The sequence below is a fragment of the Bicyclus anynana genome, chromosome 12 (genome assembly GCF_947172395.1).
Source record: "Bicyclus anynana chromosome 12, ilBicAnyn1.1, whole genome shotgun sequence".
In the NCBI taxonomy this organism is placed as follows: Eukaryota; Metazoa; Arthropoda; class Insecta; order Lepidoptera; family Nymphalidae; genus Bicyclus; species Bicyclus anynana.
In genome coordinates this window covers 8,000,695-8,124,474 of record NC_069094.1, presented here as the reverse complement: position 1 = coordinate 8,124,474, position 123,780 = coordinate 8,000,695, and the positions used below count along the sequence as shown (strand labels likewise).

Genomic DNA, 123,780 nt, shown 5'->3' with positions numbered 1-123,780 from the left:
ACTATTAAAAACACATTTCCAAAGTATTATATTATAGTGATCTATTGACTGGCCCTACGTTCTGAGGTATAAACCTAACGTTACTCCACAACATAACCCACATTCGGTTACAATTTAGCAGCTTTATGTTCAGTTAAACTTCGCATTAAGTGAGCAAATAGGGAAAAAGTAATAAAACGTGAAATATTAAAATTGCTGGTCATTATGTTATTGTACTAATACAGCTTATGATTATTCCTTGTACGTATGCACAGGGTTTTTGCCTAAATATTAAAAGCATTCCTATTAAAGTAAGTATTTAAATACCTCATCAATAATTCAATTAATTCAATACATATTAAAATGCCGGTTTTCTCAAGTGCTTATAGTTATATACACGATACAAACACAACGCGGGCGACGTCGCGGGCGTTCACTAGTATGTATACTATTATATACAAATTGGAAGTAGGTACCTACTAGTTGGATCTTCCGCCTAATTATTACTGATACTCCAGTCCGCCTAAAAATTAGGCGGATTGTCACTTAGGTCCTAAATTCTACTTACCTATATTTCTGTATTGTGCCTAAGCAAAGATTGTTTTTATTTCTCCTCGTTTGTATTCTGTGGATAAATCTATTAACATTAATTGTCCTACGTATTCAGTGACGTTAATAATATTACCTATGTATCATTAACATTACATACATACATGATACAATACAATCCTTAGGGTGCTTTTCCATCAGACATGTGCTACGCTACGCTTGCTATGGATGCGTTTGATATACACCAATCATATTCATTCGTGCACATAGCTCAGCGCAGTGATAGCCCAGTGGATATGACCTCTGTCTCCGATTCCGGAGGGTGTGGGTTCGAATCCGGTCCGGGGCATGCACCTCCAACTTTTCAGTAGTGTTAAGAAATTAAATATCACGTGTCTCAATCGGTGAAGGAAAACATCGTGAGGAAAGAGAATTATCTTAATTCTCTGCGTGTGTGAAGTCTGCCAATCCGCATTGGGTCATCAACCCATATTGGCTCAGCAGTGAGCCGAATATGGGTTGATGACATAGCTCAGCACTGGTGGAAACGGATTCAACCAAGTTAAGTTTTTTTATAAATCGCATACTAGTAACTCGAGCTCCGCATTTATCTCCCACAGCTACATAGCTTAGTTATTGGTGGAAACGGTCACATATTTTCGTAGCATAGATTTCACATCTTCGCAGCATAGCAAATGGTGGAAAAGCACCCTAAGTATTTGGATTATTAAAAGACTGCCTCGGTGGTGCAGTGGTTAGCCTATGTGGTTTCGGATCACGAAGGGTTCGGGTCCTGAGTCGGGAGAAGAGATACTGAGTTTTTTTTTTTCTAAGAAATTTTCAGTTAAAACTCAGCTCGCACGATCGCGGTCATTATGTAAAATATCAGTCGTTAACTTTATAAGTTGGCTACCAATGTACCTACTCATTCTAATTAAATCAGAAAATATTACTATTTTTTTTCTTTTTTATTCTTTACAAGTTAGCCCCTGACTACAAACTCACCTGATGGTAAGTGATGATGCAATCTAAGATGGAAGCGGGCTAACTTGTTAAGAGTAGGATGAAAATCCACACCCCTTTCGGTTTCTACACGACTAAATCGCTTGGCGATACGTCTTTATCGGTAGGGTGGTAGGTACTGGTAACTAACCACAGTCGAAGCCTCCCACCAGCCAAAATGCAAGTAGGACCTACCTATACACGATGGTAAAAATACAAAACACGTCTTTAAACAGAACTATGTCTAGGTAGGCATAACTACTTATCTACGTAAACACATGTGTTACTGTTTAGCAAATTACATTAGCACATTTATCGTTTGTAAGTTCTAATTGGTCGCTAGTTGCTGCGAGTCCATCGTATCACACTAATATTATAATCACACTTCTCATCACACTAGTATTACAAATGCGAAAGTTTGTGAGTAAGTGTGTGTTTTTTCCTCCTTTGCGCTGCGGCTACAGAAGCGATTTGGCTGAAATTTGGAATGGAAATAGATTTTACTCTGGATTAACACATAGGCTACTTTTCATCCCGGAAAAGTCCATGGTTCCCGCGAAATATGTGAAAAACTAAATTCCACGCAGACGAAGTCGCAGGCGCCCGCTTGTCATTTGTAATACCTATATAATATCAATATAGGTACCTACCTACCTACTACTGTGTTAGCAGCAAAGACATACAACAATAGTCTAGCGAGAGGGGTTCGAACCACGACTTCTCGGGAATGAGTCAAGCCCCATTACCTTCGAGCTACTGAGGCTTGTAACATTGTAACAAGGATTAGTAAACATACTTACAATATATTCTAGCTGCGTACTTAGTTATCATAGTGTTCTCACGACCTACCTTATTTATATAACAGTTTATGCACTCAGTAGGTAGGCAGTAGGCACTAACTATCATACAATGATTGTCTTCCGGATTCATACATTACTGACATCCTTGTTTCAGTATCTAACGGATGCGCTGTGTTCGATCGACCTTCATTCCTACGCCAAATGTTATTTATATTATGCGTTTGATTTAATTGCATATTTAGATTTGGAGACATGGGCCCAGGGGCGTAGCGTGCCTTGCCCTGTATCAAATTTTTGTAGGGGGGTCCAAATGAAGGATTTCTTACAAAATAAACAAAAATGCTCGCAGTGACTCAGTGCTTGAAGACTAAAGTCTTCGATCAGTGCGTTTTGCCAGTGATGACCTACGGATCCGAGATTTGGTCGCTGACTATGGGCCTCATTAGAAGGCTCAAAGTCACTCAGCGGACGATGGAGCGAGCTATGCTTGGAGTTTCTCTGCGTGATCGAATCAGGAATGAGGAGATCCGCAGATGAACCAAAGTCATTGACATAACTCAGCGGGTGAGAGAGGCAATGGGCAAGCCACATAGTTCGAAGAGTTGTGGTCCCAAAGTGCTGGAATAACGGACCCCCCGCACCGGAAAGCGCAGTGTTGGTCGACCCCCCACTAGGTGGATCGAGGATATCAAGCGGGTTGCAGAGAGCCGCTGGATGCTGGCGGCTCGAGATCGTTGTGCTTGGAGGTTCATGCAATAGGCCTATGTCCAGCAGTGGACGTCTATCGGCTGATAAGGTAAGGTAAGGACTTAACGTATGTCTCCAACTTTTGGGCTCATGCTTAGCCAGGGAAAAAAAAAATTGTGGATTATCTGCATTTTACTAATTTTGCATTCACACGTAAGGGGCCCCTGTAGCCTGGGGGTCCCGTTTAAACGAGACGGCTGATACGGCGGTAGCTACGCCCCTGCATGGACCTAGATCATTGGGCATGTCATTTGTAGTGTCCCTTTGTCGGAATGAGGATAACACTATTATTAATACTAGTATTTTACATAACGTTTAATCTGTTATATTGTTGCCACTTGCGACGTCGCTTTTTACGATTTCCACGGAAAGATATGGAGCAGCCCTATTCTTACACTTATTAATATAACTTATAACATCATCATCAGCATATTTGTCATTGCTCAGGGCTCAGGAATTGTATCTCCTAATTAACATTCTTTCCGAGGCAGGTGAATGTGATAGTTAAGTTTCCAATTCCGGAGATTTTCATGGCAGGAAGGATTAAGGAAACCCATACGGAACATAGTCCGACTAGTTCAAAGTAAGGGCAGTTTATAGTACTAGAAGTGACAAAATAAATGTAAGTAGACACGTTTTCAGAACCTAAATGTTCACAGGCTACCGCAAAATGGTCCATTTAGGATGCTGTAAAGCGTTTTATATCCGTTCTCAGGTTCTATTATTATCAGAGCATTAAATGTTATTTATTCTTTAATTAATTAGCAAACATCTAATAATATTTATATTTATACCTACGTAGAAACATTTAGGTAGATAATTGCCTCAGTAAGTACGTATCTGACCTACTTAATGAATAATGCCTGCTTAATACAAATTTTCATAGTCTATAAATACCAGTATCTTAACCTTATTTAACTGATAGGCATCGAAGTGTTGTGTTTACAGTTTAAATTTACATAATAATGTCGATATCGATACACCTACGTTGTTTGATTTTCAAAACGAAATCTAAGCTGTAGGACGCTCGAATCTTTTTATTTACGACTTTAGTCTGGTACGATATTGCTGGCAACACGTGTTAAAAAACGTACATTGCATGTTCTGTTCCAAAACTGTGGTCATTTCGCATGATTCACATTCTGTAATATCTACGTACCTAGTAGGTACCTATGTCATGTTCCAATCACGCAAACATTGGCAAATATCCAAAAAGGAAACGAAGGTAGGTAGGGGTTAACTCCTTATAATAGTTTGACGTTTATTTATCTAGTGACACCAAGTAACATCGTGACGTCACAAAATGGACGACAGCATTTTTGACGTTTGAAAAATTTATGAAATAGGAACATAATTTTTAAATTAAATTTTCTATAAAGTCTTTATTTCTTATTAATTGATATCGATATATTTCGGACCTTTATTCCATGTAGGTACCTACTACATATACTTAGGTATAAATTAATATTGTTTAAATTAACTTTGATATGAGTTGAGTCAACTACTTATACTACAGCCTGTCTTGATGATTACTGTTTACCAACAAAGAAATTAGAAATGAAGGTAACACATGTCATTTCATAACTTATTTATTTTAAATTATGTATGGTTTGTTTATAAAATATTATCTAAAATATATTAACCATATCTAATTATTCTAAGCTTATTTATTATAATTAATTTAAGAACAAGTTTATTATAGTTATTATTAGGTGTGAAATGACTAGTGATTTATACCCTCATTTTTAATTTGTTTGTTGGTAAACAGTACCTACTCATCAAGAAAGGCTGTAGCATAGCTATGTCGCTGGAAAATGCGTTGACGCATCCCGTCCGCAGACTGCACAGGCAGAGCTGTGCAGAGTATGTGGGAGCATACCCTATTTTGACAAAGCTTCTCCTTAGCAGGTGGCATGCATGTACGATTGTACGGACGATGAAACGTAAAACTACTAGGAATATTCTATTACGATCAAGGTGTTTTCAAAGTCTTCATTAATCAATAAGTACCAACCTGTCTGCTTGATACAATATTGGCTGCGAAATGCGACAAGGATGCAAATATACAAATATTTTCTCTTTAATAACGTAATATGTAGATAAATTATTTAATTATAAATAACTAAGTAAATAGTAGAATAGAAAACAAATGCCTGCGTCAGCGGCATATCTACAGCTACCGAGTGACATTTTGATTTGGATAAACAATTTACGCATTTTCTTTACCTACGCCATTGGGATGGCGAATAAACACTGGAAAACGCAGTGAGTGACAATGCTTAATGGAAACAATCAGTTATGTGCACAAGGTTTATAACTAGGGTTTATGCACTATGCACTATCATTATCCGCCTATTTTGACAGCCCATTACGAGGTCCAGGCCTTCCTCCATATACCTATGCCATGCCGCAGGAGCGTCAATGTTTGCCTAAGACATTTATGTCATAAGTAAATAAACCTATATTTATGTATATAATATTATGTCTATAAATAGATTATCTTATACGACCTTTCGCGTCAGAGTAAATATATACATATCTACTCGTAGTTATCTATATATTTATAGTAGGTAGTCATTATTGGTTCAGCAAATTTGTTTATGAAACTTTCCAAGATATTCCCGCAACAAAGTGGAAATATTGTAAACATTATCTTCATACCTAGTAAATAAACCTTGCAGTAGTAAAATTGCTGCGACTTCGTCTGTAAATAACGTTGTTGCGAAAATTATAAATAGGAAGTCTTGCAAAAATACTTAATAATTTACAGATTACTCAGGACTTATTATGTGTGGACTTATCCAATAAGAAATATATTTCTAATTTTTTTTTAAATAAATTGAAAAAAAAAAACATTTCGTGTCTATGTTTCGGCATTAATGTGGAAGTGGGTCTGCACCAAGGGACAGCTTTAAGCCCCTAATTGTATCTCCGGGTTATATCGAGTAGCGAGCGGACTGGAAAAAAATTGCAGGAGATATTAGAAAGTCATAAAATATATCTACCTACGTACCTACTACATTTTTTTAGTTAACTAGGTTTAATCTAAAACTGTCTCTGAAAATATGCTATTACCTAGATTACGAGAATTTGGTTTTCTAAAAATAGGTTAAACAAGTTAAAATTTAAAATTGGGCTTAACCATTTAGCACTTAGTTTTTGTTTGACGTTCGTTTTTAGTGTATTTCTTTACTAGCTAACTTACTAGTTGCGCCCTGCGGTCTTATCCGCGAAAAAGTATGTACCTACACGTAATTTAGATAAAAATCTATCTCCATTCCAAATTTCAGCTAAGTCACAGAAAACATATGTACAAGTAGCTAAGTTGGTTCAGTAGACGCGGCGTGATAGAGTAACAAACATTCATACCATCATATAACCATCTCATTTTCGTAAATCTCGAGAAACCATTGTTTTTTTAGAAACAAAGAGTAGCCTGTCTTATCCAGGTTATTATCTATTTTCATTTTAAATTTAATCGAAATTGGTTTAGTAGTTGCGGCGTTAAAGAGTAACAAACATCCCATTACCACCACTCTTTTTTACGTCGAGGTTAAAACAAGAAGAGGATATTGGACCCTATCCAATATCCTCTTTGCCCCTGAATGGAGAGAGACCTACCTATCCTATATCTATACTAATATTATAAAGCTGAAGAGTTTGTTTGTTTGATTGATTGAACGCGCTAATCTTAGGAACTACTGCTGCGATTTGAAAAATTCTTTTAGTTTTAGATAGCCCATTTATCAAGGAAAGCTATAGGCTATATAATATCCCCGTATTCCTACGGGAACGGAAACCACACGGGTGAAACCGCGCAGCCTGAGCTAGTAAATAATATAATCGATGCACACAAATTAAATCATCAACCTAAATATTACATAGCTACGATAAAACCAATGTATCAAACTGTTATACCTATATGCCAATGGCCATGCAATAAAATAATTGCAATTAGAGAGGTCAATTAGGTATCTACTGCGCTTAAAACATTAAATGTAAGGGTGAACGCGCAAAAGGTTAATAAACAGCGATGTTATGAAAATATTATCTTACAGCAACGATATTTTTACAGTCCCTTCACACAGGCTCCTCAATGTACCTACATATGTATATACAGGTACCTACGTTCGTCTGACCTCAACCTTATTTTGCGCAACACCCCTTGTCGAGAATATTTTTCCGTAGCCAATAGGTCCCAATTTCTTACCCTCCTACGAGTATAATTGAATTACCTAGACTCAAAAATAAAAATCAGTCTTTATTTGAATTCCTATTTAATTTATGCAAAGACTAATTGATTGCCGTGATAGCCCAGTGGACATGACCTCTGCCTCCGCTTCCGGAGAGTGAGGAAACCTGCATACCAGAGAATTTTCTTAATTTTCTGCGTGTATGAAGTCCGCCGATCCGTATTGAGCCAGAGTGGTGGACCATTGGCCTAACCCTTTTCTTATTCTGAGAGGAGACTCAAGCTCAGCAGTGAGCCGAATATGATGATGATGATGAAATACTAAAATGATATTATCTCGCGAATCTTCTAATAGGTAGCTAATTGGTATTTTATTCTACATATTAATAAGTAGCCAAGCCAGCAGCCAAGTAGAAAATGTTCATTTCACACCACTGTCCCCCGGGAACGGCACAGATTTTCGGGATAAAAAGTACATATGAACTGACATCATGCCAAACAATTGAATTCAAGTGAAGTAGGGTCACTTGTTATACAGTGGCTATACCAGAAACAGTGGCTCAGCAACAGTATTTGGGAAAGGGGCAGAGATATCTATTCGCTATATTCACTCTTCGAACGCGGTTGACTAGTGTACAAGTTCATGCCAGTTCGCCGGCGAAAATTATGTTAACTTTCTGTGTTAGTGGATTTTTTAGTTTTTCATAAAAAAAAAAGTTGTTTTCAAGGTAAGAAACATTGTGTTCCAACTTTTTATTAATGTGTTATTATGGGTAGCTGTTATTTTCTGTAGATTCTATGTCTTATCAAGATTAAATAAATGCACATCTCCGTGTCGTTTGTAGGTTATATTTTTCTTGAGGCCGTTTTAAATTCAAAACGGCGTAAACGTCCACAGTGACTCAATTTTGAAAGGTTCACAGTGGATCATGAACCACTGTGTACTTTTGATATCCACTGTGTACTTTTAATATGTTTTTATAATTATTTAACAACTTTTTTAAATGTTGAAGAAGATCGAAATATAGTAACATAGATTTATTTCTTATAGAATGCCTCGTGGTCTATCGGGACCCATACTGAAGCAAAGATGAAAGAAGCTCTCGAACATATGAAATCTGGGATGAGTTGTAGAAAGGCATCGAAGACATTCGGCATTGCTTTTACCACTTTGCGACGCTATTATCTTAAGTCAAAAAGTGGCAGCGACATTAATACAATGAGGTTAGTTCCGAATTATGAGGTAAACAAAGTTTTTAATGATGAACAAGAGAAAGAGTTGAAAAAATATTTTAAATACTGTTCATCATTATTTTATGGGCTCTCAGAAAAGGAATGCCGAAGAGTCGCATTTCAAATGGCGGAAGTTAACGACTTAAAGATGCCTGAAAGCTGGAAAGCTAATCAAATAGCAGGTAAAGAGTGGTTAAGAAGTTTTAGGCGAAGACATAGTGATCTCAGTCTACGCAGACCCGAACCATGCAGCCTAGCCAGAGCCACGGCTTTCAACAGGCATAACGTAGAAACTTTTTATAAAAACTTAGAAGAATTAATGCAAAGACTCCCTGGCTTCATAGATGGCATGCGAATTTATAATTTGGATGAAACCTCAACCACTACAGTACAAAAACCACAACGTGTTATTGCAACAAAAGGCAAACGTAGTGTGGGTAAGGTGACTAGCGGCGAGCGAGGTACGTTAGTCACAACATGTTGTATTATAAGTGCAGGTGGATCAGCTTTGCCACCTGTAATGGTATTTCCCCGTAAACACTTCAAAAATTTCATGATTAAGAATACACCTGCTGGCACTTTAGGTCTTGCTGCACCTAGTGGTTGGATGAATGCTGATATATTTCCAGAAGTCATCAAACACTTCATAAAACATACAAATTCATCGTCTGAAAATCCATCAATTTTAATATTGGATAATCATGAATCACATTTATCATTAGCTGCATTGAACTTGGCTAAAGCTTCTGGCGTTCATGTGTTGACTCTCCACCCCCACACATCAGCCAAGCTTCAACCTCTCGACGTTGGTGTTTTTGGACCCTTCAAGACCTATTACAACGCGGCGGTTGATTCTTGGCTATTGAGAAACCCAGGCAGGCCAGTTTCTATATACGACGTTGGTGAATTAGTTGGAACAGCATTTCTGAAAGCAATGACGCCTACAAACATTGTTAGCGCATTCAAAAAATGCGGTATTTTCCCCTTCGACCGCCACTTGTTCAGTGACGAAGACTTTATGCCAAGTTTAGTCACTGACAGATCATACAATGTTGGTCAGGAAGAAGAAACAACTTGTGATTATGACGTTGCTACGGTTTCTGTTGGTCAAGAAGAAGAAACAACTCGTGATGTTGACGTTGCTATAGTTTCTGGTGAACAAGAAGAAGAAACAACTCGTGATGATGACGTTTCTATGGTTTCTGCTGGACCTTCCTGTATAAATGACGACCATGATGAAGTCGAAGAAGAACAGGAACCCCAATCTAACAGTACTGTGTACCAACCTGTGACATTATTGTCAATGGTATTAAAAAGATTCTCTGAAGTGGCCAGCAATATTTCGCCTTCTGTTACGCAGAACTTATCCTTGAATAATGATTCCTTTATATCATGTCTGGTAGATTCAAATGAAAACACAGATATAGCAGAAAAACAGCAGCCAGCCGTTGTTGTTGAAATTACTTCTCCAAATGCAGTGGTATCTATACCAGCTCTGCCAAAAGACGATTTTACAACTGAGGGACCGTTACAAGCTATTGAAAATAAGAAATACAAAACGGTTATTTCTCCATTTGAATTCAGATCTCAAATAAAAGCTGGACCAAGAAAATCGAATCGAAAACCAAGAAAATTAGGTCGCAGTATGATCGCCACCGATACTCCAGAAAAAAATGAAATCGAACTTGCCAAAGCATCAGCAAAAACTAAGAATAAAGAAAGTAAACAAAAAAAAGGTGTCAGAAAAGTTATGCAAGGTGATTCAGATGATGAAAAACAGAAAAAGAAAAGAAGAAAATTAGTCAAGAAACCGATACAAAGTGAATCTGAAGAAGAAGAGCTGGATGATAATGTTGTTTATCAAGAATCTGATGAAGATCAAGACTGGTTGGAAGAAGAAAACGAAAATAAATACAAAATTTTGACTGAACAAGATATTAATGAGCCTCTGCCGCGGCTTCCTAAGGAAGGAGAATACGTTTTAGTTCAATTTACGACAAAGAAGAAAAAGCTTTTTTACATTGGTAAAGTTATTGAAGAAAGGAATAAAAATCTAGAATACTATATTAGTTTTCTCAGGAAGAAAGCTTGTAATAAATATCATTTGCCTGCTATTCCAGATTTGTCAAATGTAAAAGAAATTCATACTGCCTAAACCCACTTTTTCCGGTAGTACCACACGCCAGCAGAATTATTACAGTTTCTCTATTGATTTGACGCAACTGAATATGCTCTAACAATGTTTCCATTAAGTTTTGGATCTACTTTTTTGATTTTGCCTATTTTTGTGATAACTAAGTTGGTTAAGTTTTTATAATAATTTTTAAATTGATGTGCAATTTTGAAAGTTTTGATTGTTTATTTGTTAGGAATGTATTCCTGTTTTGCTTTAATAATGTTTAGGTTTATGCAGTTCGCTGCTATAAGAAAACAATTATTATGAGTACAAAAATAAAAGACTGATTAAATGTGAATGAATTTGTTTAATTTTTCGACAAAACCAAATAATTTATGACCATGATCCATTGTGCACTACCCTGATCCACTGTGTATTTACACCCGAGCCACTGTTTCGACCCCCTGGTACACAGTGGCTCATTTCCGTGTTTTTAAAAAATCTCTGATATCTTTTTCCCTATTAAAAATAACGACAAAACGAATCATATTTATTAAACTACAATGTATACACCCTATATTGGTTAGTATTGGTATATCCTGACACTGCTGAGGGCTGTGTTACAGCCTTCGGAAAAAAGTGATCCACTGAGTACCAGGTGACCCTACTTAACTCTGAAATAAAAAAAAATCTGAAAAAGTTTACCACATACAAGATATTACCGACCGACCTAATTGGGGATTATAAGTATCAACGTTATCTAAATACCCATTATTTATTAACCTCAGAATATTAGATAATATATCAAGTAATCAATCAAATCGTATATTTACGAAATATAGATACGATTACGTACACACTTGAAGATAGCACTGAGAGCCCATGAGTGCTACAGCGTCATACACGTGACTCGCACGCTTTATTGACGTGCGTATCATTAGCTAAACAGAACAACCGTGCTAATGTAATAATGTTCAATGTATATAGCATTGTTGGATAGTAATCGCAGAATAGAGAACGATACAGAATGAGTCCTTACAGTCGCGCGGTGTGGCCGGTGGAACCTTTAAAAATCAAACGACTTACGCGTCTCCGTTATCCGCTTAAACAAACTTTTTTCATAATTTGTATTTCAAGATTTAACACTAACAACAATTAGGTACGTAAATTAATATCATAATAGACTAATAATCAATAATTAAAAAAATACTCCATCTTACCTATTTAGTTTCTTGAACAGTTATTAAAATATTTAAAAATGAATAAGATGCCATTTTTCTTGAATAATATTGAAAACTAGCAGACGCCACGCGGATTCACCCGCGTCGTTCTCGTTCCCGTAGGAATACGGGGAAAATATATAGCCTATAGCTTTCCTCGATAAATGGGCTATCACTGAAATGATTTTCCAAATGGTTCCTGAGATTAGCGCGTCCAAGCAAACAAAATAAACTCTTTAGCTTTATGTCATACTGACTCGAGAATGTATTAGTTTTTGAATTTGTATTTCGAATAGCTGCATCGTTGCCGTGTTCCGCGCTCTATCTGCCTATTATTCTTTAATCTGTGATAGTAATATTGGGCCGTAAGAGATTACGGTTTACAACCATTAAACAGTAAAGGTACACATAAATATTTTCATTGCCTTGGGCCAGTAATTAATGTGGGTTTGAATTGCGAGGTACAGGGTTCGAGTCCTAGGGCGGGTCAGCAATGAGTATTTCTTTCTTCTAAGTTTTCAGTAAAGATTTTAAACCTGGAGTTGGAAAATGCCTTGGAGACGTAAGACGTCAATCTCGCAGTAGGAGACATAAAATAATCACCCTGAAGCCCACCAACCCGCAATGGAGAAGCGTTTAGGGTCTCAACTCCATATCTCTTATATATGGAGAAGGAAGGGGGACCGATGGTAGTGGTATGATAATTATAATGAACGAATGAAATTATTTTAAATTGTGTTTAGTTTTACCCGACTACTATAGACACGCGCGAAAAACATAACCCGTGGTTTTTGCGCGTATCTTGTATGTAATATTCTTTATTATTATTTACAGGACCTATTTATTTATATAAGAAACTTTGCATGATACAAATGTAAGTATGTAGATAACCCAACACTTATTTTGGTTTCTGGGTGCAAGTAGATAAATAAAACAATCTGCTCTTAAATATAGAATAAGTATATTGAATAATTAAATTATGTTACTTCAAATATTTTGCCAAAAAAGACTTAGGTGTTATCCGTAAAATTAAATTATCTAAGAGGTCAAATGTTTAGTTCGAGTAAAAACATACAGTAGGTAAACTTGGAAAGATAAATATTGCAAATAGGAAATATACCAAATGTTTGACAAACGCACACGTTATGTGTCCACCATGCAACCGCAGACCATTCGACTTGTCATCGCAAAGTGTTAGGTACTGTAGGTTATGGTTGCAAATTTGCATGGAAAACGACAACATGGCAACAAGATTCGACACGGTTAGACCAGAAATAGTGCATAACAGTCTATCATTTTACTAATCATTAATTAATTAATAATAACTTTATAATTACAACCATTTGCGACAACGGAACACTAGTGCTTATACGATTTAGTCGTTAATAAAATATATGGGCACTCCTAATTATAAATACGAGATGTCATAAAACCCATCGATCTCCTATTAAAAAGTGGATGCACAATCAGCGACCAAAAACGTCCCCACTCAATGAATGCCAAACACAACTTCTTGGCACTCAATTCATTTCAGTCGCATTTGCAAATTCAACCTTAAACTTAATCCTTAAGGTTGAATTTGCTATGAATTTGGGATTTTATTGAATATTTGAATATTGGACTATATGTAAAGCGCTTTAGGTATATAATTTTCTTTACCAAAAATTCTAAAACTGCCAAAGCAAAATTGGCCAGTTTTTAAGTGACGTTTTCTACATGATTGTGCCTCCTTTTATTGTAAGAGGTCAATGCATAAAACAAATAAGGAGATCCAAAAATGTGTCAACGGTGAATTGATATTTGAATAATGATATTAGCTTACAGATATCCCGGTAATAATTAAATTAAGACTATATTGACTAGTCTTTTAGTCTTGCAACACATGGAGGCCAGTTTAAACCGAGCGAGAGATTTTTTTTTCAAGTGGCAAAACGTAATTTTCAAGTAAACGTTGACAAATGGCTTTATATGCAAGTGAAAACAATTATACACCATTTAAAAGAAAAACTTTTCATAAATATTGATTGTAAATCAAGAATTATTTGAATCCGTGTAGGCTAAAAAAATTACACTTTATATTTGTGACGAAGGATATTATTACATAAATTCTCAAATAATACTACTATTTTTAGCAATCAATATATCAAAACTTTACGAACAAACAGCGGACTCATGCTGTCGCAATTTGGCAATTTTTCGCCGCAAACAATACCATCAAAAATGTTACAGCATAAGACCGCGTGATCGTTGCTTGCAGTATCTCATGTCGATTGCGAAATGTATAATATTATGCGTTACGGACGATACAATAATATATAAACGTATTACGTACACTAACAAGTAGCCATTCCAATCGTAATGGTTACAAATTTAATAGGCGGACAACACACTTACAAAGTGTATAATTAAACTACAGTCCAGATGTATAAAATTATGCATCATTTACTAAGAATTATTACGTTTTCATTTGTGATGGAACGATGATATATTCATCTATATATCATCTATAATAATAATTATTTTGTATAAGAAATTCATTCTCACTGGACATTTTATACACCTGGGTAAGTAACCAGAGTAGTACATTTCATCTTTCTGTATTAGGTATTATACTTATTACATACTCAATCGAGTGGCCCATGCATAGATATAAAGATGAACTGTGAAAAGAACATACAATAAATTAAGAGGCACAATTATCCGCTCTCTTTAATGTGACGCGAGTACATTAAAGTGGGGGGATATTTGTGCCTCTGAGTATACAATCTTAGGTAGGACGAGATCATAGACCAATCAGACTTTGCATCTCTTTATTCACTGAATTCTATTCCAGTGATAACGTAAAAATTGTATACAAATTAACTTTTTGAAGTGACTACTTCTTATGGGGTTAAACCAGTCCGTAACGTAACGCGTTACGACGCCTCTGGATTTCGTTTATCTCACGCATACGGCAGTAGGTTAAAGTTATCACTTCTGTCGAGCGTCCCGACACGAACACGTTTTTCTTTTTCAGACTTTTCATATCTTTATTCACTGAATTGTATTAAGAAGTCATATTGTATACAATTTTTTTAATAGACGGAGAGCCGGCAACAGCCAGACCTTCGTCATTTTATAAAAGCAGAAAGTTTGTCAGCTCACGCTCATACTATAGATAAGTACCGTAACCAACTATAGAGTTTGGACCGTAGTGGCTTTGGCAGATAGAAGGTTTCAAGGATCCAGACCCTCAACCACTTAAGTATAAAGTATAAGTTTATCGACATAATATGAAAAATGGTATCCTCATTCAGACACTTAGCTTCATGCTAACCCTTCGCTAAAGACCCTTGAAGTTTTAAATTAAATTGTGTTTTTCGAAAGGTTGTCGCGAAGCTAAGTGACAGGCGACTGGGAATATAATTTCTCATATTATACCGAGGAAAACATAAAAATATTACACTTTATACTTAGACGGTTTAAGGGTCTGGATCCTTATAATCTGCTACCTCCCAAAGCCACTGTCCAAACTTCACATTTGGCTACCGTACTTACTTATGGTAGGAGCATGAGCTAACAAACTTTCAGCTTTTATAAAATGACGAAGGTCTGGGGTTCACGGGCTCTTAGACTATAAGAGTATGCACAAGTCACAGTTCATTTCGTTTACCATCAATGTGACATTAAGACGTTTTTCCCTTGCATAAACTGTGATGAACATTCCCAACACCGACACAACTGAACGGAACATACAATGTGCACAACAGCAGTACAACTGATATGTGAAATATCAACATCCTGCAAATCAATAAAAAAAACTCCAAAAAACACTTATAAAACTTCGCATCTTGCCTGATACTGGGCTAATTACATCTATGACATGCATTAAACGACTAATTAAAATATACTTCATACTAACGTCTTATAATTATGAAACTACGATATATTTTATCTTTCTTTTTTTTATTTTAATATTATATTTAATATGTTTAATGTTAGTGTAAAAATAGGTTTTTGAGACGAATTTACTTTAAGCATTATGCCGAAGTCGACATGCTTTTACGATACCACAAAATGTTAATAATGCCCATCGAGGCGATGCTGTTATAATCAATTCATTCTGAAATGCTCAAAAATGTAAATATTATGGCAAAACTAGCTTACTTCAACTTACTTTTAGGATGAGAAAAATGCTATTGCAAACTAAATCACATCATGTACCGGCAAAATAATCTTGGACGGCAAGTTATTATGAAGTATTTTCACGAGTTTAATACGAAAGTTTATTCAAACGCACCTAGCACTATAGGCGAAATATATTTTAGTTACTTACTATATAAGCGAAATATCTAGACAAATTTATTAGCTAACATAGCTTTAGGATTTTGGCTATGTTAATCTCAAAGTGCATTATTAACGAATCGGTAACACGAAAAATAAAGGGGGATTCAGTATGTAAGTACATTGGTAGTGCAGTGAGATGTTATTACCTACCTATATATACGATTCAAAATTAAGCCAGTACAAGTGGCAATGATTTTAGTTTCTGCGATTATTTAAATTGGTTTCAACTTTCAACATCTTTAATAAAGTTGTTATTTCGTTGAAATAACGTTATCACTTGCTACTACGATTAAGCTTGACGAAATTTTCTTTTTACGTAATTTCGATGAAATAGCTACGTTAAATGATCTCAGAAACGAAAAATTGATGCCGCTTAATGCAGTGGCACATGTTTTGAGTTATAAATACATCGATATATATAATTAATGCTGTACCGTTCCTCAACCAAATTAACTCCGGATTAAAGGCTTTAATAAAGATTGTTTTTTTTTTTACAGACATGACTTCAACATTATACCTAGCACAAATATATGCTTTCTGACCTGCACTAAGACAACTTAGCGAGTTTTTTTTATATAGATAATCTTCTACTACTCAAGGATAGATCTATGAAAATCATCACCTTATTGCTCTTAAGACAATGTTATGTAACATTACAAAGTTATTTCGTTGTAAAAACGTAGTGTGAATTTAGTACTGTTGTCTGCGATTGTCTTTTTATTAGACGTAATAACATCTCACTGGGCTAAGGGATATTAACGGATTTACTCTCAGAAAACTGTACACATTTTCAAAACTTTGCATATATAAAAGGCCGAATTTATGGATCGTGTACTCATCCAACGATTACATTATCCGAATTGAAACTAACTAGCATTCTAAAATTTACTAACTACTGAATGCAACGAGCATCCACGCTTAATGGATGAAACACCTAATTGATAAAAATATTGAACTAAAACTATTTGACGCCGCAGCCGGCAACATACATTACGAATACCATTCCAATGTCAGACTCTTCAGAGTTTAATCTTCTGTGTCAATAAACGATAAAAACCAAGTTAGCAATGTACCCAACGATATTTTATACTATAGATATGTTACGTGCATCGATCTCCTATTAAAAAGTGGATGGGTGACAAACCCAACTTCTTGGCACTCAATTCAAGAAGTCGCATTTGCAAATTCAACCTTAAACTCAATTCTTAAGGTTGAATTTGCTCTGAATTAGGGATTTTATTGAATATTGGATTATATTTAAAGGCCAATTTCTTTGCTAATAATTCCAAAACTGTCAAAGCAAAATTGGCCAGTTTTCTAGTGAAATCTTCTACATGATTGTGCGTCATTTTATTGGTCAATGGTAACGTGCCTAAAAATCTCCGCTAACATTGATCTGAATTTAGCTACTCCACTGAGCGCACACATGCACAATTTTCTGTTTAATTACAATATATATTTATGTATAGTTTTTACACTTCCTGAGCACACAACTCGACATTGTAGACAATATTTAGGTATAATTTGTTTATATAACTTTCGTTGTTTACTATGCGACGAAATGACATTAAGACAGTCACCTTAAGTTAAGTTAGTCACCTTTGTTCGCCTCAGTTTCGACGCGTCAGTGACATATCTAATAGCATAAAATCTTTAATGATGCTATGATGGTGAATCACTTTTGTAAAAAATTTTGTTTTCAATGAAATTCATTATGAATAAATACATTAATAAATGTTTAACTGTTACATATATAAACGACACAATATAGATACAATACCTTATTTTGTAGATAATCTATAACTCCAGAATAGACACCTCTATAATGAATAACATTATCTAGATTGCCGTTATTTTATGTAAATATCATAGTTCCGTATCCAAATCTCATACATAGAACATAAAATAGTAACTTATGAGTTGCCTAAAACGTAAAGTAATGTAAAATGTTATATATTTTCCCTATATTTTGTGTAAAAGCAAATAAATGAACACGAATTTGTGTATAATAAAATAAATAATACCACACAATATTATGCTTTTATGAGATAACTAAAAAAAATATTAATACCTATAATTATTTTAATTGTGATGGAAATTTTAAATCTTTAAAAAAATCTGACTTAGACAGACAGAAAATATAGCAAAGTAGACTAAGATTACTAACGTAGTAACTATATTAGTAGTAGTTATAAAAATCTTAGGGAAACATTTCTTATAATTACTATTTTATAATAAATCTGCCAATTTTATTAAGACTAAGTCTACATTTTATTTTGTGATATATGCAACTACACTTATTTGCATTGCAGCTATTCTAAGTCTTGTTTTATCAACTCACATGCAAGCCCTTACAAACAATCGTCTTAAAAACTTCAACTAGTACTCCAAAAGCTGTAATTCACTAGCGTCGACTACCATATTACAATTAATACATTGATATTATTTTATATTGCTTTTGGCGGCGGAAGATTATGTATACGTTCTATATTTAATTTTAACAACCACACAAAACTAGCGACACTGCTACATCTATTTGAGACACTGATAATGGCACGGACACACTATACTTGTATTACGCAACACAGCTCGCCCTATCCGGTCCCGACGTTAAGGTGCTGATAGACTGGAGCATTCACATCGAGCATTCGCCGTTTTTATATTTGTCGAACTGAACAACAAGCCGAGCCAAGCATAGAGCCAAATATTGCTACTAACATCTTGAGAATTCATACGAACGCTCTGTTCGTTGCTTGTCAACGAAATTCCATGCCGTTGTCTATACTATATAAGCAAATCTGCTCGCTAGAATGCTCGCCAGAACGCTCGATAGAATGCTCGCTAAAATGTTTTCTTGTTTTTTTTTATTCATTACAAGATAGCCCTTGAATACAATCTCACCTGATGGTAAGTAATGATGCAATCAAAGATAGAAGCAGGCTAACTTGTTAGGAGAAGGATGAAAATCCACACCCCTTTCGGTTTCCACACGACATCGTACCCGAACGCTAAATCGCTTGGCGGTACGTCTTTGTCGGTAGGGTGGTAACTAGCCACGGCCAAAGCCTTACACCAGCCAGACCTGGACCAATTAAGAAAACCTCAATCGGCCCAGCTGGGTATCGAACCCAGGACCTCCGTCTTGTAAATTCAACGCGCACACCACTGCGCCACGGAGGCCGTCAAATTTTCAAACAAAATTTCGTATTTTCTTTGATGTAACATTCGCACGAATGTTCATTACAAGTGAATGCTCAAGTCTATCAGCACCTTTATGACTTCTCATTTCAACGTATAGTAGATATAGTACTATTACATAGGTATATGTAAATTATTATAACCTGGCATAGTATGCGCCAAACATCTAGTCCACTCTTAAGTTGCAACACAGCTTCTAAAACAATATCCCTGCTGGGATGTTTGTTTATTATGATGTATATATACGCCTCGTGTTCAGAGCGGATTTCAAGTTTGTCCCTTACTTAAGATACTTACACACATGGACTCTATACAAGTACAATGTATGAAAGTGTGTACGCGAGAAGTTAGTATAATTTACCGATTATATTTATAATCTATTTTCGTGTATAACTGCTTTCAATATACTTTTCATCAAAAAAGTCGAAACCGTCCGCAAGTGTTGTTCAGGCGGACTGTTTCGATTATTTTGATGAGAAGTATATATTATATAGTATTGCACTCATTTTGCGCCACTTTTATCAATTGCCCTATTTTACCGTTTATTTAAAGTTATAATTGTATATAGAATCTGTCTGACATAGGAATGCGCGAACTGTCGCCAGCTATCGTCCTATTAGTTACAATATAGTTATATTTTAAAGGCTCTCAAGACGCTACTTTGCATTACGATACCAATATAATAATAATACATATAAACTTGTAAATAAAGTTACTCTAGCTAAACGAACATATACGTGTATTCACCGCAACTCCTTATTAATTAAACATCCATGAAACTGCAAATTTCGACAAGATTATATCAAAAATAGTGAATCGACCGTCGTCATCTACAATCTGTCTAATAAATCTGTTTTAGTCTATCGACTATTTTTTTTAGGTCACTTGAAACTTCTTAGCCGATCTGCGTTACAAAATGGACTATTGTAAATTTTGAATTTCTCATTTCGCCCTCATTTATAGAGCAAGGCGCGTAGAGCTAAGCGCCCTCATTTGTAGAGCGAAGCGCTCTCATTTGTAGAGAAGGCGCCCTCATTTGTAGAGCAAAGCGCCTTCATTTGTAGGGCAAAGCGCCCTCATATTGCCCTCATATGTAGCGCAAGGCGACTTCAGCGATTCGCGACCGCGGCAACCGACACATTACCATCGAAACGACAGCCCATGTACTTCTCAACACCAATCCCAAATCAATCTGACTCCATATACCAATACAATCCTAACGCTTCAAACCGATTATACTTTTTCTGACCTATTAGACACCCAAAAATACACATTTTAGCAAACCTTTTCTTTTTTGTTAAATATAACCAGTCAGATCGTAATTAAATAATAATAATAATAAAGAAAACATTATGGGAGATCTTGAAAAAATTAGCTAACACTGCGTTTAATGTTAAATGAGCATATTAACATAATACAAAGTAATTATTATTAGTAGGTACGACTTTATTTAAAACTCCCAATTCGTCTCTTGCATTTAGAAGTAAGCTTGTTATACAGTGAACTCTCCATTCTCGTTCAAATTTAATTTCGCCGTATGTTATTAATAATTCAAAAAAGTAAAGTATTTTATTCAAATTGTGTGTACTATAAACATAAAAATATTTTTCGCTTATATTGTTGTTCATTCACTTTGGCAAAATGTTCTCTGAACGAGCTCACATAAATTTCTATCTTAAAAAAATGTTAAATTTATTATTAAGTGCATTATCAGTTATTTAAGTCTCTATTTATGTTTAATTGTTTGATGTTATGTTTTATCTCAACAATATTATAATTTTCGAATTGTAAGAGCTTTATAAAATCGTCCTAACATTATAACGCATATTATACTACGCTAAGAGCGTGGAACAGTAAACGACTGCACACATTTCGTGGTAAAAATAATTTCAATGTTGGTAATTTTCAATAAAAATTTCATAATACTTCAATTTTTTTAATAAAAAAAAATATTGAGCAATCAATGAGTAACTCAGTCGTTTCCTGCGCTCGAATTTATCTAATATTTATACAAAAAATGCTCATCAAAACGGAATCTTTTTCGACAACACCAAATAAAATCACCTAAAGCAGTGCATCAAAAAAGACGGAATTCATTTTAATGATAACATTTCCCGCAATTTATTACAATATTATTTCCACGCCTCTCCTTGAGAGTATTACCAAGTGATCTTGAGTAAAAGAGGCATCGAAATTCTTAGCCTAAAAGGGAAAATAAAAATAAATATAAAGAAAAAAAAATCAATGACAGTCATTAGTTACACCGATAATTTCCAAAAACTCATGACTAGTAAGTAAAGTAACATTTAGATGGACGTTGAAATGACAAAATGATTCACAAATCTTTTGTGCAATTCTGGAATATATAAAGAAAAAAAGTGATGCCAGACTTCCTTGAGAGACTCCACCACCCTTTATTGTGGCGATAGGAAGTCTACTAACGGCCGTTTTCAATAACCTACCCAAGATTACGGATAGATAGCTATCCTCGATTATCAGTAACAGTCAAAGTATCTTTACATAGTCAAACTATCTGTCAGAAGCAGATAAGAACAGGAAGATAGCTTTTCTTAACTTTAGTAAGCAAAATGGCGGATAGATAGGTTATTGAAAAAGACCGTAACACGACTTCATAGACACGTTTTTACAAACACAATCCTGTGCGTCTGGCACAGCAAAACTTCATAGTAATGTTTGCAAGTAAGTGTTTGTTATAACGTGGCCTATAAGTCAGGCTAGTGAAATTCTTATTCTATCAAAAACTGGCTTTCTTTGACGTGGTAGGTCAATAAATTAAACAAAGCCTATAAGTATCAAGCGAAAAATGTTGCGAGCTCCTTATTCGAGTCTTTTAACCTACTAGAATACTGTATTATAATTTAACTAAGCGTTAATTTTTAACGCACCTTAGAGATCGGGAAACGAATTATAATTTTTAAAAAATGTGTGCTAACAATCGGAATTCTTAGTAAGTAACATTTCATTGTCCGAGTAGCCCATCGAATCGCGTACAGAATAGCGGAAGACATTTTGAAAGTTATCTAATAAATAAAGTTTAGATGGTTTATATACAATTTTTAAAGTGGCACATTTGTAACTGAGCAAATTACAACACATATTTTCTCTTTCTTCTTAACTTAAAGTTTCCTGTACTGTTTTTAAACTCTTTAGTTCCAAATATCACCAAAAATCCAGTGGAGCCTATTTATTTTTTTAGATTGTATCTAAAAACTTTGTTCTTTCCGTACGTTTGTTGTTCCAATACAGAGATGATGGATTAACAGTAGATTATGAAACGGTTGTATAATGACGGCCATTAAAACATGAATTGCATTTTATAAAACGAACGAAGTGAATTTTATGATAGAGACACGAGTGCTTTAAGGCCAAGTTATGAAAGTTTTATTCTCTATTTTTTTTATGAAATAGGAACCTAACAAAATAAAAAAGTTGTACAGTGTTGTTATGGAATTGAATTTGCACTACCGGGCTGTAATTTGAGGTACTGATTTGCGGTATATTGATGTTTATTTCATTGGCCTTTTTTTTAATTTTTTGAAGTGTATACCAACAGGCAAAGATTGACATCGTACAGCCATGTCTTCGTACTCGTATTTGCATCAATTTAAATTACTGTTCAAATTTAAATTAAATATTAAATTAAAATATGGAATTGTGCTTGGCAGGAACTTCTACTAATTTATAGACCACGCCTAACTACTTGGTCGCCTTTGGAATAAGGAACAATATGCACTCATACAAAACTATTCACGCACACATTGCGTAGGGATAAATGACTATTTAAAGTCATGTAGCTATATGCTGATCTGAGGCCATTTTCTAGGTTATGCCACACATCTCATCTCATTTTTGATGAATTTGGGATATCTTTAATTATCTTGTAATTGTGAGACAGTTATTAAACGAAGTTTGAAATACTATTTCAAAGAAATTAGTCTAGATTTTCAAGTTAAAGTATTTTCGCGATTCACGATCCTCTTAACAACATATTATAATTTATGCATAAATAAATTGTGATGTTTAGTCTACTTAATTTATTCAAAATTTTACATTACGTCACTATATACGATCCACAGGACGCGCAATTGCACAGAAAGACAAACTAATATTAGACAATGTATTATAACATTTGTCGTGTAATTTTTTTACATGGAAATAAATCCTATTATAATAATCATAAAAATTATTATGAAATTTCAAACTAGACACAACCCTTTAAATGAGCTTATAAAAAAGCATACCACGACTCCATTGCACGAGGCGAAAAAAAATGTTGACGTTAAAAATTGTAAATTTTTATAATTACATAAATACAATTTAAATAAGTTAAATCAGTCGTAAAAAGTACATTGTTGTTCAAATAAAAAATAATACATCTATTATGCAATAATCATAAGTTTAAATTCAAACTATGTGATCTCCAAAATATTTAGAAACATTAACTCAGTCACAAGATTTGATCGAATTATTTAAAAAAGTTAAGTAATTCATAAAGAGGCCCCGAGCTTTTTATGAATAAAATAATAATATTCGTATAATAAATTGCACGGAGCTAGCAACATTTTGTCGGAAAGACAATATTTTCAATAAAATGAGATCTTATTTTAATTACATGAAGTTACTGAAAAATAAGTTACCTGCTGATTCATAAGTTACACCTCACTATTGCACAGACATACAAATCAAATCTTAGTAAATTGAAACACCATAAACAACACCATCACGAGGCAAAGGGTTGGTCATGTGTTTCAGAGAGTAAACTGCTCAGATCAAATACATATATGGACTTGTATCGCACCCAAATTCACCAATAAAATTGTCTGTCAATTTATGAGGGGGACGAGGTAAACTCACTCATCGAAAATATTTAATACCAATAAATATATTTTGTGTCCTTACACTGCAGACAACTATAAATTTGATTCGCAATACATACACGTGTAATTTAAACACAGAACAGCACATTGCTTAGACTCTATATTCAATTACTTGATCAATGTTTTGCTGTTTAGGCTGAAGAATCGATTTAGGTTATTAGAATAGAATTAGATTAAGTTATAAATGAAACATTATCGTATAGCAAACTACAAGTTGTAGGCCATTTTTATGCCATTCAACTATAAAAACCGGCATTTTTAGGGGACTCTTTACACGACAAAAAAGATTACAACAAGAAACATCGATTCTATAGAAACTGTCTTTATAAATGCATTAGATCGTTGATCTTACACTTTGACAAAGGGGTAACGTCAAGCGAGGCAGGTCCTTATATAATTCGTCTGAGGTAAACTGTGAGGTGTAACTCGCAATTTAGGTTATATACGATTAACTAACCAACGCCGTGGACTTAAATAAAGTCATGTAAACTTAAATTGAATTACAGTCGTCGAATTGCATTGCATCAATATCACTAAGACCATATTTATTATGACTATAACAGGACAACGGAACTAATTAAAGTTACACAATACAGTGATGGGCCAGTCTTAATTATTTGACTCCAGCGTATCTCTCATCTAGACATAACATTTGATAACTTAACTCGAGTTGACTCGTTTAATACAATTATTCGAATTAAAACCTTAATACGTTTGATAATACGGCCACTGGTCGCTTGGAAGACATGCATAGCAATTACAAGTCTAGGCTTGTAAACAATAAAATGTTATTTGTTCAATCATACGCTTGCAACATCACTTGCATAGTAAGAAAAAGCATTCGCGTACAAAACGAATCCGACTCACATATACGTCGTATATTCGATATTGGAAAACGAATCCGACTCACTCGTCGTATAATCCAAATTCGAAAACGAATCCGGCTCACTCGTCGGATAATCGAAATTTGAAAACGAATCCGACTCACTCGTCGTATATTCGAAATTTGAAAACGAATCTGTCTCAGCCGTCGGATATTCGAATTTCGAAAACGAATCCGAATCATTCGTCAGATATTCGAAATTCGAAAACGAATCCGACTCACTCGTTGTATATTCGAAATTCGAAAACGTATCCGGCTCACTCGTCGCATATTCGAAATTCGAAAAACAAAACTATTTTTTAGAGCTCGAGCAGACGGAATCATTCAACGTTCTGCATTAATTGATTGATGCGGTTAACCGCATGTTATCTGAGCGGTGAAATAAAAATTACATCATACATAGAGCATAGATTTTTATGTTTGTAGCAAATAGTACTGGACCGACATACAAAAATTTTCACCAATAGACAGCTACATTAACAGCGAACAACATAGACTTTATTTTATTCCGGATCGGAAAATACGCGCATGAAACGGGGTTTCTAATACATAATAAAATGCGAGGAACTTAGAAGTCAGAATGTCTTAACTCTTTCTGTACGCGCAAACTGTTATCATACAATCGTTCAATACATTCGTACAGCCGTAAGTCAACTCGAGCGGTTCGACCGGCGGCTGGGAGTGGGAGTGTGGGGAGTTGGGGGAGGGAGCGACAGACGGGTGGGGCGGGACAGTTAGAGAGTGTGCATCTGGTAGACGAGCCGGCAGCGCGGCCAGCGCCGTGAGTGTGACAGTTTGCGCGCGGCGCACCGCATCCTACAAACTATCGGCTGCCGGCGTCATTTGCCGTTCGTTTGAAGCGCCGCGTTGAGCTGCGTCCACAGGTCTTTCTTGCATGATTTCGATCTGCAACAACATCATTACATTGGGATCAATGATATTAAATACAGTTGGATTTATTTAATATCATTGATCTAGTGTCTTTGTATGAAAACGAAACGCATTTTCAGAGATTCCCACAAATACTAAAATGCATGTAAGTATGTTTGTTTACGTAAGCATGAGACGGGGGGGAGGGGAAGAAGAGCTTTGCTTACATTTTTTTTTGCTGACAGGGGGCGGAAGACAAATGATTTTTCCCCAAATTTTCCCCCTCCAAAATTAAAAAATGTATGTAAGAATGTATGTGTAAACGTGGGGGGGGGGAGGTGAGGGAAGAAGAGCTTTGCTTATTTTTGCTGACAGGGAGGCGGGGGGACAAATAATTTTTTCCCCAAATTTTCCCCCTCCTAAAGTCATTGCTCACCTGCGCAGGGAGGCGAGCCACTCCTTGAACTGCGTGTTCCCTTCAGGCGTGAGCTGGAAGGCGGTGCGCGCAGACAGCACGATGCCAACAAACTCCTCGTACTCCACGGTCGTCAGGTGATATAACTTCTGGTGTATGCACTGAATGTACCTATAAAAAACGTCAAACATTTTGTTATAGCTAGTGACTGTGCGCACTCATTATATACGAGTATGTATAATGTATGTATGTTACCGTTCAACTGTAAAATACATTAGTTTATAATCTTACTCGTAATATTATAATCCGCCGTCATATTGTGAACTGGGGTGTGATTCGGATATTTTATACTTGTCGATGTAATATTGGCCTGGCCTAACTTATTTTACAATCTAAAGGGAACAAGAAGCAGAAGAATTTTTCAATAATCACTACCGTAGATTATTTGCCTTACTTTTAAAATAAGGCTAGTGATATTTTCATGTTATTACGTCATTAGATTTAATTAACTTACTATACTCGAGCCAAAGAATAATATTGCTGTGAGTTCACACATCCTCACAAAAACGCCAAGTTTCAAACAAATACAAATTTTGATAACATAAATATGTGCTAAAGGTTATTTATATACCACATGACTACAATGGGGGTAAATACACACGGGGGTTTTAAATATTCAAATACAGTAAATAAACATATTTTGAAAATTCATTATATTATATTTACTTAAATATTGGATTATGCTCTTTGGTCATTTGATGTACTGATATAAGTCACGTGGGTGTAAAAGCACTGTTGCAGCTTTTAAGGGTTAAACAACACAAAACAAAAACTCACATCTGCTGACACTTGTGAACTAGCGGCGCCAATGTCCCCCGCAGGTGCTGCATGACGAGATGGTGCGGGCCGCCGCGCGCCAGCCAATGGGCGGACTCAACACACAGCTCGTACAGCACGAAGGGCGACACCACCGAGTTCACCGCGCACACGCAGAACTGGTGCAAATACTGCGCGCCGAGACGTTTGGATATGCGCAGTAGCCACTTCACATGCTCGCCGTATGGCGGGTTCCTGTGTAACATGAAACTGAATTTTGAAAGTAATACAGCTAGCATTATAATTCGTATTCGATGAGTGAGTATGACTCTTTGATTAGTAAAGTTCTCAAGACATTTTCAAGAAGTTAAAAGTGGAAACTGAAAAAAAAATTATAATATTTCTTAAATATTGGTAGCTTTGATTTGCAGTTATTCTGCACACTTGGAAATGTTTTCCCATATGGTGGGTTCCTCATGGTGGATCTAAGCTCCACATATCTCCTGGCCTTTCCCTGTAGTGGGCCGTTATAATGAGCTGATGATGATGAATGATAGATAGATTCATACTTTATTTTTACACCACAATGGCTAAAACAAGACTAAAAACATATTAAGAAGAGATCAGCATACAAAAGGTGATACAATGATGATGGTTGTTGTTCTTGTTAGCTACGTTGTGGACTCATTCTAAGGCTAGGCTTGTACGAAAACCTCATAGATTGCGTTTTAAATTAAGGGACTTATTCATAGTTTACACTTTACTTGTAAACATCTTCCGTTTTCAGCTTCACAACACAGATTTATACTTATATTATAAAGAGGTAAAGTTTGCGGTATTGTAGGGGATAATATCTGGATCTACAGAACCGATTTTGAAAATTCTTTGACCACTAGAAAGCCACATTATTTGTGAGTGTCATATGCTATATTTTATCCCCGTATTCTCACGGGAACGGGAACTACGCGGGTAAACGAGGCGTCGGCTAGTGCCTTGTATACCTATTTGACAAAGGTTTTGATGATACGTGTATGCTTGGAACATCCAACAATACTCTGAAAGAGTGCAACAATAGCTGGTGTTTCGTAAAATTGAAATAATACTTTTTTTTTATTTCAAACAGGCCACAGGTCACTTTAATCTATTCTCGCCAATTTTTAAATATATGTAAACTTGACATATTACGTAAAATATTTCGATGTAGTGCTAATACACGTGTGTGACAAGACGTCATACTAAAAGTTTAATGTCGCATTAGTCGCCACAAACTTGCGTGACTTCATTATCACTGAATATTATACGCATAATAAGGGATAATTTAAAATATACTCAGAGGCACAATTATCCGTACACTTTAATATGACGCGAGTATATAGTATAGTAATATGTCAATTTAGGAGACATTTATGGGGCGACATAACTATAATAGGAAATTAATCATGTTGTTCGCATTACTATAGAAGACAGTAATCCTTAAGACAGCACATATTACATGCAGGTTCTTCACCCAGGCGCCTCAACCACCGGCTGCTTTAACCCTCAAGCTTCACACCAGGAAGATGTGGGTCTTTATTATAAGTTTCCAATACTGTTTATATAAATGAGAGTTTTGTAATAAAGATATACACCGTGAAGTTCCCTTCGCGTTAAGCCGAAATCCCACATAATGTAGTACAATTCAAGGAGTTACGATTGCAATAAACTTTTAAAAATCGATCATTTTAAAACATCCTGTATTTTCAAAACTACCTAATCGCCGGATACGGTCCCTTTGAGGTCATTCAGCCTAAACTAGGTCAAAGTTAAATGACTTCATACTTACGAAACAGATTTAAACAGGATTTTTAAATTTTGTGAATTAGATTGAGGTCATTTTTAATATTGTTAAGAGGTTTCTTGTAGTGGGCTAATAAATGTAGGTGAAACCAGCAAGGTGTATAAAACAATTACCTTCCAAACTTATTCTGTGGGCGGTCATCGTGGACTCGTCGCGCCTGCGTCTCCAACGCCAACATGCCAACGCGGTAAGCAGCCAACAGTCTCCTCAGTTGGGCAGGCGGCAGCGCCGGCAGGCCAACGTTGGTCCCAACCGCGCCGCTCACCGCGCCCACCGCGCCCACCGTGACAGGGTTCACCCCCACTGCGTTCACCCCGCTCACCCCCACTGTGCTCACGGTGGCCGTGGGTATCGTGGCCGGCATTGGCGGCGGAATTGGCGAAGGATGCTGATGACATAAAAATACATTTGAGCATTCCATTAAGGGCATGTAATTTGCTCATGTACACAATTGTACAAGAACATGTATATAGGGCGTAGGTTCTGTTTGCCAGGTGACATTTTGATATGCTTGTCACTTTTACACAGATAATGAATTGCGCACATCAGCTTTTGTTTTTTTTTAACAAATGCACCAAAAACCGCCGCCGCAATTTAACTAGGCAAGTTATGTGCAATGTGTCAATGTGAATATTTTATATCATTTATTACTTATCCCAATTAAATAACAGACGAGGGTTTAATTCTTATGCCGGATCTCGTGCCGATGATATGCGGGCGACGGGCGGGGAAGATCGACGCGGGTATGAAGTAGTGCGAGCAGGGCATCGTTACCACCCTCCAAGCGGGCTATCAAGAGTGTTACGAACGAATCAGCCAAGCAATATAACTGAAAACGATAGTGATAGTAATACAATGCGCAGAGCGTGTGTACTCACGTTGACCGCAATGGTCGGATGCGGCAGCGGCGCGTGCGGGTGCGTGGGCGTGACGATGCCGCGCACGAAGTACGGCGGCAGAGCGAACTGCGCGCCTGGGTGCGCCGTCGCCGCGCCGCCGAACTGTGAGACAGTGTGCGACATTAGTGAAAATCTATATAAATAAAAATGGATAACATAACTTTACTACATAACTTTAGAACGACTGCACCAAATTGAATGATTCTTGGTTTATTAAAGATTCGTTATTGTTAGGACAAGGTTTGTGTAATTTAAAAATTTACAAAAAAAGTATACTTTTTTTGTAAATTTTCAACACTTTTCTATACTCCCATACAAACGATTCCTAATAATACTTGACAGAGGCGTAGGGAAGGGTAGGATAGGGTAGAGGGTTTTTTAGGGAAGCTGCGCGGGTATGAAGCCGTGCGCGCGAGGCATCGCTAACCCCTCACGGCCCGCACAGCCCATCGGGAGTGTTACGAACGAATTTCCCAAGCTATAACTCGTGTTGTCACATTGCAACTTACAAGTTCATATAAGTTTGTATGTGTGCTGCCATCTACAGGCACAGTGAATCAGTGTTTGCTATTTTAAACTACCAGTAGATGGCGTTCTTAGAGAACTTTGAAACAATCCCTTTTAGTACTCTTCCAGAACCTGTTGAGATGCAGTTATGAGGCTCATAGATGGCGCTTAGTTTTTCATTTTTGAAAGTAGTTTTACTTCTATCATGTAGACTACAGCACAGTCGTTTTTCTTCCAAATTTGGTTTTTAAATAGCCAACACTGTTGCTATTTAAAAACCAAAGCAGCAGCTGCAGCTGGGACTTTATTTATGCTCAATATACATTACAATTTCATCATAAATTATCTTATATTGGAAAATCGGTTTAGATTCGTACAATTTTTGTAAGAAAATAGGTTGTGTAAAATAACCAACACTGTTTCACTATGCCTATATATTCGTAGCGCATTCACCAACTTACTCCTTAAATGAAGTATGCGTAGAAAAATTACTTTAAGAACATCCTATATTATTGTAGGTACTCACATGCGCCGGTTGCGTGACCTGCAGCTGGTAGATAGCGGGCGGCGGGTAGGGGAAGAAGGGGTAGGGTATCGGGTAGGGCAGCGACACGGCGACCGGCGGCAGCGCGCGGTAGGCCGGCTCGTCGGGTAGCGCCTCCCCCTCCTCGGTAGCCTGCCGCAGGTAGAGCTCGTGCCAGTAGCGTGCTACCGTGTACAGCACCTCGGGGTACACTCCGCCACCTGTGCAAGGTATACTTTTGATTGACCTATATACCAAGATGCTTCAACCCCGAAAGCAGCTGGAAAACATGACCGGGGGAGCAAGGCTAAGAGGCTGAGTCTAAAGGAAGAAAATGTGGGTAATTTTCTCCTATCATCATACTTTATGTTATAAACATAAGATAAAAAAGGCAGTGCATATATTTATATGTATTGACTTCATTGCCTTAGATTGACGGGTTTTTCACGGATTTCATGATTACAGTGTGACCAAATTAAAAATATTGGGTTCAGTCTCGCCAGTTTCTGATAAAAATATACATTTAAAAATGTGGAGGTTAGTGGAAGGGCGATATCTAGATCTGCGGGATCACCGACCATGCGCACATGCAGTGAACATTAGACAATGTGTAGCAACCTTTGGCGGCGGCCTCGACGGTGAGGCAGGCGCGCTCGAGCATGGCGTCGCTCTGCTCCTTGCACTGCAGCACGGCGCGCTGGATCTCGTTGTAGTTGAGCGCGTGCGCGTGCGGCAGCACCGACAGCGCCAGCTCCGCCGCCGCGCGCACCATGCGCACATGCAGTGAACATTAGACAATGTGTAGCAACCTTTGGCGGCGGCCTCGACGGTGAGGCAGGCGCGCTCGAGCATGGCGTCGCTCTGCTCCTTGCACTGCAGCACGGCGCGCTGGATCTCGTTGTAGTTGAGCGCGTGCGCGTGCGGCAGCACCGACAGCGCCAGCTCCGCCGCCGCGCGCACCATGCGCACATGCAGTGAACATTAGACAATGTGTAGCAACCTTTGGCGGCGGCCTCGACGGTGAGGCAGGCGCGCTCGAGCATGGCGTCGCTCTGCTCCTTGCACTGCAGCACGGCGCGCTGGATCTCGTTGTAGTTGAGCGCGTGCGCGTGCGGCAGCACCGACAGCGCCAGCTCCGCCGCCGCGCGCACCATGCGCACATGCAGTGAACATTAGACAATGTGTAGCAACCTTTGGCGGCGGCCTCGACGGTGAGGCAGGCGCGCTCGAGCATGGCGTCGCTCTGCTCCTTGCACTGCAGCACGGCGCGCTGGATCTCGTTGTAGTTGAGCGCGTGCGCGTGCGGCAGCACCGACAGCGCCAGCTCCGCCGCCGCGCGCACCATGCGCACATGCAGTGAACATTAGACAATGTGTAGCAACCTTTGGCGGCGGCCTCGACGGTGAGGCAGGCGCGCTCGAGCATGGCGTCGCTCTGCTCCTTGCACTGCAGCACGGCGCGCTGGATCTGGTTGTAGTTGAGCGCGTGCGCGTGCGGCAGCACCGACAGCGCCAGCTCCGCCGCCGCGCGCACCATGCGCACATGCAGTGAACATTAGACAATGTGTAGCAACCTTTGGCGGCGGCCTCGACGGTGAGGCAGGCGCGCTCGAGCATGGCGTCGCTCTGCTCCTTGCACTGCAGCACGGCGCGCTGGATCTCGTTGTAGTTGAGCGCGTGCGCGTGCGGCAGCACCGACAGCGCCAGCTCCGCCGCCGCGCGCACCATGCGCACATGCAGTGAACATTAGACAATGTGTAGCAACCTTTGGCGGCGGCCTCGACGGTGAGGCAGGCGCGCTCGAGCATGGCGTCGCTCTGCTCCTTGCACTGCAGCACGGCGCGCTGGATCTCGTTGTAGTTGAGCGCGTGCGCGTGCGGCAGCACCGACAGCGCCAGCTCCGCCGCCGCGCGCACCATGCGCACATGCAGTGAACATTAGACAATGTGTAGCAACCTTTGGCGGCGGCCTCGACGGTGAGGCAGGCGCGCTCGAGCATGGCGTCGCTCTGCTCCTTGCACTGCAGCACGGCGCGCTGGATCTCGTTGTAGTTGAGCGCGTGCGCGTGCGGCAGCACCGACAGCGCCAGCTCCGCCGCCGCGCGCACCATGCGCACATGCAGTGAACATTAGACAATGTGTAGCAACCTTTGGCGGCGGCCTCGACGGTGAGGCAGGCGCGCTCGAGCATGGCGTCGCTCTGCTCCTTGCACTGCAGCACGGCGCGCTGGATCTCGTTGTAGTTGAGCGCGTGCGCGTGCGGCAGCACCGACAGCGCCAGCTCCGCCGCCGCGCGCACCATGCGCACATGCAGTGAACATTAGACAATGTGTAGCAACCTTTGGCGGCGGCCTCGACGGTGAGGCAGGCGCGCTCGAGCATGGCGTCGCTCTGCTCCTTGCACTGCAGCACGGCGCGCTGGATCTCGTTGTAGTTGAGCGCGTGCGCGTGCGGCAGCACCGACAGCGCCAGCTCCGCCGCCGCGCGCACCATGCGCACATGCAGTGAACATTAGACAATGTGTAGCAACCTTTGGCGGCGGCCTCGACGGTGAGGCAGGCGCGCTCGAGCATGGCGTCGCTCTGCTCCTTGCACTGCAGCACGGCGCGCTGGATCTCGTTGTAGTTGAGCGCGTGCGCGTGCGGCAGCACCGACAGCGCCAGCTCCGCCGCCGCGCGCACCATGTGCACATCGCAGCCCGATGACGCCTGCGCACACAAACAACGAACAGGAAAACATTAAATAAATTAAAAAAAACTGATTAAAACAGGATTGCAAAAAAAACTTTAATCTCTATTGAATAGTGTAATTTTGGAACTCGATCATATTTATGACTGCAACACCAAACTGTATTATCGGATGTGCATCAATTAGGCCTAGTTCGGACTACTTTAGTATTTTAGTCGAGTACGAACGATTTTTGGGCGGTAAATCCAAAAATTGTTCGTACTCGACTAAAATACTAAAGTAGTCTGTATGGCCTCTTAGGTAGGTATGGTAGGTAGGATGTAGATAAGTTAATAAAATAAAACTCAGACATACTTCAGAGGGCCTAGTGGCATTTTGATACTGTGACGATCACGTTAATGTAAACGCGAATTTCTAAGGAATTGAAACAGCGCCATCTAGTGGCACTAATGCACAACTGTTCCAACTCCATATAAGTTCGCGTTTACGTTATCGCGATAGTAACAGTATGAAACGTTGAAAACTCCCACTAGACACACAGGTCAATAAGCATATTTGTGCTGTACCTTATCTGCTATTCCAGCAGCTTCAGGGGGGGTAAGGTGACCCTCCCAGGCATCTATTAGGAATAAAATGGCAGGAGCTCCGATATCCATCGCTTGCCCTGCAAAAATAGTATATAATTAATATAACATGAAATAGTCCCAAATATTAAAAGAAGCAGCAAAGGCAATCCAGACAAAAAAATGTCAAATAAATGAGAAGAATACAAACAAATTAAGTAACAAGTTAAATGCATTTTATTAGAGCTTACTAATGGCGGTGTCTAAAACTTTACTAAAAGAAAACTCAATTATAGTAATTTAATATGTAATTTGTTATAAAAATATAAATATAAATACATGTAAAACTCAAACCTGTGATCCAACTGACATGTGAAGAATATGTACGACTTAACCAATTCGCGCTAACACAATTATGTAGCCCTAACGCGTATACACCCAATTGAAATGCCGCCATATGTAATCCTCTAAAAGAAAAAAATTAACAGTTTTACATCCAGCAATACCACAATAAAAAACATCGATGTGTCACGAAAGTTAAAAGGTTGTACGCAATATTTTCGTATGTTAGATCCAGAAAACAATTCGATTCTCGTCGGCAACCGAGTTATAAAAAGAACAAATGATCATTTCACGAAAACTTTTTCCAAATCTTATTTCACAAATGCCGTATTCCACAAACATCAATTAACAAAAGAATATTTTACACAAACAAACAATATCTCGTCATTTGTATCCAAAATATTCCTTTTATCAAAAAAAAAAATAACATTTGTTTTATTACACTCGTTTTCTCAATGCGTTATTTTGATATGGAATCCTGTGAGATTACCACTGACTTTACGTTTTCCTTCATTCAGAATGTATATTATCGCAAGAGTTCGCATTCGTTACGCGCGCACGCACGCAATTTGTTCCGTTCAGAAAAAACGTACGTGTGCGTCATTTAAAGTATTTTATACTGATTTCATACATTCGGGTTTCCGAACACGGAAAACGGATTCGGAAAACGAGTGTATGCGGTCGGCCTTTAAAATGGACTTTTATCAAATTATGTTCTGTTAAATAACAATTTATGAAGTAACTTTCAATTAAATTCAAAGTTTATTCAAGTGAATTATTTATCAAATCTTTGATACATATTTTGGCAAAAATTTGTGAATTGAAAACTTATTTGTTTTTATGATATAATTGATCACCAATAAAATTACTACAGTTTCAACTTTCGTGACGGCTGTGTTTCAGCAATAAACATTGACAAATAAAAAAAAGATACGCCATCATACCTGTGCGGCCCATGATGTTCCCTCGCGCAAGAGGTTTGTGTGAACAGACTTGTGCTAGACGATCCACCGGCCTTGAACAATACTGACTTTGCCAACTCGAACATAAAGTGTGCTAACGCTTCGGACGGTTGGTTTGGTACCGATGGGTATAAACGTTTGCCTTTGTATCTGTGAATAGATTTGTATATTATTTAAACGGGTACATACCACGATAAAACGACGAGATTTTTAATATCGATATTTCGTCCCAGTTGCATGGATCGTGGTCACGACGAGACTGAAGGTGCGAGATGCGAAGTTGACAGCTGCTAGGGGCAGAAACGATCTACCCTCTTTCTTGTTCTTTTTTCTCTTTTTTCAACAACCTCACATTTTTGTCTGTCTAGGCAAACCACACTCACGAAATCGCTTTTGCTATTAGGTTTTTCGCGGCGCCCTCTTGGTTTGCACAATTCTACCACCGGATTCCACTTTAGAATAGGTAGAATTGTGGTATGTACCCGTTTAAATAATATTCATAATGAACAAGCACGAAATAAGTATAAAATCATTAGATTTGTATATCTAAGTTGACCCCGTGCTTTGTAAATAATAGGGTAGTTGACTTTTGTCAAAAACATATTTAAAAACTAAAATTGTAATCAAGTCTCAAAAAAAATTTTTTTTCAGTAACGATAATGAACTATTTAAGACCATTTAAAAAAATGTTTCAACTAGCCTATTTGCATATGTCACTAAATTGACCCCGGTAGTTTGTAAATAATTTTTAACTATACTAAGCTCATTAAAAACGGTCTCGTTGGGCGATAAATAATTTCTCTATGTCTATCTAGCTTGCATTTAAGGCCCATAAGGGACGCTTAGTGATGGAAAGGACGTAACATTAAAATAAATGTAGCAATAAGCGTTTTAAATGGTATTTGCCCATAAACTAATGATATTTATCTATATTGGAATATTCCAAGAAATTCCTTAACACTACATCCATTGGTCACAAGTCCAGGAGTTTGCTCGGAGTTTTTCTCTGCCATGCGATGGACCCGGCACCCGCACGGTGAATACATGAATTGTTAAGATATTCGTTTGTGTCTTTGAAAAGTTGTTTATCTATATTGGAATATTCCAAGAAATTCCTTAACACTACATCCATTGGTCACAAGTCCAGGAGTTTGCTCGGAGTTTATCTCTGCCATGCGAGGTACCCGGCACCCGCACGGTGAATACATGAATTGTTAAGATATTCGTCTGTGTCTTTGAAAAGTTAATTTTGGCACAAACAACACTTGTTCTTTCCAACCAAACCATAGTGCATGGTCTTTATCCACAGACAATACAGAAACACAATGTGTAAATTTTCGAGTCGAACGGAATGCAATACTAACCTCGAATCCTTAAGTCTGGGGAGATGCGTGTTGTGCGTTTGATGCGTATTCGTGTGCGTCTGGTGAGTCTGATGCGTTTGGTGCGTCTGATGCGTTTGGTGCGTCTGATGCGGTTGGTGCGTCTGATGCGTTTGGTGCGTTTGATGCGTTGGGTGCGTCTGATGCGTTTGGTGCGTTTGATGCGTTTGGTGCGTCTGATGCGTTTGATGTGTTTGATGCGTTTGAAGCGTTTGATGGGAGGAATGCGGCATTGCTGGCGGGGACGGGCCGCTTTCAGATACTGTCATACGATCCATTTCGCCAACCAGCGGACATACTGAAACCTGTATTGGACAACAAAGAAAAATGTATAGCTCATTGTAAATCTTTAATAATCGCTCGGCAAAGGCAGTAAAATATAAAACCACATTAAATATTTCATTAAAGTTAAGTCTACCTGGAAATTGATTATTATTATCGATATATAACTAACTATTGTGATAAATATAAATCTGACATAAATATAATTGCACAAATAATTATTATAACAAATATATAAATTAAACTAATCGAGTTTTATTAGGAAAGAATTTCATAAATACTTTTTATTTATTTAAAATTACTATTAGAAAAGTTTTTCCTGACTCTCACTTGAGCATCTTCAAAATACAGAAGCCGCTCCAAATAGGTACAAAATTCAAAAACGAATACATTCTCGAGACAGTACGACACAGGGTCGCATCAGTAATTTTCAATTTTATTTACGAAAAATGTTTTTAAATATTGTAAACTCTTCTCAGCAATTAAAGATATAAAATGAAGTATTTTTATTGGTAATTATTGAATATTACATTAGCTTACGTAATTGTTTTTAGTGTTAAATTTTGAAATACTAACTATGAAAAAAGTCTGTATATGCGGATGTCAAAGAGACGCGTGACGTCTGGTTTTTATGGGTATCACTGTCTTCTGGATCACTCTTTACTCTGTGGTGGTAGCTATAAAATCGTATAAAGGTGGTATCTCACTGGTGGCGGGACAACAGGCGCAGAGTGTTGCGTGTGAATGGCGTGAACTTGGTGGCTGTACGCGGGCGGCTCTGTGCGGTAGGCGGCGGCGAGGCGCGCGTTGTTGGTGTAGTACATGCTGACCATGGGCCCCTTCGTCAGCTGATGGATGTCACGGTCCAGAAGCTGCAATTTATAGTTTTCTGTTACTTTAATATACAGGGGGACACTTTTTGTAGTGTGCAAATTTCTTTTTGCGCTTCTGCATCGTCAATAGAATATATTTTTCAGATACATACATACAGATTTGTTTTGCTGGCACATACGCACTTTTTTTGTCGAATTTTTTTATCATCTATCTGCTTAATTGTGGCTAATTTAAGTTGATATTCTTAAAGGCACAGGTGGTTGTGGGGTTTATTGAACAACATCCCCTTGAAAAAAAAACTAATGGTGTTAAATCCAGGCCAAATCTGTGGCGCTAACAAACGACCATTGAGAAAATAATGTTGTGAAGATAGACAAATTTAAACCAACCAATAGCGATGCAACCTGAAATACCGCTGTCTTACAATGCTTTGGGACGAAATATATGGAACTGGAACGGCAGAGTTGTGCTAGTTCCAGCCATTGGACGATATTTTGTCAATTTCTCTGCACTTTGGCACTGGTCACCGAACGAGAGAGTACACGGCCAAGAAACGTTCCACGCGGTTATTGAATTGTTCCAAAATTGCACAATGTTTTGTAACGCTGAATGCTGTCAATATAAGCAAAAAACAGTAGACGATCAAGCTCGCAAACAACGCTCAGCTATTTTAAAACGATTTGATTCTTAGTGTTTGACCAATTTCACAAGTCATAGAAATCATCATCCTTGTTTCCTTAACTATGAGTAAATTGATTAGGTAACAGTTTCAGTTCATCTTTAATTTCGTTCAATATTATGTATTATTTTATTTTTTTTCTAATTTAAATTAGATTTATAAGTATAGATTGTCTAACTTATCTTAAATAGACCAGCCACTGTTCAGAATTTATGTCAAACGGTTGTAGTTTACATATAGGCATTGTTAAATAAGAACAAATAACGCTAGGAACATAAAATAACACGAAATAGATCGACTCGTTGTTGTTGCCAAGGGATCGTCAATCAAACACAAGGAAAACGAACAACAAACGAACACAAGGAATACCGGGACCTAAAGGATCTAAGGGACCACGAGGCAGAGGCAGACGACGCTATCGGTGGGCCGACGACATTACAAACTTTACCGGCAAAAACTTGTTACAAAAAAGGCAAAAGACCTACCGCAATGGCAGGACCCGGAGAAGGCCTTCACTACAAAAGGTTTTTAAAAAAAAAATCAATTTCATTTCACATTCAAGAAAACATAGGGTTCATTGTTATATATTTACAACAATAGATGTCCAACACCAAATTTTACAATGAAATTAATTTTCTTGTATCACTTTTTTATATAGAATTTTGGAAAATTGTTGAACCATGTTTATAAGCGATAAAATGTGTGCTCACTTTGGGCAAGGCAGTTTAGGCTAACTTATCATTTCTTTAAATATTGTATTGTCATCGATCCGTCATAAGCCTACAAAGTTTAAATTCAATCTGACCATTTAAAGTGAGTAGAAATCGAGCTCAAAGGAGTTGGTTACAAATAAACAAGCAAACATAAAGGTAAAACAAGTATAAAAGCATGTTAAGATTCGATCAATGGGAAGTAAAACAAGGTTGAAATTATAAGCAATGATTTCTTTTTTTTCTTTTTAAATTGTCATCGATCCTTGATAAGTCTACAAAATTTAAATTAAATCTGACTGGTCAAAGTGAGTCAAAATCAATCTCAAACGAATCAGTTAAGGATTTTAAGGTTATGGTCACATGGTCAGTGAAACTAATATAAAGCGTTTAAGACAAATACGCTTTGTACTTTGTCGGTTGAAGGTCAGGACATTTTGAAATCTACTGACTGACTATATCCCAAAGCCACCACGATTCAAACTTAGTAATTGGATACTGTACTCACCTATGACGTAGGGGCATGGGCTGACAAACTTTCAAAGGAGATGGTCCATTTCAGGTCCACTCTTGTACCCCGTATTATTAAAATTTTAAAAATACAAGGATCTTATTAAAATTTATTAAAGTGAATAAATGTAACTAAATAAAAACAAAAAATAAAATTAAAACCCAAGAGTTTGAGTTATATCAAGATGGCGCCCTTAGAGCAACTATGACATGACAATTGACAGCAAACGTTAAATTGATTACTGCATTGAAAACGTCATCAATCCGCCATTATTACCCTTAATACTGTTGCATTTCTTGGAAGATAATGAATATTATTTCGAAAGAATTAAAGTAAATTCGTAGATTTGTATAATCACAAATAGTTAAAAAAAAAAAAAATTCTTTTATTTCCTCTAGGGTACAATGACTAGACCTGGGCTCCATACAATTTTGGACCATCTCCTTTTTTAACAGAGTAGAGTTTGTGCTCGTTCTTTATTAACTAAATATGATTATGATGTATTGTCTTGTCTCGTGTCAGTTCGTTCCATCCCAAGTAATCTAATCTCATCTATTATTGTCTTGTCATTGATCCTTGATAAGACTTATCAAGTTTAAATTGAGTAAAAATTAGTCAAAATCGAGCTCAAAGGCTAAACTTAACAGTTACATGCAAACGTACAAATGAATCTAACACAAAACATTTATAAGTGTACATTTTTTTCTTTTTCTTACCTTGTTCATTATCCTTGCTAGCTTAACAGGATCATCCTTATAGAAGGACAGGAGATTGAGGGCCAGCTCGCCGCGCTGGCGCCTCGTCCCTTCGCAGAGGAGAGGATGGTCTGCCTCTGACACATTCGCTTTCAGGCCCAACGCCGCCACGGCCGCTTCGAACCCTAACATTTCATCTGGCGGCACTCTTGTCTGTTGATTACAAGCAGGCGTTATTTATTTATTTAAATAACTTTATTGCAACAAACATATTTATAAAAATACAAAATCTTAGAACTAAGGAAAAAATGCAGTGCAAGAGGCGACCTTATCACTAATAGTGATCTCTTCCAAGTTACCTAACTTGAAGGAGCATATAAACCAGTGAGAAAGAGGACAGAGAAAATAATAAAGTTTACAAAATACATACTATATATAATCATAATATACACATATATACATTAATAATACTTAAATATATAAATACTTAATAAAATAAACATACATATATTGGTAATACACAAACAATCTGAGATGAAAATTGTGACAAGTAAGTAACATTGTGTTACGAGTTCCTCGATTACGGGTGGTGTTAACATTCATTATTTATGTTATTATGGAGAGTATTGAGCTCAGTTGTTTGTTAGACAGCGTAAACACTGTCACGCTACTAGTCGCGTTAGTGATTTTGTGCAATAATGTTTTGTTGTAATTATTCATAATGTTTTGTGTTGTATTTATTGATAATGTTTTATTGCAATTATTTTCAATATAAAACAGAGACACAATTATCCGCCCACTTTAATATGACGTGAGTAAATTAAAGTAGGCGGATAATTGTGGAACTGAGTATAGTATACAGATACTTACGGGATGTTTGTTCTCTTTATCAGCAGAGGACAAAACGAGAACGTCAAACAAGAAACTCGCAAGCGCGATCGGCAGCAAAGCGGGTCCACGGTTCCTGTAAATTATTTGTTTTATTTGGGCATACCATTGTAAATCTAATAGAGCGACTGATACACAATTATTTAAATAAAATATTATGTAATACATTTCCTTTTTTATTTATAAAAACCTTTTGGTAATTTTTCAGCGCTAATATTATAAAGCAAGAAATTAAAAAAAAACGAGCGGGATTTACATATTCGCCGCGATGCCATGCGGTTCGTCGGTCCCTTTGAGGTCATTCACTTTAGCCTAAACTACGTCAAAGTTCAAAGACTTCATACTTACGAAACAGAATTAAACAGTATGTTTAAATTTATTCATAAATTAAAACATTTTTTTTCGTTAGGGTGTGAATTACTTTAAGGTTATTGTTAATATTTATAAGGAGTTTCTTGTATTGGACTAAATAACTGTCGGGCGGTTTACAGACAGTGGAACTTTTTTAACAGCCTCAATAGCTCAACGGTAAGAGCGGTTGGACTGGACCGAGGGGTGGTGGTTCGATCCCCGTTGGTCTATTGTCGTACCCACTCCTAACAGTCTTTTCCGACTAATTGGACTGAGAATATTGGTCATATTAAAATAAAAGATATTCTTTAAAAAAAAACTAGCACAGTCCATCGATCGTAGATCGTTAGATGGGCCTCAAAGCGTTGCGGAATTGGTTTCGCACATTGAGTACGTCATCACTCGTAATACATTTCTCTTTATTCATGTTGTGTTTTGTGTTCCAAAATGAACACGAAGGCATAGTTAAGGGATTAAAATAAGAAAATACAGAAAATGCTCATGTGAAAAGTCCACGTCCACTCACAGCACGCGCTTGTTAAGTACTAACATAAAGATGTGCGTGAACGTCTTTGGGTAATGACATAAAATTTTGCGTTCTTTAATATGGAGGGGCCCGTCTAACGATTTATATCGATGGCACGGTCTATATTTTTATACCTAAGCGTTCCATCGCGTAACTGCTCCGCCTTCTCCCTCGCCAGCACCAGTTGTTCGGGCCCTGTCGGCAGTTTCTTCAGCAGAGAGACGAGCTCAGTCTCCTGGTTGTTCAGTTTCACTTCCAAAGCCTTGGTGCTGGCGGGCGGGCGCGCCATCTCCAGCGCGTATAGACCTACGCGGAATGCTAGCTCGTGGTGTTCGTTGAATTCTGCCAACACCTGTAAATATCAGACAATCCTTTGTTGATATACCTATACATAATACATATATTGTGTGAACATTAAAAATCGTGGTAAAAAAACTGAAAGGCGAAAACTAGTAAACAAAAGCTGCTTGACGTAATGGCACAGATAACACATATATCATGTCAGACAGCGTTTTCGGATTTTCAATCAAAAGTTTAATTTTAAATTAAAATTTGAGAGTATTTAGTCTCAAAAAAATTATATATATATAACACACATGAGATCCTACACGATCTTTTAAATTTGCAGGATCACAAAGTGTTTGAAAAGAAAACGTATAATTTGAAATTTTTCAACAGAGTGTTTAGTGTTTTGCCACATTTCGGCATTAACACGATCTAATAGAAAAACAATAGACAGTTTAAAAGTGCCACCTATAACTTAGCAACTTCGTTCGTAACACTCCAGATGGTCCGCGCGGGCCGGGGGGCGTGTAGCGATGAATGAAAACCCACATTTCACACACGCGCAGTCTTTCCCCCCGTCGCCCGCATATCATGGGAGTGTCATCGACGAACTTGCCAGACTATAGCTATTGCTTAAATAACTTATAGGATTAACTACAGGATACTGACGGTGCAGAGGAAGGCGCATTTAGCGAGCGTGGCGGACGCGAGGCATGAGAGGCGGTGGCTGGCGGCGCACAGGCGCAGCGAGGGCGTGTGGCGGCGCCGCGCGCGCCTCGCCTCAGCCGCAGCGCTCAGTATCGAGCCCACTCCGCCGCCGGTACCACCGCCCGCTCCTGCAAGTAAAAGAGTGATCATGATAATATCGCTGGACGTCCATTGCAGGCTTAGACCATTAAAAAGAAAGGACCTGCCTCGTAAACCGTTACTCCTCTGTCAAAGATCAATCAATGATCTATCGCGTTTGTAAAAACTGTTGCTATAGAATCGATGTTTCATTATTGTAATCGTTTTCGTCGTGTAAAGAGCTCCCTAAAAATGCCGGTTTGTGTAGTTGAATGGCATAAAAAACGGCCAAAAACTTGTAGTTTAGTAAAAGATGGAGTAACGTTTCATTTGTAAGTATTTCTACCATAATTTTATCAAATTTGTAATAAAACGATTTCTAAAAAGAATCGATTCTTTTGACGGAACGGCAAAAAATTGCAAGTCAATTATATAGTTGTGTGTAGTGTATGGACACAGAATATACTTATTGGTGTGTGTGTGTGTGTGTGTGTGTGTGGTTTTCGATGTGTGAGTTTACCTCGTCCCACTTAAAAAACGACAGACTTTTTTGTTGGTGAATTTGGGTGTGAAACAGGTCCATTCTTTTTAATGGTCCAAAATTGCAGGACAGGACAAAATAAAAAAAAGTCTCAGATCTCATTTCACAAAAATTACAAAAGGGATTTTTCAAAGTTCTCTAAGAGCGCCATCTACTGGAAGTATGACATTACAAACACCGTTTCATGAATGCCTGTAGATGGCAGCACATCCACTGCAGGACATCATCAATCAGGCAATCATCACGTTCCTGAGCCGCCTACATCCAAAGATGATGTCCACTCGCTTGATGTCGTCAGTCCACCTGGTGGGGGGTCGACCAACACTGCGCTTTCTGGTGCGGGGTCGCCATTCCAGCCCCTTGGCAATCTGTGTGCCCCGCCCATTGTCACTTCAGCTTTGCGACTCGTTGAGCCATATCGGAAACTTTGGTTCGTCTGCGGATCTCCTTATTTCTGATTTGATCACGCAGAGATACTCCTAGCATAGCTCGCTCCATCGCCCGCTGTGTGACTCTTGAGCCTTTTTATGAAACCCATAGTTAGCGACCAAGTCTTAGGTCATCACTAGCAATATTTTGGCTGGTGGGAGGCTTTGGCCGTGGCTAGTTACAACCCTACCGACAAAGGCGTACCGCCAAGCGATTTAGCGTTCCGGTACGATGTCGTGTAGAAACCGAAAGGGGTGTGGATTTTCATCCTCCTCCTCCTAACAAGTTAGCCCGCTTCCATCTTAGATTGCATCATCACTTACCATCAAGTGATTTTGTAGTCAAGGGCTAACTTGTAAAGATTAAAAAAAAAAAGCAACATGCACTGTTTGTAGTCTTCGAACAGTGAGTGTTGCCAGTCTTCGAAAGAGTGATGTAAAGTAAAATTTTCATGTATTATGAAACACGGCAAAAACTCAGACGTCAGAGTATACCCGACTAGTTTCGAACCCATACCCTTAATCATGAGCTGGTTCTTGCAACACGGCACGATCCAAACTCCAGAACAATTCTCACGGGATTTGTAAAAGACAGAGTTTCACGCGTAGTCGCTTTCGTACAAATATGACAGTACAAAGTAAAATATACCCAGTGCCGGGGGGCTAGCCAGCAAGTCCGCAGCAAGCCTGGCGCCGAGCGCGCAGGCCTCCCGCGCGTGTCCGTGCGCGTGGAGACCCTCGGCGCGCGCGAACGAGACCTCCCACCCGCAGCCCCACCCTAACTCCTCAACGGTGTTCCGACTGTTGCTGCCACTGGCACTCTGCGAACAATATCATCATCATCATCATCATCATAGTCAGTTGAGTATAGAATATATGCCTCAATATCCCAGACCAATTAGAGAAGGACCAGTATCGCACCCAAATTTACGAATAAAATAATCTGTCATTTTCTGAAGAAAACGAGGTTAGATTTGGTGTATATTTTTTACTACACTAGAAGTTTTTGACCGTTTTTTACACCATTCAACTACACAAAAAGGTATTTTTACCGAGCTTTTTAACCGACAAACACGATTAAAACTATGAAACATCGATTACTTTAAAGACAGTTTTTATAATCGCATAAGGTTGTTGATCATATACTTTGACAGAAAAGTAACGTCTAGCGAAGCAGGTCCATACAATAATTGGTCTGAGCTCAATATCGATATTACACAGTTATAGTGGAAAACTTAGAGCAATTCAATTTTCAATTTGAGTTTTTTCAAGATAACTTTTTTTCTATATGTTCGATCTTAATGAAACAATATATGTTGCCTCGGACTTTGCTTAATCTATTTGTGATAACCGCATTAAAATCCGTTAAATAGAACCAGAAAATAGCGAGAAGATACAGACAGAAGGACGGACAGACAGACAAGAAAATTAAAAAATATATTTTTGTATTCTATTGCTCATTTCTAATCGCCCTAACATGATTTTAGTTAAATTTGGTCAAAAACAGACTCGATTTCTTCTCTTTTATTATAGTATAGATAGATAGATATCGTATAACATACCGGATTCAAATGTTCAGAAGCAGTATTCTCGACGGCAACTCGTCTCGCCGCTGCGGCATCGTAGTAGTAAAGGTTGCACTCGTCGTCCGACACGGAGTCGTCGTGAGACACGCGGCGCGCGGCGTCCTCAGATGACGCACCCGTTGAGCTGGACTCTTGAGAATCTGTGTCCCCGCCGCTTTGTTGGAGTATCTCTTCCTCATTTTCACAGAAACCTGTATTAAAACGAATAATATGTATTCAGAAAAAGAATAAGAAAAAAAATTATTCAAATCGGTCCAGGCGTCTTCGAGTAATCAGGTAACATTCATACAAAAAAAAACAGTCGAATTGAGAATCTCCTCCTTTTTTGAAGTCGGTTAAAAAGTACCCTGGCAGGCACCAGGGTACTTTTACAAGTCACCATTTAAGCACTTAACTTGATGTTTAAGTATAAGTTGTAGCAATACCGGAATAATATTATGGAATACAAATTCCAAGTTAGTCTCTTTGTATTCTACGTCTACACTTCACTAGGTATGATCGATTCTATTTAGTAAAATTTACCATAAGGATCAACTTTACAAAATTATTTAAACTATTGAGAAAATTATTTATAACAATCAGTACTATTGAAACAATTAAATTAGTCATTTACCTTCGGATGACACACTGGAATGATTCCCATCACTAGGACCTGTGTCTCGAACTTCATTCGTTCTCTCTCCAGAACCACAGGGCTATTGAAAAAATAAACATCAATAACTCAAGAAAAAAAAACAAATAAAAAAAGTAAAAACCAACTCCACTCGCAAGCACATACAATTTAGAGTATATTAGCGAACACAAGACACAACCTTCACCCATCTGTTTAATGGATGAAAAATGTTTTATATCAAAAGTACATTTAAAAAATATTGCGAGTAGGTTGTCTCAAAAACTCCTGGCCAAGCTATCATTAATGATATTTAATAATGGTTAATTATAGTGACCACCTGGCAATTTACTTATTATACATAAAAAAAACTTGATAATTCTACCTTAACATGAAATCATTGCTTTATCAAACTTAGCTTAGTGATCAGAAGCAACATAGTTTTAACTTGGATACAACTGAAACATTACCTGACTGGACGGTCCTGGCATGGCGATGTCAACAGTAATCCGATTGGGTCTGTGCACCAACGTCCTGTGACCCTGATGGGAAGGGTCCGGGTTCGTGAGCCGATAGCTGAGCGACATTTCGTTATTCAACACTGCCTTTGAGGAGTTCACCTGCAAAATTATACTTATAATAACTATACCCGTCTTTAAGATATAATATTGAGAAATATATTCATATGGTCTAAGATCCGGCATTAGAAATAAATACCCTCATCTGTTATTTATTAGTGATAAGAAATAAATGATAGATAATATTCACAGTGACACATTGCAAATAGGTGTCCTAGTTAATTTATTTATTTTATAAGCTTTGATTTGACATATTAGATGAGTAAATAATAATTGATGAGAGTATACAATTAATAACATTAGTAAGCTGTTTATATCTCTGCCAACTCCACAGTTGCAGTGTCAAAGCAGGACATTTTTTAATTAAGGGAAGGAAAATAAATAAATTAAAAATATATATATATATATCCTAGATAAACAACAGATAAGGATATATATTTCTTATGCCGGATCTCGTACTATTAGAAATTCTGCAAACTTTACTGCGTGTATAAACCACCACCGATTCAGACTCCACAGCACAATCACAGCAATACTGTTTGGCGGAAGAATAAAACATGGCGATAGCACTCCATAAGTATTACAAACCTGATGAACACTATCCTTGTCGGCATGGCGGAAGATGGTGAACGGGCTGTGGTACATGGGGTTCAGGTCCTTAGTGTAAGTGACCCCCGGTATCTGGTAGTCGTCCCACTCCAGGAAGCAGGCCTCCATGGCTGGATTGAAACCGGGGAACACCTCGTTCTCGCTGATGCCATTGATGTATGGGGGATGGGAGTGCGCGCGAGAGTGCCGCGGATGGGAGGAAGTCGATGTGTTTATGTTATGATTGGCACGGTTCTTTGCCACCTGGAATAAGGTTTTTATTGATTTTCATTTTTAATAGATTTTTTTCAAGTTGAAACAAACAAAGAAAGACACTGATGACCTTATAAATAATATGCAGTTTTTTACTGTAGATTAATTTGACGTTTCAAAAGTGCTTGTAAACCAAGCCATAAAAATAAATTAAACAGTGAATAAATAAACAAGTAAATATTAACTAAAAATATCAAATGTATGTTTAAACACTTCTAACCTGGTACTAACTGCATAAATAAATGGAATTTCGGAAAATAATTTAAATAAAATACTAGGCTTAGCAAAATTATAAGTCTGGTCTAGTGTACCATTTACGATCATGTATTTTTTAAATAAATTACACAGATGAAACCTGTATAGGTTGAATAAATCATATCCTATATACTAAGAAGGCCACCTAAGACCATGTGATTTCCTTTTTCAAATTACCTTGTCAAGAACGTTACCTTGTCAAGAACTTTGATGTGCCACTGAGCAAACTGTTCGTGTAGAGTGTCTCTCTCGTGCGGCGCCAGCCCCGGGTTTAATGAAGCGAGTCGCCATAGTACTACAACCTGTTCAAACGAAGTATAACCATTAATTATTCAATAGCGTTTCCATAGCATTGCGGCCTATAAATACGAATACATAAAATCCCACTAACGTTACAATAAAAGTTTGATTTGATTACTTACCGAAATCCTAAAGCTCTAAAAGTCAAAGTTAATTAAGTTCTCCTAAAGCTCTAAAAGCTGCTAAACTAAGCTCTGGATATCTCCTTCTACAAAATGATAGGCCATTAAAAATAGGTTGATAATAAGGGCCTTAGAGGAGCCCTCGCCCTGTATCAAAATTAGTTCAGGGATCAAATGAAGGGAAAAGATTTCTCACAAAAGAAACAATAATGATTGCTTAAAATAGAAACAGTAACTTAACCTATGTAGAATGTTTCCAACTTCTGGGCGCACTCTTAATCCGGGAAAAAAAAGATTGATTTTATCGACTTCTGTCATGTCTGAAGAGATATATAAGCAGTTTTTTATATATCTATAAGATTTTTTTCCAGGGAAACACCAGATTGAATGAGATTGTGTATTCACAAATGTACTTATATAATGTATTTTACAAATTTTTGCTTACACACATAAGGGGTGTTACTCCGGGGGCTCCCTATCATTGATACGATAGATACGGCGGTAGCTATGCCCCTGGTGATAATGTGATGATCTATATATATAATGCTGTAACAGGGCAAATCCTGTACATTGAAGGTATTTTGAAAATTTTTGTGGGAGGGCATTATATAATCGATACTGAAGCCAATATTTTTTTTCGATTTTTTGTCTCTCTGTCTGTCCGTTATTTTCTTGGCCGGACATCACTCTTGAAACTACAGAATGAATTCAAATGAAACTTGGCACGCTTTAAGACCATAATACGGAGAAGGTTATAGGATACTTTTATTGCGAAAATAAAATAGGGGTTGAAAGTTTGTATGGAAATTCCTTAATTTTTAGAGTTAGTTTTAAAAATTGTTCATAAATCATGAAAAAAGTAAGAAACATAGTGTTTGAAAATTTTTTAAAATTCGACCCTCTAAAGTGGTGAAATAGGGCTTGAAATTTTACGTTGATTTCCACGCGGACGAAGTCGCGGGCGCCCGCTAGTAATGAATATTAATAAGATTACTTCATCACACAGCGATGAGCACGCGTGCTGAGCGGCGGAGTTCCCAGCGGCGCCGTGCTTGCCGCCGCCGCCCCAGGCCACCAGCGACGCCTTAGTGCTGTACCACCATACTATTATCTGTTAACAAGGTAATAATTTAAAAAAACATACATACAACCGAACGTAGAATCTTCTCCTTTTTGGAAGTCGGTGCAAAAAAAATTTAAAAACCCGACTGCCTAACCTACTCGCATCTAGTCATCCGCCTCGCGTATTTTGTATAGCGATTAATAAGTAAGGTTTTTCTAATTGACCATTTAGAAATCCTCTTGATGAGCCCTAAAATTTGATACCCATATAGCATTTTTTTTTCACTTAATGCATTAACTTAAGATATCTAAGAACATGGGTTATTAAGACGAATCTAACGACATCTTAATTACGTAAATTCGTTCAGCGGTTTAGAAGTTTTGGAAGATGTGTGTGTCAGCTTCGACGCACGAATGGAGTTTACGCTGAGGCAGCGCATGGTGAAAGGTGCGCAGAATAGGTTGCGCACAAAAAACGTAACGCTGTCATTCGCTCATGGAATTTACTGCCCATATTTTCATACCGCGAACTATGAAAAATCGATTCTTAAGGAGTTAACTCTAAAAAAAAAAACAAAAAAGCTGTTTCTCAAAATACCTGTTCGCAAGCCATGACCTCCTCAGTGATGATCTCCAGCAGAGGTATGGCGTTTCTGTCACTACGTTTGAACATCTCCCTCACTATGGAGAGCAAGTTCCACATGCCCTCGGGCTCTCGGCCTCGGAGCGGCCGCAGCAGGGACGACCACTCGGACGCCGCTGGCGGGGCGCTGGTACTCAGATAGTTCACATCACTGGAAGAATTACAATCATCATTACCAGCCGATGGACGTCCACTGCTGGGCATAGGCCGCCAGCATCCAGCGGCTCCCTGCAACCCGCTTGATGTTCTTCTTTAGCTTGGCAAGTACGTTGATGACACTCCCATGATATGCGGGGGACGGGGGGGAAAGACTGCGCGGGTGTGCATCAGTCGTGGGTTTTTCAACGCTACACGGCCCGTGCGGACCATCGGGAGTGTTACGAACGAATTTGCCAAGCTATAGTGGGGGGCTTTTTTTTTTTGGAAAAATTACAATAGGTACATGAAAAGAATATCGTAACATTAAATGGATTTACAGTGCGGCTATCGGGTCCATTGTGTAAGAGAGAGACAATCTTCGAATCTTGTGCCCCATCTGTAGGTTTGACTACGTGCTCCCTTGAGTACGCTAGTGTTTTCCTACGTGCCCAGCTAAATTCGGTAGACTCAGCTATTTTTAGATTCTACTAAAATAGTTTTGGATATTTGTTTCATTGAAGAAGAAAAGATTTATTTATTTATTATTTTTTTTTAACTTCAATAAATTACGAAATTATCGCTGGACATACATAAAAAAAACATACATACAGCCGAAAGTAGAACCTCCTCCTTTTTGGAAGTCGGTTAAAAAAAGGATGTTCTCAAGTTGACCAGTATGTTTATTTTTCCTTTTTTTTCTTACTGTACTGTACATGAGTTACTTAGCAATATCGTTATTGTTTGTCACACAATATGAGGCCTAAAATAGTTGCTTAACAATATAACTTATATTGTTAAGCAACTATTAATTAAATTATAGTAAGAAAGACTTAGTATAATATGATATCCATAAAATAATTAATATCAATGCAAAATTAAAATAAATATTGACTTATATGAACAGCTTTTTACCTGAACACTATTGGAGTTGGCACACAGAACTTCACAAGTATCTTGTTGATGTTATTATGCAGGGTTTTCTCATCAAGAAACCATGATGTGAACTCGTAAGCGGACGCCCCAGCGGTGGGATCCGGCGCGCCACAGGTCGTGTTTATCTGGTTGGGCTGAGCAGACAACAACTCGTCCAGAATACGTTGAGCCGTTGGTAAGACTTGACGTGGTAACTCAGATATTAAGTATTGAGCGAACTTCTGCAATTGATCTCTTCGCAGTCTCTGTAATGATTCTGACACAGGCGCTCTGAGACATACTTGCGTGGGCTAAAAATTTTCAAAAATAAAATGAAAATTCTTTTGTCCTACCTGGAAAATACTAATTTACGTTTTTTCCTGTAGCATCAAAAATGAGTAAGTATACAAAATTTGCGAGAACGGATGTTGAGACGACATTCGCATTTATAATATTAGATTAGGTCAATTCTAATTAGAATTGACTTGTAAAAACTTTGCAATTCAATGTTAACATTCCTTGAAGTTCTTAGTGTAAAACTAGTTTAGGTTTTATGTCAACATCCAATTTAATATTTGTTTTTATACAAAAAATGCGATCCTCTGTTTTGTTATTAACCCATATTCGGCTCACTGTTGAGCTCGAGTCTCGTCTCAGAATGAGAGGGGTTAGGCCAATATTCCACCACGCTGGCCCAATGAGGATTGGCAGACTTCACACACGCAGATAATGAAGAAAATTCTTTGGTGTGCAGTTTTCCTTCACCGTTTTAGACACTGATATTTAATTTCTTAAAATGCACACAACTGAAAAGTAGCATGCACGGATTCGAACACACAACCTCCGGAATCCGAGGCAGAGGTCATATCTACTGGGTTATCAAGGCTCTCTATCCTCTATTTAATTTCAATGTTTTACTCACTAAAATGAAATTTGAAAAATGAGATGTTTTCCAGGAACATATTCAGTAATTTCAAAACATGAGTGTAATATCTGCTCTGTACATAATAATAACTTAGACCTTGTTATTAATTAAATATCCTCATTTCTAGGTACTTGAAACTTGAGTCACGGTTATTAGATACATAATAATTAAACAACCAAATAATATGATTCATATTTCAGTATTCATGTTACTGTAAGGTTTAACTGTGATGAAAAATGACTCATAATGCACAAATGCTACACTGCCATATACAGAGATCATAGACCCTTTCAGATTTAAGAAAACTTAGGTGTTTACTTAAATAACTGGGTTATATTTTACTAAGCTATTGCATAACTATTATCGCGGGCTTTGACCACGGCGACCGAATCAAAAAATTCCGTAACGGAAATAAACCTAACACTCAAGCCGTGCATCAAGTTAACACATTTCGACGTTATCACATCGACTCAACTGGACAAGTGGTGTGAAACTAAGGGGCAAAACTTTTTACACCAGAGTTTGATTCCAGCTCAGCGTAGACATTTTTTTAAATTTATTTATTCTTATATTTTTTCATTCCTTTCTAAAGAAAAGAAAAATACTAAATAATTATAACTGCATAATTTGATATTTTGAATTATACATACTTTATAACTTCAAAGTTTCTTGCTATACTGAGGGCCTAGGGGCAGTTTCATACTGTTACTATCGCATTAACGTAAACGCGAATTTCTAAGGAATTGAAACATCGCCATCTAGTGGCACTAATGCACAACCGTTTCAATCCCATATAAAATCGCGTTTAGCGCGATAGTAACAGTATGAAAATATTGAAAACTCCCACTAGGCACACAGATGTAGCAGTTAGCTTGTTTGGCTAAGTATTGTGAGGTTTTTATTTAAAAAAGTATCAGCACCAGCTTGGAGTTGGGAAGTCATCTCTGGTACATCCATATGCCTCAAACGCCTCTCGTTCTCGATTCAGATTTTGATATGATTGAATAGATGAGATGCCTCATTGGTTGTGTTGCGTCGTCGAAACGGATCAAAACATACACAAGGAAATGCAACATCTGAGATGCGGTATAGCAGCGTATAATGACCCAGTCAGTCACAACAATACAATATAGTGGATGATCAGAATTAGAATCAACCTTCATCCATCTGTTTCATAAATGTTTTTTTTTTATAACAAACTAGCAGACGCCCGCGACTTCGGCGACGTAGAATTCACAAATCCCGTGGGAAACATTCATTTTTCCTGGATGAAAAGTTAATGTGTTAATCAAGGGTATTAAATAAATAAATGTTAAATTTTATTTATTTAACCCCGCTCCGCTATCCGGTTTTATATGAATTTTTAAACTCCGCTCCGCTGCCTCACTCCGCTTCGGTGGACTAGCAGCCTTAACTTTGTATACTTACTAAGTGTATTCTGTATAAACAGACTGCAACTATATGCGAACACCAATGAGCTGATGATGAGCAGGTACAGTTGCATGATGAGATCTTCTGTCTGTCGAATGTTACTGCTACGTTGAACTGAGATCGAGTCATACTGAGTGTGACACTGGCAGATAAGTGAAAACCTTAAAAATAACAAACAATATTAGTCAAGTGGTCAGATTTATATCCAAAAAAATCCAATAAAATTTAATTAATTTGATCTGTAAAGAAACAATTTTTTACTAACTTCTGTAATAAGAATGGTTTTAGACCAGTTACTTCCAATTCATCAATATTCAAATGCCTAATACTACATGACTATCAGTTAACAAAGAAATGTATTTTGATCTAGGCATTCTGCAATTTGTGATATGACATCTAAGTTATACATGTATTTGATCATCACACTAAGAATCGTTTTTTTTTATTATTTTACAATTTTGACTACAATCTCGCCTGATGGTAAGTAAAGTTCACACCGCTTTTCGGTTTCTACACGATATCGTACCGGAACGCTAAATCGCGGTACGTCTTTGCCTTGGTGATTGTTGAAAAAATATAAGCTAAAACTGGTGCAAAGCAAAGCATTAATAATGATGTTGAAACTTGAGATGGTCTAATCTAAAGTGAAACGTGGAATTAACAACCTTTGACATTTGTCTTCTCTGAAACTATTCAACTTATTTTGAAGTATCTATACATTTAATGCTAAGCTTTGTAACATTTTAGCCAATCTACATTTTTATATCAATTACATTGAAATAAAATAACAATTTATTTGCCATATCTTTTTAAATAACACCAATATTCCCATTCTCCTCCAACTAGTCGGGAAAGACTATTAGGAGTGGGTACAAGTTACAACAATAGACCAATGGGGCAGGATCAAACCACCACCCCTTGGTGATGAGTCCAACCGTTCTTACCATTGAGATAAATGCTTAAGTTTGTATTGTACAATATTAAAATGTAATTATTTTACCTATTTAAGATTATTTTTTTATATAAACTGAAAACTGATAAATAATATTTTTTAAATAACTACACTTGAAGTACTTGTAAAAACTGTGTAAGCTTACCAATCTGCAGGACATCTTTAACAGCTCTGTCTCTAAACAGGTGTTCTCCTCTTTGAAACTCATCAGCCGAGCCATTTGCAAGGCAGGAGTACAGCCTGATGTCATCCTCACTGTCTGGAAAGCTCCAGAAGGCTATTTGTAACTGCAGCTGTTCTGGCACAGGTGGATATACATGTTCCACCAGCTCAAAGGGAATGTGACTAGCCACACATTTTGCCGCCAATTCGCTCAAGCTTGATACTGATTTTTCTAAAATAATATTATTACATATGTTTAAAACCTGAATACTACAATAAAAAATAATTGATAATTTGCTAGAAAACCACTATAATCACATTTTAACATATATATTATGATATAAACAGTGGCGTTCACAAGGTCTTAACGAGGGTAGACACTATAACTACAAATTATATAAAACAGAAAATTTTACAATACAGGCTCATAATGAAGTGCATGCTGCTGAATATAAAATAGTCATCACAATAAACAGATCTCTAATCTAGATCTATTATGTTTATCATTATTTATTTGTTAATAGAAATGGTGGTCTTTCCATTATATTGGCAATGTACAAAACTTTAGTCTGACTGATTTTTAATGAGCACAGATAAATTAAGATTTTTAATAGGAATGTAAATTTAATTAACAAAATGCAGGAGATCAACTGTTTTCCAAGAGGCCAAATACTTGTATGTACATAGTAGATCATAGAGCGTTGTTAACTGTTTTACTGTACATTGCATGCTCAAAATTTCCAAAATATGAATTTTCTTTTTCCAACATAATTCATACTCATACATCAACACTTAATATTGTTGTGGGAACTAAATGTAACTTCTTCACGCAGTTCTCCTTATCTTACACCCAGCATCAACCTATTTGCTTGTACTATAATGTAATATGTGAAATTACTTCATTTATATTATGTATTTTTTACTCAAACAAAATGAGTATAATGTTGTTTTGGATTTAAGTTGCTACCTATTGCTTCAATCTCAATTTAAACACATATTTAAAAATGGTTGCTAAACTTCTCTAACTTTCAATCTATACTACAGCCTTTCTTGATGAGTACTGTTTATCAACAAAGAAATTAGAAATGAAGGTAGAAAACTCTTGTCATTTTAACTGAAAACTATGTATGGTTTGTTTATAAAATATTCAATAAAATATTTTAATCATATTATCTAATTATTCTAAGCTTATTAATCAAATTTATTTTCATTAATTTAAGTTAATTATAATTATTATTAGGAATGAAATGACTAGAGATTTATACCCACATTTTTAATTTGTTTGTTGGTAAACAGTACTCATTAAGGCATTGTAGTATAGGTACATGAATTTTTTCTTGACATGTAGTTTTTGAAAAACAAACCATATCATTGATAAATAGTCCCATTATAAGTGTTATAGTTTTAAACCCTTATAAACTACAACTGTATTTTTATGACTGACTTGGTTTTGTGCCTGAATAATTTTTTTGTTTATTAATACAGTGCCTTGAGATATCATGTATTTTAAGTAGCCCAGAATCAGCAGGGAAAGAGGTTTAACTTGAGCCCTGGTTTCGAGATATAATCACAACTGGGTGTTTATTCACCCATTGTAGTCATAGTGGCCTACTGACTTACAGTGTAAATAATGAGCTTTCATGTTTTATTTTTAGAATGTGTGCCATTTGCATAGGTATTATTATATGTGTTTATCATTATTTATTTGCATTATTTGTAATGTATTTGCTATTTCAATTTCAGATTGATTGACCAACAGATACAAGACGCTTCTAGCATCATATAAAGACTTGGCAGAGGAAGTGGACTTTGTTTAGGTGGATATTCATGATGAAGGTGAAAAAAGTGTTTACAGTGTTACTACTTTCAATGTTCTATTTCTACAAGTTTTATTTTATTTATTTTATTATACATCTTTGCCTCAGAAGATTTCTAGATATAAGACTAAGTAACAATCATGTCAAATTAAAGGCTTAATCTATGCAAATTGAAAAATATAAAGGACAATTAAAAACATAAAAATTATTTTCTTTTAACATTTTCCATTACCTTTAAAAATTACTATAATTTTGAGAACCAATTTGTTTTGTTTGATTTTTTTTTCAAAAAATTGTTTCAATTGTTTCAAAAAATTTCAAAACCAAAAAGTGCTCTTTGATTTTAAATTCAAATATTGAAGTATAAAGAAATGTGTTTATTTATACAATTTACTCCAATAATAATTAAATATGGGTGACTTTATACCCACTTTAGTCATAGTAGTATAGAAAATCATTGTAGAATTTAAGGTTTTAATATCATTAATTCACTAATAAAAACATGAACTAAGTTAAATTATTAAGAACTTGAACATAGTAATAAATTATATTGTTTTAGATTTCATGAATGTATCAATAATGTTTCCCTGGAACTTTATCTAAATGTTTGTTTACTTTAAAAAAAATATGATAAAGTTATATCAATTTGATCCAGTTTTTGCTTAGAAGTATAGAGACACTTTCACATTTGTAACATAAGAACATTATGTTACTAGTGACTAAAATAAAAAAAAGAAACATCATCCTCATTCAAGTAGAAAGAGCTAACTTGTAAAAAAGTAAATCACTTTCATGCATCATCAGTGAAAGTTTGTGAAAGTTATATTTAAAATTAAAAAAAAAGATCATAATCTGCTTTATTAAAAAACATAAAATATATAAACGGACTTTAGACCGCAAAGATTTCAATGAATGGTATTATTAGCTGATCAGTCAACAGGTAAATGACTTCACAACACCTGTCTTTGTACATAATTCACACAAAGGAAACTAACTACTAACTACACACGAAATATTAAAACTTTACACAGGCATTCTAATTATGTAGATTTAATCAGAAAAAAAAGGTTTTGAATGGTTATTTATTCCGAAAATGAAATGTTATCGTTTCGTTATGCAAACAAAGGATCAGCTGTATTGAGTTACCTTGAATTGATTTTTTTGTTAAACGCGATCCAAATACGTTTTGGAGATTTGGTCTCCTCCATCCTCGCCAGTTGTTGCACAGACTCTCCGGTTCCGAACTCCAGCTACACAAAGAATCTTCTTCAAAACGTTCCGAATCTTCGAAACTAAAATGATCTCCTTCTTCCCAGTCAAGTAAAGGAGACCCCACGTCGACTGGGGCGGATGGTCTTCCCCCTTTCCCATTATTATTTGCTGCCCCCGCCACTTTATCGCTATTAATAAGCGAATTTGAAGAACTAATTCGCTGAGTTTAACCAGCGAACACTACTTGGGGTATCCACAATGCTAAATGTACATGCCACCTATACACAAAAGATTTTAAGAGACCTGGTTAAAATATTATAGAAAGTGTATGTAGAAATAAAATACATCACAAACTTAGGAAATTATAGCACTTCCTAGTCAGAAATCAAGTGGTCTAAATAAATTCCTTGAGAGCACAATAACAAATATGGCTGGCGTTCAACGTCCCGTCTCGACCATAGACCATAATTTTCAAAGAGTAGCAAGATTTTCACAATTTTCACCATAGCCATTTTTTTTATAAACTGGCTTTACGGCTCAGAGTTCGAGTCTATTTGAGCCCACTATAGCATTCCATTCTACGAAATAAACTAGCTGGCTACATTCCACTTAGCGATCCTAACAGTCACCCAAATGACCCTCATGACTGCAGTCCCTGATGTAATTTATATAAAAAGGCGAATTAAAAAAGCTAATTTGTTTTTCAATTATAGGCTATACTTATTAAAAATTATATATTTATATAAAAACTATTAAACATGAGTAAATGACGTCTTCAGTGGCGTATTTGCCCCGTTCATTTGGATTAACTTAATACACCTAGAAGTTTGGCTAATGAAAGTAGAGACTGAAAATTTTAAAAAATCAGAGTAAATTTTAAAAATTCAGAGTACATTATAGTGCAAATATCGGAATAACTGAGTTTAATAGTTATAGTATAGGTAGTAATATATTGACTTACAAAAAATATTTTAAAAAATTATGAAAACGCATGTTTTTGTAATGTTTTAAATGATTCTTAAAATTTGGCGGGTGATTTCAGTCTCGAATTTCATTAGCCAAACTCTACCTTTTCAAATAGTTCAAATCTTTCACTTGTCGGTAGTTGACAAAAAATATTGATTAAAACTAGTATATGAATTAATACTATATAGCATTTTTGTTATCTTCTCTATAAAATAAATCTTTTTCTAAAATTCACTTTTCTACCGATTTATACTAACTACCGATTTTAGATATGTAGGTACTGCACTAACTGTCAAGTCGTTGAAAATTTGACAAATGACAATAATATTTGATGATTTTTTTGACATCTAGCTGTGGTTAAAAAGAAAAACGAAGATTGTTCTCGATTTACTCAAATTCAAATATTAGTTTAAAAAATTTAACAATGCTCTAAAAATCACCAGTTAAATGGAGCCTGCTCAATATCTGCAGCCATAACACTTTTTGTTTTGTTAAAAACTAATCAGGGTAATTAAGTTAGAGGTTATAAATACAGGTAGACTAAAACAGTAAAATAGCAAAATGTTTTGTTGGGGCAACGCAACTCACCATGAACTATGTATAGAACCTGGTTCTGACGCTCATGATTTAGTAAGTAATTATTTCTTTTAATACCCTATTAAAAATCTGTTTGTCTTAGATTCTCACATAAATTAGACAGGAATAAAAATGTCTCTTGTCAGCATTTTCTAAATCACAATGATAGGTATCGTAAAGTAGCATGTATGTTTATTAGATAAATTTATCCTCTATGTCTTAATACATCAGTCAATTTGTATTTTGTTCTTATGAAAGATTATTCTATCTAGAAAAATATTTACTATTGAGTACAATAATCTAAATATAAATTTCTCTCTATCAATTCTAAACTTTATCAGTTTAATAATACACTAGCCGACGTCCCGCGGTTTCACTGGCGTAGTTCCTGTTCCCACGAGAATATGACACAAATAATGTGGCATTCTAGTGGTAAAACCAAAGAATGTTCAAAATCGTTTCCGTACATCCAGAGATGACCCTCGACAACACCACAAACTTTACCTATTATATATTAGTGTAATATTTAATATGAAATTAAAAATGATGTCACATGGCAATAATGTTATTGCTTTGTGATGTCAATTTAAAATTTCTGGTGCAATCCAGCCAGAATGGGAACAGATTTACAATGTTTGGTTCAAGTAGGTATTCTAGGAACATAGTATTCACCTACTTACTTATCTGATAATATCAGTAGCAGCATAATGAACAAATGATATAATGGTTCAGAATCTATTGCCAGTACTATAATCGGTCATATTAACCCTAAGCCATCAAACCACACTGAAGCAGAGTAGTGGGTCAATGTATAGGAGTGAGGCCAGGTCCTGTAGTGAATCATTACAATAAGATTGATTCATCATTAACAACCCATATTTGGCTCACTGTTGAGTACGAGTCTCCTCTTAGAATGTAAAGGGTTAGGCTGATATAGTCCACCACGCTGGCCCAATGCAAATTTGCAGATTTCACACAAAATTCTCAGGTATGCAGATTTCCTCACAATGTGATGAGATTATACTGATGATAAGCTCTAGAATAGAAAAATAAGCAATTTATGTAAAAGTTAAAATATTCTAGTATTATTAGTATGTGTTTTATTTTGAAATTTTTAAGAAGTTTTTGAGTTTTTGAAGTTGAACTTCTAAGACAAATAGGTATTGATTCTAAGACCTTTTCTGTAGAAGAGAACAATTTAACAACTGAGCCATTGTGGCATATTAAGACTTAAAAGATTAAAGTTAGAATTCAGCTAAACAATAACTTGAATAAAAATATTTATTTATGTTCTCACTCTTAAACTGAACTTGAATAAAAATATCAATTTATGTTCTCACTCTCTCTATTAGGTAATCAAACCAACATTATCAAAATGGTCTGAGAGTAATCACATACAGTGTATTGAAGCTGGACAGTTTCACACCCTGTATCTGACGACTGCGGGCCACTTATACTCGTGTGGTAGCAATGAAGTTGGACAGCTTGGTAGAAGCACGGCCAAAGGAGACAAATGTCAACCAGGTATGATAAAGTGTGTGTCAGCTCTGACACAAATGGAGTTTACTCTTTCAGATTGACTGTCTAAATAGGTGTATATTCCCTCGCAGCATACACCTATTTTTTTTTGTTCCTACACCTATTTAGACAACAAAAATGACAGCGTTAGGTGAAAAGTTGCACATAATACGTTGCACACAAAAAAATAACGCTGTCATTGGTTAATTGAATTTTACTGCCCATATTTTTGCATCATCATGCCAGGGGCTGTACATAAAAAATCAATTCTTAAGGAGTAAACTCCAAAAAATTCTACAAAAGGCAGCCATATTCGTTGTCTATTCATTTGTGAATGACAACTATGAATAGACCAGCAATCTGACTAATATTTCACCTGCAAGATAAGAGTGTAATTTTATTTGCAATATGAGTACTTGTGTACTCTTTTACTAAGTACTTGTTGATTGCTCATTTCATTCATATAATTGTTTTATTTAATTACTAGTAGACACCTGCAACTCTGTTCCAGGAAGTAAAGAATTTTCTGGGATAAATATAGCTTTTGTGTTAATCCATACTGATTACCACACAAATTGGTTCATATGATTGAAAATTTAAATAACTATCAGACGCCGCGACTTCATCATTATCATCGTTATCAACCCATATTCGGCTCACTGCTGAGCACCAGTCTCCTCTAAGATTGAGAGGGGTTAGCTAATAGTCCACCATGCTGGCCCAATGCGAATTAAGAAATTTCTCTAGTATGCAGGTTTTCTCACAATGTTTTTCTTTGAGACACGTGATATTTAATTTCTTAAAATGCACACAACTGAAAAGTTGGAGGTGCATGCCCTCCGACAGGATTTGAACCCACACCCTCCAGAATTGGAGGCTGAGTTCATATCCACTGGGACGTTCACGGCTCCTCATTAACATGACGCGACTTTATTAATATGAAAATGTATTTCACAAATTCCACAGATTTTATCAAGGCCTGATTGATCACTGTACAAAAATTTATCTAAATCAGTTCAGCAAATTAGCAGATTTTTGTCAATGATCAGGTAATAGACATAAAGAAAGACTTACTTTTGCATTAATAATTTATTGATTGTATTTTGTACTAGAAGTCTTCAGAAATTATATGTATTAGTAATCAATGCATTGCATTTCAGTTATCATAGGTTACTATTACAAATGTAACTGTGCATATTTTGTTTTAGATTTAGTAGAAACATTCAAGGGCTGCGTAGTATCAGCTGTAGCATGTGGCCTATCGCATTCTATGGCGCTGGATGAATGGGGTCAGACCTTCAGTTGGGGGTCTGACAACATGGGGCAGCTTGGAAGCAATTTAGAAGGTCATGCACAGCTCAAACCAAAAATAATAAAAAACTTAGCCACTAAAAATGTCATACAGGTTGACTGTGGTTCCCACCATTCCGTTGCTTTATCAAATAGTAAGTACTACATCAAATTAATAATGCCCTGTAAGGCTTCTGCCCGAATAGTGCGTCGACGCTGCGTCATATTCCATATATCTTTAAATAACATTCCACTTAGAACTGTTATTTCGTCGAAATATGTGTGTACAAGTGTTTACAAGTTCACTTAACTTGTTTCGATCCATTGTTAATCCGTAATTAAGTCATTGTTGTCCTCTGGCGCTGCGACGTCTACATTCATCTCAACGCATGCCTACAATGTGTTGATCCATTACAATGACGCAACACAACGCACTAGTGAAGCATCTCCCTTAAAGGTTTAAATCTAATCCTAAACCTAAACACACTTTCACAAATTATAATTTTTAAAATGAATGAGTAGAAGTATTTAGAGTTAACGCATTCATCGGCTTAGAAGGCCGTTCTTCGGGAACCTGAGCAGTCATCAGTCCAGTCATCCGAGATCGTGAGTTAAAAAAGCCCATATCTGGCGTTACATACCGGGGTGTATATGGTATATTCTAAGGTTAAAGGCACACGATGCGTTGGGGCGCCGCATCGCAAAGATTTCACCGTATCAGCGGGCACACTAGCGGTGCGGCGCCGCAACGTTGTTATGTCGGAGCGGCACCGTAGCGTTCAGAGTTGAACAGTCTGTAACGTTCTTGCCTTGTGACGCATAAAGAACTGAGCGGTGCCGCTCCGACGTCGCCACGCATGCATTGACCCCTCCCCGCCTCGTCTCGGTTGTTGCAAGTCCGGTGCGGCGCCGAAGCGCATCGTGTGATATGCCACAGATATTTCTATGTAAGACGACACAGCGACACCGCTCCGGCGCCGCACCGCCGCCGCAACGCATCGTGTGCCCCCGCTCTTACTTTGCGTGTGAGCGTAAACATGAAAACGTGGTTAGGAGAGTTCATTTATAAATTAGGCGGCTTGTGTTAATAAACATTCAGTGAATGTTTTGAAATACAAAACCCTTTTCATGTTGAGGTTTAAATTAGCTGATCAACCTAAATAATTTACCATTTCCTGTTTACTATATGTAATAAGCTATAAAATGTATATGACAGCAAAACTTTGTCATGTACATTTCTTTCATACAAAAATATTAAAAAAGAGATTATAAATGGGGGGATGGGGCTAGGACGGTGATAAATAAATACATTACCTGCCAAATATACAAAAATTTCATTATAATCTGTCGAGCCATATCGAAGAAGTGCAACCACTAACATTGTGACCACAGATTCTCAGATCCCCGGACTTTGACCGATTGAGTTAAAGACGTCCTTGACCCTAAAATATATTCTTAGCCGAACTCTTCAAAAAACAATAAATATTGGTACTTAAAACAAGAAAATAAATCTTTTTGAATTTGAAATTGAACGCCCTTCTAATCCCACGATTTCGGTTCGTAATATTATTATTCAAGGCCGTTTGCATTACTGACATTAAATATATGTCTGAGAAAGTATTAAGTTGGTTGTATAAAATCAAATATTGTTGTTTAGTTTGATGAAAACACTTCATAACCCTCATCACGCCAACGAGATCGATTGACGACAGAGATGTCTGAAAGATAGTTATTTTTCCTTTAAATCTCCAATTTTAGATGGCGATCTGTACGCTTGGGGAGCGAACGTATACGGACAGTGTGGACTGGGCTATACGTCGAACAAGGAAACCACACCGCGGCCGATTACGTCGCTACTCGGCGTGCCCATAGCGCTGATAGCATGCGGCAGTAACCACACGTTTGTTATATCGAAGCAAGTATTGCGATTGCGGTCGTCATTTATATTTGTAATGTATATCTACCTATGTAACCTTATTTTATTTTACGACATATGGAGTGTGAGATTTTATGGATAAAATAAGGAATGAGTATATAAGAGGAATCCTGAACGTGGCGTCAGTGACAGAAAAATTGAGGACTAAAAGGTTAGCTTAGTGTGGACATGTAATGCGGAGGGATGAAAGTCAAATAAATGTTGAAATTACAAGTGGAAGGACACAAGAGGAGAGGAAGACCAAAGAAGAGATGGTTGGAGTGTGTGAAAGAGGAAGGGAGTGGATGATGAGTTGTCGGGTAATAGAGGTGAATGGAGGAGATTGACATATTATGCCGACCGCCACCTAAGTGGGATAAGGTACAGGAGATGAGGAAGTGTAAGATTTTTTTTCAAGTTGTATTGTAATATGCTGGGAGTTAGTTGTTCCTGGCATGTTACATATCAATAGGCATCTTATAGGCATTTTCAAGGCAAGCGCACTCAAACCTAGACCTCATCATTGCTTTCTACCAGGCATGATTGTAGTCAAGCGCAAGTCTATTCTGAATAAACTATAAAACTTTCCCAGCTACTTACCCAAAAATTTCCAAGAATTTTGATGATGTTCGAATTGTTGGCTAATTTTTTAAAAGGCAAAGAAAACATCATCACTTATTGACATTTTAAATAAATAGTTGGATTTATTTGAAACTAGCGAACATCCATTAAATAGTTCGCGTATAATTATGTTTTTACTATGTTCTGCTTCATAAAGTATGGAGTATGAATGTTAAAACAATTGTTTTTTTTTTGGCATTTAAAACATTAGAAAAAAAATGCAGTAGAACACTAAAGAAATATTGTTATAATGTTGGCAACCACAATCTGAAATAATTACTTGCCGACATAAATAAATTAAGCCCCAAATGCCAGTTATTACATTGGCATATTATGGGGGTTACCCATGAGACCGGAAGACAGCATTGCTGCTGCAGAAATAAGCATTACAGTGCCACGAATGAACTTTGCTACATAGAGTTCTTCTAGCTTGGCAACTTCGTTCGTAACACTCGATGGTCCGCGCGGGCCGGGGGGCGTGTAGCGTTGAATGAAAAACCCACGACTGATGCACCTCACTTCCCCGCTCGATTTCACACCCGCGCAGTCTTTCCTCCCGTCGCCCGCATATCATGGGAGTGTCATCAACGAACTATAATTTGATTGTATTTTGATATTTTATCTAGATCGGGTGCTGTATTTGGTTGGGGGAAAAACAATAATGGACAGTTGGGACTACAAGACCGAGAGAACCGAAATTATCCGACCCATTTGAAAACACTCAGAAACGTCAAGGTAAATTCTTATCAAAGTAATCGATACTTCAGAAGAGTTTGAAGTACTGTAAACATACTATACTTCACGCCAATGCTTCTGGCACACGCCGACATATATATGTAAAACATTATTCACACATAAAGATATACACTTCCCTACACCACCACAAACTACCTTCTTATAATATTAGTATAGATTAAATTTGTGATGTTTGGAAGTCCCTACAACAGGCCTATGTCCTGCAGTGGACGTCCATCGGCTGATATGATGATGATGATGATGATGATGATGATGATGATGATGATGATGATGATGAGATTTAATTTATTGGTCATATCGTCACACTAATCACACTAATATTATAAAGGCGAAAGTTTGTGTAAGTATGTTTGTTCCTCTTTTACGCTGCGGCTACTGAAGCGATTTGGCTGAAATTTGAAATGGAAATAGATTTTACTCTTTTACTTTTCATCCCGGAAAAATCCATAGTTCCTGCGGGATTTGTGATAAACTAAATTCCACGCGGGCGTCCGCTAGTTTAAAAGATAAATCTTTAATATTAAAATAGAAATATTCTTTAAATTAAAAAATAATTTTCAATTAATTTTAAAAATTAATTAAATATTCTTTTAATTTTTATTAATTCGTTTAGCTTTTCTATGAGTTATTAATGATTTTGATTGCAATGTTTATAGGTGTGCCATATATCGTGCGGTGAAGATTTCACCGCCTTCCTCACCCTCGACGGAGGCGTATTTACGTGCGGTGCCGGAGAGTATGGACAAACTGGTCACGGGAATACCAAAGACGAGCTGGTCCCTCGCAAGGTACACTGTGTTTTTTTTTATTTTAATCTGACCTTAAATGAGTTATCTCATAACCAGGTATGTATTTTCATTTTAAACTTGGAAAAATATATCACTATAATAGTGGGAATAGATGATGTCCACTGCAGGACATGGGCCTTTTGTAGGGACTTCCAAACACCACAATAGGGATTATGATTATGGTCTCAAATCGTGGCATGTTTCATCTGAATTCATTCAGTAGTTCCAGCGCGATGCTCGGTCAACAAAAACACGATTAGACAGACAGACAGACAGATAAAAAAATTACATAATGTCCTCCAACAAAAAGAAATCAAATATCTTCAATGTACCTACCGGTTACGGTTTTATTAAGTAAGTTTAGATAGATTTTTATTTAGATCCACAGCTAATCTCCTGTAGTATATAGTAGAGATTTGTGTTCTTTTTTGTATTATCAGTACCTGCCTAAAAACTAATTATAATCCACTTTAACGTAGAGTAACCCACATTTCTTAAAAAAAAAGAGAAAAGCCTCTTTTTTCGAAATCAGTACATTTTTTTCCCCATATAACCCAATTAAATTTGATAGCTATTGATCCCTACTATCACCCCTTAAAGGAATCTCTATATGTTTCCAGTGACCCAGTATAATGGAATTAAACACAAAATTGTGCATGTGTGTGCTCAGTGGAGTAGCTAAATTCAGATCACTTTTTGCGTTGATTTTGTAGGCATCTAACCTATATATAGTATAAACTATCATTGTCTGCAGGTCGTAGAGCTGATGGGCAGCACGGTGACGCAAGTGGCGTGCGGGCGGCGGCACATGCTGTGTCGCGTGGGCGAGCGCATCCTCGCGTGCGGGTACGGCGCGCGCGGCCAGCTCGGCTGCCCGCACATGGCGCTCGCGCTCGTGCCCACGCCCGTCGAGTTCACTCCCACCGACCACTCGCCCGTGAGTCGCCTTGTTACGCTTTAAGTGTTCATTTACACGAGCGGCGGCTGCTACCGACGTCTCGGCGGCATCCAACGGCAGTCGCAGGGACGTCGCCGACTGCAGTCGACGGCGGTCGTCGGTAGAGTTGCCGCTCGTGTAAATGAACCCTAAGGCTACACCATTGCGAAATTTGAAATAGGGTAGTTGAATCTTATCAAATTTAATTTATACAATATTCATTTCGTGTAGTACATGGAATAAGGATCCGAAATATATCGATATTAATTAATAAAAGTTAAGGATTTCTTATAAAACTTAACTTTCAACACAAAAACACTGTCGTCCATTTTGTGACGTCACAATGTTACTTGATGTACTGAACGTGAAACTAATTGTTAACTAATATTTTTATCAAACGCTCCGTTTGTAAAGGATTTCTTAACGTGACCTCATGAAACAGTTGAAATATAGACCATCATGGCCGACAGGCTTTTTGGCTCGTATTGTCAAAAAAAGTTATAAAATAATAACTATAAATAGATTAAAAAAAAACTAAAAAACACGCTTTTAGCCGCACTAAAAATTGCAATTGGATTTAGTGATATTTTATTCCGTATCCCATTCCGCAAACCCTTTATTATTTAATACCCTTGAACTTGGATGTCCGCCATGTTGGATTTAAATCACGTGATTCAGGAATACAAAAAAAAAATGTATTAGCTAGTCATGTATAGACTGAAATTAGAGCGTGTGCAAAATTTCATCCTAATCGAAGACCGAGGTGTGGGTTAAATTGACATTCCAAGATTTTCTTACATACATAGTTACAAGTGAAGCTAATATAAAGCGTGTAAAAAAACGGGTCGTCGGGTTGGGTCGTCCAACACTGCACTTTCAGGTACATGATTGTCACATTGGAACCCAACATTCCCCGGTTCTTGAATACATGATAAAAATGACGGGTTTTGGTTTTTCGTTATCAACCGCGCAAAGGCCCTTACATAGGATAATGATAACAAAATATATATTTACTTAATTTCATTTTATTATGTTCTTATATTCTTAAACAAGTATTTGCCCCTTTTTTATGCAGACTGAAGACACTTGGCAAGATAAGGTGAATATTAATAAACAAATAGAAATATGTATGTCATATTATTGTATGTTAGTAGTTCATAATTTTTTCCACAATTCCATCATGTTTATTGTTAAGTTGCATTTATTACTATTATTTATATTTACATTTGATTACCTGATAGGTTAATTGCAATCGCAAGAAATATTATGATTGTAATCCCCTACTTCATTAATAATTATGATTTAATTAAGTGCTATACATAAAGCTATTGTCATTGTTTTTTCTCTTGGAATGCTGTGTTCTCACATTTTTTTTTTTGCAATTTTTCTTTTGTCATATACTAACATTGGATTGTTCTTCATAGCCGAAGAAGAAATCCAAGCTGGACAGCAATGTGACATTCCGTAAGCCTTCTGGTGCTGGCCCCTCCAAAATTGATGTTGAGTTATCCCTTATTGACAATATATTATAATTATATGCTTCATTTTACCATCATTAGATCGTTTTCTGTAGTTATAGACATATTTAAATTTTTGTTTGTCAATTTTTGTATTTAATGGGTATTTTTTTAAATAATAATGATGATAATACAACTGAGTAGAAGTATTGATTAAAATAACCAATTTTCTTTAACAATCCTTTGCATGATGTTTGTAAATCATAAGTTTCTTAAATTGTAGTAGAGACCTTGTTAAGTATAATAGTAGCGTATTTTTAAATACACACGATTTTAATATTTCTGCCCATTTAACTGACACATTTTTTAATAAGAAGTTGTATTATTATACATTTGGTGTTTCTGAAAGTATAATCAGTTTTACAGATTTATAGGTAATTTACCTGACAAATTTAAAGTAAATATATAAATGAAATAGGTGCTCACTTGTTAATTAGTTTGGAAATCATTTAATATAGCATAATATTATCTATGGTCTAAGATCCGGCATCAGAAGTATATACCCTCATCTGTAATTTGTCAGTGATAAAAAAAAATGTTAGATAATATTCACAGTGGCACATTGCAAATAGATTGAATGCGGCAAAACACATTTTTCAAACGCAACTTAATACAGTTAAATTAAGCATAAAATAAGCTTTCATTTGACATATTAGACGATTAAATTACTAATTAGGGTATTAATATAACATTATTTTTTTAACAACTAAATATTCAACATTAAATTTTCTAACATTTTCAATTCTGTTGAGCAAAATTTTTTTACTAGTATAGGATTAATTGAGCAGAGAGAAGTAGATTAAATAAATTTAATAAAAAAAAAATAATCATTTAATATTCACCAGGCGAAATTTTACTAATCTATTTGCAATGTATCAATGTTACCATTTTCAATAATTTATTTCTTATCCCAAATTAATAACAGATGAGGGTATAAATTCCATATGCCGGATCTCGTACTATTAATATTGCCTACAAATCTAGAAAAGTATAAGAATATTACCTAAAATTGGATCGTCTTCATTAGTATACAAATTACGTCTGTATTTTTGTATCTTTACAGTTCCCTCCAGATGTCTTGAATGGCCCTATCAAAGTGTTCGCGGGCGGTGACCACAGTTTCTTGGTCATAAACAGTAACAAAACCATGGTTGTGGATTTCCGTCTCCCGGAGCAGAGGAAACAAATACTCACACTTAGTATGGCTAAGCTTAGCGCTTGTGAATTTTTCAAAAATGAGGATGTTGTCAATCAGGTTCGTAATTTGATTTTTAGACTATCTACAGTCTACACTAATATTATAAAGACGTAATACAGTGTAAACTCTATGTAACGTCACTCCATAGGATAGTTGACTTATATCAAATTTAATATAAACAATATTAATTTCGTGTAATGGAATATGGGTCCGAAATATATCGATATCAATGAATAAAAGAATTTCTTATAAAACGCAATTTAATTATCACGTATTTTTTAAATTTTTCCATTTTGTGACGTCATCAACACACTTGATGTACTAAACTTAAAAACTAATTGTTAACTAAAATTTTTGTCAAACGCTCCGTTTGTAAGGGATTTGTTATAGTGACGTCAAGAAACAGTTGAAATATAGATTCAAAAAAATATTAACAAAAAATTCAAAATTTCTCAATCTAGTAGAAAGATAATGAACTGTAATGTAGTTGACACTTTTTTAAAATGTGTCAAATACAAAACATTAAAAAAAGTGTCAAATAGCCTATTTAACAACAAACTCTCTTAAGCTACTTTACTTTATGATTCGTGACACTCACTGCTGCTCGTGTTGTTTTCTCTCTCTCTCTCTCTCTTTTGCTCATTTGTAATGTTATCATGATATATTTTTGCAGGAATTACTAGCTTATCTGGAGACGGTGTTTGGTTCGCTTGCTTGTATCAACGCCTCGTTCCTGTTGACTCAGAACGCACACTTCTGTTGCAATACTAAGACGCCGGGCGTGGACTTGACTAAAGCTGAGGAAGCTTTTACGCTTATTAGCCGTTTAGAAAACTCTACTATACAGGAACTCGTAAGTTGCTTATTTTTTGTGTTACATTATTTGACTTGCCAACAATATCATGATATGTAATTGTTAAGTCATTTCAATAAATAACAAAAAAACCATAGTCACATGTCACACTTAAAAGTGATTGAAAATTACATTGTTAATCCATAGACAATCAGTGGTGTGCACTTTGTTAACTCACTTTAGAAATGCACTGCCTACTTTGAAGACTTATTATGAGCCTGTATGGAAAAAGGAATTTTCCATTGTACAATTTGTACACAGTCATATTTCCTACCACCCTGTTTTTTTAATTCTTTAAAAGTTAGAGACTACAATCTCACCTGATGGTATAATTGTATAGGGATGTTAATTAGTCTGATGGTCCGAAATATAAATTATTATAATTTCGATTACTACACGACATCGTACTGGAGCGCTAAATCGCTAGGTCATTGTCGGTACGTTCAAATTAATTTCTCTTTCCTCAGTCTTGCACGTGTACGTGGTTACTTAGGCATAGCGATATTCTCGCTGTTTTTAGTCCAATGATTTTAGTACGAGTATATGACGCTTCTATAAGTGAAAAGTCATTGTTTTATACACAGATATTCAGCTACTTGACGAAGCAAGTGATAAAGAATGTGAAAGTGTCTCCACCTGACGCCGAGGCTCTCCGAATGTTTCTGATCCTGCCACTGTATCATGAGATGAGGAATCCCCGGCGCCATAATGAATTACAGGTGCGTTGGAATAATAAGAGATGATTAATTTTTTATCATCGATCTCCTACTAAAAAGTGGATGCACAATCAGCAACCTAGAAACGTCCCCACTCATTGAGTGCTTTAATTTAAATGCATTAATTTTAATGTAAAACCAAGCATAACTTTTTACTGAATTGTTCGAATTTGATATTTATTTTTATTGGAAAGGGTATATTCCAGATATGGTCCGTTATAAATTTGGAAAAAACAATTTTAACCCTAGGTGTACGAAAACAGGGGATGATTGCTTGTTTACCCATTAATCCATAGAGGCCAGCCAGGTTATCAATCCTAATGTGGGACTATTCCATCCAATTCCTGTGTATAGGGCACCCTTTATAAAATTCAACCCCTTTTAACCACTGGGGTGGGGGTTTAAATGGAGTGAATTTTTCTAAATCATTGTTTTATTTTTAACCGATTATTTTCACAGAACAACTTTTTTCCAACCGATCGTTTTTACAACTTAAAAAATGGCTGATTTTTATTTTTTAGACCAATTTTAACTCCTTTCAACCCTCTAGGGGTTGAATTACAAAAACTTTTGATTATTTATTTAATATTATACACATATTTAATATTTATTTCCTGATTTATGCACAAATTTTCATAATTATAAATTTAAAAATAAAAGATTTTCCTTGCAAACTTTCAACCCCTATTTATCCCCATCAAAAAGTAGTATATTGCTCCAAGATTCTATTTATCGCTATCCCAAAATTCATCCTGATTGCTTCAGCGGTTTAGCCGTGAAAAAGTAACAGACAGACTTACTTTCGCATTTATAATATTAGTATGGAAATGGAAGTATCAATATTTATAACTTGGTAACTTCGTTCGTAACACTCCCGATGTTCTTCGTTCGTCACTATCCCGCACGCACGCATTTCACACCCGCGCAGTCTTTCCGCCCGTCGCCCGCATATCATGGGAGTGTTTTCAACGAACGTGCCAGACTATAGTATGGATAGATTGATTGATAGTGTTTCGTTGTAGGGTCCATTCGCGGAGGCGTACAACAAACTGTCAACGCATCCTCAGCGCATAGTGCAGTTGTGGTGGGAGGCACAGTCCACGGAGTACTTTGAAATGCTAGTCGATATATTTAAGAGCGTCGTCGTTTACGAACTTATACAGCCAAGTGTGAGAGCGAGTAAGGTAATTATCCTACTTCCATTATTATTATTGCTTCGTCCATTTTGTGACATCAAGGTATTACTTGATGTCACTTGAGGAATAAACGTCAAACTAAAGCATGTCCAATTTTTTGCTTCTCTGAAGCTTGTTATACGGTTTAGTGTTTAGGGGCTAACGTGACGTCATAACACAGATAAAATGTAGACCATCATGGCAAGTTTTGTTTACTAGTTTTCGCCTTTCAGATTTTTATTAAAAAACATGATTTTTAATATTAACACCGAAAACACATATAGTAATTACCATCTCTGTATATAAAGAGATACCAGGAAAACTATGAATTAAATCATTTAGATCAGTTTAAAGCAAAAAATCGTACATCGTTTACGGGTTTACTAAGACGTGACGTCACAAATTAGACAGTATTTTTGGTTTTTTCAGTTTCTAAAGTAATCTTTTAATATTTTTTATTATAATTGATTTTATTAAAAGCGGTCGCACGGGACCTTATTTTTCACATTAAATAAAAACTATTTATAAATGGGCTTCCGGGATTCAACGTTTTTAGAATTCCTAAGACTAACTAGACTTTAAGAACCTAATGGTTTCAATTTCTATAACACCAATAATATTTTGACACACTTTTTTAAAATCTTTAACTGGTTATAACTTTTGCAATTGTTTATGGTTAGGCTTTAAAAATTTTGAACGTTTTTTCTAGACATAATGACGAGTCTAACAAGCTATCGTACGTATTCACATTAACATGGTTTTAAATACATTAATTAGACTTAGATTATAATTAAATATATTAAATTTTAAATTAATTATGAAAGTTCGTAAATTACTGATATTTTCCCAATTCCAGAGGTTATGCTTTAGTAGAAGTATTGTCCAGATATTGAATACGCTGACTGGATTGAATAAAATAAACTTCACAAATCCAAAGAAACCAAAAATACCTGCAGAATGCTTTTATATAGAGGAGTTGTGTAATTATGTGGACATTGCCACAGACTATATTGGTTGGCTTTCGGATCATGACGTAAGTATGTTCTGTTATTTTAAATAAATTACACAGGGAATCCATTGAATGTTAAGGTCTCATAGATAAGGCGCTGTGAGTGAGTGTGCATAATTCGAGTACTGCATTCTGTTTACAGTTTGGAACTCAGAAAAGCATGCATATTACGATGCTGCGTGTAGTTCAAAACTGTAAACAAAATGTGGTCCTCATGCACACTGAATACCTCACAGCACCTAGTCTATCTCTTTTCGACTACAAAACAATAGCTAAATGTCATCTTGAAGTCTGTCTGATTTTCTCGCTGGCCGTCGAATTTGATATTTTGACAGTCATATTTACAGATAATTTACGTGTGAATGTGTTATACGCGCCAATATTAACAAAATAGAAGTCACACAATTATAAATATTTTTGCAGTCAGTACATCCACACCTATGTAACTACGCTTTCCTATTCGACGTGCAATGCAAATCACTGCTGTTGAAAATCGACCAGCAGCTGCAAATGCAAATGGCCGTAAACCGCGCCGCCACACAGATATTCAGCCGTCTCTTCATGGATCCTACTTATGAGTATCAGCGCGACCAGTTTCTGATACTGTCTGTCTCTAGAAACCACATAGTAAGAGACACGATGCTCCAAATAAGTAACCACGACTCATCGCAGCTGAAGAAACCACTACGAGTAAGTTTGTTGCATTTTTAGTTAAGAGTATGGCCCTAATTTGAATTGGCATCGTATTAGGAGTTCCTCGAGTACGGGTGATATTAACATTTAGTATTTGTATTATTATAAAAAGGAGGATTTTTACGAAGTTGTTGCAACAGTGATGGTATAAATAATAGGGTATTCGGACTTGAGTTTAATTCTTTGTTAAGCAGCGTGAACACCGTCACGCTGCTAGTCGCGTTAGTGATCTTGTGCAATAATGTTGTGTTGTAATTATTAATAATGTTTATGTTGTAATTATTGATCATAAATTGTTTAGTCCATGTCAACATGGAGAACATGTCGGGCAGGGGAGGTGAGTGGTAATGAATTGTAGAGGAATCCTTTAAACCTACACCCAAGGTTACAAGTCCTGGGACCTGCTCGAGGTGTTTCCTCTACCACAAAATGATGGTACAGTCATTGTCGCTACAACCCGTCAAGTCATAATCGTCGTCAGCCTTTTTTAAGTGGTCCTTTTCAGGTGGGTCAGGCTTCCTCTTTAATAATAAAAGGGGATTTTGAGCTTAGACCTAGCACGCAACTTCAATGCGAGTTGGCTTTGTGAGCTTGAATGGAATTTACTATAAGATGACCGGCACTGACGGTTTTTTTTTTTGGAAAAAAAGGTTAATATTTCAGAACTCGAATCTGAAGCCGCATTGACCGCCACCTGACCAAGTTGATCAGTTCAATAACGTCAGGCCATCATAGTAAAACACCTGTTTTAGGTAGAATTTGTTGGCGAGGAAGCAGAAGATGCCGGCGGTGTTAAAAAGGAATTCTTCATGTTGCTTCTTAAGGAAATCTTCGACCCCGTATATGGCATGTTCAAACAATCTGAAGAGACCAATATGATTTGGTTTTCCAACAATCCGTTTGAAGACGACGTCATGTATTACTTGATAGGTAAGATATTATTGCTTATTCAGTTATTATATTATTATACTGGTAGTATAAAAAAAAATATTTGAAGTTCTAATATTTTTACGTATTGTCTTTCTTTAATACGAATTTTCGCTTGCAATTTGTGTATTTTGACAATTAGTTTATTTTTTCTCTTTGTTTGGTCTACCAACAGACATACAACTAATACAATTATTAAACATAAATGCAAGGAGCAGAAAGATAAAATGCAAATCTATTTATAGGTAAACACCGCACCTTAAACAACTATTCTAAACTATTAGGATACTTAATCTAAAATACAGAACGGTTAAAAAAAATATATATAAATTATTTAAACTATACAACAGAAATCCGATTACTTATTACTTAATTCTAAATTTACCGATTTACGGAATTCGGCTAAAGAGCCATTATAGTTTTATTTCGAATGACGTCCTAAAAGTTATTACTTTTGTATTCTTCCGTAACAGTACCTTTTTCTAGACTTAAAAATGGTTCCCTATCTCCCTCACAACATAAATTCGAAATTTCATCATTACCAATGCGTGTGAACGCGTAAAACACTAATATTTGTATTTATAATATTAGTCCTATACTACAGTCCTATTAAGTGTGAATGAGATTAGCAATTTATACCCTCATTTTTAATTTTTTTTGTTGGTAAACAGTACCTGCACATCGAGTAGGGCTGTAGTATAGTTAATTCGACTTGCTAACTTAGTAAACTATTAATAAAACGATCGCTTTAAAAATTACCTAATTCAATTGTTTCTATTTTGCGTTTGTGTGTATACATATATATTGTATAAGAGATTACATAGTGTTGCCACTGAAAAATCGGTGTTGTTTTGTTTTAGGTGCCATCTACGGCCTGGCTATATACAATTCTATTATTATCTATGTGCCCTTCCCTTTGGTTTTGTATAAGAAATTACTAGGAGAGAGTGTTATGCTTGACGACCTGTCAGATTTGTACCCCACTTTAGCTAATAGTCTCAAGAGCTTGCTGGAATATCCTGACGAAGATGTTGAAGATGTAAGTTGCGTGACAAAATGTCCATTAATTTTTTTTTGTATGTTCTCCTGTAGACGTTTATGTCCTATTCAGCTTGTACATTTTTTTTGTTGAGAAAGCTGATCATATTAAATTTAATTACATATTGAGATGTGCCTAAAAATTTGGTTTTGAATACAAAGCGTGATGAGAAATATGCAGTTTTTAACTGAATTCCAGAAAAACGGAGGTACTCAATTCCACTTAGTTAAAAGTTTTTGTCTGCTTTTACACCGATGCTTCTAAGGTTACTCGATCTATTTGTATTAAATCAAGGTGATCCCATAAAATTAATCCTAACTACACATTCTCATTCGACACTAAATTTATCTATGCATTCAAGGAAATCTTGAAGCATTTGTTTGAGAATTTATTTTATTGGTATCGTGAACTGAAATGGTAATAATTTTTTAAAGTAAATCCTAAAATAAAGACGAATTACTTTGTAGTGGTGTTGGAAGTCTGTTTGTTGAAGACATTTTTTCAATCTAATATCATAAATACACTTTAATGTTACATAGACATGATTCATTACGTACGTTACGATACGTAAGATTCATTGCGCAAAATGCTTTTTCAGGTTTTCAGCCTATGTTTTGCCGTGAACACCGAAGTTTTTGATCAGATCCAAGTGCATCCGTTGAAAGAGAACGGCGAGAATATACCCGTGACTCATGAGAACAAGGGGGAGTATGTCAATCTGTATGTTGAATTTTTGCTCAACAAATCCGTGGAAAATCAATTCAAAGCCTTTAACCAAGGATTTCAAAAGGTATTATATTATACGTTTTACAGGTTACACTCTTAAATCATCCTTTAAGTCTTAAATATTAACTAATAACTAACTAAGTGGACGCCGAGTTTGTTTACACAAAGTAGTTAGTTTACAAGCACTTTGAAAAATCAGGATTGACTAATTGTAAAGGCTCTACCGGTTCGGAAGGTAGGTTCTGCTGAAAAGAGCTGTCAAGAAACGACTTAAGACTACACGACATTAATACTTTTTAAAGAAATACTTTTTAAAGAAATCATACAGTATTATATTTTACAATTGACAATTATTGTTGTTGATCATGTTGAATATAGAATAGCATGACGCTAACTCTTTACCAAGAGCCTTTTATAGCACTCATCATCATCATCATCATATCAGCCGATGGACGTCCACTGCAGGACATAGGCCTTTTGTAGGGACTTCCAAACATCACGATACTGAGCCACCTGCATCCAGCGAATCACTGCGACTCGCTTGATGTCGTCAGTCCATCTGGTGGGGGGTCGGCCAACACTGCGCTTACTAGTGCGGGGTCGCCATTCCAGCACTCTGGGACCCCAACGTCCATCAGCTCTTCGAACTATGTGCCCCGACCATTGCCACTTCAGCTTCGCAACTCGTTGAGCTATGTCGGTGGTTCTTTTTGGTTTGGTTTTTTAGCACTACGCTACAAGAATAAAATGTTTTTGATTTGTTTGCTTGTTAGTTTTTTAAGCGCTAATCGGATTCTGATATTTCAAACCTGATTCGGAAATTTCTTTTTGTGTATGAAGCATCCTGAAGAATATTCGTTGTAGGATAGGCTATTCAAAATAGGCTAAGTTCTAAACAAGCAAACAATTTTAAAACTTCATTTTGTCCGAGATATCGGAGCTCATTTTAATCATATATTAGTACGAGTATATGATTAAAATGAAGTCAGATTAAAATAGATCAGTCACATTAAGGACCATCAACGTTAATTAATATTTGTATACTTCATATGATATGAATAAATTAGTTTTTTTTATCACTCCTTTCAGGATACAACTGCTATTAATATATTATCTGGATAGTGATATAAAGTTATTGTAATTTTAGGTATGCGGTGGTCGAATAATCAAATTATTCAGATCGCACGAGCTCATGTCCGTAGTGATCGGTAACGAAGATTACGACTGGGACCTTTTTGAAAGCAACTGCGAATACAAAAGTGGATACGTTGCCTCTGACCCACAAGTCAGGTATGACTTTTTTTTTCAACAAGAAAATGCTTGACATTTCACTTGATGTTAAGTGGTGATTTTGATTAGTCATTGGTTTTTTGGAACTTAATATTTATTGCTTTCCTCCTTTATGATAGTCACAAAATTATTGAATTTAGATAGTATTTTTTTTGATGTCACATTACTTTTGAGCTCACAGCCTAGCAGCCCTTCGAACTGTGGCATTTTGCCAGCCCTGCCAGCCTATAGTTACGTCACTGAATCGTGGCGAGTCCATTCAACCCAAGAACTACTGTACTGACTGAATCGATTTGTGGTACGTCTCTACCGCTACGGTGTTAGTTAAGAAATTTTAAATTCATTTTCTTGATGAAACGGGATTTTGTTATTTTTTTTCGCTTTCGAAAAATGGTGATAAGTGAAATTCTAAACTTATTCATGTCTAAGTCATCGTGATACGAGTAGTTTCAAACACGCCTTACTTTGAAATAAACAAAAAGTACATAATTTTTTAATTTATATATTAGGCTCAAAGAACTAATCATGTTATTTTTTTATGTATGGTATATACCTATTTCATTTTATATATTATTTTTTAATATAATTTGTAGATGGTTTTGGGAAGTGTTCCACGAGCTTCCGACTGAAGACAAGAAAAAGTTCCTACTGTTCCTGACTGGAAGCGACAGAGTTCCTATCCAGGGGATGCGTGATATAAATGTAAGGGTTACTTGATTTTGAGTATCAATATTAATAAATTGATAATTCAATATTATAGGAAGGTGGGAAGCAATCTTTATGACGTTTCGGAACATCGTGTGTTAAGTTGCGCAATACAAGATTTTAGATGTCAGCGGTAACGTATTACCTTTTTTCACTGTAATCGTTTTAAAGTCAGACAAAAAATATCAATGGGGAAATAACGCTCTCTCTTTCATTTTGTTGGTCCAAAGAGGAAGACGAAGACATTTTGCCTATCTTCTCTTCATCTTCTCTTGGTGCCAGTGCGTCCAAGAGAACACCCTGTAGTGGGCAATTAAAAAAGGCTGATAATCATGATGTATCTATAAAGATAACATTGTTCACAGATAAGAATCCAGCCAGTGGCAGACGACAGGTACTTCCCAGTGGCTCACACGTGTTTCAATCTGCTCGACCTGCCGCGGTACAAGACCAAAGAGCGCCTTAAATACCACCTCCTGCAGGCTATACAACAAACGCAGGGCTTCTCACTTGTTTAGATTTACCATACACCCGATTACCGCTTTTACGATTTTGGTGAAACGGCCTACAAAGACCTCTAAATGTTTGTACATTTTTACTTGGAAAGACCTTAACATTGCGTTTACACATTGGCACTCATACGCAAGCACAGATTTCATATTTTTGAAATTTACATTTAAAAATGCATAAATACCTAATAAACCAAAATAAAATACAAACAAAAAATACCTATCTTACAATTTAAACTATCTTTGAGTATTATTCATATTAATTTATTATGTCACGTGAGTTTTAGCCATTTTTCATAATAAATTAATACTTACAAAAAATACCATTCATAGTTTGTATTTTATTCCAAATATTAACTTTGAACTTTATTACTTACTGATTGCAAAATAATATATTTTTTTATCTTACACATGCCAAAACTACTGATTACGAAAGTTCTCTCTGACCAAATTTGTGTGCACTGAATGTGTATTGGTATTCACGAATTTTGGTTTATTTATTTGTATTGCTATATAAGTTTGGTATTTAAATTAAAATCAAAGAATTTTGTATTTGCATTTGAAATATTTATTAAACAAACGCAATAATGTAGGCACATCCATTTTTTATAACCATGTCAGAAATGTGAATTTAAAACTGATCTTCCATCGCGTGACAATAGTTTAAAACTCTTTTTTTAATAATTTACATATTATCAGTAGGCCTAAGACGCGCGACATATTTCGTGAACTAAACTCAGACCAATTACCATTGGACTTGTATTGCACTCAAATTCACCAACAAAATTGTTGCTTTGCGAGAGGGACGAGGTAAACTGACACATCGAGAATATTTAACACCAATAAATATATATCTTGTCCTTACACTACACATAACCAGAGGCGTCACTAGCTCTCGTAGCACATCAAGTTACCACAACAGTCTGTGTAGCAAACTAATTCCTTTGCCTATATTCAAAAGGAAATTTCAAAAATTTGTCTGGAACACTATCAATTTGACTCTTAAATCAGAACTGTAATAGTTTTAGTTTGGGAAGATAGATGTAAGTTATGTAACTGTAATTACACGGATAAAATTAACTTTATGGATGTAAAGGTAAACAAAACAAAAATAAATGAACACAACCTTTAGAAAATTTTAATCGCGAATTTATGATAAACCCCTGAGATCGCGGCGCCCGGGTGCTACGCACCCCTTGCACTATAGGTAAAGACGCCTCTGCACACAACTATTTTAAATCGTAATACACACACGCATAATTTTAACACAATAAATCGATTTTATAGACGCAGTTTGTATAAACACGTTAGATCGTGATTATACTTATACTTTTGACAGAAGGGTAACGTCTAGCGAGGCAGGTCCTATGGTAATTGGTCTGAGGGACATAATGACATATAGAGCTCAACCGGAAGTACTGCTCTCTCTTTCGTAGTGATGGGATGAAAGAGCTATATTTCCGCTATTGGTCGACGATGTCTTTTTCTCTTTACTTCACGTCGTGGCGCGTATCTTAGGGTCTACTAGGTAATAAAAATAGTCAAATTTTTACATTTAAATATTATCACGCCCTAAACGCCATTTGCAAGCACGCCGTTGTAACTTATTCTTATCTGTTGGTAGAAATAATTAATCGTTAAAAATGTTACTTTTTAGGAAGTTAATTAGGGACAATAAATTATATTTATCTTACTTCTTTCCAAAATCAGGGTTTTTTTTGGATCTAGGTGGCGATGCCACACGGATTCGATTATTCACTTGGTTTTAAACCAGTTAAATAAAAGAAAATCAGACTGATGTTAGGTTTTTGTGATAAATAATGTTTGTTTTTTTATTCCCATTCAATTATAATATTTTTTAGCTTTTGTTTATTATTTTCTACTTTTAATGTTTTATGTTTAAAATTAATATGTTTTATCTTGTATATATTTTATTTTGCTACTAATAAATAATACTCTCATAATAGTGTGAATATATATGTATTCTATTCGACAGTATACAACGTAATATAATAGATTCAACGTTGTAAAAGAAATTAAAAAAAAAAACAAAGGGACGAACGACATTTTTTATGAATATTTTGGTTCACAAAAGTAAATGAGAAATGGCTCTTTTGACCTAAAGAATCATAATCTTTTTTCTCTGTAGCTTATTTACTTTGCTGGATATTTTTTTTTACTTTGATGATTGTTTATTTGACTGCTGCGAAATAATGTTCGATTCACGGTTTATCTTTAGGAAATCAAACAAAATGAGTAAAAATAATTTGTCTATAAATATTAAAAATTATATTAATATATAATTTAAAAAAATTATATTAATATATATTTAAAAAATTATATAATTTTAAAATATTTTAATTTAAATAAATTATATTGATTATAAATACAAATAGCAAAAAATCAATTATCTAATTTATATTCATTATTATCATCGTTTTAGGTAAGTTTGTGTAGACTGCTCCGTTTTGAAATTGGCTATAAACTAAAATATATAACGAGATCTCATGAGGTCAAATCTACGTTGGCTAGATCAGTTAAATTACTTGTTAAGGTCCGTTTATATCTACAGACACAGTGCTTCACAGACAAGTAGCGTGGCAGACACCCACAGACACCGTATATTCACACTGCCCAGCAGGTAGCTAGAGACACATACTTTTCTTGAGACTTTTCATGAAAGAAGTCCCCCCAGACGCGGCGTTAATGTCTTAATGACGTTCTATTGTCATTTGTGTAAGGCGCTGTCAAATTTAGTTCAGGTTTCATGAAAAGGACATGACAGACATGAACCGCACAGACAAAATAGTCTTTCCGTGAATACTGGCCGGGGCGCGGCCCGTGTCTGTCAACCCCTGCGCGCCCGCGTTACGATTGATATAAATAAACACTATATAGAAGAATATTATTTTGTCTGCCACGGCACGTGTCTGGCACGCTAAATGTCTGTAGATATAAACAGACCTTCAAAGTTGCATTTGCGCAACTTGATCAGATCCGTTTGATATCAAATTCATTGCATTATCTGTGTCAAACTGACGTTTTTCTGGAGATTTTACATTAGTTGGACACATTTTGTGTCTAATCTCGAAAAACTGTGAGTTTGACAAAGATAATACAAATATTAGAATGAATTTACTGTCAAACGTATCCGATGACATTCACGTAGATGCCGTCTATTAATATAAAATCAATACATTCAATCGTTCCATAGGTAATATTTTTTAGTATCGATTGATAGATGTTTTTTTGTAGATGGTTATATACGTACCTACAACCACTATCAATTTAAATAAAATAGTTCATGTCAAAGAACAGTCATAGTAACTCGAATACCGATTTACATTACGATTATTCTCGCTCTGCTTTGTCGACGTATTGACAGCGCGCATTTTCAAAGACAGATGTTTTCACATGCGTATTTCACTGTTTGACAACCAATGTTAAACAGTGAAATACACATTTGTAAAGGTGGATCACTATGGAAATAATGAAATCAGCTTATTTTCCCTGTTGGTCAATATTATTTCGTCTAAGATTCAATTCAAATTCATTCCTATAACGTTCTGAAAGTTTTCCAAAAGTGGGCCTATTTTCGGACTTCTCCTTCACGCTGAAATATCAGAGACTTTTATACCATTTGAAGCTTTTTATTAGTCGTTGAAACAAAACGATAAAATTTGTTAATACTTAATTATCATGTTTTTGTTTTATTAAATATATTTAAGGAAGCTTTTAAATATGTTAGTGTTGCCATTAAATATAATTTAATTAAATTATTAACGGATACTACTGTGATAAGTACTAATAGGGTTTCGTAGATATGAGGTGTTTGCAATCAGTCCAATTCATCACATATGCATGTATGTGTATCTAAATTGTCTACCTGCAGGCCAATTCACTAACTTTGCCGTATGTTAGTTGACATATACGAAATTAAGATCATGTCATCCGGCACCTACTTTGATACTATACTAATATACTTTGTGGATATCACACACTAGGTAATTCAAACAATTTTTCAAATCGGTTCAGTAGCCTCAGAGCCTATTCAATGCAAACAAACAAATAATCAAATCTTTCCCCTTTATAAAATTATTATAGATACAATACGAGTATATTATTTAAAGGAGTTAAAATGACAAAAATCTTCGAATTTTTCGTTTGCTTGGTATTCGATACGCGTACTCACAGCATAAAACAATTTTGAACAGCTATTGTATTAGGTCTTTCTTTACCTATTAAATTGCCGTTTTGTAAAAAAAAAAATAAACGAATTTTTCATGTATTTTTTATTTGTATTAATCGAAGTAATCACCCAAGCAATCAATGCATCTTTGCCAACGCAGTGGCAGTTAATTGATGACCTTTTTAAAGAAATCAGCTGGACGGCAGGTAAATTCTTCAAAGACATTTTGTACTGCCACTCGGGTAGGTATTGAATTTTTTTCTCGTCAAGGAGTCCAAAATCTAAAATCAAATCTGTTATCGCCGCGTTGCAACGACACCGCCGCTTTTAAATTTACATGCTTTCAATAAATAGTGTAGAAATAGTAGTCTGAGACGGATATGACGGATATGATCTCGTGTTGGCTTCGGTGTGCTCGTGGCGTTCGAGTCGTCTACATCTCTTGTTGTGTAATTCTTTATGGGTTACTTGGGATGGGTGGGGACAGTGACTCGAGTGGGAAAGAGGAGTGTTAGATATCTGTCAAAGGCGCCTTTAACCCTACACACAACGTTCACAAGTGCGTGACTTCACTCAAGGTCATTCTCGGCCATTCTAGGGTCTTAGTTTGGTTACAGTTTCATTTGTTAATTGAGTTGTCCTGACAAATGTTGTGAATCATAACCTTTGTTCGACATTAGTTTTCTTATTTTTGTAATCACCAATTGACAATTGAGTCTGCTAAAAAATCCAAAATCAAAAATATCCAAATTCTGGAAAAAGTAAAGTAGTCTGAGAGCTTCCAACCCCAATTCTTGCAACTTGGAGACCATCTGCTGTGCAGTATGAGGTCGCGCGTTGTCGTGCAGGAGCAGCGGAGAGGAGCGTTTGACCGATTATGGTTGGAAATGTGCCAGCTTCTCCATCATTGTGTTCTGTTCTTCACAGTACACATCTGCAGTAATGCTCATCCCGTTTGGTAAGAAGCTGTGATGAATCACATCGGCGCTACACCACCAAACAGTGACCATCACTTTCGAGGGATAAGTTTTCGTTTAGGACATTGTTTAGGTGCTGAACCAGGATCCAACCAACTTGCTCAGCCTGTTAAAAACATTAAGCGTTAGAAGCGTGCTGCGTGGTTGTTCGGTACATTCAAGATGACGAATAACTGATAAGTTTGTACACGTCAAATCATGTAATGGCGTCAACGTGCTGCTATGGTTACTCGTGGCATAACTTACCGTACGTCGCTAACATCCATCCATCGTCGCTTACCAATAGACTAGAAAAAAAAAATTGAAGTTTAAAGAGTTGCACACGTACACGTTCAAAGCTTAAAAATTTTACAGCGTATGTTTTGAATACAATAGATATTTAAACATCGTTTCTCTGTACAATATTTATTGGACAATAGCAAGATGTATCCTGTGAAACGTTGTATTTGACACTATATGTATACAGGGTATCAAGATAGAAAAATTTGAAAAAAATGTATAATTTGGTCACTCTAGGATTTTTTGGAATATTATTCAATTTAGTTTTAGGTAATTAGGTGGTGTATCTACCATTTACGTTTTATCCATTAATTATGGGACACCCTGTATATATATAATTCTCATGTATCATGTAACGTAAATTAAAAGTTGTACATATGTACATAACATAATATTTTGACTGTATTTAGCTTAGCTATTTGGCTACAATTGTTTTGAAGCATTTATCAAATCACTACGAGCTATCGGTGTTAAGGTCTGGTTTGTACACAGTGTATGTCATTGTATGATGAATATAATATTTTCCTAGCAATGTGTGTTTTATTGAGAAGGTTTACATGTCGTAAATCTAATTATAGAGTAGAGGCATAATGATAATTTACTGTAGCAATCTACCAAAATGAACGTTAGCGATACCTACTGAAAATAGTAGGTACTTTAGCTATTGATATATATATGTTACACGAGTCACACACCATCAAGTGTAATGTCCAAAGCCGTAGACTTGAGTGAAATACCTGCTATTTAAAATATATTAAAGGGTATTATTATTATTGTATCTTAAATAACAAGAAGGGTTGGCTTTCAAAAGTTTATTTAAATAAAATATAAATGACATTTTGAAATACAAAATTATTTGATTGTACTTTTTATATACACAAAAATTCGAGCGATTTCGTCGTGACTAGGTACATACACATAAAGCTTAGCCAATAAAATTAAATTGCACTTTATTATTAGTGTACGTAATTATGTGATATAATCTTGAAATGAACGAAACTGCGGTTTAGATTATTGAATACACAAGGGGACAAAAATGTCTTATTTAATAACACTCGATCTCAGTGACGCAAAAACGCAAGGGACGTTGCTAATACTTTCTAGCTCTGAATAGCGTGCAAAATATATCGAGACATTATATCCGTGATGTTGCAAGTAGACACAACTTGCGGGGTAATTATGTATATCGACAATATCGAGTTTAAATGATGAACCATTACCTGAAAATAAGTAGGTTAACTTCGTTGTTTTATCGAAGCGACATTTTGATTGGATGGATTTGATGATTGATGGGTCCAAGTTACAAAGCATGGTCTCGCAACCTGCTTTTCCTCATGTGTATTCAAGCCGAAAGGCATTCACAGACTAGTGAAATAGTCCGAACAGCAGTTCATGTCAGTTTGAGTCTTTATTATAACATTGTTATAAGCATAAAGCAGTTAATTAGCTGTAAAACTTTTCATAACAATGAATTGGACGTAGTATTAAATTTTAAATTATGCGAACTCTATATGACGATGAATGTTTTTCGTGAAAATAATAAATATATTTTTATATAATTACACTTACAAGCTATATCATGATTTATGTAAAATAAATAATACTTAAATTTAAATGTACTGATTGTGAATAACCAATCGAGTACATGCACAAAGACTTTAATAAGCCAAAGTCTTTACAAGTACTTCCAGTTGAAGTCCAATTCGGGACAACCGTTGAGTATAAAATTGTGAGAATGGTTTTATTGATGAGTATCGAATTGCACCTAACTATTGATAACAAAATTCGAAATTTACAATATATTAAATAAGTTTAGATAATTTATTGTAAAAAGTCGGATTTTGTCACTTCCGTCTAAAATAGTATTTGTTTAGATGGAGAACGGGTATTAACCCTTGGTGTTATTAACCACTTAATCATATCTTTAGACTCTATTTAGTACGAGGATCGGCCGGAGAGGTCTTCGAAGTGTTGTGTACCAGGCGGGACGCGGTAGCTCGTGTAGCTGTGGTTCAGGGCGTGCTGCGAGAAGAAACTGGTGTAGTCCTTCTTTACCTGTAACATTAAATCCAAAACACTTATTTTTAATTACTAAGTAATCTAATTTACATAGGTATTAATTACAAAGACTAGCCGTCGTAAAACTATAAATTTTATCGGCTGGGTAGGCTTATACGCCAGTCATACACGGTCAAGTTTACAGTCAAGTCTGCAACGCTTTGGTATGTGAAAGTAAAAAAAAAATATCGAGACCATAACCATATTTCAGTATATTTTTTCATTTTCACTACCCTTAGCCGCTTCAGACTTGACGATATGTTTGATCGTGTGTGGCTGGCGTTACTTAAGAACTGTCTTACTTACTAGTAGCGTAACTGTATCAGTAAGACCTGTGTAGAATTCATTGTAAAAAAAATCGTCATATTGTTTTTTTAATGTTAGCCAGTTTAATGTTAGTTTAGCCTTTAAATTTAGTTTATTAAAAACGATCTAACGATTTTAATAGGCCTCGCAGGCTAGGCTTCGTGGTCCTGTGGCATTTTGCTAACCTTGCCACTCTATAGTTACGCCAATATTGGTACCACATAAGTAAAAATGTAAGATTACTGTCAATTTCAACAGCTATTGTTATACCAACATATTGTTCAAGTCTATGATAATATTGTTCAAGTTCAACATATTGTTCAAGTCTATGATAATAAATATACCCCCTATAACGAATTCTTAAAATATAAGTAGGTATACCTAGTTTAACTGAAGGAGCTATAACATTCAAAATGTTAGAAGGTACTTAGTAGGAAATATTTCTACTCTGTTAATAAATAGTGGTAATGAAGCCCTAAGTCTGTAAGCTCGCGTGCAGTACAATAACCTTAAAGACGTGTGACTATCTACTATTGCCAAATCTACCAAGAATCTACTAGCAGGAAGAATTATGGGTGTCGCTAACAGATGATGAGATTTGATGTTTTAGCCGATTTAAATTAATATGATGTTACTAAAATGCCAATTCTAAACTTTTTATGTTATTTTACGACTACTGAGTACCTACTAATTTGTCAAGAAGTGCTATTATAAAGTTAATGAAAGAATTTTGACCAAACACGTAAGTCATGACTTACTAAAGGGGTATTAAAGTCCGGCATGTCTCGACTTTGTTTCGTCGGAATGCGTCGGTCCCTTAGACCTCGTTCATTGCCAGTAATTCGGCAAGCGAATACTGACGCAGCTAAAACAGAACACGATATCTTTCAAAATTAAATGGAGGATGTTAACTATGTATAAAGTTATTCCTTTATTTCTTTTACTTAAACCATTTTGTGTTTTTTGTATACACCGTTATCTTTATTGTGACTTGTTTATTGATATTAATTTGTTAGGCAATCATCAAAGCTAGGGATATAAAACCAATCCACTGTACCGTTCTCCAAACCTAAATGTTAGATGGAAATCATTATCTGTAGGTAGGTATGTCAAATTCAAATAAAACCAAGCATTGCCGTCTTACCTCATTTTACAATAAGTTTGATTACACTAATTATACTTATTATAAAATGAAGGTAAAAGGAAGGGAAAGGGTGGCAATTGATAAGGAGAATGACTATTTACAGTTTCAGGTTTTTAGGCAGGTAAAATGGTAGGAACGTGTGATGCATGCTTTATGGTAAAACACAGCTTATGATTTCATATTTAACTGTCTTCGAGTCTTCGAATCCAAAAGTTAATTTCAAATATATAAATTACTAGCGGACGCCCGCGACTTCGTCTGCGTGGAATGCAGTTTTTCACAAATCCCACGGGAACAACAGACTTTTTCGGGATGAAAATAAAATCTATTTCCATTGCAATTTTCAGCCAAATCGCTTCAGTAGCCGCTGCGTAAAGGAGGAACAAACATACACACAAACTTTCGCATTTAAAATATTAGTGTGATAGTGTGATGTAATATAGGTATCAAAAATAAATCTAGCAAAGGTGTTTCGTACGTACCTTACGTGGTCTGCAGGCGGGCCCTTTCGCGAGCTGCCTCCTCGCTTCGTTCTCTGCAGCGACTGCCTCCTTCACGGACTGCGGCGGCCATTTCTGATCACCACGCATGTTGACGCCTCCTGTATCAGTTATTACAATATGAGGTAGGTACCAGTAGCGAAGACTGAAATTTTTTTGTAGGTAACCCGTTCATGTGGTTTTTTAGTCTGAATGTGTTTTTGGTTGAGTACGTAAAATTATTTACGTAAAACTAGTGGATTTTTAAAAGGTACCCCGATATGAATTGGGTTGTTAGGAATCATCGCCCCTTGTATCCAGGTACGTACATATTGTACAGAATTTCTTACCAGCCCCTGTGTAGCCAAGTGGCACGTCGATTCTCTTTCTACGATCGCAAACGCTTCGAAAACTATAAAAATGTATGGGAATGACAGATCTTGATCACGTGACTTGTGTATAGCAAATATCATTCGCATACATTTTTCTGTACGGGCTGTACCTATAGACCAGGCGCTGTAACGATGTGAGTGTGCATAATCCGAGGACCGCATTCTGTTTACAGTTTTGAACTCAGAATAGCATGCAGATTAAGATTCTGCATGTTGCGAGGAGGTTTATGGTTCATACTTTTGTTATACCCTACCGCTACCTACCTATGTCGAATATATGGACATTGGACAGAACAAATGCAAATGAATATCCAGTTTTTTATCATGACATTATACCAATAGCAAATTACTAAAAAATCAAGAAAATGTACCTATCACTCTGAAACTACTGAGTGAATTCAAATGAAACTTTCTTTTATCATCAATTAAACATTCCACATCGAGTTTGGCTTTAGTTAGGTAATAGGTACCTACTAGATACGAGTAGATGATTATGAACATTTTTTATATTAAGTAGATGCGTATCTACCTAATAATAATAATGAACGGGATAATAAACTACCGATGTTTTTATGACTTGAGTGTGTGACTTGATATGACCATGGCGTTATTGACTGGAGTCTCAAAAAATCGATATATTTATGTCAAAGTCAAAATCAGACAGAGACAGAGACAGACAGAAGGTTTTTTTTTTGTGGCGGTAGAATTTCCTCGTCACAATGAACTTGGGTAGGTACTGATGCTCAAGGAAACCTTACACTATTGAATGATTTTATAGACTTGAGTAATGTGGCTAGGTAATATTTAATTCTCTCTTTTAGTATATCATAAAGCTTCGCGACAACATTCTTCTAGTGTAATATGAAAGCTTTTACGTGTCGCGAGTCGCTTTTCTAAAGCGCCATGGCTACATAAAAAGCAGTTTTAAAAACAATACTCGTATACCTGCATCGACGAAGAGCCTCAGGCGAAGCTTTACAGGCTGTTAATTTTATAACATAGATACCTACTTATATACCTACTTACGTGTGCAACCACTTTATTTTCCCACGCAAAATACTTTTAATATGATAAGTAGTAAGATTATATTATACCTACCTACATAGATATAGATGCCTATCTCTAACGTAGTAATATCCGTAAAAACGATCAGTGGGGTAGTTTAAGACGCCCTAAGAAGAGTTGAGATCTAACGAGAGAAGAGAAGAAGAGAACTGAGAAATAGAAAACTTTTTGAACATCTTCAAAAGGTAGGTAGGTACATCTAATAATCTTCTGTAAGAAACTTTACTTCACAACCTACTAGGTAGGTAGTTAGGAATCTATAAATAATAATTTTTGAACTTTTAAATAGAGTAGATAAAGCTTTTAAGTAGAGACCTACTTTTATATTAAATCTGTTTTATTCATAGATCTATGCGTCGGTATTAACCTACTCGTAATTTTTTACGGTTTTATTACTTACTAGCGGACGCCCGCGACTTCGTCCGCGTGAAAGTCGTTGTAAACTTTTATCTACCCTACCCTACCCCTGCCCTACCCCTACCCTACCCTACACTACCCCTACCCTACCCTACCCTACCCCTACCCCTACCCTACCCCTACCCTACCCTACCCTACCCCTACCCCTACCCTACCCCTACCCTACCCTACCCTACCCCTACCCAACTCATTATGGCTGCACTTCTTTATTTATTTCCCCCCCTACGCGAGTCGCGTCGAGCGCGGCAACCGTTACACAAAAATAATCCATATAGCATGAATTACTATGCACGCGCGATGGCTTAGCGTCTTTCTTGTATAACTTTGGTGTTTCTTTACCGATTTTTATGATTCTTTTTTTATTGAATAGGTAATAATGTAAACTTTTTTAGTTAGGGATGAGTGATGAGTGTCATAAACATAAGAGTAGACAAATTTAATTAGAAAGCTCCGAACTGCTAAGCTATCGGGAGTTACACGTGCTATTGTGAGTCAACCATAAAAGATAGACATATATATGCTGTTGTGTTTTTATAGATAATTTTAAGGAGAACATTTCTGTCATACATGATTTCTATGTTGCTTTAACCATTAAGGCTGTACACGCGACGGAAACTTAAAAAATTGAGTAACTTCTCCCGTTTTCTCAATATTTCTCTTCACTGCTCTGCTCCTATTGATCGTAGCGTAATGAAAAGTATACTATAACCTGCCCAGGAGTATGTTGAATAATTGTACCAAGTTTCGTTAAAATCCGTCCAGTAGTTTTTGTTTCTATAAAGAACATACAGACAGACAGACAGACAGACAGACAGACAGACAAAAATTTTACTGATTGCATTTTTGGCATCAGTATCGATCACTAATCACCCCCTGATAGTTATTTTGGAAATATATTTCATGTACAGAATTGACCTCTCTACAGATTTATTATAAGTATAGATTAGCTATTTATAAAATGGAAATGAATGAAAATTTAAATAAAACTCTTAACTTAATTAAAATTAATAACAGGTAGGTAGGTATACCTGCTCGTATTAATACTTTAAAAATAAAAACCAACCTCATTTCATAACTTTGATATTTAAAAAAGTTAGTTTGTCTTGTCTTTTCATTCTCTTGAAAATGTTTTCCACCTTGGGCGTAAAAACGACTTTTGCGTGTATGGCCGAGCAAAAGTAACTTTTCCGAGCTGAGACTGAGATGATAAAGTATTACTTACCCTTGAGCGACGCTGTGGCCGGCTGGCTAGGGAACACCGGTGGTGGTTGCTGATGGATGGGTTGCTGGGGACGAAGGGTGATGGTCGCCGGCGGGGGCTCGAACTGCCTCTGCGGTGGCTGGTAGGCGGGCTCCGAGTATTGCGGTTGCGGGGAGTATTGGCCCTGGGGCGAGTATTGGGGCTGCTGGTTGAACTGGGGCTTTTGAGACGTCGGCTGGAACACATTTTACTTAATTAATCTTTTTTACAATGGCTATACTTGTAACACACCACGTGACTGCAGTTCGTTCCATGTAGGATAGTGTAGGTGACAGTTCGTTTCACTATTGAAAGTTTGCCGCGATTCACGATAATAGTACGTATTATGGACGTCATACAGGTAACTGTCACCGTACCCATGCTCTCTGAAAAACACTTTAATGTAGAGTTCGTAATTTCTGATGCCCCGAACTTTTACTTGTTGTATCAGGTGGTATGTCACAAATGTGCTCGCATCATAGATAGGTATTAGATACTTACAAAATGTTTAAACAGTAGCTGTTATTCGTAGAAACTTAAAAATTATTACAAAACAATATAATAGTATGCATGAAATAAAGCGTGTTCTTGTCTATCAAAAAGTATGAGGTGTATCGACGCAGCCATAATAAGCGTCGTTTAGATTCGATTACGATAGATACGATAAATTCGTCGATTAGTAGGTATTTAGAAGTGATATGACAGAGGATAGCTATGCTGGAATAATGGTCATATTTTGAAATATGACTGATATTCCTTTTCTACCTACTTCATATTGTCGCAAACGACAATAGAGAGGATCGAATCTCTGCTGGGCTTTCGACGTTAGCCGATGATTTTTTTTATATCACTCCTGCGTGAGCTTTGATTTACCTACTGTACGCGCGATTATGACAGTTTTTTTTACAAAAATAAACGGATCATAATGAATACAACAAAACATTTAAGAATTTCAATAGTTCGATTCAGCGCTAAACAATATTGGAGCTACGAGTATATTGGCCACAACATAATTCAATCACATTTCAATGAATCCGGTAATTAATTAATATTAACCGTTTATATTGCAATAAATGTTAATTTATAACGATAACTAGATAATTTGTTCTCATTTACATACATACCTATATGACGTTTACCTACTACGTTATAATAAACTTTGAGTTGAAAGAGATTTCGCTCTTTCTAAATGACACTTATAAACAATCACATCACATATCTTTCTAAATAACACTTATAAACAATCACATCACACACCAACAGAATTATTAAGGGCAGAACGTTTATTATATAGGTACCTACACGAGATTTCAATTAGGTATCTGTGCATTTGTTCGAAGCGAGTAAGCAACACCTTGAGCTTTTTATTTTTAGATACAACATTGACAACTTTATTTTGTAAGATATTATTAATATTTTCATGCATTTATTTTTTTACATATAGGTTTAAATTCTGGTAGACGTAGGTAATCGCTTAGATTAGTTACTAATTAGTGCACAGAACCTCTTGACAAAGTTTATGTAGACAATATTGAGTAACACTAGCAAATTAGACATGCGTGCGTCCGCGACGGGTCTGGTCACTCTACCTGCGGAGATATGGGTGCCGGTACAGGCGCCCAACGACCTGGCTGTTGTTTGTAGGGCTGGGCACTAGGCGACAACGGGCCCTGGCGGTAAGACGGGGCGACTGGGGAAGCGCTGACACCCGGGCCTACAGGGATCAGTTTACTCAGCCCTGTGGATTCCTGGCGTTTCCCTTCGCAGTAGGAAGGCTGCGACTGCGCTCCTTGGTTATACTGAGGATATTGGTTCTGGGACTGAGGTGCTTGGTACTGTGGTTGGTATTGATATTGTTGTGGTTGCGGGGAGTATTGTTGCGGTTGTGGGGAATATTGTTGCTGTTGTGGCGAGTATTGTTGTTGGGACGGAGAGTGCTGGGCGTTGTTGTAGTTTGCTGGCTGCTGTAGAGCATAAACGTAACTGATATGGGACATTCGAAACTACAAATACTATAGAGACTAAAGCATAAAATGAATGATCTATTATGAAATTACTAATATAAAACAATACTATAATAATTTGATAAATACCATAGATAGTTGTCTATTTTTAGGTATTTCAATTTAAATAATTTCAATACGATTTAAATAGATTTAAATTCAGTAAACCTACCAGATGTTTCTTCGCCTCGGTTGTTCATGCTATTATTGTGCTGTCTACTACAAGCTAAATGTGCAGCTTTTGTGTTTCCATTTATTTATATACAAATGCTTTTGGCAAAGATAGATTACCTGTTGTGGTTGATGGTATCCGTTGGTTTCGGGCGTTGGTGGCCACACTACTTTCTTTTGACCTGAAACAATATAGTTTTCAGTTATTGCCAATTCAACTTATATAGTTTCCTTTATTAGATTAAAAAATTGCAACCCAATTCCTTTATTCGTGGCTAAAGATTTCGTTATTCGTGGATCTGACTGACCGAAAATGACTCAAAACTTGGAAATTTTGCCGTAATTTTGGAATAAAAAAATGGAATGGAATAGTAAATGTGACACGTAGTGTATAATGAATTAAGAATGTCACTTCTGAATACCACTCTTAATTAAAGAAACATTTAAAAACTTTCAAGCAATAAAAAATTATAAAATTTGGTTAAAAACTTCAATTAATTTGTTTTTTATTTTGTAACTCAAGAACGTATACCATAAAATCCCATTTAGATAACCATTTGATATACCTACGCGGTTTTTGTATCCGCGGCACATTTACAGAACGAATACCCCGCGAATAAGAAGCTGCTATACCTATATATTTTCTTAATTTTTATGTCCTGGCTGTGGTTCTTTGAAATTCTTGGACTAGTTAGATAATGTGTCAGCGAATTAGCCGCGTGTTTCTATCAACGCAAAAGATCTTGGACGGTGTCATCTGGACCACACGTTTTGGTGTGCACGAGTGAGTAACTTATTATGACACATTCCACTTCAAATTAGTTTGGCCCATGGTGCTTTTGGATTTGCGCCAGAGGATCGAAGAAAAAATAGCTTTTTTCGTTCGTTATCAGCTTTATGTAGGTGCAGAGTTTTATTAGAGGAAGAGATACAGTGTATACAATTTGATACACTGTTTTCAAATACGACATCAAGAAATGATCGTGGGTGGTTGTGCGTGAGCGGTCGTTGACTACCGATTATTATTATTGGTTACCTTGGTAATTCGTATATTTTGAAGATTCCAAGTATTTATTTCCCTATTGCTCCACATTTTTATTTTTTACACAAGCGTCTTGTATATACTTAGTTAGACTTACAATAGTTCTTAGCACGAGATATCGCAGTTTACGTTTTAACTATTAGCTGGGAAAATTAACTGCTGTTAGGTATCTATAAGTTGTTATTCCAAGGCACTTGGGTTACGGAAATATTGTTTTTTCACAAGGAAATTATTGCACGCGGAAAAAAAATATTGTAATGCTTCAAGTGTTGTATAGGTACCTACATAGGTACTAATATTATAAAGAGGTACAGTTTGTGAGAATGTAGGGTAGGTACATTACATGTAATCTCTAGATCTAATGAACCGATTTCGAAAATGTTTGCCAATGGAAAGCTACGTTACTAGAGTGTCATAGACGTTCATCCTCGTATTTTTTTTCGTATTCCCAATTGAGAACGAGATCTGCGCGGGTGAAACTGCTAGGCGTCTGCTAGTTGATAATTAATCTTCTTATGACCGAGTTTTAAATTGTGTAGGTTATAGATACGACCGTAAATATTTATCGACTTTAAAAAAAGGAGGAGGTTCTCAATGCGACGCGTTTTTTTTTATTTTTGTCTTAAACTTAAGCCGATTAAATCATGAAGTTTTAGGATCTAAAGACAGTTCGTTCCCGTGGTTCTTTCAGAAACGGCTTTAATTAAAACGTCACTGGTTTGGCACCGCCCTCAAAGTGTTCAGAAGGTAGCACATACCTTATTATATTTCGCTTTTTAGTTTATTTTTGTGATTTTAAAGTCGGTTGAATTTTTTTGCTAGATTTTAATTATTATGATTGTTTTTTTTAATGTTACGTATAAAATGTTGTAAAGAAATGCTTATCAACTTTCAGTTTCGCCTGTGAAAATTTTAATTATATTATGCTAATATGATAGGTAAAGTCGAAAACTTGAAATTAAAATTAGGAGAATTCCAAACGTCCTTGGTCCTAGAAGTTTTTTATTTATCATCAATTTCAATCAATATCAAGTCCTACCAAACTCATCTATGGATACGGGAATTTCCAATAAACCTAGTCAGTCATTAATTAGTATACCAACCAACCAAAGTTTCGCAACTTGGAAGATATCACAAACTTAACCAGATAAATAAGTTAGGCATCTACCGCATGCCACGTGTAACTCTATCCTACATAAGGTCGCATAGAGTATGACATTTAGACGCTCGTTCTATACCTAGTTTAAAAGTAAAAAGGTTCCTAAGGGCCGGTTTACGCCGGCTCCAACGGTCCAATATACGAGTGGGACCAACGTGTTACATTTTAGGTCCACAAGTTGGATAAGTAGCATTGAGGTCATTGTTAAGGCCAAAGTGTGAAGTCATTACGCATTACTCGTACATATCCGAAGGGAAGAGTTAAAGAATCGTTTCAATAGGTATGAAAAGGATTTATAGAGTGGCCTAACAAAAGCAAGCGCGTTTAGATTTAGACGGTAGGTTATATTTACAAAACAAGTTGGACAATAATTACCAAAAGAACTACTTTTTTATCCCGGCAACATTAATTTCAATTTGACACTAGAGTAATTCACTAACTTTGACGTATGTTAGTTGACATATACGAAATTGAGATTCTATGTAACGAATGTCATCCGATTCCTACTGACAATCTTTCATGGATATCTTAGGTAAGGTAGATGACATCTCAGTTGAATTGATGTTTTAATAGATTGTTAATAAAAACCAAATTACTGAATAGGTCAGCTGTTCAAATTTTGAAGCGGTCAAGCGGACATTTTTCTAGCTAAATCCACGCATGAGCTTTTCTCTACCCTTTACAGTAAAAAAATCTGTTGTACGAAAGTTTAAGTAGGTAGAGGCGTAAATAAACAAACACATGGACTTACAATATCGATCCGCATGTCACTCCCGCCGCTGGCAAGTCGGGACTACGCGCGCGTCGGCACTCGCCAGGTGAAATAGCACAAATAACTACAAATTATATTTTCAGACACCGCGCATCTATGCGCACCGACTCAGTCCCGCCTTTCAATTTTTAGCTATTACAACACCAAAACCTCCCCTATCATAATAGTAAGGGAGCGGGATGCTAAATTTGCAGTTAGTTAGACAGTTAATTTTAGTCATGGGCACTGATTACATTTGGTACATTAGATGTAGGAAATATACTATACTCGGTGGGACTTTCAGCGGTGGGACTGAAAAACTGCAGCCTTTAAAATTTTGATTACTTCGGCTTAATAAAAATTATCAGAAAATATTAGCGATTATCTTTGATATTATTTCCTTCAAAATAAATGAAAAATTAACTGCGCTTGTGACTTGAATACTGAAATATAAGGGTTATATTTTGTAATTTTGGAACCCCACTCCATTATGTTACGGCAAATCATTAGATTTTTGAAATGCACATCTTTTAACTATCAACTAATCGAGTTTATCCATATCCATATCTGGATAACTGTTGGATTACTATTTTTCAAGTTACTTTATTCTTTGGTTTCTTAAACGCACTACCAATATTAAGAACTCATGCTCGATGGAGGTACTCAACAACGTGCAAGGTATAGTCTCTATGTTCAACTGCCACGCTTGAGTAACTGCAAAAATTCCTTCTTCGGCTCCCCTACTACTACAAATTATATTTTCATACACCACGCAACCATGCACATCGTCTCTGTCCGTCTTTAAATTTTCAGTTGCAAAACCAAAACCTCCCCTATCATAACGACTTCCGTAACTTCTTTGGAAAGTTAAACATTGTCTTTTAGCTTTCACCCCTTTCAATTAATGAAATTAATTTGGAATGTGTATATAATGCATAATTTCCAAGGATAATAAATTAAAGGGCTTTCGTTTTTCCTTGAAAAATAAGTTAAATATTAAACTTAGATTCATTTATTAACCATAATTAAAAGGTCTATAAATTGGATTAATATTCTAAATTACTTAAAGATACCTATATAAATATTTATTTTAATTTATTTAAGGTATAAATCTTTATAGGTAGCGAGTCGCAGGGATTCGCTGGATGCAGGTGGCTCAGTATCGTGATGATTGGAAGTCCCTACAAAAGGCCTATGTCCTGCAGTGGACGTCCATTGGCTGCTGTGATGATGATAATGATGATATGAGGTAGGTATAATATAATAGAAATGATAATCATACGAATTCCGGTATAAGACAACATACGATTATAATTTCATGTCTTATTCGTGTTATTTAAGGGTTATCATATTTATCGATAATATCCTCGTAATTTTTAATTATCTTGTTCAATGAACCACATAATACAAGTACCTACAAATTACGATAATATAGCGAAAAGCGTCGCCATCGGCTATAATTATTTGGGCAATTTTCCCCCAGTTATCTCATAAGACGTAAATAAAAGGTTTAAGGCAATTTTCGTAACATGGTTAATCAATGTTTATTTCCTAAAATGAAGGATCAAAATATTAGAGATCATTAAAAAAATCATCTTGTTTGTGACAACATCTAGGACCTTTTGTTTATACTGTTATTAAATATTTATGTATTAGTAATATTTATCTTAGTAAATATTTCTGTAGTTATTTTAATGTATATATCCACGATTTCGCGTATTATTAGAGTTTGTTTTATAGCGCTAAGAGTCTATGTAATCATTTATTTTTTTAAGGCTAGTGCTTGACTTGACTAATTTTGATAAAACAAGACGTTTGTTTTGAAAACTACTCTACTTATTCTACTACTTTATTACCTCAGTTTGTATTAAAAAGTCTGAAAATAAAAATGCATATAATTTTCCTATTTAGTTATTATGTTTCTATGAAAAAATGTCATCCGTTGCTTACCTACTAGTGGATAGCACAAAGTATATAAGTAGAGAAAGAAGTTTAAAATAATTCGGTGACTTTTGCGTTGTGTTGATTAACAGTGTTATTAAGATGTAAATAGTAGATATACGTATATTCTCTAGCATTACAGATGTATACAACGCAGATGGTACAGTACAGATTTAGTTCTTGAGTCATTGGCATTGATACCTACTTGGCAAATCTTAAGTTGAATCATCGATTGGCCTTTGTAACGATCCGTTGTTAACGGGGATTTCCAATGTCAGGTGGGATAAATAAACAAACATAATTTGAAGATGCTCCTGAATATATCGTCTAATGCATAAATTATGAGTCAATTTTCATTGAAGAGCCAAAATTAAAACAGAACATTGGCTGATCAAATTAAAGCTTTTTAATGTCTAACAAAACAATGTTGTGGAAATATTTATTTTTTCAGATAAAAGAGAATTTTTCTTTGTAGTCCATGAGATAATTTGGACAATTTTCATTTTAAATTTTTTTTGTAACGTTTTCAATGGTTTCATAAAAACTAAAAGGATGACGTTGTTTGTTCTGTAATTTATATTAACCTCGTCGTTTTTACATAGATCGATTAATTTCAATGTCGTTATAAAAAAGTGCCCTATTAACCATATTTTCTATGTTTTATATTAGGGAAATTCAAATTAGAATACATACATAATACATAATCAAAATTATCTACAGAAAACATTAAACAACCGTACACGTTATAATGGCAATTATTATCATGCAATATAAATTCATTGATTATGCTGTTGAAATACTTTTTAATCAGATAAATAGTTATTTGCTTTCATTAGTATTTTATATATTTTTCATTAACTATACATAAATATGGTGCACGGAAAAAAACTGTGTTATTAGTAAATTAGGTAATAGTTTTAGGAATAGAGATAGAGAAGTGTGATTTTTGAAAAATAGGGTAAGTAGAGCTGTGTGTGTTACCAACGGGTAGAGTTGAATCCTGAAACATTTGAACTATAATTTCTATATCAATAGACAAACTAAACATGTTTACATATTGACTGATGATATTATGTTTGAGATGAGTGTTGTCTGTGTTCCCGTATTGAAAGTGATACTCATTCTGAGTGCACCTTCCGAACAGTAGGATAATATTAGCTGTTGATTCATAAAGCGGTCGCGAAAGTAGACTCGTCAGAAATAGTTTTCCATTGCGTCAAGCAAAACGCGTTCTTTTCTATCATGAATCTTATTTATATAATTTAATAATACGGAAATACGAGTATTATATCTATACTAATATTTGAAGTTGCAGATATCTCTGGATATATTGCACTGTTTTTGAAAACCAATAATAATCCATGGTATTATAATGGACTATATTTTATCCCAATATTCCCACGAAAACGGCTACTACGCGAGTGAAACCGCGTAGCGTCTGCTGGTACTAAGATAACATCATCTGCTAATCATTATCATCATCATTATTAGCCGATAGACGTCCATAGCTATCTGAACATAAGCCTCTTGCATGGACTTCCAAGCACAACGATCTCGAGCCGCTAGCATCCAGCGGCCCCCTACAACCCGCTTAATATCCTCGGTCCATCTAGTGTCGGGTCAACCAACACTGCGCTTACGCAGGGTCACCATTCCAACACTTTGGGACCTCAACGTCCATCGGCCAACAAAATTGTCTGCCGTTTTTTGATGGGAACGAGGTATACATCGAAAATTTTTCCACCAATAAATATATCTGTATCTTACGTCCACACTACACAAAGCTATAAATTTAAATCGAAATACACACACGTGTAATTTTAACATAATGAAACATTTATAAACGCAGTTTGTTTATACACATTAGATCGTGATCATATACTTTTGAAAGAGGTAACGTCTAGCGAGGCAGGTCCTATGGTGATTGGTCTCAGGCTATTAAAATTGTCATGAAGTCATAATATATCTGTGCTGTGTGTACGATTCAAAACGTGAGCCACTGCATCAAAAGTCATTGATTTTTCGATTTGTAATTGAAAACTGTATAGAGTAGACATCTCCTGAGGATGATCCGGTTAAGAAGAGAAACGCATGAAGAGGATTTTCCATTCTGGGTGACATTGTCGCTTGGATTTGTCAGTTTTTCATTAATAGCTTAACATATCAAACACTATTTATAATGAACCTTCGACTTTAACGAAGAAACGACACCTTCAATAGTAGGTATACACATTGTCAACAAAATATTCACCTGCACCACCTGTTCTGTCATCACGTTCCAATTAATGAAAAAAGTCGTAATCATATCGTGATCAGCTTTTGGAAGACATGAAGACGTGAATTCAATTTCCTTATGAAACCTTTTGCTATCTTGTCTTGCATCTTCTGTTCGTTCGTCATCAACCCATATTCGGCTCACCGTTGAGCTTGAGTCTCCTCTCAGAATGAGAGGGGTTAGGCCAATAGTCCACCACGCTGGCCCAATGCGGATTGGCAGACTTCACACATGCAGAGAATTAAGATAATTCTCTGGTTTTCAGGTTCTCTCACGATGTTTTCCTTCACCGTTTGAGACACGTGATATTTAATTTTTAAAAATGCACACAACTGAAAAGTTGGAGGTGCATGCCCCAGACCGGATTCGAACCCACACCCTCCGGAATTGGAGGCAGAGGTCATATCCACTGGGCTATCACGTCATCTTCTGTTACGTAACTTTTTTCACATTGTTTAAATAATATTCACTGGTAAAATGATTTCTTCTGTATATCAATCAGCTTTTGGTTAAGACGGCACAATTTACTTTTCCTATGTCCCGCATAATATAATTAATAATTAGCACTTTTGGATACGAACGAATCAAAATTTTACACTATGCTTAGGTTTTAAAACGAGTACCTATAGTAGTAAAGTAGACACAAATTATTTCGAATCAATAACTGGTATAAAATATCAAAAGAACTCACTTAACTTTGAAGTACTTAAAAAGTGAAGTAGTTACTTTACCTACGTATACTATTTCAGACATTTTCGTTGATATTCGTTCGCTCTCGAGTATGTACTAACAATACAAAAGATCTTTTTGTCACTTGTTACAAAATATTTTTAAATTCTTGCCAAAACTTTTAAGCCAATCTCACAACAGGTAGGTGTGAAAAGAGTGACGCAAATATTAAATAGACATTTGTAACACAAATTACGTGTAGGACGTTACACTTTAGACTGAAATAGTTTTTGTAGATGTTTAATGACCGAGCGTTAAATGTTACAAAAGATTCATTAGTTTGAGTTAAAATCTTTACTTGTTTTCAGGGGCAGCTACTATCGCTGTATCAGCCGTATCAATGATACGGGGCCTCCGGACTCCAGGGGCCCTGTTGTGTACGTGGTAGTTAAAGAAAATATTAGTAAACTTTAATCCACAAGCTCACTGAATTTCCCGGAGTCCTGGAGAGACGTAAGTATATAAAAACCAGCTTATGAAATTTTCGGGTTTTTTCGCTTGTCTATTGGGCCCCAAAACTAACTTTGGTACTTTTTGTTAAAAATCAAGAATGGCACTATAATATAAATAAGCCCAGTGGATATGACCTCTGCCTCCGATTCCGGAGAGTGTGGGTTCGAATTCCTTGGCATGCACCTCCAACTTTTCAGTTGTGTGCATTTTAAGAAATTAAATATCACGTGTCTCAAACGGTGAAGGAAAAACATCGTGAGGAAACCTGCATACCAGATAATTTTCATAATTCTCTGCGTGTGTGAAGTCTGCCAATCCGCATTGGGCCAGCGTGGTGGACTATTGGCCTAAGCCCTCTCATTCTGAAAGGAGACCTGAGCTCTTCAGTGAGCCGAATATGGGTTGCTAAAGAAGAAGAAGAAGAAGACTATAATATATTTTTTTAAATTTCATAATTGATTAATTATTAGGATTAGATTAAAATTAAAATAGATAAGTCGGAAAAGATAAGTAAGATATAATAAAACAATTAATTGTTCAATCCGAGGGAAGCCGGAATATGTAGTGAATACGTATAGGTATAATTTAGTTTACATAATTATAATATTAAAGTGTTTACCTTTGGTGTAAGTAATAAAGGTGCACTTTTATTTAATTGAGATAAGTATCAAAGTTATAATTGCAGTTGTGAAAAAACACGATAAAACTTTTAAACATCTCCTTTGAAAAGGCGGAATTTCAAAACTTTTTCTAACTAGGTAACAACACTATCTTCGTAATATTGTGTAATTTAAAATCATTCTTTTAGTGTTAGGTACCTACATGTTGATGTTGTTGTTAAATTAGAAGTATTTTTTATATGTACTTGTGTTAAAACTTTGCCGATATTTTTATATTTTGTTTAAAATATATTTGCCAATAAATTATATAAATTACATATAGGTATATGATGTGACCTATTTGTGGTGCTTTGTAGTTTCAAGTTTTGTTAGCAACCGAAAATTAAAATCCCAACGCAAAATCACAAGCAACAAAACAAAAAATCGTGACTATAGTAGAAATGGAGTCAAGGTATCTAGGTTCTATCTAAGAAGGTAGAAAATAATTGTTCTATCTACAAGTGGTTCTTAACCGGTGGTTCGTGGACCAGGGGCGTAGCTATATACCAATTATACGGGGTTAAGTCATACATAGGTTAAGTCACTGTCATATTTACTTTAAGCGAGCATTTTTTTTCTTTTTCAAAAATCTTTACCCTTCGTTTGGGCCCCTTAATTATTTATGACACAGGGCTCCTCCGAGGCACGCTACGCCACTGTCGTGGACCGTTGGTAGTATCTGAACGAACCCTGTATTCCGCCAGGCCATAATAAAATATACAGATGATAAAAATTATGCAGTCATACAAAAATCACACTCAATGTATGTAGCTAAACTTTCTTCAGTTTCAAAAGCTAGTTTCTCTGGCGCAGTTGGTAAAGTTGCTTTCTACAGAGAGGTTCTGGGTTCGACTCCTAGTTTGGCTCAATTTTGGATCGGCTGCGTTAGTTACTAATTAACACCGATTTCTTAGGGGCGTCTTTATCTATGATGCAAGGGATGCGTAGCACTCGGACAACGAGTTTGAAGGGCGCCGGGCGTAAATAATTGTTAATATTTTTGTACGAATTCAACTTTGAACGCACGCATATTAGAGGGCGCAAGGGATGAATGCACCCAGGCGCAGGGTGCTACATATTATTATGTTAGAGACGCCTCTGTTTACCATTCCGCGTAGAGGTATGGGTAGAATACGAGTAAACTTGTAACTCTTCCGAGTAAGCCCGCTGCCATCGTGGACTGTATCTTAAGGTACTTAGCCAAAGACACGTCCAGGGAGAAATGGGACCTAATAAGAAGTTTTCTGGAAAGCATAATGAAAATAAAGGAAAGAAACTCGGAAAGTGAGAAAAGACCGGTGATAGGCCGAATGGCAGGTACACCAGTGTTCTGAAGGCAGAAGGGGTTTTTCCGGTAGGAGTCCGGCATTACCCAAACGGGTGTCCACGAGTATTTTCCCCCCTATAGAAAAAAGGTAGTTAACACAAGGTGACATTGCAGTCAAGGACTTGTCATTGAATAAAGGAATGAGTAATCAGCTTGTGTAATTAAATCTTGATTTTGAATAAATTATAATTATCTATGAGTTTGATTATTAATAAAAAAAAAATAAAAAAAAATTAATTAGTCATTGAAAAACATAATAAAAATAAATAAACGGTTAAAAACCACTGATCTACGTCATTCACAAAACAAAAAAAAAACTAAACGGTTAAGAACCACAGATCTACAATTTGTGCTTGAATGACGTGAGGTGCTACTTCACTAATCTACCAGCAACAGCGAGGGTACCTTTAGTAGCCTTCATGAGATCGGAATAAATATACGATGTGGAGTTGATTTGGCCGTCCCAATTACGATTCGGTTTCGTCTTTCTCGGCGGCCACATTTGGTCAAATCTTCGTTGCGTGCGGACAAGGTTCTCCAAAATCGCCTGGATTTGGGTGGGGTCTAATTCTGACAAAGCAGTTCATTATTCCGTATTAGTAAGCATACAACGCGTTACTTTGGAAGCATTCAAGCGATAGGAAACAAAGTATCGCTTGGAGTAAGAAATGTTCATCTTAATTTTTGACGTGACAACGTCTTGTAATTCGATGGAGCCGACTGCACACTCGAAAAACGATGACGTCATGCGTCGTTCCTGTATATTATGGTCTATGAAGATTATTAAACAGTATTTTAGAAAAACATTACATTTTCTTTTGAAAAATGCCACCATTCCATCATTAATTTAATAATAATGCCGAATAGTTACACCACTGCCTTTCTCCGAACCAACGAATTTTGGTGTGCATCCTAACTGTGTTAGCTACACAGTTAGGATGCACACCAAAATTAAGGCCTGAATAAATTAAAATATTTTCTATTTTACATTAACAGTAATATTATTATAACAGTACTGGTACGTACTAGGTAATCCTTTGCGGCTGCGTTCTTCCTCCTCTAGCATGCGCAGAACGGCCGAGTTGGCCAGATTGGCCGGTTTGTCGGTACCCGGGTTATGGAAGTTAATACTGCAACAAGAGAAAAACATTATGATTAATTAATCAAAATCCTATTTAAGCGAACGTCTTCATCATAGTAGCTTCAATTTTTAATTTCAGTTCAATCAGTCGAAAATCTAAGAAGATTTATACAAACTTTAATCCCCTATTTTATCTCCTTGACAATCTTTAAAAGATAGTTCATCCATTAGGTCTTCTAAAAAAGTCAGTCAGAAAGTTTACACCCGAATTATTTGCGAACGAAGTCAATGTTGTGCGTTAGTATAGTACAATCATGTATAATAATTAATATACTCTTGATTATCACCTATGTGATATATAAAGCCTATGCTTTTTATATCGATATTCCCACGAAGAGAAGAGAAACGTGGTCTACACGAGAGAAACTGGTAATTAATTATAATTGTATCACTAGCCAATATACGAGCACCAATCACCAATAGAAAGATTTATTATTTCAAACTAAATATACCAAGCATAACAAATTAACACGGGTCATTGTAACGTAACAGTCATTAGAAACTTTCTGTTTGTCAGATGAATTTAAATGGCGTACAGAAAGTCGCTAAAGTACCAAAAAAGGTGAATTTATCGCGAAGCAGGAAACTTGTGGGAAAACGCGGCAAAAACTTGTCACAATGCGTAAGTAACTTTGCTCTGATTGTATTTCGCAGTTTCCCATTGTATCAGGTTATACTGATCGGGGATTTAATGAACTTCTATTCACGCAGGTAATTAATTAAACAACCCACTTTCATAACGAGAGATTCTCAGTTCAAAGTTTTTTTTCTAAAACAAATAAAACGGTAATTAAGAAAATTGTATTGTTGGTAACTTAATCCGTGATATTTAACGAAGATCCTAATAAATATTGTTTTTAATACAACTGACTTCAAAAACATAAACTCAGGAAACTGCCATTATAGTATTTTTTATCTACTGGTCAGTTTAAAGCCGTGCCAAGCCGGTGATGTATTAATTCAAAGGCAGGCATACCAAAAGATTTCGGTTTCTCGGACAGTGTTATTTCATGTGGTTCATTTAGAAACGTACGAAATCATCACAGCTTGGCGACGACTTCAACCTGATCAGTGGGTAGAAAATATTATAATAGTTCTACTATATGATTACCAAGACTATACTCGTTATTATATGAGTACCTATGTAGTATCTACGTAACAAAATTAGCCATTGATATATCATATACATGACGTGAATCAAACACAGTTGAATTCGCATTGTTTGCGTTTAATTATAACATTGCAAAGGGCAGTCACGTGAACTATATATTGTCCCTCAGGAATCAATATCATATACGAATGAGTGCGTGCACTTTTGTATTGTATAATTTTAGTACTTTTATCATATTACCACTGCTAGAAATAGGCCTCTTGTCGAGATTTCCAAACACTTGCATGCATTTTTTTTTATTCTTTATATGTTAGCCCTTGACTACAACGTCACCTGATCGTAAGTGATGATGCAATCTAAGATAGATGCGGGCTGACTTGTTAAGATGATGATTAAAATCCACACCCTTTTCGGTTTCTACAAGACATTGTACCGGAACGCTAAATCGCATGGCGGCACTTATTTGCCGGCCGAAGCCTACCACCAGCCAGTGCTGGACCAATTAAGAATATCTAAATCGAACCCGAGACCTACCCAGTAGGAGTAGGTATATTCGAATATAAAAAAATACTTGTACTTTATTCCATTACTTTATAAAACATATATAATATATATGTTTTAAAACGAGACCTAACTTACCATACATAATATTTATAAATTCTAGAAAATATCTGATATACTTGTGACCATGTTGAATGAAGGCCGTTTTGGATTTTTTAATTGCAATGTAACTATAGCGAAGTCAGTTGGTGCACATATATTGTAGGTATGTTTGCACTTTATTGAAAAAAGATTTAATAAATGTATTTTCATAGGATATATGGATTTTATTTAATCAACAATTAAGATAATAAACAGTCAATGATAGGATTTTATCTAGTCTCACATTTTTTATTAACTGTAAGTTGATTGATAACTTACTAAAACTGGATAGCCAAATGAAGGTATATTTAGAACATTGTGATATCGTTAAAAAATCCTCTTTAAATTAAATTATTTGAAAAACAATAAAATAATTCAATATAATGCGGTTGTTCGTCGGCCTCAGATCAACAGTATGGGAAGGTTAAAGAGGCCTTCATCGCGTGTCACGGCTATAATTACTATGTTACTATTTTTAAGAATCATGTTTTATTAAAGTGTTTACAATTGAGGCTAAGTGACAAATGTTCACCTTGCATTCAATATTTTGTGGTTAATGTATGTATGTTTGTCTACGTGTTTGTAAAAGCTTGGTGTTAAACTGTGTTATACGACTGTGTGCTTAGTTTTAAACAAGTTTGTAAAATGGTGGTAAACAAAAAAAAAATATACCTTGGCTGAGTTTGTTGTGGGCTCTTCAAGGCGCGTTTGGAACCCTCGTAACTTTAATTTTAAGTTTTCGACTGTTATTACCACCATTAGATTAAATTAAATTATGACATAATCTTGACCTTTCAAAAATGCTTGTAAACTAAGCCTAATTGAAATAAATGAATTTTAAATTTTTTGTCTTTTTTTTGTTTTTACAATCTGATAATTATTATTATTGAAATCATAGGTAGAAGAAGGCATATTTGATATTATATTTAAAAGATGAAATATTTGTCCTGTTATTATTTTTTTTATGGTATAAGACAGTAATTATTTTTAATTAGCTTTTTTATTTGCTTGATGTCCTCTGTAGGACAAAGTCATCGGAACCTGTTTGACCTTTAAAGTTTTACATTGCATCGAGTGATGGAAGTATTTTGTTTTCTTCAACAAGAAAAATCCCCTAAAAGATATGCTCATTTTTATTTGCTAGCTTAGTTTCTTAAAGACAATTTCGCCTAAACAGAATAAGACCAGCGTCAATCTTTACAAAGGAAATATAAGGAAGGAAATAACAACACATAAATTATATTTAATTTTTATTGTTTTAATGATAATTTTAAAACGAAAACTGCTGAGGTTTATGCCGACCTTTACACACACACTAGAATCTGTCTTTAAAGCTGGTGATATTTTTTTAAAACATTCAAAGTTGACGTTTCAAAAGTGATTCTTGTACTAAGCTTTTTATTCCCCTAGATCGTTCAATCGAATCGACAGTATGAGCTTCGATCTCGTATCTAGTCCTCTCTGTTTATAGTATTATGTTAAACAGAGAGAGATAGAGATGAATTCGAAACTTGCACTTGCGAGTTTTACAAAACATCATTACAGAATAGGCCTCCTGGAAAGGCTTTGCTATCAGGGCGCTATCAAACTCCGAAGTCATCAGTCAATTTAGTTTAATACTTATTTATATGTACGTATTGCATAAAGCCATCAAATAAAAAAATGTCCAGAACGATTAACCGTCAAGTTTTGAACTGTGCGTAAGTGAAGTGCTAAATACCAGTGTATTACTTAACGAAAGTCCTGGAATTGCACACCTGTAATTTTATTCGATGACGACAACAGTAAGTACCTTTAGCCATATAAACTTAAAACTTTTATATGAGACTTTCTATCTCTGTACGTATACCTAGATTATGAAGAGGATGTTGTTTGACCAGCATCAAAAAGGGCGGGAGTTATTCGGGCCGTATGTTTGTAAGCGTGGAATTTTATCAAAAACTACTGCTTTCCATTTGTATGTGGGGATATCGTTATTTAAATGTATATAATTAAAAAAAAGTTTTATGATTTTAATGTATAAATTGGATGCGGCTTCTCAGCCGGTTTTCGTCATTTCAGACGATATTTTTTTATTAAACAATACAGTCAGTTTTATGAAATATTACTATTATATTTTGAAATATTATCATATTTTAAATTAGCTTATTTTTTTGTTTTTTTTTTTTATGTTTGGTCATTTCTTATCTATCTGGGCATTATTCATTAAGACGCTAGTTTTCCCAAGTAAATCCCGATCCCAAGGGAATTCCGGGATATAAAAGAAGGCTATATATTTCTCAATAACCTCTATCTTTTAGTTCTATTAAAATCAGTTTACCCTTTCCAGAGATTAGCCCCGTCAAACAAACAGACAGCCAAAAATTTCCAAAACTATGTTGAATTGCCTATAAGCACAGTTAATATTAAAATGATAAAACACAGTTATTTTAAAATCACAGACGGACGCTTCAATTTTATTTATGTGTGTTGTAAGTGGAATATTTTTAACTTTAAGTACGTACTCGTAATTAAACAAAAAAACTTGAAAAACCTTGTAATATTATGAATTTATTACTTACCTGCTCAGTCCCACGACCATCTTGCGATGTTAAATATGACAATTATTTTAATTAACGAAAATTAAATTGACCTTCGATGCCAAATGAAAATGATATGATAATCTTTTAATAAAGTTAGTGTTAATTTAATACACTGTTAGTACTAATTAAATGAATGCAAAATTGTTATTGATATTTGATTTTTATTTATTTATGTTTGTATTACTTCGAGAAATGGGACTGTAATTTATTTATGTATATTTGTTTATTAAATGATATTTACTTATTTATGTTATAGGTTACAACGAATGCGCAGTGAGGCGCCCGCGGCACGCGTTCGACTGTGCTAACTCAGTCTCCGCACCAATGTCCTTCTATACTAGACGGGAAAGATATTAAAGATTGGTGAATAATAGCAATGTTGGATCACGCGCCTATTAGTAGTCCCTAATACTCAGTATTTATCATCATCATCATCATAATTAGCTTGTTAATGGCCCACAGCAAGGTCAGGCGTCCCTAGTTATAAGATAGAGGATATGGAGCTTGAAACCACCACGCTGCTCCAATGTAGGTTGGCGGGTTGGTAAATTCTTTATCGACCATTGTCATGATGTTTTTGATAATTACTGAAACCGACAGTTTAACGGGTTTTCCCGTTTTTTTTATTATCTGTTATTTCTTTTTCTTATTTTGCTATTTTGTAGCTTAGCTTAGTTTTAAGTTTTACTGGCCGAATATAAATATTTCTCTTTCTTTCTTATAACTGTTAGTGAAATTATCTTAGAGGAAAGAAAAGCTCATTATTTCATAGCCGGACCCAGCTTGACTTGGAGGCTTGATTGGACAATCGAGGCAGCCATAAAAAAAATAGCCCAGTAGTAAGTTTACTTGTGTTAGTAGTTAGTTATATTTTAAAAATTAAAAAGTAGCTTTTAACACGTTTATGTGAATAAAAGTTGAATAAATAAAACAAATGCATTTTTAGTTAATACAGTCATTTGAATCAACGTTACATTCATAAATATAGAGATTTATTTTGGTACATACATTCTGCTACTGGAATGCAAGTAATGCAAGCGCAAAGCTAATCATATGCCTAGGTACGCAAATGTCAGTGCCCTCGAAACGTACTTCCTTAGTACTAAATTAACTATAATTATTAATTAATATTCATAACTCATATTTCAAAACTAAAAACTTCGGTCTGATGCTTTTGTTTAAGAAGATAAGCTTTTCTGTGATTTGTCGACGTTTATTACTGTTTATTAACCGCCGACGAAAAAGAGGGGTGTTACAAGTTTGATGAAAATCGGCTTAGCTGTTTAAAAGTTTGGGGGTGAAAGCGCACTGAAAGATAATATTAATGATTTGATCAAGAGTGTAATTAATAATTTCATGATCTTCGGGGGCTTTTCAAAATTTTAAATTTTATCTTGTTAGTTGATATTATTTATGGCATTTTATTTCATAAATTTTCCATGTTAGTTAGTTACCCATTTACCTGTTTCACATACAGGTAAATGGGTAACTAAAGGTTTGATGAAAAGACGGGTTATGCATTTTCTCAAATTATTAGCTGAACTACTTTTGAAAGCAACTTTAATGTAAAGTCTACTTCGAGCTTTTAGCATATAAATATAGAATCTGAAAGTGTTAATTTATGTATTAACATATCTACTTCTATAAAATTAACTATTTGACTATTTAAATAGGTAGTAGGTACATTATTTATACACATTAGACCTAATTAATTATAATTATTGTACCTTAGTCATATTGTACATCACAGCGACACAAAACATGAATTATCTTATTTTCGCTCGTTTACCAATGCATCCAACTTCCAATTTATTTGTAACACACAAATAAATTGGAAGTTGGATGCAAGTACAACAATACGACCAATCCAAACATCAAATACAATATGTAAGCTCTAACCCAATTTCGGATGAAACGTTTTCGATCGTATAATCAAATTTTGGCAAGTTTATTGGTACGTCATAATTATCCCGAGATTCGATCATCTGAGTCATTACAATCATTGTGTAGCTATTGTTTATCGCTTTGTTGTTTTCTAATTGTTATTGTCAGTGGCAAGTGATTCATTGTGACACTTGTTTCGTATATAGACGACACGTCGTCCCCTATGAGAACTAAATATAGCGTCTTAAGTCACAGGATGACTTAGTACAAACGTGCAAGCGTCTATTCCGTCTAATATGAACAGGTTTAGAAATCAGATTATAAAATATCTAAATTATATCTTTCGTTTGATGAAGTGACTATTAAATCTATATATCCATCTACTCTACTAATATTATAAAGAGGTAAAGTTTGTGGTATTGTAGTGGGTAATCTCTGGATCTACTGAAACGATTATGAAATATTCTTTTACCACTAGAAAGCCACGTTGTTTGTGAGAGTCATAGACGTAGTTTTATCGCTGTATTTTCACGGGAACGCGAACGCAGGTGAAACAGCTGGGTGTTGGCTAGTATGGTATAAGCGGTGATGCATTTTTAAATCCAACATCACAAATAACTCAAACGCTTTCATTGTTTTGTAGTAGGCTTACTCTGGGTCAAATAGAAACTTCTTGAACTTAGAAAAAAACAAAGGATACGAAGATATTTAGAGTCTAGAATTGACATGAAAATAAACATGATAAAATTGTACTTAACTTAAATTGTCTATTTATTATTGAATACCTAGTTGCTACATTATTCTTCTTTTGAGCTTCTTGCAATTTGTCAGAATGCGAAAGAACTTTTGAACGAATTTTCATAATAAATATTTTATAGAAATGGACGAAGGACGTTTAGATAATACATACCTACCTATTGTGTTATATAATTAATTTACAATGTAATGTAAAATACCATCTAATAATAAGCTTTTTAGCTTAATTAAACAAGCAAATCTTATTAAAAAATACATTCGCACAGGTCTACGTAGGTAATTATGGTGTTGTTAATTTTCTACTACTTTGCTATTTGACCACAACACATTCAGTAGTTTGCGTAATGTTAAAGTTTAGCATTCGTAGGTACGTGACGTTCAAAGTTTATTTGTTTAGGTCCGGGTTGAATGCTAACTATAAGTTGCGTTGAGGTGAGAACAATGTTTTATTTGTGTTGGGCACTGCCGCGCTGCCGTACTTCTGCGAATGCCGATTGTCTATGCTACTTGTATATCACACTAATATTGTAAAGGCGAAAGTTTGTGTCTGTATTCACGACGCAACTATTAAATAGATTTGACTGAAATTTTGATTATACATAATGTTATATGATTATACTATAAATAAGGGGACTTCGTCCGCAAGAAATTCAGTTTTTCACAAATCACGCAGGACCATGAATTTTTCCGAGATAAAAAGTACCTAGCCCATTGTTTGCTCTCTGGATCGACTGAACCGTTCCAGACACACATTATTCCGGACAAACAGACAGACAAAAAATAAAAAACGTTTGTTATGTTTTAGTATCGTAAAAATAACTAAATAAATAAAACACTTGTTTTTGAAATCACAGACGGACACTTCAATTTTACGTTTATATTGTATTGATGTTAGCTAGCGTGCTTTTTTTCCCATACTCGACGAAAACCGAATGACGATGACAGCGCTAGTAAAAAAAATCAGAACAGAAGGACATACCATATTTTGTAGAATAAGTTAAATCTATACTAATATTATAAATGCGAAAGTAAGTCTGTCTGTCTGTCTATCTGTTACCTTTTCACGACTAAACGGCTAAACCAATCAAGATGAATTTGGGTATATGGTAAATGGGACCTTCGAGCAATTACATAGAGTACTTTTTGACCCTAAAATAAAAATAAAAGGAGGTAAAATAGGGGCTGAAAGTTTATATGGATCCTTAATTTTTAGAGTTTTAAAAATTTGTTCATAAATCATAAACAAATACAAAATATAATGTGATACAAGAATTTTGTAAATTTAAATTGGTGAAATAGGGGTAGAAAGTTTAAATTTATTTCGACGCGGACGAAGTCGCGGGCGTTCGCTAGTAGGTATAGAATTAAACTTCCTATTTATGGTCTGTTCCTAAAAATGTTTTGCCTCGAACTGAATTTCTCGTGATTCGCAACGCATAAACTGACTAATAGGCTAAGAGACAGTTACGAAATGAACACAGAAAAGGTATAAATGCAAATGTATTTGCGTGTACATACCCCACGGTGCCATTGTCGAGATTCTGCATATGCTTGCTCAACGTTTCCTGGATGTTTTGCTGGGAGTAGAGACCGATGGGCGAATTGAATTGCTTGTGCACTATTTTCGGACCGGTGGCCATTTTGGAAGTCGTTCGTTGCGCTGTAACAGGAAAATTACCATAAAGTTTTTTCACGTCATTGTTGAGTTGAATTTGAAAATTCGCCTTTGAATTTCGAAATTGAAAATTGATGCCCGCAACTTCGTATGGTGAATTTTTGGTTGTTCATAATCTCGAGGGAGCTTTAAAGTTTTTTTGGGGTAATAGTTACTTTTGATCTTATTTCAGTAATTTTCCAGTAGTTTTTGCATGTTTGAAGACCAAACATCAATTCATCCAAATTTTTATGTTTATAACATTAATATCGACCTCTGTACTGAAACTAATTTATTAAGTTAGTCTGTTTTAATATTCTGAAACTTCTGAAGTACAAAACTAAAATTTAGCTTACTAACTAACAAAAGCAAGAAGTTCGTGTATTGTATCCTTGGATAAATTTCCAATATGTCTTAGGTAATCATCACAAGTTAATGGGACATAACAAAAAAAAAAGCCATATCCGTATAGCATTTGTCTCTAAATATATAAATCTCGAACCGCTTGATGTATACAGATGACATTTGGCAGGGACGTAGTTTATAGTTAGTAAGTGTCCGCTAAGAATGGATTTTGCGATAGGCAAAATTTTTATAAAGTTTTCCCTATCGCAAAATTATTTTTTGTTAGGATTAAAGAGGTCTAAGGGCGGACAAAGTCGCGGGTTACCGCTAGTAATATTATAAGCACAAATTGTAAACTACAAAACTTCAATACAAATATAAACGTGTATTCATAAATGACAGGCGCAATTTCAATAGGTATTTGTCGCAGATATATTACGGTCGTTTCAGTTTCATAAAATTTGTAACAACAGCTTTACACCACTTTCTATGATTTATGTTTCCAATAAATTGTACGCGATAAAAATTATATTAGCAATATAAAAATAATACTTCTCCTAGGTGGAGATTATTTAACCAATGATAGGTAGTGTATGTTAGAATGCTACTGTCATGGTAAGAGTTTGATACACACTTTTGACACACTTTAGTAGTCTTATTTGCGTATTGCGATTTATTTTTAACCGACTTCAAAAAAAAGGAGAAGGTTCTCATTAATTCGATGCGATGTTTTTTTTTGTACCAGTTTGTTACCTTATGACTTCGTAATTTCTTAACCGATTTTGAAAATTCTTTGTTTGTTTGTTAAAATATAGTTTCAGTTTGGTCACATTTAATTTTCATGAAAATCGGTTTAGTGATTCTGTGCTAAAATAAAAATTACGAAATTTCCCATACAGTGGCGCTATCGTTCACTATGTTAGGACAGAAAAATAAAATATTTTTAACAAAAAAATTAAACCAACTTCAAAATCACAAAACTAAAAAGCGAAAAATTACATCGTTTGTGCTACCTACCTTCTGATCAGTTTGAAGGCGGTACCAAGTTATTGATGTATTCATTCAAGCCTTTTAAATCATAAAGATTTAGGATTTTCAAATAGTTCGTAAAAGGGCTTTAATTAGCATAGCACTAACTTGATACCGCCTTCAAAGTGATCAGAAGGTAGCACATACGATGCTATTTGTCGCTTTAGTCTTGTGATTTTGAAGTCGGTTTAATTTTTTTGTTAAAAAGACTTTTTTTCATAGATTGTTGTTACAATGGGACTACAGTAGTAGGTATGGTAGCATCCACTGTAGCCTGTAGGTGTCAATTTCCGGGGTAATATTAGCCCCGTACCGACTTTTAAATCTATGTATTAACCTAATACCTAATAATTTCCTTAAGTTCGTGCTTCCTTCGAAATGATTCTTGACTTAATGTGAATTAATTATTATTAATAAAATTCACGTTAAGTCAATACAGAAAAAAAATAGCTTTTATATTTCTAATATTTATACTAATATCATAAAAACAGTAAAAGTAAAGTGTGTGGTGTTGTAAGACGTAGTTCTAATCTGTGGATCGACTGAACATATTTTCTCAGAATACAGAAAACCACCAGAAGGAGTGATAGCGCAAAGAAGTGAAGCCATTTAAACTACACATTTTACGATTACTCACTCTGTGTTTGTCGTGTTGTTTGACGTGCTATACAGGTGACAAATTTAATTAAATTAAGCCGTCTTGTGCTATTCCTTCGTGTAAAAATGCCGTTGGTAAAAAAAAGAAACTGAATAGGATCACATTTCACGTATAAGTAGCACAAATAAATATTCTTATGTTAAAATAATGAATAATTTTTACGTGAATTTAGTTGTCATAGAAACCGATGACTTCATTTTGTAAGTGTTGCCAATGTAATTGTTTTGATTTTCCCTACTTTTAATTTCAATTCAAGGATTTATTATTTATGTAAAATATTAATCAACTAAATAGGTAGGCATAGGTTCCGGCAATTAAGTTGAAATAAAATTGTGGTAATTTGTTTGTTTTCGTGTGCTTGTTTGGTCTTTTGTTTGTTTGTGTACCTACTTGTTTGCTTGTTTGTTTAAGCAAGAGGATTAAATAAAATATTTTTATCTTCAAAACACATTCTTAAAAGATATTAAACCAATTAAATGGCCTTATTTATACTTGAATTTTAAGAGACATAAAAATTAGAGAAATAAGACGAGATAATAATAACTGATTTTGCACACGATTGAAATACATATTTATAATAATAATATAATATAATTATATGGAATATATAAAATTATTATTGTAAATATGTATATCCTTAGTTTGTTAGTTGATAAGTTTTATAATAACCGTCTTATTATATCTATTATTTATTTGTCCTTGTCTTAAATTTTTTAGAGTTCATTTTCTTGCTGACTCTTAGCAATCACTAGAAAACCGGTCCCACTGTTTTTATTATTTACCATACAAGTTAACATTTAATGTGATGAACTGTACACTTATTGTTTTCCTTTTAACATTATAAATTTTTACCACAAAATAGGGAAAAATTTAACAGCCTCATGTACTAGCAACATTACGCGGGTGAGAATTGCGACGAGTGCAGGCTGTTGTGTACAATTTTTGGACACACTGCGCACTATAGAATGACATCTAAACGTGGCTTCTGGTGGTTTTCTGTATTCTGAGCATATTTTGAAAATTCTTTTACCACTAGATTACCGCGTTATTTGTGTGTGGTGGTATTTTATCCTCACGGAACGGGAACTATGCGGGTAAAACCACGTGGCGTCAGCGATAAATTCAGACAAATATTTACCCTATAAACATAGGAAAAATTGGATTGTCAATTTTTATCCTCTTCATGAGGTAATTTTATTACTGTTCCATAAGATTCATGCCCCGGGCTAGAGACGAAGCTCGACGTCTTATTACGATTTTATTAGCCCTGGCACCGACGAACACGGCTACTATATTTTTTCCGGATTATGTGTCAGAGACAGACAGGTATGTTTGAATAGATACAGTCCTACACGTGTCTATAACAACAGGTCTTTGTAAATTGTTTTAACTGTCATCTTGACGCTTTTGTCCATGACTTCGATAACTGAAAAGTGACTGAAATTCGCTGAATTTCACTGACTCAATGTGTACGTTTTGAGGTACCAACAATAATTTAGACAGTGAACTTATGAATTACTTCATCTAATTATATTGTTAAGAAGTACTGTAATTATGAGATAAATTAATATAAATGATTTTTATTTATTTATTCTTATCAGCCACTACGAAGATCGAATACGGAGCTTAAGCCCACCACATTGCGCGAATACGGAATGGCGGGCTTATGGTGATGACTAGAGCTCCGTAATTTTATAAAATAGGCAATAGAGGAAAATATAAAAAAAATATCCTTTATATTTTCCTCGGTATTATAAGAAAAATTTCGCCAGTCACTTCATTGAAACTTATTGAAAAACACTTTTAGAATCAAACTTTATAGTTCTCTAGCGATGAATGGCCACGGTGCTAAGTATCTGTCTACTGAGGATAATTTCAAATGATATTCCGTAGAAAATATAACCTTGTAACCTGCTACTAACTTCAGATCGTAACCTTAACACAAAGGTGATTTACTTAATAGTAAGAGATAATAAACTTTCAGCTTTTATAGACTGTGACGTCATCATCATCAACAGGTCTTGGCTTTAAAATGAAGGCTTTTAGTTATGCCAATAATAAATATTTGTCAGAAACGTGTAAAAAAGTAATAACGGCTAAACCGATTTGGATAAGCAAGTTTCATCTTCCATTTGTAAAAGAGTAAGTATTTTTTTATACAAATTAATTTAAACATTTATGCCATTGACCTAGTAGCACATTGGGGATTTAGTAACCGCAGGTTTAATAGCCCAGCTTAATTTATAGCTGGACTATTAAACATATATCGTTTAGCATTAAAACAATGATCTGGTTTGTTCAAAGTGTGAACAGTATAAGAATAGATCCATTTATTTTTGAATAGAGATAAAAACAAGTGGTACGCGGATGTTTAAAAGAATTCTGACGTAAAGTAGAAAAACACTTGAACTACTTTTTTGCCAGAAGACTGAGTAAAATATTAACGACAGAAATGTTCAGGATTTTCATTTCATACTATCATTTTAATTGCAGAACTTAATTGTGGTCGTTACAAAACTCGGTGGGTGTACAATTGTTATTAATTGCATTATAAATTGTCGTACCTATAACTGAGCTAAATATGCTCAGTTATAGGTACGCTTAGGTACGGCTAACTTTTTAATCACCCACCGAAGAAGTTTATACCAATAACTAGCCGACGCTCCGCGGTTTCATCCGCATAGTTCCTGTTTCCGAGAGAATAAATAAAATATAGCCTATGACACTCGCAAATAATGTGATTTTCCAGAACGGAAGCGGGCTTATTTGTTAATCCATACCCCTTTCGGTTTCTCTAGACATCGCACCGGAACGCTAAATAGCTTGGTGGTACGTCTTTGCCGGTAGGGTGGTAACTAGCCACGGCCGAAGCCTCCCACCAGCCAGACCTGGATCAATAAAGAAAATCTTAATCGGCCCAGCCGGGGATCGAACCCAGGACCTCCGTTGTAATACCACTGCGCCACGGAGGCCGTCAAAAGTTTCTCTTGTTTGTATTTTTTTGTTTTGTACTACATTGTGTGCACTAAGAATTATAAATAAAACTACAAATCGATCTACTGCTGCTGGACAAATTACAGAAAATATTTGGATCGTAAACAATTTCCAAAGTAATACGGTTTCCGATAATAATTCGCCGAGTGTTGCCCGCAGTGCGTGGGAGAAACTAAAAAAGTTTGCGTTTTCGCTCAACAAACATGTTGTATTTTAGAGCTAGGTGTTGATCTGTTATACCGATTGTATACGAGAAGCAAGGTGTTGCTATGACTGAAAAGAATACATCCGGTGGAGAAAAACACAAAATTAGGAGCTTTTCTGAGCTTTGTGAAACATTTTTCCTCCCTCTTTAGAAGTTATTTTAATCTATGCTCTTCACTAATATTATAAAGAGGTAAAGTTTGTGGTATTATAGGGGGTAATCTCTGGATCTACTGAATCGATTTTGAAAATTATTTAACCACTAGATAGGCACGTTATTTGTGAGTGTATTCTTACGGGAACAATGCGAGTGAAACCGCGGGGCGTCAGCTAGTAAGTACTGGATAAAGCCAGGTATTATATGTAACAGTTAATGATAAAATGTAATTAAGTATTTTGCTTCTACTCAGGGCCAACTTGACTTAAAGCTTTGGCATTGAAAGAAGGTCGGTCATTTTTCATACATTGCTGGGCATTTGATGATGATATCAGTTATAGATAATTTCACTTTGATTGACAGTTGGATAACCAAAATATGGGCAAGTACAGCTACTTTATACAGTGCACGATTTCAACAAAAAACACACATTTCATTATTAACAACTGCGAATTCTAATTATTTTTGGTGATATTGATTAAAAAGAACAAATGATTTTTTGTCATTTTTTTTTCTGAAACGTGCTGCGCCCCTAAAATATTCAATGTCGTTTGAAAGTTTATTTAATGACGTACATTCTAATATGATTCTGATAATCGTGAAAATGTTAAAAACTCGAACTATATTCTGTGTTGAACATTAGACACACGATTCATGAAATAGCGAAAATGTTGGAAACTTGTTAGTATCTGACCAATGTTTGAAAACTAATATATTTTCGAATTGAATATGACCATTAAGTTTGTATGTGTGTTTTGAACTACGTAACTAACAGTAAAATATTTCGCTTTCAAAACAAGATCAAATGGAATTGGCTGGACATCGCGACCGTTTCGATATATAATAACAATGTGTCTGGAACATCTAAAGGCCAACGCAGCTGTCGGAGACAAGGTTAAGAATACCGTCATCAAGGTTCATAATATTTTTGTCATATCAAAGACATTCGAGTTGATACAGGAATAGTTTTACTGGGTGTTATGAAATTTATTTCGTAAACACGTGTGGTTTGCATACCAGTTGTCCAGGTATCCAAAGATTCTTATAATAATTTACATGCACGCTAAAATTTCCCCGACGCTGACGCGGCATTACGACCATCCGTGAAAATGAGACGGGCTATTTTCAGTATCGTGGAGTAATGGAGATTATTTTTGTAACAAAATATTTGCGTGGAAGTTAGTCATGGTCGTTGCGCAGGTGACTTGCGAGTGTGAAAAAAAAAATATATCACATACGTCTAAAGCTTTTATTAGTGCTTATGTTACATGAAGCGTTTGTTTAGTGCGTTTATATACCTTTATGCGACGGAGAGGTTCGTGCGAGCAGCGGCGATGCCGAACTCTAACTGAGCGGCGAGCGGCGCGCCCACGCGAGCTTGCAATCTCACCTGTAACGTGTCATGAAAATCATAACAAACAATATAAACTGCATATCAAATTATCCCTTAATTAAAAATGCCCCTTAGATGCTGGAATGGCAACCCCGCACTAGAAAGCTTAGTGTTGGCCGACCCCTCACCAGGGAGAGTGATGACATCAAGCGAGTCGCACGGATTCGCTGGAAGCAGGCGGCACAGGATCGTGATGTTTGAAAATCCCTACATAAGTCCTATTTAATATAATTCTGTATACAAAAACCACTAAAGAGTTAATAAAGAGCTAAATAATCACAGAGCAAGAATCACCCTGTCAGACAGTATTTATTACGTAAAACGAAACACTTATTTGACTGCGTATTCCATATGCTCAAAGTTTTTGAAATTTTCACAATGTCCTCTTTAAACCTTGACAGTGTCTTACCTGTGAAAAACAAAGCTTCTTACACAATAGTCCCTGAACTTAAACTGGCGCGCACTAATGACTGTAATGAGCTGTGACAGACGGACGGCTCGGTGCTGGCGGCTCCTAGCCTGTGAGTGAACTAGCACCTTCTATCACGAAATAAACGAAAAGTTTTATACACTAACTAAACTATTTTTACACCCGCAAAGTGCGTCTACACGAAACAAAGATAGATCATAATTTTAGGCTGCCAATTTAAATTGTTTTTACAAACAATTACGAAGGTTATTGATCTCTAAATCCTATTGTACGAAAAATTATGATATTGCAGCTTTTCTTATGAAGAAAAGACTTATCATTGACTTGATAAAATAAAAAAAAAACTATCCAATAAATGCGTATCTTTGGTTAGAGCACAAAGTATGTACCTATCTGAAATAGGAGACTGTTATGGACATTAAAAACTATCAAACTTAACTTTATAATCAAGCAATAAATTGACAAATAATTCTACAATACTGCTAATTATCAAATTATTTTACAAAAACGTAAAATTTGTTATAGAGTTTGATTATTTACAAAGAAACTGCAGAACAAAAGATTTTCATGAAAGTTTAAATTCATCTAGTTCCTAACTAACACATTAATCACTATTATAGATCATATTTATCTTTAAAGTACTAGTAAAACTCCTTCGATTGAGACTTGGCAGTTTTAAAACAGTAACGTGCTAATGATGCATTGTGTTTATTTATAGAATAGACGAAAATAGACCAACAGGTGTGGAGACTAGCGCATACAATGTTCCTGGCAAAGCCGAGTGCAATTATAATACATTATTTATGACATCACTATATCATGCACAGCCTTGGATATAAAATTGTTTCACTGTCTTTGAGTTCGTCTTTCATCAACCTAATATCATAAAGACTCCAAGTGTTTGAGGTTTTAGGTAATCTCTGGATCTGGTTCAGTATCAGTATTCTACTGAACCAATTTTGATTCCGAAATTTCACCAATAGGTAGTTATTTGTAACTTTTGTAAGTGTTATATATGCTATATTTAAACTATTCAGGCATACTGAGACAATAATCACAAATGAGCTGAGATGTTTTTAACCCGTGACGTAAAAAGGTGTGTGGTGAGCAATGACGTAAGTATATTGTTTACGGTACGTAGGTAGGTACAATAGGTAATTACAATGTAGCATAATGTCTGTTATGATGGAAAACATTTATGAAATTAATAGTAATAATTTTTTTATCCAATAATTTGCCTTATTATGGCTAAAGTGGTCAAATATAATCCATTGTCCGTCAGTTGATCCTAGTATAATCATGTCATTCGTTCAGTAAGGCGAAGGCAATGTGATTCCTAGGGTTTTCCCGCCAAACTCTGAAATATAACTATACTAAATTGACTATTGATTGATTTAAATGACTATTGAGTAAATTTTTAATTGTAACATAAATGTAAATATCATAATATCCGTGTAAAGGATACAAATCACACGTTGTCAATTCTTAAAGAGACCCAAATTGGCATCCTAAAAAAATGGGAATAGAACCCAAAGCGTCCAAAAATCTGTGTTGAAAGCGATAACAGTTTTGCACCGCCGTGGTTTCGAATAATAAACTGCGGCATGCGGAGGTCGTTATAAAATTTTCTGTGAAATAATATTCAGAAAACTTTCTAGACATTTAAAAATAGATACTTACTAGAGGTAAAGATAATGAAAATAATATTATTACGTTGGTTACGTAACTTACGTATGTATAGTTTCAAATTATTAAAAACTTACTTTTTCATTTTTATAGAAGTTCGTCAATTTATTTTTTAAGAATAAGATCATAGGTCGATTTCCTGAAACCGAGCATCGCTGAAAAAACGAACTCTGAACGCCCAAAACAACAGAAATTTCTTTGTATTATTTTGTAGCGGACACTTAATAACGATTGAATAAAATAGTTTAAATTTAAATAAAATTTCCAAAAACTGGTAAAACACTACAAAGTGTATAAATATCTTGTT

The 123,780-nt window shown here is 35.7% G+C and overlaps 3 protein-coding genes across 11 annotated transcripts; 1 reads left to right on the top strand and 2 right to left on the bottom strand.

Annotated features, from left to right (window-relative positions):
* Nucleotides 1–12,780: 12,780 nt before the first annotated feature.
* Nucleotides 12,781–58,253, bottom strand: LOC112042860 (zinc finger SWIM domain-containing protein 8 homolog; the record flags this gene model as incomplete). The annotated part of the gene is made up of 28 exons (XM_024078045.2): nucleotides 12,781–26,049; nucleotides 26,450–26,599; nucleotides 27,266–27,499; nucleotides 29,195–29,469; nucleotides 29,960–30,082; nucleotides 31,014–31,231; nucleotides 33,539–33,716; nucleotides 34,263–34,360; nucleotides 34,614–34,726; nucleotides 35,546–35,713; nucleotides 36,928–37,250; nucleotides 37,935–38,099; nucleotides 40,678–40,869; nucleotides 41,527–41,620; nucleotides 42,556–42,773; nucleotides 43,376–43,542; nucleotides 45,111–45,282; nucleotides 46,024–46,238; nucleotides 46,661–46,742; nucleotides 47,128–47,277; nucleotides 47,824–48,087; nucleotides 48,546–48,653; nucleotides 49,768–49,884; nucleotides 50,434–50,629; nucleotides 51,529–51,839; nucleotides 53,882–54,045; nucleotides 54,982–55,230; nucleotides 57,962–58,253. Coding segments are annotated over 28 exons (5,103 nt in total), but the record flags the coding sequence as incomplete, so codon positions are not given.
* Nucleotides 58,254–59,329: 1,076 nt separating this feature from the next.
* On the top strand, nucleotides 59,330–85,728 carry LOC112042858 (probable E3 ubiquitin-protein ligase HERC4). Of its 2 annotated transcripts, XM_024078039.2 has the most exons (20): nucleotides 59,330–59,623; nucleotides 60,922–61,093; nucleotides 62,296–62,532; nucleotides 64,136–64,292; nucleotides 65,540–65,648; nucleotides 66,326–66,457; nucleotides 67,212–67,394; nucleotides 68,819–68,893; nucleotides 69,975–70,166; nucleotides 70,783–70,962; nucleotides 71,547–71,681; nucleotides 72,701–72,862; nucleotides 73,710–73,886; nucleotides 74,286–74,552; nucleotides 75,308–75,485; nucleotides 76,343–76,521; nucleotides 77,120–77,311; nucleotides 78,395–78,537; nucleotides 79,131–79,239; nucleotides 79,608–85,728. In XM_024078039.2, the coding sequence occupies exons 1-20, from the start codon at nucleotides 59,555–59,557 to the stop codon at nucleotides 79,758–79,760; spliced, it is 3,201 nt and encodes a 1,066-aa protein (XP_023933807.2). In that variant the 5' UTR covers nucleotides 59,330–59,554; the 3' UTR covers nucleotides 79,761–85,728. The 2 variants fall into 2 exon arrangements, with proteins under 2 accessions (XP_023933807.2, XP_023933810.2); XM_024078042.2 differs by lacking the exon at nucleotides 68,819–68,893.
* A 265-nt stretch (nucleotides 85,729–85,993) lies between these two features.
* On the bottom strand, nucleotides 85,994–121,885 carry LOC112042856 (uncharacterized). 8 transcript variants are annotated; one of them, XR_002886637.2, is made up of 11 exons: nucleotides 121,767–121,885; nucleotides 121,263–121,354; nucleotides 114,442–114,583; nucleotides 105,834–105,937; nucleotides 105,213–105,377; nucleotides 94,592–94,653; nucleotides 93,887–94,261; nucleotides 92,280–92,493; nucleotides 89,187–89,305; nucleotides 88,319–88,425; nucleotides 85,994–87,251 (listed from the first exon to the last, which is right to left on the bottom strand). XR_002886637.2 is itself a non-coding variant. In XM_024078033.2 (10 exons), exons 3-10 carry the CDS (start codon nucleotides 114,561–114,563, stop codon nucleotides 87,132–87,134), a joined length of 1,278 nt encoding a protein of 425 aa, XP_023933801.2. In that variant the 5' UTR covers nucleotides 114,564–114,583; nucleotides 121,263–121,354; nucleotides 121,767–121,873; the 3' UTR covers nucleotides 85,994–87,131. The 8 variants fall into 8 exon arrangements, 7 of the variants coding, with proteins under 7 accessions (XP_023933801.2, XP_023933800.2, XP_052740726.1 ...); XM_024078033.2 differs by lacking the exon at nucleotides 88,319–88,425 and having other exon boundaries at nucleotides 93,887–94,258; nucleotides 121,767–121,873; XM_024078032.2 differs by lacking the exon at nucleotides 88,319–88,425 and having other exon boundaries at nucleotides 121,767–121,832.
* Nucleotides 121,886–123,780: the final 1,895 nt, after the last annotated feature.

What these genes read in the sequence shown, in the direction of transcription:
- LOC112042856 (XM_024078032.2), bottom strand. Translation starts at nt 114,563, where the DNA reads ATGGCCACCGGTCCGAAAATAGTGCACAAGCAATTCAATTCGCCCATC. An exon ending in CTCGACAATGGCACCGTGGG is followed by an intron (nt 105,938 to 114,441) that starts GTATGTACACGC and finishes CTCTTGTTGCAG; the next exon opens with TATTAACTTCCATAACCCGG. An exon ending in GGCCACAGCGTCGCTCAAGG is followed by an intron (nt 89,306 to 92,279) that starts GTAAGTAATACT and finishes TAACTGATACAG; the next exon opens with GAGGCGTCAACATGCGTGGT.
- LOC112042858 (XM_024078039.2), top strand. Translation starts at nt 59,555, where the DNA reads ATGTTTTGTTGGGGCAACGCAACTCACCATGAACTATGTATAGAACCT. An exon ending in TTCCGTTGCTTTATCAAATA is followed by an intron (nt 62,533 to 64,135) that starts GTAAGTACTACA and finishes CTCCAATTTTAG; the next exon opens with ATGGCGATCTGTACGCTTGG. An exon ending in GGCGCCATAATGAATTACAG is followed by an intron (nt 71,682 to 72,700) that starts GTGCGTTGGAAT and finishes GTTTCGTTGTAG; the next exon opens with GGTCCATTCGCGGAGGCGTA.